Raw genomic sequence first — 103,455 nt, 5'->3', positions numbered from 1 at the left:
TCCTTGTGCCATAGGAAGCGTTTATAATTCGTGTGAGTGTTCTTCTCCCCCCCAAAAAACAACTGTGATCCAAGCCCCCCCAAAGCTCTGCTAGTCTTGGCAACCCCCTCCCCCCAAAAACTCTGGGCAATGCCCCCCCAGCTCTATGTGTTGTTTCTGCTCCGCGTTTATAATGCGTGTGAGTGTTTTTCTCCCCCCCCCAAAAAACAACTGTGTTCCAAGCCCCCCCCCAACAACTCAGGGCAGGCCCCCCCACTCATTTTATTACAGTATATTAATTATTATCCCATATTAAATTGCCATGTTGGGACTTTGCGATAAATTAGTAGATTTTGGGTTGCAGTTTGGGCACTCGGTCTCCAAAAGGTTCGCCACCACTGCAGTAGGGAGTAAATCACACACACACACACACACACACACACACACACACAAACACACAGTGTATATTTAAAAGCACGTAAAACAAATCCAGATATTTTAAGCAAATCCAGTGGCATTTAACCTCTCATTCCGTTCAGGTCTTCCTCTTTAGGAACCTCTCGCTCCTGCCCTTTCATAAACAAATCAAACAGGAAGGTAAGTCAGGCTCAGAGACCCCACCCTTCCCAAACACCCCATCCCCTGCTTTTGACTTCTGAGCCATCTTCTCGGGAGTCTTGCTCTCTCCTTCCATGGGGTTTCAGGGGAAGATCAGACCCTGTTTGGGCTTGTGTCCTGCATCCAAGCAGATTGGGCAATTTCCTTCCTGAGACCACGGCAAGACGACTAATGTCCCACTCTTCCCAGGGCTCAGTGCGGTGTAGTGGTTAAGAGCAGTGGACTCTCAATCTGGTGAACTGGGTTCGCTTCCCCGCTATTCCACATGCCGCTGCTGGGTGACCTTGGGCTAGTCACACTTCTCTGAAGTCTCTCAGCCCCACTCACCTCACGGAGTGTTTGTTGTGGGGGAGGAAGGGGGAGGAGAATGTCAGCCGCTTTGAGACTCGTTTGGGTAGTGAGAAAACGGGATATCAAATCCAAACTCCTCTTCTTCATAGGGAGGGACGTGATCACCATGACAGGGTCCCCAAGACCCAGAACTTACTGGAAATAAGAGGGAAAGGTTTGTGGTTGGGGGGTAGGGTGGGGAGAGGAACTAATACGATGGAAATATCTAAGATGAAAGAAGCATCAGTTGAATTGGGATATGTTCATAGAATCTTAAGAGTTGGAAGGGGCCCAATGGTCATCTAGTCCAGCCCCCTGCAAGGCAGGAATCTCAGCTAAACCATCCCTGACAGTTGGCCATCCAACCTCTGCTTAAAAACCTTCAAGGAAGGAGAATTCACAACCTCCCAAGAGAGTCCGTTCCACAGTCAAACAGCTCTTGCTGTCAGAAAGTTTCAATGGATGTTTAGTCAGGAATCTTACTTGTGACTTGAAGCCATTAGTTCGAGTCCAACCCTCCAGAGCAGGAGAAAACAAGCTTGCTCCATATTCCACGTGACAGCCCTTGAGGAATTTGAAGATGGCTATCCTGTCTCCTCTGAGTCTTCTCTTTTCCAGTCTGTGAACTTTTCTATGTTCTAACAGCAATGCCGCAGTTAATAAATGTAATTTAGGAGCAACCTCTGTGATTTAGCCAGCCTTGTTAATTACGGCATGAAGAACTTCCAGGAAGGCACATTATTTCCCAGGGAATTGGCCCTTAGACTTCAGGGTGTGATATGACATGATAGCCATCTTCAAAGATGGGATGTCCCGTGGAAGATCCTGTCGTTTTCTGCTGCTTCGGAGGGTAGGACCCAAACTAATGGATTCAAATAACAAAGAAAGGTATAAAAAGGTCATTTGTACCTCCAAAGTAAGCCATCGGCCCAAGTATTTCCAGAAGGGCAGTGGTGCAGCAAAAACAACAATTTCTTGAGGCACCTAATTTTAATCTTCTTCCTCCTCCTCCTCCTCTTCCTTTCTTCTGCTTCTTCTTCGTGTTCTTCGTCTTGTGCTTCGTCTTCTTCTTCTTCTTCTTCTTCTACTTATTCTTCTTCCTCCTCCTCTTCTTCCTCCTCCTCCTCCTCCTCCTCCTCTTCATCCTCCTCCTCTCCTTCCTCTTCTTCTTCTTCTTCCTCCTCCTTTCTTCTTCTTCTTCTTCTTCTTCTTCCTCCTCCTTTCTTCTTCTTCTTCTTCCTTCTCCTCCTCCTCCTCCTCCTCCTCCTCCTCTTCCTTTCTCCTCCTCCTCCTCCTCCTCCTCCTCCTCTTCTTCTTCTTCTTCTTCTTCTTCTTCTTCCTCCTCCCCCTCCTCCCCCTCCTCCCCCTCCTCCTCTTCTTCTTCTTCTTTGAGATCCAGTGTGGTGTAGTGGTTAAGAGCGGTGGACTCGTAATCTGGGGAACCGGGTTTGCGTCTCCGCTCCTCCACATGCAGCTGCTGGGTGACCTTGGGCTAGTCACACTTCTCTGAAGTCTCTCAGCCCCACTCACCTCACAGAGTGTTTGTTGTGGGGAGGAAGGGAAAGGAGAATGTTAGCCGCTTTGAGACTCCTTCGGGTAGTGAAAAGCGGGATATCAAATCCAAACTCTTCTTCTTCTTAAATTTCTATTCCACCCTTCTTTTCAAGAGACAAACAGATTTATTATGGCTTATGTTTTCAGGTACTCTGTGACATTAGCAGCTCCCAGGAAGCCATGGAGTTTTTAACCCAAGAGGAACAGGTAACACCCTCTTTTAACAGAGCCTCCGGTCAGGGAATACACCTCTCCTGAGCTAGCTTAACATCTGGGGTGACTTTTCCCCTGGCACTGCTTTTCCCCTTCAGGGGGAGCTCAGGATAGCAAGCAACGATCAAATAAATAAAACCAACACAAAACCATTGTTCAAAGCAAGATACGGGCAACTCGCGTCTTAGGCAGGCGTTAGGTTCCTGGGATGACGCATATATCCGAAAAACATGTATGCTCAAACTGCCCCCACCTGAGCAATCTTACCTTCCAGAGTTGAACAGGTCCCCACCCACATAAAAAACCCCACAAGGCAGACAGCCTTGCTGACCAGACATCTGAGTTCATGCGAGATCTTGTGAGAAGAAGAAGAGGAAGAGGAAGAGGAAGAGGAAGAGGAAGAGGAAGAGGAGGAGGAGGAGGAGGAGGAGGAAGAAGAAGAAGAAGAAGAAGAAGAAGAAGAAGAAGAAGAAGAAGAAGAAGAAGAAGAAGAAGAAGAAGAAGAGTTTGGATTTGATATCCAGCTTTATCACTACCTGAAGGAGTCTCAAAGTGGCTAACATTCTCCTTTCCCTTCCTCCCCCACAACAAACACTCCTAAAGCAGGTTACAGTATTAAAAACTTGCAAGTACTTGCAGCTTTCTCCAAAATCTGCGTAAGGACAGTGGTACAAAAATGTGTGTTATTGGGAGAGACACTCATGCTAAAATGCTGGTGAATTCTCACGGGGACTTTTTTTTTTAAAACCCAGTTTGCAAAGTAGTGCAGAATCTAAGATTGGGAACGGACGGACGAGGAAATGAGAGAAATCCAAACGGAGCCATTTATTCCCCCATGCCTTCAAGGCAGCCCCTCTACGTGTGTTCATGAGGAGGAAGAAAGAGAGAGAAAGAAAGAAAGAGGGAGGGGGCTATTTTTCTTGAAGAATAAACAAGCCGTGATTTCTCCTCCTCAGCCCTTTGCTTAAACATGAAGGCAGCGCCAGGGCTCATAACATCCGGCTCAAGGGGCCGGCTTCTGTTATCAGGCAGGAAACAGCTCTGGATACATCCTCTCCTTTGCCTCGGCAGCCCAAACCACCTCCAGTGGCAAGATCTGGCAGGAAAACACGAGTGTCGTGCCTTGATTCTTTCTCCTTTAGCACAGCAGGAGCCCTGCCTCTGCAGCTCATGGCGGGGCGGGGGGGAATATATCCCCTTCCCTAACAGATTAGAGCAGGAGAAAGTTTTCTGACTTGGGAGAGCAGGAGGATCTGTACGGCTAATGCCTCGCCTAGTAGCCTTGTCCCAGAGGTGGCCACAAACCCAGCTTTGAGAGGCCTACTATGATAAATATTGACCTCTTTCATGGAATTATAGCATTGCAGAGCTGGAAGGGACCCTGAGTCCAGGGCTACCAGCTCCATCTGGTACGCAGGCTGAGACCCTCCCTGCCCGCGGACTGTCTCGCCAGAGTGGTGCATGCTCTGGTTATGTCCCGCTTGGACTACTGCAATGCGCTCTACGTGGGGCTACCTTTGAAGGTGACCTGGAAACTGCAATTAATCCAGAATGTGGCAGCCAGACTGGTGACTGGGAGCAGCCGCTGAGACCATATATCCTAAAGCAGTGTTTTTCAACCACTGTTCCGCGGCACACTAGTGTGCCACGAGATGTTGCCTGGTGTGCCGTGGGAAAAATTGAAAAATTCAAGAGAATTACTTTATATATAGTCAATATAGGCACAGAGTTAAATTTTTTAACATTTTCTAATGGTGGTGTGCCTCGTGATTTTTTTCATGAAACAAGTGTGCCTTTGCCCAAAAAAGGTTGAAAAACACTGTCCTAAAGGATCTACACTGGCTCCCGGTACATTTCTGAGCACAATTCAAAGTGTCAGTGCTGACCTTTAAAGCCCTAAACGGCCTTGGTCCTGTACACCTGAAGGAGCGTCTCTCCGCCCCCCATTGTTCAGCCCAGACACTGAGATCCAGCTCCGAGGGCCTTCTGGCGGTTCCCTCCCTGTGAGAAGCGAAGTTACAGGGAACCAGGCAGGGGGCCTTCTTGGTAGTGGCGCCTGCCCTGTGGAACGCCTCCCGTCAGATGTCGAAGAGAAAAACAACTACCTGAGTTTTAGATGACATCTGAAGGCAGCCCTGTTTAGGGAAGCCTTTAATATTTGATTAATCATTGTAGAGTCAATGATTGTGTTTGCTGCGGGTTGCGTTCGTCACGGGATACGCACACACCGAACCCGGAAGTACCGGAACGGATTACTTCCGGGTTCAGTGCTTTGCGCATTTGCAGAAGCGCTAAATCACGCCACGCACATGCACAGATTCGGCACTTCAGGTTGCGCTTTTTTCATGTTGCGAACGGGCCTCCGGAACGGATCCTGTTTGCAGCCAGAGGTACCACTGTTTTTTCATATTCTGCTGGAAGCTGCCCAGAGTTGCTGGGGAAACCCAGCCAGATGGGTGGGCTATAAATAATGATGATAATATAAAGTTATTATTATATAATAATAGTGTGTGTGTGTGTGTGTGTGTGTGTGTGTGTGTGTGTAATTATTATTTCGTTCAACCCTGCAATGCAGGAATCTCAGCTAAAGCGCCCACAACCTCTGCTTAAAAACCTCCAAGGAAGGAGAGTCCATCACCTTCCGGGGGAGTCCGCTACACTGTCAAGCAGCTCTTACCAACAAAAAGTCCTTTCTGAGATTTAGGTGGACTCTCCTTTCTCGCAATTTGAAGCCATCGGTTCGGCTCCCACTCTCTGGAGCAGCAGAAAACACGATTTGCTGGAACACTGCACATTTTCAGACTACTCTGAAATCAGAACTAAGCTGCTCTTCTTATGAGCAGATATTTTTCAGAGTCCTGATCCGAAGGCTGCAGTATCCGCAACATTTCCTTTCTTGGCTGACAAAGGTTTTAACTCCCGAAATTCTGGGGCTGGCAATCAAGGGTATTGGGGAGGCGGGTGGAAATCACCACCCGATTCTCAAGATTCAAGGAAATGATCTTCCAGGGATGCAATCACACACATGGGCCACGTTCCAGTGGCTCTCCGGGAAGGGTGATGTAATGATGCCTCATGATTACTAACACAGGAGTCTGCACGGCAATCATATAGGCTGCAGATGGACCTGAATGATGGGTAATTTTTATTTTATTTTTAAGTAAAATAGAATTTCCACTCCTCTAGCTTCAGGGATCTTGGTGCAGCCCCTGACAATTTGAATGAGCTTCTGCAAGAGGGCGGTACTACTGAACTTGTGATTGTCTTTTTTAAAAAGTCATCGTTAAAATTCACCAGCATTTCAAATGCACGCATTGTTGCATGCCGTTCTTCTTTTGCATTTTTGCAAAGCAATTGTCCCTAATGCATACTGTTTGCACTGACATATGCACACTTCACCCAACTACCTGCATTTTTGTACACATTGCTTGGCTGGAGAAGTGCACTGCAAACTTGAGAGAAGTGGGGATTTCAGAAGATGGCTGTGTTTTGGTTTGTGGGTTGTCTTGGAAATTGCAAATTGGGTATGAATGACTTTCAGCGTGAACCAAATAGAATTTCTTCTCCAGCCCAACTGGTGGGTCATGCCATACACATCAGGTAATCCTGTCTGCCTCCCTCTTTGTGGCTCTCACTGTTGGGAGGCGCTGCCACTAATTGCTTCATAGCAGAGCCACTGCTGCAGAGATGTGATAGAGGGAGTAAGCTTCCTCCTTTCTGTCTCACTAGGATCATGAAGGCCTTGTGCAGACAGTAGCTTCCCATTCCTCCTCGGACCATCTGGGGCCACTTCCAAACAAGCTGGTCATTGAGCCCTGCCAATCCTCCACTGCTTCTGGAGAACCCAAAAACTGTTTCGCTATTTTGTTAACGGGGTTTTGGATTTTATTTTCTAAAACAAAAGCTGCAGTTTAACTCTCGGACCTGCATGCTAACATCACACACACACACACACACACACACCACTTCCCCTGCTGAATCTATTGAGTAGGTTCTTCTCTGAGAAAAACTATGTACAGGTGAAACTCAAAAAATTAGAATATCGTGGGACTACAACTCCCATCATCCAGCTAATAGGACCAGTGGTGAGGAATGATGGGAATTGTAGTCCCAAAACAGCTGGAAGGCCAAGTTTGGCAATGCCTGGTCTACAGGATGCTGCGCTAAGATGGGCCCTTGGCCTGATCCTGCAGGCTCTTCTGATGTTCCAATGTGCACATGGAATGTTTCAAGAAGCAACGTCCAAACATGTCATCATTATTTTTATGACGTGTAAAGCTATCAAACTTGATTGGGCTTAATTGGGCTGCTGTGGTTAGATTGCTCTTCGCAAAAGGTTGAGATGCAATCATCAGCCCGCCAGGTTGATCAACGGCTTATTGATTGATGGGTGCCCTTTAGCAGGGGGGCGGTGGGAGGGGGGCAGGCAGGGAGGATGAGCTATTTGGCAACCGCCGGTTTTCTCTACCCAGACCTAAGATGCAGAATAGGCTCCTTCAAAGTGCCTCGATTGCAGGTGAGGCAAAAGATGTTGATAGCTCCTTTATCACGAAGATAGCATCGTGCCGCCCAGCAGTTGCATAAACCCTCTTCAAAGCAACACACAAATGCAGATCAACAAACCGCCTCTGCGTTGCATTCTTGAGGTTTCCCATGTTCTCAGAATTGCTCGATATTTAATGGGATTCCTTCCGTAGCAGTTCCTAGGGCAGGAAGATGAAGAAGAAGAAGAAGAGTTTGGATTTGATATCCCGCTTTTCACTACCCAAAGGAGTCTCAAAGCGGCTAACATTCTCCTTTCCCTTCCTCCCTCACAACAAACACTCTGCGAGGTGAGTGGGGCTGAGAGACTTCAGAGAAGTGTGACTAGCCCAAGGTCACCCAGCAGCTGCATGTGGAGGAGTGAAGACACGAACCCGGTTCCCCAGATTACGAGTCTGCCGCTCCTAACCACTACACCAAACTGGCTCTCAGTCATCCCCAATTCATTTCAATGGGGCTATACCGTATTTTCCCGTCCATAAGATGCCCCCATGTATAATGGGGGACTCCAATTTAAGAAAATGGGGGGAGATACTATCCATGCATAAGACGAGCCCAGATTTTGAACATTACTTTAGAGTAAAAAAAACATAGTCTTATACATGGAAAAGTACGGTAATAACCTCTTGCCATCAACACAGAACCAGCACTATTACAAGTCCCACATAATACCTGTTCCACAATTGTAAGAAATCTTTTTTTTCCAGTCTGGCGGTGGCTACACTTTGGAACTCCCCGCCTATTGATATCAGGCTGTGTGCTCTTTGGTGCCTGCTAAAAACATTTTTATTTAGATAGGTTTACTCAGATGCATAGAACAGAGGTCTCCAAACTACGGCCTGGGGGCCGGATACGGTCCGAGGGACTCATTTATCCGTCCCCCGGCGACCCCCGCCGCCCACTGCCCGCCCTTACTGGCGCAGTGCGGCCCGGCTGCCCACTTCCGGGTCGGAGGAGGTCCATGCACATGCGCACAAGCTATTTCCGGTGCTCCTCCAACCTGGAAGTGTGGCGGATATAGTGTGTGTGCACTAGTATGGGCGTGTGCTCCCCTGCCCTCCAGCCCGCCGCACGATCGGCACTGGAGACACCGACCCGAGGCGCAGTAATTTTGCTGACCCCTGGCGTAGAATGTTGGAGTGTGGTTTAATCCATTTTTATTTCATTGCTGATCCCAGTACGTTTCCGAGCACAATTCAAAGTGTTGGTCCTGACCTTCAAAGCCCTAAACGGCCTCGGTCCTGTATACCTGAAGGAGCGTCTCCACCCCCATCGTTCTGCCCGGACACTGAGATCCAGCACCGAGGGCCTTCTTGCAGTTCCCTCGCTGCGAGAAGCCAAGTTACAGGGAACCAGGCAGAGGGCCTTCTCGGTAGTGGCGCCCGCCCTGTGGAACACCCTCCCACCAGGTGTCAAGGAGATAAACAGCTATCTGACATTTAGAAAATACCTGAAGGTAGTCACAGTTTTTAATCTGTGACATTTTAATGTATTTTAATATTTGTTGGAAGCCACTCAGAGTGACTGGGGAGACCCAGCCAGATGGGTGGGGTACAAATAATAAATATTATTATTATTATTATTATTATTATTATTATTATTATTATTATTTTGTTTCCCTGGAATGTTTTTAACTATTTAATTGCTGTATTCTCTCCGTAACCCACTTTGAGGTTTTTATGACAACCAAGCAGCGTATGACTTTTATGAAATAAACAAACAAGCAAACCATCACTTTTAACATGCACTTTGCTTTCGTTCCATCTGGGGAACCAAGGGCGTAAACAGCAGCGAAGGAAACTTTCCGGGAAGCTCTCCTCCACAACCCTGCTCCGTTGTGGCTCCGCAGCGTTCCCTGGCTGTGTGTATGTGAGGGAGGGGTTGCTGTGGAACTGAACAATTAAAATAAATTGTGTAAATACAAGAAGATAGAAGAAATGTTTTCCTATATTCGTGTGCAGCTGCTAGAATGTTATTAGCCCAATATTGGAAAGGGGAAGAGGTTCCAACGATACAGGAGTGGCACCTAAAATTAGTAGAGTTCATGAACTTGGCAAAAATGACAGCAGCAATTAGAAATATTTCGAAACAAAAAATTATAGGAGAATGGAAATATGTGGAGGACTATTTGAAGAAAGAAGGAGTAGAAACAAAATTGGTGGTCTGCTTGGAATGACTGACATACAGGGAAAGGTAATTATGGATAACGAGGGATAAGTATATAAAGATATTTTGTAACAAACTTGATTTATTAAATAAAGCATAGACAAGAACTTTAGTAGAAGACAAACTTTAGGAAGTCATTTTAACTTTTTCCCCCTTTTTTCCCTCTGTCTTTTTTTGAGTTCTATTTTTACTTGATTGTGTAATTGTATGTAATGATGTGGTTGTGTAATTGTCTTTCGTAATTGTGTAGACTGTGTTTGTATTATTATTTGTATTATCTTAAAGAAATTTCAATAAAAACTTGTTTAAAAAATAAAATAAAATAAATTGTGTGTAAACGCACCTAGAGTAATAATGCTCTCTGCTGTTTCCAAGGGAGCAGCTACAGAGCTTTGAGGAGGGAATGCCCGGAAGTACAGTTGCCATATTTCAGATAGTGAAAATCTAGACACAAAACTTGATGAGCTTTTTGGGCACAGTTGTTCAGCCTTGGGGGTTGAATATATATAAATGTTTCTTCGATCGTCCTTGAATCTTCCTGTCATACTTTCCATCCTCTCCTGCCGCACCCTTTGAGAACCTCTGCTTTAAACAGCCATGGCTTCCCCCACAGAATTATGGGAGCTGTAGTTTGTGAAAGGCGCTGAGAGTTGCTAGGAAAACCTTGTTCAGCCCCACCCACCCCCACCTGAGCTACAATTCCCTGAGTCATTTGTCAATCGATCCCTGTCCTCAGGGAACTCGGGGAGGAGGATCCTACCAAATCTCAGTATCTTTATTGCCAGGACTATTTGAGGGGCGCCACAAGTTTTTAAAGTGGCATTAAAGGTAAAGGGACTCCTGACCGTTAGGTCCAGTGGTGGACGACTCTGGGGTTGCGGCGCTCATCTCACTTTACTGGCCGAGGGAGCCGGCTTACAGCTTCCAGGTCATGTGGCCAGCATGACTAAGCCGCTTCTATCGAACCAAAGGTGCGCTCCTAAGTCGAAATCTTCATAAGTCGAAGGCGCCATCTTGGAACTGGAAGAAAAATTCAGAACTCGAAAAAAGCGCATTCAAATTAACGTAAGTCGAGATATCGTGCTGCCGCTTTCCCTTCGCAAGTTGAAAATTTCGGAAGCGCCGGCCATTTTTTTCGCTTCCGGAGGTCATTCGGAAGTCGAGTGGCTCGTAAGTCGAGGCACCACTGTATTTTTCTTCGTCTTCTTAATTTTGTTTTCTATTAATATTTTGTAGAAGAATTTCAATAACAGTGTTTTAAATGTAGCGTGTGGTCTTTTATCTCTGTAGCAACAGAAAAAAAGGCACGAGAATCCCTCTTCCCCAAGCCTTCTGCTCTCCGAAAAGATCGACAATTTTCATATAAAAATGCATTTATTTAATTTAAATACTTTATGCCAACGGAAAATGTCCACACTTCAGATCACAGAGGGAAGCAAAATTAAAAGGAACGTTTTAGCTTAAACATCGTGGTGTTTAATTCATTCATTTATTTATATATATATTTATATATATATAAGTATTATTTGCATATTAAATCACACACTTCAGGGACATTATTAGAAAACAAAAACAAGAATGATATAAACCTGCTAACTAATAATTACAATTAGAATAACTATTAAATAACTGATTAACAAAGGAAGGAGCAGGAACCAGTCAATTTCCATCGATACAAGAAAGTCCCAGGAAGAAAAAGTAGAGTTTGATATCCCGCTTTATCACTACCCGAAAGAGTCTCAAAGCGGCTAACATTCTCCTTTCCCTTCCTCCCCCACAACAAACACTCTGTGATGCAAGTGGGGCTGAGAGACTTCAGAGAAGTGGGACTAGCCCAAGGTCCCCCAGCAGCTGCATGTGGAGGAGTGGGGAAGCGAACCCAGTTCACCAGATTACAAGTCCACCGCTCTTAACCACTACACCACACTGGCACCACATGCTGGACAAGGGGGAGATTCTGTGAAGCAGATATGTACAATGTCATTTCAGGCAGAGGTATACTGATGCGGGAAAGGGGGAAAGTTAAAACATTAAAAGCATCTTCTTTCAGTGGTAGTTTGATAAAAACACCAGCGCATTGTGAGGTTGTGGAATCCTTTCCAACAAAGCTTTGCAGAGACTTTGTGCCAGCGACGAGGAAGATGTTTGGATGTGAAACGTCGAGGATTAATTGGGTGTGTGCGTGCGTGTGCGGAACAGGCTGTTAAATTAATTAATTTCACACAGTCAGGGGATCTCGTTAAAGCCAAGGCTCAGCGCTGGAGGACACGAATGAATCACGTCTCTGAGAATATGCTCTCCGAATAGCCAGCCTCCAAAGTGAATCACAAAGCACCTGAAACGGCTGAACTTTTCAACTGCCAGTGTCAGCCTGCAAAACTGACACACTATTTCTTCAAGGCCCCCTGAATTTTAGTCTGCTGGAGCAAGCCGCTTGTGTAGCCACACCCTCGACGCACATTTACTTGGGTGGCGAGTTTTAAAGACGGGGCCGTAAATCATTTACTCTATCGTATTTCCCACTCACGCCTGTGGGGTTGCAACGGTGTGGGAGCAGTCTCCGGATCGCGGGAAGAAACAAGGACAAAAACTTCTCGTCTTGCAAAATGGCAAAATCTTTGGAGAGGCTGGACCACAGAGGCTGCCAGCACATAGCTGCTTACATGGGAGGTGTCCCTGTTAGAGAGACAGGGTGAGAATTTGCCTGCCCTCCTTAAGTTCCAATTTAAAAGACAAGCATTTTCAGTGCACAACTCACGTGTGCACCACAAAATGAAACTGTGCAAAGCAGGACCGGAGGGATCTTTTCAGTTTCTCATTTTTTCCATTGGCAGCAATTTGAATTTTTGAAATAATTATTCCTCATGAAAATTCATCCGCACTTCGGTGCCAATTCCTCTGAATGGGCGCATTTTTGCATCCAGTTTTTGACTAACATACACATTTCTCGAAACAAAATAAAAAAAATTCTTTCCAGTAGCACCTTAGAGACCAACTGAGTTTGTTCTTGGTATGAGCTTTCGTGTGCATGCACACGTCTTCAGATACGAAGAAGTATGCATGCACACTTCTTCAGATACGAAGTGTGCATGCACACGAAAGCTCATACCAAGAACAAACTCAGTTGGTCTCTAAGGTGCTACTGGAAAGAATTTTTTTTTATTTTGTTTCGACTATGGCAGACCAACACGGCTACCCACCTGTAACTGGTACACATTTCTGCAAGCTGTTTCCCCCGATAAAATGTGTTTTTGTATGTTGTTTTCGCTAAGGTGCGCATTTTGTGTGCACTTTCCCTAAAATATGCAACAGCGCAGAGACTGTTTGGTTGAGGGGCGGCACTGCAAAATTCAAACTCTTGCACATTTCGAAGGACAAACACGTCTCAGTTTGCATATTGGTTCAAGAGGAGCAAATGGGGTAGTTTCTTGTTAAAATGAAAAAGTCAAATTTATCCCCCTTTCCCGGATGCACCAGTTTGTAGCCTTAAGAAACTAAGAGGAGCCCTGCTAGGTTTCCCAAACTTGGGCCTCCTGTTGTTTTTGGACTAAAGTCTCCATCATCCCTGACCACTGGTCCTGCTAGCTAGGGATGGCGGCAGTTGTAGCCCAACAACGGCTGGAGACCAAAGTTTGGGAAACCCTGGTTTAGATTCAGAGAAGAATGGGATGGTTCGATTTGCAACACAATGGCTGCTGCAGATGGCCGGGACATGGAGACCTCTCTCTTTCTTGCCACACCGAGAGCATGGCATCTTGGAATGTCGTGCAAAGCAATGTGAAGCTGGAGGAGTGCCTCCAAGCCACACCCTGACCTGATCTGCCAAGCTGGGCCTACAAAGAGCCGTTTCACCAGGTGTGCAAATGGCCCAGAGTGGCGGATCAGGGAGTGGTTTGCTTGTCACCCTACCATCTAATTTAATGAATGCTGACCAGGACAAAATAAAAATGATGCAGGAGGAGATGAGACAACAGCTCCTCTCCATACTGAAAAAGGATGTTCCAGAGGCACAGGAGCTGTGGTGGGTGGAAAAAGGTCCCCCCAAAAGTTACATTTGGATTAAAAGGTTTGGGCAAAAACGTCGCTGCCAAGAGAGGCATTAAGTCAGGCTTCCTCAACCTTGGCCCTCCAGATGTTTTTGGCCTACAACTCCCATGATCCCAAGCTAGCAGGACCAGCAGTCAGGGATGATGGGAATTGTAGTCTCAAAACATCTGGAGGGCCGAGGTTGAGGAAGCCTGCATTAAGTGATGGAATGAGCTGGCTTGGAAGACTGGGAGCTTCCAGGGAAGGCGAGTTTAAGAAGATCAGAAGAGCTGGCTGGGTCAGAACAGTGGCCTGTCTACTCCGCAGTGGCCAGTGAGATGCCTGTGGGAAATCTGCAAGCAGGACCTGAGCACATGAGGCCTCCCTCCTCCTGTGGGTTTCCAGCAACTGGGATTCAGAAGCATTGCTGCCTCCAGCTGCGGAGGCAGAGCACAGCCATCCTGGCTAGTAGCCATGGCTAGTAGCCCTCCCCTCCTCCATGAAATTGTCTAATCCTCTTTTAAAACCACCCAAGTTGGTGGCCACGGCTGCCTCTTGTGGCAGGGAGTTCCAAAGGTTAACAATGGCATTCCTTGAAGAAATGCTTCCTTTTATCCGGCCTGAACCTTCCAACGTTCAGCTGCATTGGATGTCCATGAGTTGTGGCGTTACGAGAGAGGGGATTTTCTCTCTGTTGCCATTGTTGGGCAGCTGTCTTGGGGGGGGGGGAAATCTTAGAGGAGACAGTTGGATGGTCGCCAGGTCACTTCTATCAGAGCTCTTGGAGAACATCCAAACTTCACCTTGCCTAGCAAACGGTCTGCTCTGAAGCACTAGTCCCCGTTGAAAATACCCTAATTCAGTACTTTCTGTTGATGAAATGTAAGCAGAGGTTTATAAAAAGTATGCATGGCGAGAAGAAATCTGGGGTAGAGGGAGAAATTTGCTTCCTCCTCCTCCCAGATGAGATCTGGGGGTCACCAAGCAAGGCTGACGAGCAGTCGACTCCTGGCGGACAAAATAAAATGCTTCTCTGCACGAGGCACAGAAAACACGGAGAATTCACTGCTTTTATTTGCCATCATTGCCAGCGACTTGAAGAACCTAAGAAGGGGCTTAGGGCAGATTCACAGAGGACAGACGTCTCAAAGGCCTGATTATCTAAACAGAACCTCCAAGTTCAGAGGCAGTGTATCCCTGAATGCCAGGCACTGGAGTCAAAGAATAACCACAGCTACTAGGTGAGGAGAGTGGTATTATGCTCAATATCTGCTTGTAGGCTTCATGTTGTCTACATTGGGAACAGGATGCTGGGCCAGACCAACAGGGCTCTCTCTCTCTCTCTGTCTCTTTGCTTTCTCGTTATGGAGAAGGCCTGTGTGGGACCCTTTCGCCAGGGAAGGATCCTGCGCGAAGCATTAGAAGTGAAATTCTCCCTGTGCAGCTTAGTCATTCTGCAGATGCGGGCGTAGAAGACCGAAATACCTGGAAGTCAATCAACTTCAGCCTTGCTCTGGAAAAAACAACAACCCCATGATGCAAAGGTTGCCTTTCACAAGACACACTTAAGGGATTTTTGTGTTTCCCAAGATGCAGGGCACATGTTGAAACTTGGTGGCACTATTGCATTTTTATTTTTTTATTTTTAGAAACGCTGCACCCATCATTGAGGAGTCCTGTCGTATCCCTTCTCTTCCTGCTGCTGTGAGGCCTCTCTGGGGATCAGCAATCCTGATGACTTATCACTCAAGCATGCACTTCCTCCCAGAGTCAAAACAAAATAAAATAAAAAATTCCTTCCAGTAGCACCTTAGAGACCAACTAAGTTTGTTCTTGGTATGAGCTTTCGTGTGCATGCACACTTATCTGAAGAAGTGTGCATGCACACGAAAGCTCACACCAAGAACAAACTTTAGTTGGTCTCTAAGGTGCTACTGGAAGGAAATTTTTTTATTTTATTTTGTTTTGACTATGGCAGACCAACACGGCTACATACCTGTAACTTTCTCCCAGGGGTGAAACAGCTACATTTTCAGGGATCTTTCCTGCCCCCCCTAAAAAACAACAAAACCCTGACCGCTTTCCACATGAACTACGCTCCTGAGTTTGAAAATATAGGTGCTAGACCAGCCTTTCAAATAAGTCCATATCTACAAAGGAGTTATTGCAAGACTGATGGACAGATTTTATGGAGTGGGGAGAGAGAGGTATTGGTGTGAATATTCGTCCTACTGTCGTCATTTTTAAAAGAAGTTTTGTAATTGGTGGCAGGTGGGGTGGGGGGAGAGAAATGTCCTGGTACACCCATCCCTTTCAACCCTTCTAAAGGGCTATTTCTGGCTTCAACCTGAGAAACTTTCCCACACCAGCCCCACAAAAAGGAATGAAAGGGCAGAAATCTGAGCATAGACCTCTTGCAAGACTCTCACTACAAAGACCTGGAGCAGATCTACACTCGTGATTTTTAATGTCAAGGGATCATTAAGGAATGGTTTCGATGACTCAGAGGGACACATGACGTTCTATGTTTTACGTCCATAACACATCATTGCCTTGTCTTTCTTCTTATCACTTAGTTTTTAAACGTTTTCTGCTGCTTTATCGGTGAAACGCTGCTCCTATGTCCCCATGTAGTGTTTTACCTATTTATTTATTTTACTGCATTCAAACTCCAACACACAACACACACACACACCCCGTTCCAATGGTATTCGAGGAGCAGTGTTCAGTTTCCCCTGAACTGAAGAAGGGAGGGAGGGAGGAAGAATTAAAATGCGATACCGGAGCAGAGGAGTGGAGCAACCGGCAACCAGTCGGGGATTACTTACATGTGACGGGGCAGGAAACAAGGTGGAAAACATTCTAATTGACAAGTATGCCCTGTGTCGTTTCAGAATGACATCTCTAATATCGTTCCAATAGGTGGAAATGACATTTAACATGTCGGTGTAGATCAGGGGTCAGCAACCTAAAGCCCATGGGCCAGAAGCGGCCCGCGGAGGCCGTTTGACCAGCCCCCGAGCTGCCTGCTTGCGTGCTGTGCTAAATCGGCACAGCACCGTGTGTGGACTCGCTTCCGTGGTGCCAAAAATCGCATCTCCGCAGACGCCGAAAATCACGGGCACGCACACACCAAAAATTGCAGGGCGCGCACTCACGATCTGGCCCACGGAGGGATCTCCGCGGGACCGATCTGGCCCAGGCAAGATAAACCTTGCTGATCCCTGGTGTAGATCCAGCCCTGCCTGATGGTACCAAGGCACAAACCACACTCCGTTTAACAGGGGCTGCCTAGGTCAGGGAGGGGGAAAGCTTTGGCCCTCCAGATGTTGCCGGAATACAATTCCCATCATCCCCGATCACCGGCCATGCTGATGGGGACAAGGGTGCATGTGTCCAGCAACAGCTGGAGGGACACAGGCCCCCCCAAAACACCATTGGCCTAGGAGTTACTTCCAAGGCGTTACACCCAAGAACATCTTTGGTTAAGGCGATTGCCACCCTAGAGAAGCAAGAGGAGCAAGCCAAGCAGATTCACTTTCCAGATTTATTTTTGTTCCCCTGCTGCCTGGGCGAGAGTTAAAGGGCGGGAAGGAAACTGCTCAGATCAACACAGAGGCCATTTTTGAGTTCTCCATCTTCGACTCCAGTTTGCAAATCCAACGTGGGCAGCCCCAAGCATTTCTGGCCCCTATTGTGGCAAAGAGTCCCGTGGAGCATCAGGTCCTGTCCCCCCCGCCCCTCCAATCACCCTAAAAAAATCTGAGCAGACACTTCGATCCAATGGGAGAGACAGGGATGCTTCCCTATTAAGATGCTCTGGCCGTCAATCAAAAGGTTCCCACGGCCCTTTGAAGTGGAACCAAAAAGGCCTTTCAAACTAAACTTTCATACTTTCAAAAGGCCTTTCTGAAGTTAAGATGTTAGGTGCACTCGACAAAGTCCTTAAGCCTACCAGGCAACGTCCAAGGTGATTTCAGATCAGACGGGGGGGGGGGAGAGAAACCCTGAGGAGAAAGGGCAGAGAGAGGCCAAAGGTGGCCCACAGGTTTTTTTATCGTCCGGCAAAACACCCCAAAGCCTGTCCTCGGTCAGCCTGCGGAGCCAATATCTCCCCGCAGGCCTAAGAAACGCTGTAGCTGTTGTAGTAAGTGGCCGTGGCATCGGCAAGGACGGAAATGAGGCTGGTCTCGGAGGAATGGGAGCCGCCCGGCACCTGAGACACCTGGACGTGCCCGTTGACGACCAGCCCGCCGGGCTCTGGGTGTCCGGGGGCGTTCAGGTACTGGTCAAACTCATTGCGGTCCATCTCCTCCAACAACTCGGCTTGGCTCAGCTGCTCGAGGCTGTCAAAGTTCTGGTGCTCAGGAGGAGGCGACAGCTGGCCCAGGTGGGGGTGGAGGCCGTGGGGCTGCATGGCCGGGTGGAAAGACGGAGGAGGGTAGTAGTTGCACGAGGGGGGAGCCGAGCAAACGGAAGAAGCAGGGTGGGCGGCTTGAGAGATGGGCATGTGGCCCAGAGGGCGGCCGCACTGCAGGGAGCCGCTGGCGTACTCCAGAGAGTAGGGGGCCCCGGGCAGGTTGGAGTGGCAAGGGTCTTCGGAGCAGGGGGAGGAGAAGAAGCTCTGCTCAGGGTCTATAGCATCCAAGGGGGACATCTCTGGAGGGGTGGGCAGGCCGTAGGGGTAGGTGTCCATGGGGGTACCAGCGCCGGTGCTCTGGACCTCCCGGTATCTCCCGAGACTGGGCAGCACCGGACCGGGAGAATAGTCACCCTGCCCGTCTTTTTCTCCTGCCGCCCTGCCGCACCTTCGTTTCTCCGGCACAGAGTCCTGGTCCCTGGAGAGGTGCCCCAGCAGGAAACCCGGATCCACTCGCTTGCAGATCCGCTTGATCTGCTTCTTCCTCCGCGGCCGGTACTTGTAGTTGGGGTAGTCTTGCATGTGCTGCACCCGAAGCCTCTCGGCCTCTTCCACGTACGGACGCTTCTGGGACAGGGTTAAAGCCTTCCAGGATTTGCCTGCGGGGAGAGAAAGGAGGAGGAGGGAAAAATCCCTTTAAGGACGGCACACAGAGGAAATTAAGCAAAGCATGCACTGCAATGAGCTGGACTCGGCACACCGGCTCACAGTCACCCCCTGTTAACGTCGACTCCCTTTCCAGTCCTCTTCTCTATGTGCCTGTTATAGTCAGACTGTTGGCGTAGAGATTGTAAGCTGGTCGGGACAGAGGACTGCGATCATTTTAAAGTTTCGGCTTATGTCACACCGCCAATGCTACGCATTTAACATTGTCTGTTCTGCACAAATTAATAAATAATAATAATGATTCAGCTCGTTTGGTGCACCTATTCATTTATTTCATATATTTTATACACCGCTTGACTGTTTTTCTTAAAAAAACAACAACCCTCAAAGCGGTTTACGAAAAGATGAAATAAAACCGAGAAAAATTCACAGCCATACTTAAAAACGTACAAAAATCAAAAGAGCTGGAAATCACCTCAACTTCCTAAGCACCCAGATAGGCTTGTCTAAATAAGAATGGTTTTTAGCAGGTGCCGAAAAGAGAAAAGCGAAGGCACCTGCTTGATCTCAAGTGGCAGGGAGTTCCAAAGTACAGGTGCTAAACAATCAAGTTCTTACAAATGTGGAAGGGGTTTGTGTGGCACCTGATCAAAGCCTTTGCCCGGGCTCATGTGTTGCTGCCCCCCCCCCCGGCCCTCTCATGGAGAGGGCACACAAAGAAGGCGCTCAGAGAATGATCACAGGGTCTGGGTCAGCTCCTATGGGGAGAGGCGATTCTTTGCACACCCCTGGCAAACTGGGAAATGCAACTTTGAGGCTTTACAGGGTGATGTCCAGCACTAGCTGCTCTCAGAGTAGACCTATTGAACTCAATGGACATCACCGAGGATACTCCACTTCCACTTGCCATGGTAGCAAAGTGTGCCAGCAGCCTCAGAGCAAACCGATGACCCCCTATGGGGCCCCTTAAAACCCACTTCACATCTAAATGTTCCTGAGTGAGCATGCTCTTGCCATCACCCAACATCTCATTCTCGACACCCAAGTGTATCCAGAATTTCAGAAGGGAGCAAAATTGATGAAGGTCGAGAGATAAATCTGAAATAATTCTGCAACAGACGGCCAGCGTATTTATAGCCGGATCAGGGCTAATTTAATTAGCGAGCGCAAATGTAATCAACAGGTTTGTGGGTTGAGAGCACTTTTGTTCCTGGAGTGTTGCTGCGTCAAGGAAGGGAAAAGGAAATGCCAAGAGGCGGCATCTCCTCCTCGCAAGGAGCAAAAGCTTTTGTTGGTGAATTCGCGCACCTTCGGCCACTCTAATCTGCAGCATCTCAGATGTATTCGAAAGAGAATTCGAAAGCAGCTCAGTGGCAGATCCCCGTTCATTCCCCTAGTATGTATGCTCAGGTAAGGCTGGGAGAGACTCCCCGTCCGAAACCCTGGAGAGCTGTTGCCAGTCAGTGTCAGCAATACTGAGCTAGATGGACCCAGTGGCCTGACTCTGCGTAAAGCAGCTGCCTGTGTTCCTACTATGCACAACAACTTGGTGAAGGACAGACGATCAACCCACTGAAACATGCAAATCCAATCTAAATCTGAGCCCGATGTTTTAAATGCCGAGCGATGCTCCCAGGGGTGGGGAGGAGGGAGGAATATCAAATTTTGCTTAGGATCATAGAATTGTAGAGTTGGAAGGGACTCTGAGGATCATCTAGTCTGACCCCCTGCAGTGCAGGAATACCCAGTTGTCCCATACGGGAATCGAACCTACAACCTTGGCATTATCAGCACCACACTTTGTTACTCCCCCCGCCCCAAGATCCTTCTTCTCCCCCGGACTCTGGACTGCAGAACCGGATCATAGCAGAGCAAGCTGCCGCCCAATGCAAATCATGGCAACGTGAGCTCCCTTTATTTCAATGGGTCTACTCTGAGCAGGACTAATGGTAGGCACAACCCAGAGTCTGTGAGCAGCTTTTACAGTTTCACAGGCACGATTTCAAGAGGTGCAGTTTTATTATTAGTATAACCACTTTTGCATTGCCATGTGGTTTTAATTTTTTTCTTTTCCATTAGCGTTGTGTGCCCCTGATGAGTCTGTTGTGTGAAGGCATCAATAAATAGTTCTATTAATGATAAACATACTAAGAATTTGCTGGGCATGGAGAAGCAGGAAGAGAGACGCACCTGTTGAACTTTTGCCTGCTCTGCATCAAGTTACAGGGGAGAGGAAAAAACCAGCGTGGGAGTCCTATTCCTCACACCCCACACCAGTTCCTGCCATCCTGTCACCCTCCACAGATCCCCCACCAGGTCAAGAAACATGTTCCAAAAGTCCCAACCCTCCACTCGCCTTTGAAGGATTCTGCAAATGAGGACAGTGGTTGCAAGGAACGGATAGTGTGCGAGGTCGAGAGGTCATGTGAATATTGCGTGTTATGTTGTTTGAATTTTGCATTACGTTGCATTGTAAGGCTCTCTGGTTTTTGTATCGATTTTGTGTTTGTATTAATTTTGTGTTTCTGCGCAAGGGTGTTTTTTATATATTTTGTTTGGCAGATCGTTTGATTTACACCTTAATAATAATAATATGGATTTCATGGCACTTACGTGTTTGTACTTATTTATCTATTGCAAACCACTCCGAGATCTCAGATAGCAAGCGGTCTACCAATGGGTAATGGAACAGAAATGAAAGCCTTGCTAACTGCTGAGGCCCATTTGCAATTTTTGCTCCAGCGCAGCTATTCCTCTAGAACCTGCAAATTAAGTAATGTAGAATGCAGATGAAATCCAGCATGCATCATTTATCACCAGCATAGAGTGCCTGGTCATAGACTCTGGGGGATCTGTTTAAAAAGCAACAACTGTCGAATTCCCAGTGTTCCAAGGTATGTCACATACTGATGGAATTTCCTTCGGAGCAGAGATGTTACTGGGGCTTGATCCTCCGTACACAGCGTTGATGGAGCGCAGAACGAGGGTTGAACGGTGAGGGAATCAGGTCTGCAGAAAACATCAGGTGACTCAGGAGCCGAAACCCTGAACAGACCACAAAGAGCCCCTCAGAGATCTCTCCAAACTGGGGGAACAGGCAGCAAAAATGGACTTCAGGAGATTGAGCACCCTGAGCATGCAAAGTGGTCCACAGTGGATAAAATAAAACCAAACCCGAAATGAAAACATACACTGACTGGCAGCGATTAAACAGGAAAGAGATCTTGGGGTCATGACGCCGGATGCTTGAGGGAAATGTCAAGGGCAGAGCGTAGCAGCTGTTATAAAGAAAAAGCCATGGCAGGAATTATTAGGAAGGGGTTCATGCGGAACCGCTAATATGGCAGAACTTTATATAAATCTCTGCTGTAATCATGCTTGGGAAAGCATAAAGCTCAGGAGAACAAGTGGTGTTATCGCTATGAATCAGGACCTTAAATGGCAATTTTTAGGCCATATTATTGTATTATTTTTGTATTATTGGATTTAGCAAGTTGGTCTGTGACCGTAAAAATAAATTCATTCATATCATGCTTGGAAAGCGGGTTGTATTGAAGTATGTTTTAGTGAAAGAATTCCCAATGAAATTCATGGACCCTTCAAGTAAGCCGCGTCTGCTAATTTCAATGCATCGCCTCTTAAATGAAACTAACCCAATGGGTAAAACAAAACACAAATAGTTTTATGCCAGTAGCACCTTAGAGACCAACTTAAGTTTGTTCTTGGCATGACTTTCGTGTGCATGCAGACTTCTTCAGATATGTGAGCATAGCATCTTTCAAGAGCAGGGGTGGGCAGCCTAAGGCCCATGGGCCGGATGCGGCCCAATTGCCTTCTCAATCCAGCCCACAGACGGTCCGGGAATCAGCGTGTATTTTACCATGATTGAGAATGAAGAAGAAGAAGAAGAAGAAGAAGAGTGGATTTGATATCCCGCTTTTCACTACCCGAAGGAGTCTCAAAGCGGCTAACAATCTCTTTTTCCCTTCCTCCCCCACAACAAACACTCTGTGAGGTGAGTGGGCTGAGAGACTTCAGAGAAGTGTGACTAGCCAAGGTCACCCAGCAGCTGCATGTGGAGGAGCGGAGACACGAACCCGGTTCCCCAGATTACGAGACTACTGCTCTTAACCACTACACCACACTGGCTCTCTTTTATTTAAAATGCATCTCATGGGTTATTTGTGGGGCATAGGAATTGTTCATAATATTTTTTTTTCAAATATAGTCCAGCCCCCACATGTGCTGAGGGATTGTGGACCGTCCCATGGCTGGAAAGGTTGACTGACCCCTGTTCAAGAGGGTACTGCAAATCTGGGAAGGTTGGGGAGAAAGGGGCAGCAGCCTAATTTACAGGTAAAGGTTCTTCACTTGTGGGCAGAGGTCTGTATAGTTATGAAGATCGCCAAGAAAATGTGCGTCCTCTGAATTTCCAGCATTTGAGAAATCAAATGAAAAGCATCACAGGCAGAAAAAGTTTCCAAGGACAGATATTCCTGCAGATTCCCCCTGCAGAATCCGGTAGCAAGTCTGGCTGTAACCTTACATAATATGTAACTTTGAAATAATACATATATGTAACATATGTAACATGTAACCTTACATAATATGTAACTTAGAAATAATACATAATTATGTAACATATGTAACATGTAACCTTACATAATATGTAACTTAGAATAATACATAATATGTAACATATGTAACATGTAACCTTACATAATATGTAACTTAGAAATAATACATAATATGTAACATATGTAACATGTAACCTACATAATATGTAACTTAGAAATCACTGCCTCTGATTTCAAATTGCATTACTTCCAAGTAAGCATTGCTTACTTGGAAGTAAATGCAATTGAAATCAGAGGCATTTATGTCCAAGTCAGCCCGGTCAGGGTGAGACAGCGCAAACCTGAAATACTGATGCAAATATTTAAAAGTTCCTTGTGCTACTATTTAAAACTGGTTCTGACTGAACCTTACATGCAGCCTTTCAGTGGAATAGTGCTTTCAACGGACACATAAACTTAGGACAACTGCTTAAATGGTTACATCCAGAGGTGCAGAAACTTAACAAGAGTATCCACTCTGGGAACTGCAAGCTAGCTACTCATTACCACTTTCCCCACACACAATAAGACTTTAAATTATCCCAATTTCTATTGTAAATAAATTATTGTTTTGAAAGGGAAAGTGTCCCAGACAGAGAACGGATTCAGATCAAGCGCTTGCGGGTGTAACAAACCTTGGTATTTGGTGCTTGATAAGGGATCATGTGCTGAATTGCTTTAGTGTCGAATTTGTTCGCGCTGCCTTATTTTATAAGTACTGTTTGGCCTTATTGCGGTTGAACTTTTATTTTTATTATTTTTTTAAAAAAATGTTTTAGCACAGTTTATTGCTTAGGCACTTTTTATGTAGAACATGACTAGGAGGATGATAAATAATTATTTATATACATGTAGTGCTCCCTCCATTGGCAAACAAAACAAAAAAACAAAAACCATGGAGATGCTACCTTTTCCTCCTTAGACTTTTGACTGACGTGACTGCTGTTCTTGTTCTTAATGCGTTTTTTTGTTTGTTCTTGCTGCTGTCATTGGGAGTTGATTTGTGTAGGCTATTTTTTAAAATATCACTGAATCCGTTTCTGTGTAAATGTGTCTACAGTATAATAATTTACTCTTTCTTATGTTCTTAAATATGTTGCCAGTGGCTTGGAGACCCCTTTTTGCTTAATTGAGGACTCATAGTTAAATAAATAAATAAATAATAATAATAATAATATAATTTATTATTTTTACCCTGCCCCTCTGGCTGGGTCTCCCCGGCCGCTCTGGGCGGCTTCCAACAAATATTAAAATACATTAGAATACCACGGATTAAAAACTTCCCCAGAACAATGACTATATACAGATATGAATAGGTACATCACAGCTGTTGTGTTGTTTTTGATTTAGTTATACCTGATTTAAATATCCTTCATTCCTTAAAAAATAAATAAAATCCAGCAGTATTCTTCTTGGTGTGCTGTAAACATTAAAACCAAATTTAATTGCCCTGTTTATTTATTTAAAAATAAATAAAGCTGTAATTTAATTTCCTAGATAAATATTAAAGTGGTGTTACATATGGCTATTCCTGCCCTTTAATACTACTTCGGGAAGAAAAGAGAAAGACGCCTATCATAGAGCTTTCAAAGTTTTCCAAGCACCTCCCCTAAAATATGTACGATATTAGGTCGTTGACACTTTTCAGAACAATACAGAACATAGCTAAAGAACATTTCCCCCCGGATTTATTGTGTGCATTTGCGACACGTCAAGTTTGCAATAAACTTTAGGACTTTCCCCCCACCTTTATTCCGGGAAAACTGATCTCATTCTTCCCAACGGGTTATTTGCAAAGGTGAGCTTTATCATAAAAAGGCACGGTCATTTATTTATTTAGCTTTAATTTTATTTTGGCGAGGGTGGGGGGGGGGTTAGGGAGGCATCTTTTAAACTTTCGCACGGTTTTAAAGCAGTTTTAAGCAAAAATAGTAATGGGGAGACGCGTGTGGGGGGGGGGGGAGAGCCATCCTCGCGCTCTCAGAAACCTTTTCCCCCACTTTTTTAAAAGAAAGATGACGAAATCGGTTAACTTTGTGAAAAAGAAAGTGACTCGACTCCTTTTCACCGGCTTTTCCCGATTCCGAGATTCTGAGGGCCCCGATTCGATAGATTGAGCAAACCGCAGTTGACGAATAATCCGGATAGATTTTCCCCACCTAAGAACTTCCACTGGAAAGGGACCCGCTTCGGAGCGAGCGACTCCTGAGCGCGCAGACCAAACCCCATCACTCCAAAGTCCGCAGTGACTCCAAAGCGACAGCCAAACCGAGGGCTCTTTTATCGATGTTTTTGATGGGAACTCGGGAACGGACCACCAAGTAAACCTCAACGGGCTTAGAGGAGCTGAACTGCGGCAGGATCAGGCCTTTCCTCCTTGTTAAAGGCCGCGATCTCAATGCCTTTGGGCAGTCACCCCGGCAACCTCAACCGATTTTTACGCACAGAGCGCCGGCCAAATCAGACGGCCCGCAAAGCAAACTGTGGGATCTAAAAACATAGAACCGAATGTTAAAACTTAAAAAGTAATCAAACCTAAAAAGTAAAAAAAAAAAAAAAAAAACCTCGAATAGCGAGATGCGCTCTTTCCCGCACTCCTTGCGCGCGCGCTCATTCCCGCGTCCGCCTTACCCAACATCTTGCTCAGCTCGGCGTTGTGCAGATCCGGGTTCTGGACAGCCAAGCGCTTCCTCTCGTCTTTGGCCCACACCATGAAGGCGTTCATGGGGCGTCGGATGCGGCTTTCGGGGGCCCCTTCTCGGGCCGGCTCCCTCCGACGGCGCCGGCGGACGCTGCGCCCCCGTCGGGCAGCTCCAGCGCGGAGCACTCCAGCCTTTCGGACCAGGCGTATGAACCCAGCAGCGAAGCCATACCAGGAGGGCAGCTGGCGGGTCTCGAACCGGCGAGTCCCGGGCAGGCGGGCGCGCAAGCGGGCGGCGTCCCCCTCTATCTATTACACTAGGCTCCGACAGGCGCCCTCCTCCGCCCGGCCGCGCTCTATTTATGAGCTTCCTCCCGGGCCGCCTGGGGAGGGACCGGCTCCGCCTCGGGCGCGCCCTGCCTGCCTCGCCGGAGGAAGAGAACGCGGGGAGGGGTAGGAGGGCCTGGCGCCGTCGGGAGGGAGGCGTGGAGATGGGACGCGGGGGGCCTCCAGGGCTCGGGCAGCTTCCTTTCCAACCATTAAGTGGGTGGGGGACGCGGGAGGGAGAGTGTCCCTGAGCAAGTGCAGAGCGCTCTTTTCACAGCCGGGCTGGGTTTTATTAGGGCAAATGTGAAGCCAGGAGGACAGTACCCCTGAGCAAGTGCAGAGTGCCATTGAGTAGGTGCAGAGCGTTTTCACTGACTGGGTTCAACTCTGGAACACATCCAGTTGTGAGGACAGGAGGACAGGGACAGTGCCCCTGAGCAGGTGCAGAGTCCCTTTTCACCACCTCTGAGCTGCCCCAGAGAATCCTCACACCTTCACATAAGAGGGTGGCAATTCTAATCGAACTCTCCCCATCTATTCCAGTGCCCATTAGAACCAACATAAAAAAGCAAAGGCAACCCACCTCAATTTCTGACCCCTCCTCCAAGATTATGGGCGGGTGGGGAGAAACCCGTTTCTGAGATTCTGGATCCTTCGAAATGGAGGAAACCACCTTGCGGAAGGATTCCTACAAGAAGAGCTTGGCAAGGGATGCTCTGCAAAACGCTAATCTCTTCCTCCTCCTCCATCTCCCGAGGCTTAGTATGACCCAGAGGTCACTGGATCCCTCAGCCCCAGAATGACTATGGGCATGTACAGAGTGTTGTGTACCTGTTTATTGAATGAAAACTATAGTCCTAAGAAGCAGAACTGTGCAAGATTTCAAATTACACAGCACTGTTGGTCTGGCGTAGATTCAGAACATGAAAGAAAGGTGTGCCCCCCCCCCCATGGAGCAAAATTGGATAGTTAGAGCTGGGAACATTTTCTAACCATTTTGACACTCTTCTTACAACATGCATAGAATCATAGAATTACGGAGTTGGCCAAGGGGCATCTAGTCTAGCCCTGTTCAATGCAGGAATCCCAAGACAGAGACAGAGCTTGGTCTTCACTTTGGGACATGGTCTTCAGCTGGAAATTGGTCTAAGGTTCAGTCTCCCTCACCTCCAGGGAGGGCCGGGAGAGAAATCTCACCTGAAATCATAGAATCTTACGAGTTGGAAGAGACCCCAAGGGCCATCCAGTCCAACCCCCTGCCAACCAGGAAACACCATCAAAGCATTCCTGACAGATGGCTGTCAAGCCTCCGCTTCAAGACCTCCAAAGAAGGAGACTCCACCACACTCCTTGGCAGCAAATTCCACTGTCCAACAGCTCACTGTCAGGAAGTTCTTCCTAATGTTTAGGTGGAATCTTCTTTCTTGTAGTTTGAATCCATTGCCCGTGTCCGCTTCTCTGGAGCAGCAGAAAACAACCTTTCTCCCTCCTCTATATGACATCCTTTTATATATTTGAACGTGGCTATCATACACCCCTTAACCTTCTCTTCTCCAGGCTAAACATACCCAGCTCCCTAAGCCGTTCCAAGCCGTGGAGGTTTTTAAGCAGAGGTTGGATGGCCATCTGTCATGAACGCTTTAGCTGAGATTCCTGCATTGCAAGACAATGGACTTGGCGACCCTTGGGGTCCCTTCCAACTCTTAAGATTCTATGATTCTAGGCTCAATGTTGTTAGATTCACCCCCCCCCTGAGCTATCATCAGCCACACCCTGTTCTGCATCAGTTGCTAGAACATGGGCAAGGTTTTCTGCTGATGAAAACTCTCCCAGGAGGCAGGCTGGTGCTGATGGGAGTTGTAGTCCAAATAAGCTGGATGGTTCCATTTTAGCAAAGGTTGTGTATATGTGTGTGGGGGGGGGGGTTCTGAAAGCAGGAAACAAAATGGGAGGAAGGGTGCAAAAGTCCTGATGCCAAGGGCCGTGGAGAGAGATTAGCAGCACCCGAAAGACCCCTGCTCCCTTGTATTCAAGCTAATTTAACTAAAGACTCAGTTCGGTGATTTATGTCCCGCTTGTGGGCTTTCTAAATACAAGGTGGCAGTTGGGGTTCAGGATGTTGTACTAGACAGATAGAATCATAGAATCATAGAGTTGGAAGAGACCCCAAGGGCCATCCAGTCCAACCCCCTGCCAAGCAGGAAACACCATCAAAGCATTCCTGACAGGTGGCTGTCAAGCCTCTGCTTAAAGACCTCCAAAGAAGGAGACTCCAAAGAAGGAGATCTATGAGCATCAGCCTGGTGCTTTTATGTAGATAGAACTTTGCAAATAAACCTTAGGAAAAGAGATCTCTGCCCCCATGGAGCTTACATATTTTGAGAAAAACAACAACAAAAACAAATGCGAGAGGCAGAATGGGAGCAAAAGGTAACAAGGGCTTCTATTTGGTTGGAGAAGACAACATCCAAGGATGTCTTGCCCTTAATGTTCAGCTCTGCTCATTCCAGCTTGCCCACGCCCACGATCACTCAATCAATCTTTTCTTGATCAGTTTGATTAAACCCAAATTCAATAGGATTCATGATTCAGGTCGCCATGACATGGAGCTGTAAGCCAAATCTTGCTGTTTGATTTCCAGACCTTGGAACCCAATGTTCACTGTTGTGGTTTTGTGCAAAAACGCTTTCCTTCCCATAAGACAGCAGCAGGGTGGAAGACTGTTGCGGGAAGTCAAGGTCTTTGCCTGCAGAGAATCAGAGCCCTCATTCATCACTGATGAGTGATTAAACCAAAGTGGGCACCACCTGTGGATCCCTCAGTCAGGAGGGAACTTTCAACTATGGGAGTGCCGGATCACCTCATTTGTCTCCTGAGAAATCTCTATGTGGGACAAGAAGCTACAGTTAGAACTGGATATGGAACAACTGATTGGTTCAAAATTGGGAAAGGAGTACGACAAGGCTGTATATTGTCTCCCTGCTTATTTAACTTATATGCAGAATTCATCATGCGAAAGGCTGGGCTGGATGAATCCCAAACCGGAATTAAGATTGCCGGAAAAAATATCAACAACCTCAGATATGCTGATGATACTACCTTGATGGCAGAAAGTGAGGAGGAATTAAAGAACCTTTTAATGAGGGTGAAAGAGGAGAGCGCAAAATATGGTCTGAAGCTCAACATCAAAAAAAACTAAGATCATGGCCACTGATCCCATCACCTCCTGGCAAATAGAAGGGGAAGAAATGGAGGAAGTGAGAGATTTTACTTTCTTGGGTTCCATGATCACTGCAGATGGTGACAGCAGTCACGAAATTAGAAGACGCCTGCTTCTTGGGGAAAAGCAATGACAAACCTAGACAGCATCTTAAAAAGCAAAGACATCACCTTGCCGACAAAGGTCCGTATTGTTAAAGCTATGGTTTTCCCAGTAGTAATGTACGGAAGTGAGAGCTGGACTATAAAGAAGGCTGATCGCCGAAGAATTGATGCTTTTGAATTATGGTGCTGGAGGAGACTCTTGAGAGTCCCATGGACTGCAAGAAGATCAAACCTATCCATTCTCAAAGAAATCAGCCCTGAGTGCTCACTAGAAGGACAGATCCTGAAGTTGAGGCTCCAGTACTTTGGCCACCTCATGAGAAGAGAAGACTCCCTAGAAAAGACCCTGATGTTGGGAAAGATGGAGGGCACAAGGAGAAGGGGACGACAGAGGATGAGATGGTTGTACAGTGTTCTCGAAGCTACTAAGATGAGTTTGGCCAAACTGTGAGAGGCAGTGAAGGATAGGCGTGCCTGGCGTGCTCTGGTCCATGGGGTCACGAAGAGTCGGACACGACTGAACGACTGAACAACAACAATCATCAGGTGAGGCCAGTCTCCTAACTGCAGGTGTAATTGCTTGAAAATCTTCCCTGCTACCCTTCCCAGGTGGGAGCGAGAAGAAACTCTCTGTACACAGATTGAAGATTAAGATTACCGGTAAACGATGGTACAGAGCTATATATATAAAAATATATAACTGTGTTTTATTAGGATCATTGCTATTGTGGTTGTTACTATTTTATTTCTTCTCTCTTTCCTGCTTTCTTTCCATATAGTCCTGTATTATTTCTTTCCAGATTAGTTTGTTTCTTATTGTAGAATATGTTGGAAAGCCTTTAATAAAAATGATTATTGCAAAAATCTTCCCCTGCTTAATCAATGGCAAGAATTACGACCATTCACGAGTTGCAATGTCCCCAGTTTATCCTTACACACCTCTGCAGCTAGATTGTGTTGATAACAACTGGAGACCTGTCTTGCACAGGAAGGTTGAAATACTTTTTTTTTTTAGTGTGCATGTTGTTTTTTGGGGGGAGGGGGGTAGGGGGAAGTGATTTCCACACGTTTACAATACAGCACTGGAAAAAATTGGTGGGTGGATTAAAATGTGCTTCAGAAAATGCACTTCTGCTCGCAGGTAACACAATATGTTGCGAGGTGAAAGAAATTGCCAGAAATCGCCTTTTATTGGTGCAACATTCACAGCATACACTGCAAGCACTGGGATGCCACTTAAAACAGTCAAGGCACACACCTGCCAAGAATCCTGGGAGCTGTAGTTTGTTAAGGGTGCTGGAAGTGTTTATGAGACACCCCCCCCACTATTCCCCTCCCAGAACTACAACTCCCAGAGTTCCGTGTGAAAAGGGACTGATGGTTAAACCACTCTGAGGACAGGAAGCTCTGGGAAGGGAATAGGGGCCTTAAAAACTGCACTTCCCAAGATTCTTCGGGGAAAGCCATGATGGTTTTAAGTGGTATCACACCTTAAATACATGGTGTGAATGTGGCCGGGTCAGGCAATTGCATTTAGCGGTGTGTGCTGTCTGGGAGCAAACTTTACCCTGGAGAGGGATTGAACCTGGGACTGTTTGTTTTTGCATGGAAAGTATGAGCTCCGACACCGAGTCTCCCCATATCCCCTGTCAATGCATGTGGAAACAAGTTTTGCAGAGAGATTCATAGCATCGTAGAACTGTAGAGTTCGAAGGGACTCCAGGTTTGATCTAGTCCAAGGGTAGGAAACCTAAGGCCTGGGGCCGAATGCGGCCCAATCGCCTTCTAAATCCGGCCCGCGGACGGTCCCGGAATCAGCATGTGTTTACATGAACAGAATGTGTCCTTTTATTTAAAATTTTGTGGGGCATAGGAATTCGTTCTTTTTTTCTTCAAAATATAGTCCGGCCCACCACATGGTCTGAGGGATGGTGGACTGGCCCCCTGCTGAAAAAGGTTGCTGACCCCTGATCCTAGTCCAATCCCCTACAATGCAGAAACTCAGCTAAAGCATCCTGACAGATTGGCCATAAAATATCTAGTTAAAAACCTGCAAGGAAGGAGAGTCCACCACCTCCCAAGGGAGACTGTCAAACGCCATTACTGTTAAAAGTTCTCATTCTGCATTGTTGTTGTTGTTGTTGTTCAGTCGTATCCGACTCCTCGTGACCCCATGGACCAGAGCACGCCAGGCACGCCTATCCTTCACTGCCTCCCGCAGTTTGGCCAAACTCATGTTAGTAGCTTTGAGAACACTGTCCAGCCATCTCGTCCTCTGTCGTCCCCTTCTCCTTGTGCCCTCCATCTTCCCAACATCAGGGTCTTTTCCAGGGAGTCTTCTCTTCTCATGAGGTGGCCAAAGTACTGGAGCCTCAACTTCAGGATCTGTCCTTCCAGTGAGCACTCAGGGCTGATTTCCTTCAGAATGGATAGGTTTGATGTTCTTGCAGTCCATGGGACTCTCAAGAGTCTCCTCCAGCACCATAATTCAAAAGCATCAATTCTTCAGCGATCAGTCTTCTTGATGGTCCAGCTCTCACTTCCGTACATTACTACTGGGAAACCACAGCTTTAACTATACGGACCTTTGTCGGCAAGGTGATGTCTTTGCTTTTAAGATGCTGTCTAGGTTTGTCATTGCTTTTCCTCTGCATTACGGATTCTGCATTATGGATGGGTATTTAAATACCATATGATATTCATTGAAGCATGATTGTAATTTTGTATAATGGTTTACTGTTTTTAGTTCATTCCACAACTCTGTCATACTGTTTTTAAATTTTTTTAAAAAACGAGTTTCTACCTTGAGCCCTAGGAAGGGGTAAGTGATACAGGCAGATTACATAACAAGGCAGACAAATTTGTTAACTAATTGGCCAGGCTTGTTTGGCTACCAAGCCCATTATGTCACCAGGGGGGCTTACCCTTTATCGGGAGTGACTGTTCAACTCCTGGGGCTCCTATTTATCAAAGGTGCAACATCTAATCCATTTAGCTAGTGAATTACCGTATTTTCGCTCCATAGGACGCTCCGGACCATAGGGCGCACCTCATTTTTAGAGGAGGAAACAAGAAAAAAAATATTTTTCTGGTTTTCCTCCTCTAAAAGCCCTGTTTTGTTTTGTTTTTTTTGTTTGGTTTTTGAGGATCAGCTAAAGTTTTGCAGCTTTTTTTGCAAAGGGAAAAGCCCTGGGGTTTTGGGGTGTTTTTTTTTGAGGATCAGCTAAAGGTTTTGCTGCTGATTTTTGCAGAAGGCAAAAGGCCTTTTTTGAGAATCAGCTAAAAGTTTTGCAGCTTTTTTTGCAAAGGGAAAAGCCCTAGGGGTTTTTTTTGTTTTTGTTTTTGTTTTGAGGATCAGCTAAAGGTTTTGGCAGCTTTTTTTGCAAAGGGGGAAAAGCAAAGAGAAAAGCCCCATTTTTATGGGGTTTAACTCACATTTCTGAAAATCTTAAGGAAAGGGAGCCATTTCTACTGTTTTCCAGACAGATATCTAATCAGCCAGTCACATGTCCTGGGGAAACAAACAACCTCCCTCTGCAGCACATTCACAAAAGAGGGCGGGGCTGAAAGGGAGCCGGGACTCGTATCTCTCTCCCCGATCTCCTGCTGATCAGCTGCTGAGAGGGGTCCTTTCAACACTCCCTTTTCTCTTTGTAAAATAAAAAGCACAATCTGCTTTGGCCCCTGGGCAATTCAGCTCCAGGGACCACCATTCGCTCCATAAGACGCACAGGTATTTCCCCTTACTTTTTAGGAGGAAAAAAGTGCGTCTTATGGAGGCAAAAAATACGGTAATCAACTAGAAAACTTTTGTTGATTGAATGATCTTAACCGCGAAGCTGAAAGCTTGGATTCTAGTGTGTCTGAAGGCAGTGCGGAATGAAGGTGACACTTCCCTTTGGAAATTCAGGGGTGGATCTGAATATGGCCTCACCTTCTCTCTCTCATTTCTTTGCACAATCACAGAAGGATATTTTAGCAGTCCCTAAATTGATGGCCATTTCAATGTCAGTTGAAATCTGTTGACCTGCTGATGGCTCCCGTTTTGCTCTGAAGCAGGGATGGTCAAACTTTAACGGCTGGAGGGCCACAGTGCCTCATGGGGGCCACATTGAGCGTTCGATGGGGCCAGAGGCAGAAAGTAGGCAGAGCAACGGAAGCAACTCTCTTCTGTCTTGTACTATAGGTTGCATGGAAAAATACACGTCTAACAAACACACAACCAACTTGCCTCTATATTTCACCCAGGCAGGCGAGAGGTATTATCTCAGTTCAAGGACACATCATAGAATTGGAAGGGACCCTGAGGGTCATCTAGTCCAACCCCCTGCAATGCAGGAATATTTCTGCCCAACATGGACCCTCGAACCTATGACCCTGAGATTAAGAGTCTCTTGCTGTACCGACTGAGCTGCTGTCAGGCCAAAGCACAAGGGGAAGCAGCAGAACAGGAGCAGAGAGGGGCATTGCATTGAGAGAGGCTGTGTGGCCTCTCCTTTCCCTACATATGGGCTCAAGGCCTCAAGCTCCCCTTTTCTGCTTTAAAGGGCTAATTTCACATGCTTCTTCCAAACGCCTTGGGCTTCACCCACATCTTGCCAAACTGATGCCCTTCAGTTATTTGGACTACCATTCCCATCGCGGCTGGGCTGGCGGGAGTTGTAGTGGCAGGCACCAGGTTGGCAAAGACTTGGCTTAATGGTGAATCCTTAACCCTCGAGTACCAGAGCTTCAACATCCAATGCTTGCTTAAAAGTGAGCTGTGCTGCCGAAGAATTCATGCTTTTGAATTATGGTGCTGGAGGAGACTCTTGCAAGATCAAACCTATCCATTCTTAAAGAAATCAGCCCTGAGTGCTCACTAGAAGGACTGATCCTGAAGTTGAGGCTCCAGTACTTTGGCCACCTCATGAGAAGAGAAGACTCCCTAGAAAAGACCCTGATGTTGGGAAAGATGGAGGGCACAAGGAGAAGGGGACGACAGAAGATGAGATGGTTGGACAGTGTTCTCGAAGCAACTGGCATGAGTTTGGCCAAACTGCGAGAGGCAGTGAAGGATAGGCTTGCCTGGCGTGCTCTGGTCCATGGGGTCACGAAGAGTCGGACACGACTGAACAACTGAACAACAACAGAGCTGGAAGGACTCTAAGGGGATCTGTCAGTCCAACCAGCTGCAATGCAGGAATATGCAGCTTTCCCATATGGGGATCGAACCTGCAACCTTGGCCTTATCAGCACCATAGTCTAACCAATGGAGCTATCTAGGCAATGCACCTTTCTGACGTGCTGAAAAGGTATGCAGATTAAAAACAAATAAAATTACTTTTGGTACAAGCTTTTAAAAATTGATGGTGTCAAGCACTGGCCTAGAAAGGTGTGAGAGAGAGCGTGGTGGCAAAAGCTGATGGGAGTTCCAAACATCTGGAGCGCACCAGCTGTAGAAGCCACAGCAGGGATTATTTTGATTCCTAGGAACCTTGGGGATCCCTGGGTATGCAGGACCGGCCGCTTGAGAGGGAAGCAGCAGATAGGAAACGGGGATGAGCATGGGATGTAAGGGAGGAAAGCATTTTAACAGCTGGAATTGGTTGGTTAGAGCACAAGACACTGATCTCGGGGTCAGGAGTTGCACGTTGGGCAAAAGATTCCTACATCGCAGGGAGTTGGGACTTCATGATCCTCGTAGTCCCTTCCAACTCCGCAATGCTATGATCTCATGAGCCAAAGCGAAAGAGCAGACTGTACTCATGCGTGTGCAGGAATTACGGGTAATATGGTGATCTTCCGATCTTTTCCAGACCAGCCACAGGCTTCTTAACACACCCTATTCGCTCGATCTGTTGGTCTCACACCTGATTTTCCACCGAGATTGGCGCTCCCCTTTGTTAAAATAATTGCATTTTGCGTGTGAAGCTTCGCAGACACCAAAACAGAGATCAAAGTGTAGACGGGGGGAAAGATTTTATTTTATTTAATTTTTTCAAAAAAAAAAAACCACACACACCAAATTCCATTAGAGAAGGCCCAAAGCTTCATTCATTCTTCGGAAGGCTTGCAAGGAGCCTGAAACCCACAACTACCCAAACTGCCATCTGGAGTTAGCAACCAAGGCTGAAGGGAGGCTTTGGATTCACGCATTAATAGGCAGCGATGCAGTTTCACTAGCAGTGATTCATTGCCTGCACCCAAAGCCTGGTGCTCTTTTGAAGTGTGCCAACAAACCTAAGGAATGCAGGGTTTTGTTTGTTTTTGTTTTTTTGCAAACCACAAATTAACAGATACCCCACCCCGTCCAATCTCTGCAGGGCCATTTCTTTGGGGCTCTGTTACAGAGGCCGCCTGGGTCAGCCATCACATCATTTCCCCGAAGCCTGGCAGGGCGATTGGTTTCTGCCAACGTGGCAGCAAATGAGTCTATGGGGTCCTATATCATGGCGAGTCCTTACGCAAGCTGGAAAAGCCAACCCAAGCATCATAAATCAAGGCATTTCATAATTAAGAGAAAAGGCTGGGAGGAGGGTTGAAGCGCAAGAAAACACACAATCTGACTATGCTCTGTAGTGATGGCGGGTGTTGAGAATCACCTTTCTCTAACCCGGTGTCCTCCTGAACTACAAATCCCATCCGACCCTGCTGGCACTGCCATGTCACATGCTGTGCTGATGGACATTATAGTCCCAAACATTTGAAGGGCACAAAGTTGGGGCACCAATGCCCTGGCAGAGCCCATTGGCGATGGCTGCCTTGGGGCTCCCTTTAAAAAAAGATTGTTCACTGAGAAGGCAGGCGACCCCCTGCAGCACCTGTTTCAATCCCATCACTTATCTGACAACATGTGGAAATGAAGGTACCACAGATGCTCTTTCCCAAGAGTTTTTTGTTAATTCATTCAATTCACCGAAATTCCCCCTCCATTAAAAAAAAAAAAAAAGTGGATTCTGGACCAACTGGGTTGAAGGCTTGATGATTCGGTTCTTAAGTTATCAAGCGAGCCAGGAATAAAATCAGGACTGAGAAGAAACAGTCCTCCTCTGACTTTAACCATCTTGTTTGGAGGGTGAATCGAAGGTCCTCTTCCTTTTGGTGATTTTGTGTGTGTGTTGGGGGTTGGAAGGAACTATGAATACAAGCCCAGGATTGCTTCAGAAAATAAAGGGGGGTCCAGATGTCCCTCCTTTGTGCCGAACGAACCTGAGAGGGTGAGGGGTTAACACACCCCCACCTGCCGAAAGTTCAAGGTGGCTGTGCGAGGCAGCAGAAGGGGGTGGGCAGTATGTGGCTTCATGAGATCTCTGACGTGTTCCTTCAATGCATGGTGTGTGTTTGTGCATGTGTGAGAAAGAGGGAGAGATAATCTCCCTACTTCTATGTATGAATGTGGGCACATTTGGACACCTGGCTAATGCATTAGGGCAACCAAAAACCAACAATTCAACCAGGTCAGCAGTCTGCAGAGTGTATTAACTGTTAACTGGATAGTTTCTCCTTCCTCCTCCTCCTCTTCTTCTTCTTCAATTTTTTGACATCTGCCACTGCATCCCTGTCTAGCTTTTTGCCCTTGTTCTTTCTCTTTCCTCTTGGCTCTTCTGAGCCATCGCTTTCTGCATCGGAAGTTCCTGAGCCACAACTTCCTTTCTCTTGGGCGCCATTTTGAGATTCCTTGCAACTAAGGCTGCCACCGTCAGGACTGGAGTGCTTAGATTTCTTCTTCTTCTTCCTCTTCTTCTGCTTCTTCTGGGTGTTGAGCTTCTCCACTTCTTCACTTGAGCCAAGATCCCTGGGGCATTTTGCCTCTGGTCCTTCAAGGCCACCCTCATTTTCAGTCCAACCGTGCTTGGGGTACTTCCTCTTCATGGGCTGGGCTACCAAACGCTCCGACTCCTCAGCCATCGCTGGAGGAGACTCAGCTGTCCTGAAGTCAACCTCACGCTGGGCTTTCTTCAGCGTGGCCATGCGCTTGGCAAAATACTCCTGCACGGTAAGGGCACTGGTTACGGTGTTGCCAGAGTCCACTTCGCCCAATGGGTCCTCCTCCTCTTTCTGGTCCTCCTTTGGAGATTCTGTGCCAGCAGCAGCAGCAGCAGCAGCAGCAGCCTGCAAAGTGAAAGGGGAGAGAGAGCAAGTCAGTGAGCCAAACTGCCTTCCAACGGTTGAGGGAGTTGGGTATTGTTCAGCCTGGAGAAGAGAAGGCCGAGATATGATATGACAGCCATCTTCACCTTTTAATGAGGGTGAAAGAGGAAAGTGCAAAATATGGTCTGAAGCTCAACATCAAAAAAACTAAGATCATGGCCACTGGTCCCATCACCTCCTGGCAAATAGAAGGGGAGGAAATGGAGACAGTGAGAGATTTCACTTTCTTGGGTTCCATGATCACTGCAGATGGTGACAGCAGTCACGAAATTAGAAGACGCCTGCTTCTTGGGAGAAAAGCAATGACAAACCTAGACAGCATCTTAAAATGCAAAGACATCACCTTGCCGACAAAGGTCCGTATAGTTAAAGCTATGGTTTTCCCAGTAGTAATGTATGGAAGTGAGAGCTGGACCATAAAGAAGGCTGATCGCCGAAGAATTGATGCTTTTGAATTCTGGTGCTGGAGGAGACTCTTGAGAGTCCCATGGACTGCAAGAAGATCAAACCTATCCATTCTCAAGGAAATCGGCCCTGAGTGCTCACTAGAAGGACAGATCCTGAAGTTGAGGCTCCAGTACTTTGGCCACCTCATGAGAAGAGAAGACTCCCTAGAAAAGACCCTGATGTTGGGAAAGATGGAGGGCACAAGGAGAAGGAGGACGACAGAGGATGAGATGGTTGGACAGTGTTCTCGAAGCTACTAACATGGGTTTGGCCAAACTGCGGGAGGCAGTGAAGGATAGGCGTGCCTGGCGTGCTCTGGTCCATGGGGTCACGAAGAGTCGGACACGACTGAACGACTGAACAACAACAAAGCCATCTTCATGGATCTTAAGGGCTGTCGCATGGAAGACGCTTGTTTTCTGCTGCTCAAGATGGTAGGACCTGAACCAATGGATTCGATTTACAAGAAAGGAGATTCCGACCCAACACCAGGAAGAACTTTCTGACAGAGCTGTTCTACGGTGGAACAGACACCCACAGGAGGTGGTGGACTCTCTTTCCTTGGAGGTTTCAAAGCAGAGGTTGGGGGGGGGGCATCTGTCACGGATGCTTTAGACGAGATTCCTGCATTGCAGGGGGTTGGACTGGATGACCCTTGGTGTACCTTTTAACTCTACAATTCTTTAAGTCTAGTAAGCATCATATAAACCTTCCTTAATGATTATCCTCTGCATAAAACCTTCCCAGAGGTTTACATAATAAAAGTACTTTCTCAGTTCAGCAGGTTGCTTAGCCTAAATCCAAGATGGCAGACTTACTGCTCCAGTAAAATACCAACGTAAAAAGACTGGGGCAGTGTTTTTTCAACCACTGTTCCGCGGCACACTAGTGTGCCGCGAGATGTTGCCTGGTGTGCCGTGGGAAAAATTGAAAAATTACTTTATATATAGTCAATATAGGCACAGAGTTAAAATTTTTAACATTTTCTAATGGTGGTGTGCCTCGTGATTTTTTTCATGAAACAAGTGTGCCTTTGCCCAAAAAAGGTTGAAAAACACTGGACTGGGGAGAGCAGAGGGAGGTCATGGTGAACAATGATTTGGAACTGAGATAAGAAATCAGTTTAATACTACATCCACATGATATCATTGACTTATGAGGAATGGCTGAGGGATTTGGGGATGTTAACCTGGGTAAGAAGAGACTGAGAGGCGATATGATAGATATGTGCAAATATCTGAAGGGCTGTCACATGGAAAAGGGAACAAGCTTCTTTTCTCCTGCTCTGGAGGGACTCTCTTTCATTGGAAAAAGGATTCGCTGACAGATGGTCCACCCAACCTCTCTTTAAAAACATCCAGTGAAGGACACCTATGATAGCCATGTTCAAATATATAAAAGGATGTCATATAGAGAAGGGAGAAAGGTTGTTTTCTGCTGCTCCAGAGAAGCGGACACGGGGCAATGGATTCAAACTACAAGAAAGAAGATTCCACCTAAACATTAGGAAGAACTTCCTGACAGTGAGAGCTGTTCAGCAGTGGAATTTGCTACCAAGGAGTGTGGTGGAGTCTCCTTCTTTGGAGGTCTTTAAGCAGAGGCTTGACAGCCATCTGTCAGGAATGCTTTGATGGTGTTTCCTGCTTGGCAGGGGGTTGGACTGGATGGCCCTTGGGGTCTCTTCCAACTCTAGGATTCTATGATTCTATGACACCTTCCGAGGGAATCCGTTCCACTGCTGAGCAGCTCTGACTGCCAGAAAGTTTTTCAAAATAAAAAAATTCCTACCAGTAGCACCTTAGAGACCAACTAAGTTTGTTATTGGTATGAGCTTTCGTGTACATGCACACTTCTTCAGATACACATGTACAAGTGTGCATCTACACGAAAGCTCATACCAATAACAAACTTAGTTGGTCTCTTAAGGTGCTACTGGAAGGAATTTTTTTATTTTTATTTTGTTTCGACTACGGCAGACCAACACGGCTACCTACCTATAACTAGAAAGTTTTTCCTAATGATTAGTCAGAATCTCCTTTCTTGCCATCTGAGTCCATCGGTTCGGGGTGTACTCATGGGAGCAGCAGAAAACAAGATTGCTCCTCCGTGTTCCATCTCGTAAAAGAATTGCTCTGCCTTCGCCAACCTGATGCCCTTCAGATCTTTTGGACTACAACTCCCATCAGGCTCAGCCCAAAACATCTGGAAGGCACCAAGTTAGTGAAGGCTTGCAAGAGGCTTTTGTTTCACGGAGGAAAGTCCTGTGAACACAAATACGCCTAAGAGTTGGACACAGGCCAGCCCAGGGACCAAGGGAATCTTTTCTTTTCTTTTTTCTAAAGGAGAATATGAGCCAGAGTTTTTTTTTTTTTTAAGTGCCCCAAGAAACACTCCTGGAATCTCAAGTGCAATGTTATTTTTGTCGCACTGGGCTGAAGCCTTTGGAGCGGAGATCTAGAAGAAAACTGTTTCCCTGCTTTGCTCCTAACTAAGCAAATCTGCATATTCTCCCTCATTAGAACACTAATTCCCAAGTCCGGTGCCAGGAGGGCAGACGACTGCATACCCCGCCAGACGTGAATGTGGAAAACAATATATATGAAAATTGCATTTGACAGAGCAGGGGGTTGGCTTAATTTCAAAGGAAACTAATAAATTTATACAGTGAGGAGATAATACATGTATTTACTGGGCAGATGTGCCATTGAGAGTACATGTGGGGAGGGAGAAGAGGCATGGATGGTCACCAGCTTGGATGGATTTAAAAGAGGCTTAGACAAATTCATGGGGGATACTAGCTACAACATCTGTGCGCTACCTCAGTTGTCGGAGCATTGCGGGGGGTTGGGCTAGATGACCCACTGGGTCCCTTCCTGCTCGACCACTCCATGATTCAATTATCTATGAATACCAGTTGCTGGGAATCACAAGCAGGGAGAGCAATGAAGCACCCGGGTCCTGCTCATGGCCTTCTGGTTGGCCGTTGTGAGAACAGCATGCTGGGCGAGATGTGGTCCCCTTTGGCCTGATCCTGGTACAGGAACGTTCTGAGGTTCTGAAAGTTGATGCCTTAAAGTCACCACAATTTAGGAAGGGTGTTGACAAGCTGGAACAGGTGCAAAGGAGGGCAACCAAGATGATCAAGGGTCTGGAAACCAAGCCTTATGAGGAATGGTTGAGGGAGCTGGGTATGCTTAGGAGGAGACTGAGAGGAGATATAAAATAAAAAAAATCATTCCACTAGCACCTTAAAGGTAAAGGTAAAGGGACCTCGGACCGTTAGGTCCAGTCGCAGACAACTCTGGGGTTGCGCCGCTCATCCCACTTTACTGGCTGAGGGAGTCGGCGTACAGCTTATAGAATCATAGAATCATAGAGTTGGAAGAGACCACAAGGGCCATCCAGTCCAACCCCCTGCCAAGCAGGAAACACCATCAAAGCATTCCTGACAAGTGGCTGTCAAGCCTCCGCTTAAAGACCTCCAAAGAAGGAGCTTCTGGGTCATGTGGCCAGCATGACTAAGCCTCATCTGGCAAAGCCAGAGCAGCGCACAGAAACGCTGTTTACCTTCCCGCTGGAGCGGTACCTATTTATCTACTTGCACTTTGACGTGCTTTCGAACTGCTAGGTTGGCAGGAGCAGGAACTGAGCAATGGGAGCTCACCTCGTCACGGGGATTCGAACCACCAACCTTCTGATCGGCAAGCCCTAGGCTCTGTGGTTTAGAGCACAGCGCCACCTGTTGACGACTGTTACCACACCGTTACAGGTAGGTAGCCGTGTTGGTCTGCCATAGTCAATTTTTTTAAAAAACCACCCCTATCAGCCAATCACCCATTCCCACCACCCTTCTGAGTAATACCCCTCCCCACCCTCTCACTATATATAAGGGTCTGGTGACTTCTGTTTCAGTGTATCTGAAGAAGTGTGCATGCACACAAAAGTTCAGACCGATGACAAACTTAGTTGGTCTCTAAGGTGCTACTGGAAGGAATTTTTTAAATTTTGTTTCAACTATGGCAGACCAACACGGCTACCTACCTGTGACAGGAGATATGATAGCCATCTTCAAATCGTCACACGGAACATGGAGCAAGCTTGTTTTCTCCTGCTCTCGAACCAATGGCTTCGGGTTACAAGAAAGGAGATCCTGACTAAACATTAGGGAGAACTTTCTGACAGTAAGAGCTGTTCAGCAGTGGAATGGGCTGCCACAGATGGAGGTTTTTCAGCAGAGGTTGGGGGTGGCCATTGGTCAGGGATTCTTTAGCTGCGATTCCTGCACTGCAGGGGTTGGACTAGATTACTCTTGGAGGTCCCTTCGAACTCTACAACCCTATGATTTTATGAAAGGCTCCCTCCCCCAGTCTTACCCCTCCCTTCCTTCTCCTTCTGACCGCATACCAGTTCCGACGCCACACTTTACACGGTGACAAATGTCTCCGCCAACCGTTTGCCAACTTCAGAAGATCGCTCCCTCCACAGACCGCTCTGACACACGCAAGCAAGCTGTACAAGCCGAGATGCATTTTCAAAGCCGCCTTTGCAAATCCGGCCAGAGACACATTAATTACCATTAAGGAGGTGCGCGGAGCAAAGTTTTTGACAGGAACACAGGGCTTTTAACTCCCTACGAGTCAATGCCAGACCTGGGCTGGCCTGGCCACCGACTGGAGCTCAGATAAACCCGCGAGGGCTGGAAGAGAGGGAAGCCTGCCAGAGGCCCCTGTATCGAACAGGAATTTTAATAACCACGGGCCGCTGAGCATGAAGGCAGCGGGGCATGGAGACAGGTAAAGGCAGTGTCAGGCCCAAAACAAACTCGCACATTTGGTTTCGGGGACACTGGTGGAAGACCATTAATCACCTGGAAAAAGATGGGGAGGTGCCAGGAATGCCTCGCATGAAGGGTTCCCTGCAAGGGAGCCGTGGAAACCAGGCAGGTACAGCAAATGGCTATTTCCAAGCAAGCTGGCCAGGTGAGAATTGGCTGGTACCTGCTGGCGACGTTCACAGAACTGAAGAGCTGGAAGGGGTCCCAAGGGCCGTCTAGTCCAACCCCCTGCGATGCAGGAACCATGGCGAAAGAATCCCTGACAGATGGCCATCCAACATTTGCTTTGAAACCTCCAGAGGAGGAGAATCCACCGCCTTCCGAGGGAGTCCGTTCAACTGCCCAACGGCTCTTGCCGTCAGAGAGTTGCTGCGATGACAAAATGGCTGAGAACCTTGAGCTTCTTCTAGGAGGAAACTTCACCCGGGCAGCCTCAGGGTATTAGGTCTGGTTATGTGCTAATCCTTTGCTGTACTGCCTGTTGACTTATGATCTGATGATCATAGTAATTTCAAATCACTAGCAGTTTGCTGTGTAAAAAGTCCCTAAGTGACTATGCTTTCCTGCTTGGCAGGGGGTTGGACTGGATGGCCCTTGTGGTCTCTTCCAACTCTATGATTCTATGACTTACAAAGGGGTGCAGCAATAAAACTGCTTAGCACATTTGCAAAGCCAAGCAGGGATTGCTATGTTTTCAGGCTGCGTGCTGAGAATCCTGTATTGCCGGGGGAGGGGGGGGGCTGGACTAGATGACCCCCCAGGGTCCCTTTCAACTCTGCAATTCTGTAAGATTCCATGAAAAACATAAAGCGCGCGTGCGCGCGCACACACACATGTATGTATGTATGTATGTATGTATGTAAAACCCCAATAACATACACTATACCCAATGCTACAAAACCCACAGAATATGGTGGTTCTATATTGCTTTTGAATTCTGGTGCTGGAGGAGACTCTTGAGAGTCCCATGGACTGCAAGAAGATCAAACCTATCCATTCTCAAGGAAATCGGCCCTGAGTGCTCACTAGAAGGACAGATCCTGAAGTTGAGGCTCCAGTACTTTGGCCACCTCATGAGAAGAGAAGACTCCCTAGAAAAGACCCTGATGTTGGGAAAGATGGAGGGCACAAGGAGAAGGGGACGACAGAGGATGAGATGGTTGGACAGTGTTATCGAAGCGACTGGCATGAGTCTGACCAAACTGCGGGAGGCAGTGAAAGATAGGCGTGCCTGGTGTGCTCTGGTCCATGGGGTCACGAAGAGTCGGACACGACTGAACGACTGAACAACAACAACAACAACAACAACAATATTGCTTTATTGCACTTTGTCCTGAGATTGCGCATCAATGAAAGGTGGGCTAAAGAGACTGGATTACTACAATGCGCTCTACGTGGGGCTGCCCTTGAGGTTGATCCAGAAGCTGCAGATGGAGCAAAGCACGGCGGCATAACTGCTCACGGGGCCAGGATACGGCCAACACTCTACCCGCAGTTGAAAAAACTGCACTGGTTTCCCATCAGCTGCCAAAGCTAAGTCCAAGGCGTTAGTTTTGGTGTGCAAAGCCCTATACTGCTTGGGACCAGGATACCTGAAAGTTTCTCGCACCCTTTAGGTTCCCTTACGTACTCAGTCGTCCACTGTACTCTGCAGATACAATCTGATCAGGAGGTCCAGTCCACACAAGGTCAGAACCAGACTTTTAGGGTTGTGGCATCTGTCCTTTGTAATCCCCTCTCCTTAAGTCAGGGGTCAGCAAACTTTCTCAGCAGTGGGCCGGTCCACTGTCCCTCAAACCTTGGGGGGGCGGGCGGACTATATTCTGGGGGGGAGGGGGAAAATGAACGAATTCCTATGCCCCACAAATAACCCAGAGATGCATTTTAAATAAAATGACACATTCTACTCATGTAAAAACACACTGATTTCTGGAACGTCCATGGGCCGGATTTAGAAGGCGATTGGGCCGGATCCGGCCCCCGGGTCGTTTGCCTACCCATGCCTTAAGACTTAGACAGGTGCCATCTCTGTTATCTGAAGCCCTTTCTCTTCTCCAAAGCCTTCATTTTACACCTTTAGATGCCAGGCAAAAATGCTCCTCTTTAACCAGGCCTTTGGCTGATTTACATGCAATGCACTTTTAAAATCTGTTGGGAGATGGAAGATGAGGATAAATTTAAGTTGAAACCTTATGAACAACTCAAAGATAAGATAAATGACTGGTTACAGTATCATCAGATCAATGAAATGTTTAAGGCTGATAATAAAGTTGCTGGTTTTCAAGTAGAAAAATCTCAATTGGAAATAGAATTGTTGGGATACAAAGGTAAAAAAATTATCTAAGATGTATAATTTGTTGTTGGAGAGCCAGTGTGGTGTAGTGGTTAAGAGTGGTAGACTCGTTATCTGGGGAACCGGGTTCGTGTCTCCACTCCTCCACATGCAGCTGCTGGGTGACCTTGGGCTAGTCACACTTCTCTGAAGTCTCTCAGCCCCACTCACCTCACAGAGTGTTTGTTGTGGGGGAGGAAGGGAAAGGAGAATGTTAGCCGCTTTGAGACTCCTTCGGGTAGTGAAAAGCGGGATATCAAATCCAAAACTCTTCTTCTACGAAAGACGAGCAAGTGAAATCGGTAATGATTGATTGTGGGACACAATATTATGTTACAGGACTGGGAGAGGTTATGGAAAGTAGGATTTAAGTTTTCCACATGTACAGCGTTGAAAGAGAATATGATGAAAATGATGTACAGATGGTATTTGACCCCTGTTAAACTTGCAAAAATGCATCGGTTATCGGATGATAAGTGTTGCAAATGTAAGGAGAAAGAAGGAACTTTTTATCATATGTGGTGGACGTGCCCGAAAGTAAAAGAGTTCTGGGAAAAGATTTATAATGAGATGAAAAAAGTGTTGAAAGACACCTTTAAAAAAAAACAAACAAACAAAAAAAAAACCAGAAGCCTTTCTACTTGGGATAGTAGGGGGAGAAATTCCCAAGAAGGACATTACTTTCTTTCTGAATGCCACAACCGCAGTGAGGATTTTATTAGCTAAGAACTGGAAATCCCAAGATATACCTACTATACATCATTGGCAGATTAAGATGATGGACTTGATGGAACTTGCCAAAATGACTGGGAGGATCCGCAAACAGTCGGAAGAGATGGTGGAAGAACACTGGAAGAAATTTAAATCGTATTTGAAGAAATACTGCAATATTTAATGTACCTTAGGGAAGTTGTTTTAAGCTTTCGGTGTAGATTTTGAATTTAGTTTAAGATGTATGGTAATTGGATATATGATTATTTATATTCTCCCCCCCCCCTTTTATAGAACTGTCTTATAGAATGATAAGTAATGAAATTCAGAGGCGGGGGGGGGGGACCAGGGGAAGTCACCCAACAATGTTAACGAAGACTGTGATTGTATAAGAATCTTTGTGTGTTTTGTTCATTTATTATTTCTTTAACAATTGAATAAAAAAGTACTTAAAATCTGTTGGGAGGGGGTTTATTGGGTTGCTTTCATTTTGATTCTGATTGTGTATTTTGTGTTTTTTTATATTGTGATTTTATCTTGTGAACCACCTGAGACCTGCGGGTTTGGGTTTATATAAATAAATAAATAAATAAATAAATATGTTGAGATCTTTCGCTGACCGCATCTGTATCGGAATTGTTTTTAAGGAGTTTTAAATATGTCTTTATTATCATTCGTTATTTGCTGCCCTGGGCTCCTTTGCGAGGAAAGGCAGGGAATAAATTCAATCAGGAAAAAAATATATTTCAAATCATTAATTACTTACTACAGCTCCCCAAATGGAAAAAAAAATCAATTAATTAATTGCACTGCCTCCCCTGGGCAGCCTGCTCAAAGGAGTCTACACCGTGTGTCTCTGCACGAGTCACTGTTCTGGGCATGCCTCCTCTGAGGACACGTGAGCCCGATGTGCGTCTTGGCATTTGACAGCGAGCGAAGGTGACCCAATTACACCTAATGGCAGCGACGTGACAGAAAGTAGGAAGCCTCCTTTGCGAACGGGAGATTTGGCCAACATGAGACGCACGTTTTAAGAAATATTTCCTGACACGGAAGCTGTTTGGGATCCTAAAGACAGAGAAATATGCTGAGGCGTAAGCAACAGAGATGATGGCCAAAGACGCTTACGCACACCTGGAGCCAAGGATGGGAGGGCGTGTTTTATGACGAGGCAGAAGGATGAGGAGGCCTATCCCTTCCCTCCAAATATCACTTTTGTCTCGATCCACAGCCAAACGGATCAAGTCAAAGCATGACTGAGCACTCGGAAGGCTGAGGAATCTTCATCTTCCCCAAGGAGGATGAGTAATCTGTGAGCAACAGTGCAGAGTGAAAAAACAAACAAACAAAACCTAACAATTTTGAAATTTTAAGATTCGGAATGTCAAGGTAAAGTTTCGGATAACACACCCCTCAAAAAAGAAAAAGAAAACGGAACAGGAGGTCGTTCTGGTGAGGGATTAACAAAAAAGCCAAAGGAAACCCGTCCTTGTGAAATTTTAATCCCTGCAACAGGGCTGTTAAAATGAGGATTAAAATGAGGAATGGGAGAAAACCACCTTGAGCTCCTTGGTGGAAAAAAGGTAGTGTATAATTGCAATCAATCAATCAATCAATCAATCGTCTGTCCTCAAGAATGATTTGCCAAGTCTCAATTGAACTAGGGCCAACAATGGAGACTCAGTGGCGAGAGCCCTCTGCACATGCCTAAAGGCTACCATCCCATTGGCTGGTCTGCTAGCAAGACAAGCAAGGTGTTTCATGAATGGAGAGGGAGCAATGGCCTTTCTCAGTTTTCTCCAGCAGCAAATGGCAGCCTCCGATGAAGCCGTTGGGCAGCTGAGTGTTTCGATTTGCAAACTGCTCTGTCCAGAAGGTTTGGCCAAGTAGCCAGTGGGGATTTGGAAGGAAGAACGAAGGCTTGAGGAAATGGGGTGAATTAAAGGGAAAAAAGAAAGAAAAAAGAAATTTGCACTAACAGGCCCCCCAGCCGGGTGGATTAAGAATGGGGTGAAAGACGACGAGATCCAAACAAAAGAAGAACGGCAAGTTAAACTTATGGAATATGCAGAAATGGCGAAACTCACGGGAAGACTCCGAGACAATGACAACAGAGACTTTAAAAAAGATTGGGAACCGTTTATGCTGCATCTACAGAAACACTGTAAAGAAATGGAGTCATTTGCAGGATTTGAGTAAACACTTACGATTAAAAAAACAAATGTAAAGATTAAGAAACAACAACTTGGAAATTAATTAAGTGTAAGACATAATTGGAAAGAAAATATGGTATAAAATGATAAGAATATTAGAGCATTTAATTAAAAGATTAACAAAATAGGGGGAAACAAGTTCAGCAGAAGTAGTAAACATTTAATGAACCGGAAGGGGAAGTAGAGGGAAGTCATGGGGGGGGGATATTTGGATTCTTTTAGTATTTCTCTTTTATATGATAAATGTGTGGAATATTAAACTGTAAAACTAATTTTATTTATTTATTTTTTAAATAAAAAGAATGGGGTGTCAAAGGAGATGGCCAAGATAAGACTTTTGGAAAAAATGATGCCATCAGGAGCCTGGAAAAACCCTGAAGACGGAAAAGGATTCCAGCGGAGATTATAGGAGGAAGCTGTGTCAACAAGCGAAGGGCTTGGCTTCTGAGAGATGAGGAAACCATGTACTAGGCTTTTGAAATTGGGAATAACTGGCAACTCTGGGAACTTTGGTTTGTTACCCTCTGGGAAGGGCGGGGAAGGGAGACTGGAGAAAGGGAATTCGTTTGGTTATTTATTTAGGCAAAGGGGGAGGGGGAGATCAATGGGAATTGACGCAACATCTCTTAACTGCTGCCAGCGTTATTATTTGAGGAACGAGATCACCATCCTCGAGAGAATGGATAACTAAAATCAGGGACGTTGTATGTGTGGTTAAGCATAGGAAAGGCCACAAGATAATGCATTGATTAAGAAACGGAGCATTTTTTTTAAATGCACTGGAGTAGTAAGGTACAGGATAACGTAAACCCGTTTGTGTCATTTGGAAGCTTGCAGTATTAATTAATTTATTATGTTCAATCTTTGCATGCAAATTTGTTCCTATATGTTCAGCTCTAGGTATCCCTTTCCACTATTGTTTTTATAAATATGTGCAAAAAATATCCACAATCTTTTAGCAGCCTTGTTCTGCATGTGCCAAAAGACTGAACAGTTTTATTTTGTTTTGAAAAAGAAGCTTCAAGGAACGACAAATAATCTGCTTCGTAATGAAATAAAACAAGCAGATTTGTTAATTGGGAGCAGGGTGGGTGGGTGGGGGTGGGGTAGCCGGTAGAATTAATTAACTCTGCACAATCCGATTAATCCTGTCGGAGGGTGGAAGCAACAGGCATTTCCTGTTTTGCTGGAATCCTGAACCAGGAGAGAAGCAGCGCTTATGGGAAAAGCCCCGAGGCTTCCCGCAGCCCGTTGCTCACCCAGGAATACGTTGGCAGAGCCCTTGTTTTTTGCAACCCGGTGTCAAAGGAAGTTCAGATGCCAAGCCTGGGGAGCTGAGAACTTGCCCCAGGATTGCTTTTTAATTTTTTCTTTTTTTGGGGGGGGGGGTAAGCTTTCAGTTTGTCCCTGTGGCAGAACAGTTCTTCGGCAGCAACTAGCATTACAAACAGTAGCTCTGAATTCCTTATAGCTCCGGGATCCATGTCGGGACCTCCTGATCGGGGTCACCAACATGGCACCCACGGGCACCTCCTGTGCCCGTACAGTAACATTGCATCTCACATGCATTTAGCCTGCGTGATTTCAACCATACGCGCTTGGGGGGCTGGTGTCAAGGCTTCAGCGAATTACGATCCCTCCCCCCCCCCGGTGGCAGGCAAACAGATAACCGGAAAGAGTTCTTACCGCGTAATTTATTCAGTATTCACAGAGAGAGAGAGAGAGAGAGAGAGAGAGAGAGAGAGACAAAGGAACACTGACTCTATTAAATAATGGAGCTGCTCCAAGTAAAGCCCAACCCCCCCTCCGTCTCCCTTATTCTTAGTTGGGGGTCAGCAACCTTTTTGATCATGTGGTGGGCTGGACTATATTTTGAATAAATAAATAAATGAACGAATTCCTATGACCCACAAATAATCTAGAGATGCATGTCAAATAAAAGGACACATTCTACTAATGTAAAAACACCCTGATTCCTGGACCGTCCGTGGGCCGGACTGAGAAGGCGATTGGGCCGCATCCGACCCCCGGGCCTTAGGTTGCCTACCCCTGTTCTACGCCATTCCTGCGCAGGCTGAACTGAGCTTTCTGCCTCTGAATTTTCTGCTCTATCACCCTCAGTGCCCGCCTGGTTCTGGGAGAGGGGGGCTCAGGAATGCTCTTCAAAGACACTGAGTCTGCCAGCTCACTCTCCCCCGGCGCTTCTTCTTCCGGCTGCTCCCCAGGCCCCCCCCCCAATATTTCCCAGCTTGTACCCTCTGCAGCCTCTGAATTCTGCAAGCCGGAGGTGCAGAGGGGGGGGTGGGTGGGTGGCGGCAGCTCCCACCATCCCTCTTCAGTCCAGCCCCTGACATCTGGCTGGTTGAAATCGCACAAGTTAAATCCCAAGCGAGGCGGGGGGGGGGCGTTGGGTCTGCTTGGGGCTACCTGGCATGTAAAGAGCTTTTAAGTTCCTTGCTTTGCTTGGGGTGGGGGTGGGGGACAAAGCCCTTTCAGCGCATCAGCCCTCGGACACTAGAGATGCTTGCATGGCCGGGGGTGGGTGGGTTGTGTATATATCCCGGAACATATGTAAGATGCAGTTGTAATGTACCTCCACCAGCATCTCACCTGCTGGCTGGCTGCGACCAATGGATGCTGAAGTCCCAAACGTTTTGGAGGGCACCAAGTTGGGAAAGGCTGCCCTAAACTCTGGGTGAGGTGGTCTTCTAGAGGCCCACCTCTCTTCAGAGCAGTGGCTGTCAAAGGGCGTGGCAGGAGAGGGTGACACGACTGGCGGGAAGATTCAAGGGCAATCAACGGAGTAGTATAGTATCAAAATACTTTGGGGGGGGGGCTATACAACCAGATGCAGTACTCAAGCCTCTCTTCAAGGTAAAGGTAAAGGGACCCCTGACTATTAGGTCCAGTTGCGGACGACTCTGCGTCCAGCTTCTGGGTCATGTGGCCAGCATGACTAAGCCGCTTCTGGCGAAACCAGAGCAGCGCACGGAAACGCCGTTTACCTTCCCACCGGAGTGGTACCTATTTATCTACTTGCACTTTGCTGTGTTTTCGAAATGCTAGGTTGGCAGGAGCAGGGACCGAGCAACGGGAGCTCACTCCGTCACGGGGATTTGAACTGCCGACCTTCTGATCGGCAAGCCCTAGGCTCTGTGGTTTAACCCACAGCGCCACCCCCGTCCCTCTCTTCAAGAGCACTGCCTATTCTTCCATACTTTTCCATGACCTGTTGTTGTGCGCAGGGATTTTCAACTCTGACAAGCATGAAAGATCAGAAGAGAAAGCCTTCTTTGTGTTGATAAGGAAACGAGAGTTTGTTTGTCTCAAATTAGACCTCGCATAAATGAGATTACACGGTGAAAGCGAGCTCACACCTCTCGCTGAGTTCGTATACATACTTAAGGTACGTAAGTAAGAGGCTCATTTATATTTTAGGCCGGATCCAGGTTCCAAGGTAGCTGCATTGTTTTATACTTTCTGGATGCCCCACAATCATATTTATAAAGTAGTTGCATTCTGTGTATAAAATAAAACATTGCCAGGGGCTGTTCTTTTTCGCTTTCCAAAAAATTTGGTCTGCAGCGATCCAATTTTTATTCTGAAAGTTTGGCCCAGAGAAAAAATGTTTGAGAACAACTGCTTTAGATGGTAACACACATTACTGCACCTGCTTCAAAATGTTGTAAGCCAGATCTGCTGGGTGTGCGGTTTTCCTTCTTTTGCAGGGCTCTTGACACTTTCAGAGGGTAAAATTAAAATACTTTGCTCTTCCGAAAGGACTTTTATGTGCTTCTTCACCAAACGTAGGCTTACCAAGCTTAATGTTGTCCCATTACAAAAACCATAGCAAGTCTGAATTCGTCACACCCCAAAAACGTATTTTCAAGACCCCTCACTGAAGAAAAGTGCACCCCCTAAAATGGCACGTCTGAATGCTGGACCACAATTCCAGTTCCTGCTGATCATCAGCCATGCAGGCTACAGCCGGTGGCAGCTATACAGGTGAAACTCGAAAAATTAGAATATCGTGGAAAGGTTCATTTCTCTCAGCAATTCAACTTAAAAGGTGAAACTAATATACGAGATAGACTCATGACATGCAAAGCGAGATATGTCAAGCCTTTATTTGTTATAATTGTGATGATTATGGCGTACAGCTGGTGAGAACCCCAAATTAACAATTTCACCTTTGGGGTTTTCATCAGCTGTGCGCCATAATCATCACAATTATAACAAGCAAAGGCTTGACATATCCCGCTTTGCATGTCATGAATCTATCTCATATATTAAACTCCAGTAGCTAATGAAAACAATTGCTTACATAAATGGACTTTTCCACGATATTCTGATTTTTCGAGTTTCACCTGTAGTTCCACAACACCTGGAGGGCGACAAATGCCCCCCCCTCCTTGGCTTGACCCTTGGCTCAGAGAAACCCAGGACTGGTAAGCCTAGTACACACTTTGTCTCAACATTGCTACTGGCTTGAAGAGAAACAAACCACAACCCCCGGTAACTGCAAGGCCTGTGGCTCGTTGCTCCTGATGGCTAGGAAAAAAGGGCCCCTTGTGCATTCGTCACAAGCCATTTATTAGAGTTTACTGTGATGTGAAAAATCTGTCATATTGCTGGTGTCCTTGGTAAACAACCGGGCATTGGACATCCTTGCAGATCTGACCTTCACACCTCCCAGAGACCTGTCTCGAGGTCCACACCTGTCTTTTGCCCTCCCCATGCTCAGCCACATTTTGCGGCAGTGAATCGCGTCCAGCTGCCCGTGCGTGCTGCTCGGAAGTCCCCTGGGACGGGGCCGTAGATCAGCGTTACGGGACAGACTTAAGCGACTACAAGAACGACAAGCACCTCGAGCTGTTATAACATTCTGTTCTCAATTTGTATTTTCTGTCCAAAAGGGGAGGGAGGCACACCCTCAGGCTTGCTTCCCCCCACCCCGGGCAAAAAGGCCACCGCAGGCGTCCCTTGCCAAAAGGAAGTTGCAGATCCTGGCCCCGTGTTTGCATGGAGGTGCGGCTGGGCCGGGAAGCCGGCAGGTCCCGACGAAATGCGCCGTAAATCTGAGCCAAGCCGACGGCCGGTGATCAAGATAGAAGGGCATGCTGGGACATGGAGTTCTCACGGGGCGCTCGCCTCTGCGAGGGTGATGCCATCCCTGGGCCATCTTTTGAACTTTTGTCCTGCGTCGGTCTTGGTGAGTAAGGGTAAAATCAGCCCTGCTGGTTTTGCACTCTGGGTCTGCTCTTTCCCCCTGCTTACTGGGTCCTAGTTCGACCCCCTAGAGCCTCAAGTTTAAAAAGGATCTGGTGGCAGGCGACAGCAAAGGTGACCATGGCGTCTATGGGGTTGTGGCGCTCATCTCGCTTTCAGGCCGAGGGAGCTGGCGTTTGTCCACAGACAGCTTTCCGGGTCATGTGGCCGGCATGACTAGGCTGCTTCTGGCACAACGGAACACTGAAACCAGAGCAGCGCACGGAAATGCCATTTACCTTGCCGCCGCAGCGGTACCTATTTATCTACTTGCACTGGCATGCTTTCGAAGTGCTAGGTAGACAGGAGCTGGGACAGAGCAACGGGAGCTCACCCCGTTGTGCGGATTCAAACCGCCAACTTTCTGATTGGCAGGCCCAAGAGGCTCAGTGGTTTCCACCACAGCGCCACCCGCATCCCTGATTGCAAAGGCATAGGAATGTAACAAGAGCCTGCTGGATCAGGCCCACGGCTCATGTGGTGGATTGGGCCCATGGCCCCCCTCCTTGAGGTTTCCAACAACAGGCATTCAGGAGCATTGCTGCCTCCAGCTGTGGTGACCAAGCCTAGACATAGTGGCTAGGAGCCACTGATATCCCAATCCCCCATGAAGACTCTAATCCTCTTCTAAAGTTGTCCAAGTTGGTGGCCACCACTGCCTCCTGTGGAAGGGAGTTCCACAGTTTAACTATGCGCGTCATGAAGAAGGACTTTCTTATCTGTCCTCAGTCTCAGTTTCATTCCATGTCCGCAACTCCTAGTGTCATGAGAAAACTTTTCTCTATACCTTTTCTCTAGCACATGCATTGTTTTGCAAACTTCTATCACAGACATCTCCACACTAAGGCCCGCGGGTCCCTAAGCCGTTCCTCATAAAGCATCGTTTCCAGGCCTTGGACCATTTTGGTTGCCCTCCTCTGGACACGTTCCAGCTTGTCAGTATCCTTCTTGAACTGTGGTGCCCAGAACTGGACACAGTATTCCAGGTGAGGTCTGACCAGAGCAGAATATAGTGGTACTATTACTTCCCTTGATCTAGATGCTATACTCCTATTGATGCAGCCCAGAGTTTCAACCCATGCTGGTGCCAGATGGCAGGTGGGAAGCCCCAGAGAGAAGAATCCCATCTAGCTGTGTGATCCGTTTCCATGCTGCCTCAAAAAGCCACTGCCATTCAGACAACGCTGAGCTAGGCAGGGTAATGGCCTGACTTGATGCAAGGCGGTTTCTTTTGAATCGCAGCTAAGGGAGGAGAGCCCAAGGGTCAAGAGGGAGACGGAAATACTGCAAAGCCAGGAAAGGTGTCATTGCGGAGGCGAAATCCTGACCCGGGAGAGGAAGTTACAGGTAGGTAGCCGTGTTGGTCTGCCATAGTCAAAACAAAATAAAATAAAAAATTCCTTCCAGTAGCACCTTAGAGACCAACTAAGTTTGTTCTTGGTGTGAGCTTTCGTGAAGAAGTGTGCATGCACACCAAAGCTCATACCAAGAACAAACTTAGTTGGTCTCTAAGGTGCTACTGGAAGGAATTTATTTTATTTTATTTTGTTTTGACTGGGAGAGGAAGTCTCTTACAACCCTTCCTGTCCACCAGAACCCGATTGGTTGGCCTGGGTGGGCCCTGGGATGAAATTCTAAATCAGGAAGAAGGTAGGTCCCTGCAGATAATACAAGGCTGGCAACACAATGCACCCAACAGAACAGAGCTTCAACCCTGGGCATCTCAGCTAGCAGGACTGGCAGGTCTCTCCTTTGCCAACCTGGCACCTTCCTACAAGGCATATGGGCGAAGGCTGGAGGATACATTGGCACACCAAAGGGGCCTGTGTGTCAATGCCACACCAGGCAGCTTTCAGATGCTCGGCACCCGGGACGCCCTGCCCTGGCGAGAGGCTCCCGTTGACCTCTCCTTGGCACGTTCCTGGCGGCCGTTTGAAACACCACTGCCTCCGAATGACCTCGATGGTCAAGTGTCCCTAAGCGCTGGGTCACTCCTGCAAGTCCCCTCCCAAGAAATCACACTCCTCTCTCCGGGTCTAACTTAAGTACAATCTGAGCTGAAGAACGAAGGGGAATATAATATAAATCTCTCCTTGCCAGCCTTCTTAACTTTTAACATCTTAAAACAAACTGCAGCAAGGCGTTTTGGATTTGCGCCGGTCAAAACTAAAATATACACGCAGAAAGTTTTGGACGGGACACGGCTGTTATTATTTTAATGTTCCATGGGATCAAAAAGGCGAAAACAAAAGCATCACCCTGTCCCACTGCTCCCTGGCCAGCTCTCTGCACTGCTTCCCAAAACAAGGAGCGACCCACTTTCGCCTCTTTGGCCTCTGAAGTCGTGGGGTGGGTGGGGGGAGAAGAAGAATGAAAAAAAAACCTCCCGCCTTGCAGACGTTCTGGGCCCCCCGTTTGAAGTCCCGGCTGTCGGGAGAGATGGTCAGTTTACGTCTCCCGATCCGAGGACAGGAAAAGGATGCACTCTCAGCGAGCACATGTGCTCTGCCGAGATAAGGACAAAGACTTCTGTCCTGGGAGCCTTATCGGCTTTTCCGGCTACTCTCCCGGCACAGACGCACCACACCAAGGCTGGCAAGGCGAGCTTTTCGCTTGCTCCAACGAGATTGCTGGCAGGGTGGGGGTGGGGGGTTGGGGTGGGCGGAAGAGGCCAAGCCGGTCGAAAGTGAACGATTTCCCCACGCACCCCTAAAACCAGAAAGAGTGGACTTCGTGGTTTCTCAGCACCGCTTGATCTGGAGGGGACGACTTTCCCCCAAAACCACAACAACACACTCTACTCCCTAGGCCTGAACTTCCTCTCGATATCCGGCAGTTTCCCTCTCTTGTTAAAAATTAATTTTCTATTTCCCATTCCAAACTGCAATGCAACGGTCGTATTGTTTGGGTATAAATATAAACATAAGCTACCCCCTCCTCCCCCACAATGAACAGAATTTCAAGATTCAGATTTCATTTCCTTAAAAGACAATATATTCTACAAGCAGGATCAAGAATTGTCCATTTAACATAATATTCGATCTACTCTGATACAAATTTTTCCTTTACAGCATTGTTTTCTATAGCCTGGAATCAAAACAAATGACTACATTAATCAGCCACATCTTGTTTTTCTTAATTCACCTAACCCTTCTTCAAATGACCCTATTTCCTTCTTCTTCTTCTTCTTATCATCATCATCATCATCATCATCATCATCATCATACCCCACCCATCTGTTGGAACTGATCTATCATTTGTTTACGGGTTTTATAAATATCCAGCCTTCTTTCTCAAAAAGTTGACTGGATGGTGAAAAAATAACAAAATTATTAGGGAAAAGGTTAATTGGATAAATTATGGGGTGTGAACGACAATTGGACCCACAACTAGGATTTTATGACAGATCAGAGGGTTTTGATTTCACATAGGTTCACGGAATCAGAGAACCGTAGAGCTGGGCCCTCCAAAAGTCATCTAGATCAACCCCCTGCAATGCAGGTCCTTGGCATTCTCCACTGGGAAGATATAGGGCTGCATCCAAGGATGAGCTTGCAGAGGATGTTCTGGCAGGGGCACTGCGCTGTGTGACCGGCACTGCACAGGAGCTGGCAGAAGACGGAGTGCGTTGTTGCTTAAGGCCCTGCACAAGAGGCTGCATGATGCCTTAGAATAACAGAATTGCAGAGTTGGAAGGCCCCCCAAGGGTCATCTAGTCCAACCCCCTGCAATGCAGGAATCTCAAGTGAAGCATCCATGACAGATGGCCACCCAACCTCTGCTTAAAAACCTCCAAGGAAGGAGAGCCCGCCACCTCCCAAGGGAGACTGTTCCGCCGTCGAACGGCTCTTACTGTCTGAAAGTTCTTCCTGATGTTAAATTGGAATCTCCATTCTTGCAGAGTATTATTATTATTATTATTATTTGTTGTTGTTCAGTCGTTCAGTCGTGTCCGACTCTTCGTGACCCCATGGACCAGAGCACGCCAGGCACGCCTATCCTTCACTGCCTCTCGCAGTTTGGCCAAACTCATGTTAGTAGCTTCGAGAACACTGTCCAACCATCTCATCCTCTGTCATCCCCTTCTCCTTGTGCCCTCCATCTTTCCCAACATCAGTGTCTTTTCTAGGGAGTCTTCTCTTCTCATGAGGTGGCCAAAGTACTGGAGCCTCAACTTCAGGATCTGTCCTTCTAGTGAGCACTCAGGGCTGATTTCTTTGAGAATGGATCGGTTTGATCTTCTTGCAGTCCATGGGACTCTCAAGAGTCTCTTCCAGCACCATAATTCAAAAGCATCAATTCTTCGGCGATCAGACTGGCCTTACATTGGCCTTGAGCTGTTCCAAGCATACCTTTGGATTTCAGTACCCTTTCCGCATGCTTAGATGTCTCAAACAGGGGTGGACCTTGGTAATATGGCGCTCTCTGCGAGGCCAAACTCTGATGCCCACCTCTCAGTGCCTTTCCAAAGCTGGGAAAGCAAGGTGCCCGGGCTTGGGAAAGCTGTGAGGGCTTTGGCAGGGTCCTGGAGCCTTTCAATCTCCTTCCCAGAGCTGGGCAAGCACTAAGTAGGCTTTGGAAAGGAGGTGGGAGGACTCTAGGACCCTGCCAGAGCCCCCCCCCCACCTCCTTCCTGAAGCAAGCGCTTACCACTCTTTGGGAAGGAGACCCCGCCAGCTCGGCACCCTGTGCAGGGAAACTGGTCACACTGCCCCAAATCCACCTGTGGACCATTGTACCCGGACAAAGAGGGTGGCTCTGTAATAGGTGTGCTTGTTGCCATGGAACAGCGGAGACTTTTTTGCTGTGGCCTCCGGCTGAAACCACAGAAAAAACTCCCAACGTATCTCTAGAAACATTCTGCGCTTCCGGCTTCCTGAAGGCTGTTTGAGACTTAAGGCAGGCCTTCAAACTTGATGTCAGCTTGACCTGCCAACATTTGGATTTGGTTCTGTTGTGGCTTTGCTGCGTATTGGGTTTGTTAGCTTTTTAATTGGATTTCGCTGTTGCGTTTCTATCGATCTGCAAGCTGCCTCGGGCGAAGGAGAGGCAGGATGGAAGGAAACTATACAGATAAGCGTGATTAGGAATATGTGTGTGGGCAAGATGGAAGAGAATCAGCGGAAAGTTTTTTTAAAAAAAAATTAGCAAGGCTTTTGGTTGGGGAGCAAGCAAAATATCGAGGATGCGCACTGACAATTTTCAAATGATGAAGAGAGATTTAGAAAGCAGAGGGGAGGCATTTTGCGAAACATCAAAATTCTAGTCCTAGTGACTGGCAGGGTGAAAAATCTGCATCTTCCTCTCCAGAATCTCTTTTGTCCCATACCACTTGATTTCCCCCCCCCCCCCCGTGCCAGGCAAGGTATGGGAATGGGAATGGGTGCCAATTTAATTGACACGACTTGCCAACTGGAGGACACAATTTTTATTTTTACTGTACAGACTTGTACACAGAGTGATGCTCAAGAGCTGCGATCAGGGCTGCTTGAACTCAGTGCCAAAAGGAGTCCTCATTAAGCAAGTCAGCAAAATTGCTTCGTTTGCATAAGCCTGCCTGCTTTATAAACCTTTTTAATTACAGGTAGGCAGCTGTGTTGGTCTGCCATAGTCGAAACAATTCCCCCCCCCCTTTCCTGTAGCACCTTAGAGACCAACTAAGTTTGTTATTGGTATGAGCTTTCGTGTGCATCTGAAGAAGTCCACAAGCAACATAAAACAGGCTGGGGAACGGTGTGGCCCTCCAGATGTTACGGGGCTGCAAGTCCCACCATACCTTGCCTTTTGGCTACATTGAGTGGGGCTGACGGAGTCCAACGATGAGCTGAAACTGCTGCAAGGGCTGCAATGTGGAAGACAAGGCAAGCTCGTTTTCTGCTGCTCCAGAGGGCAGGACCCAAACCAATGGATTCTGACTTAACATTAGGAAGAGCTTACCGATGGTAAGAGCTATTCAACAGTGGAATGGACTCCCTCGGAAGGAGGTTTTTAAAGAGAGGTTGGGGTGGCTATCTGTCAGGGATTTTTTTAGCTGTGATTCCTGCATTGCAGAGGGTTGAACTAGATTATCCTCAGGGATCCCTTCCAACACTACAAGTCTATGATTCTATGAAGGATTCCCTTTCCCTGGGCTTGCCCCTTCCTTCTCCTCCTTCTGACGGCACAGCAGTTCCATTGCCACACTTTACACGATGACAAATGTCTCCATTGCTCCTTCAAATGACAAGGAGATTCGGACTAAACATTAACAAGAACTTTCTGATGGTGAGATCTGTTTGACAGTGGAACGGACTCCCTCGGAAGGTGGTGGACTCTCCTTTCTTGGAGGTTTTTAAGCAGAGGCTGGATGGCCACCTGACAGGGATTTTTTTAGTTGTGGTTCTTGCACTGCAGGGGGTTGGACTAGATGACCCTCAGGGCCCCCTTCAACTTTACAGTTCTGGTATTTTCTTCTTCTTTCTATGCAGTTCACACAGGCATTAAGGCAACCGGTTGTTTCTTGGAAACACAGAGCCTCTGAACACAGCATTAAGAGAGAGAGAGACAAGAGAGAAATATTCCTCCCTTTCCAGCGATTAAAGAGAAAGTATGCTGGGTCTGTGCAGACAGCTCCCCAAATGGAATCCGGTTTGTGTGTGTTTACATCGAGATATTGGGAGACCAGGACAGGAAAAGTTCGGAAAGCCAGCCAAGAAAAGAGAAGAGAAGTCGGCCAATTTGAGACATTCTCCAGACTCGGGAGCAAGCAGTAGCATTTGTCTTTGGAGAGCAGTAAAATAAACACAGGGGGGCAAAAAAAAACCCTGCGCATTCATGGCTGTGCGCATGTGCGCATGTTATTGCTGCCCCTTTGGGTGAACGAGCATGACGTTACTGGCATCAGCAATGCCAAGGGACAGCAGCTACCATAACCCTCCACATTCGGTGGGGTTCTCTCTTAGCAGTTTAACAGCTGTGGGGGAGTCCCAGGCTGGGGGAAAGAAAGGATATAAAGAAACATGACAGTGATAATAGCAGCTGGACTTTGGAACTCACTCCCACTGGAGGCAGCGAGGGCCACCAACTTGGATGGCTTTAAAAGAAGATGGAGTCATTCATAGAGAAGGCCATCCTTGGCTCCTAGCCACAATGCCTATGCTCTGCCTCCGTAGCTGGAGAGGAGGGGAGAGCGGATCATGTGCTCAAATCCTGTTTTGCGGGTTTCCCACAGCCGTCCGATCGGCCACTGTGAGAAAAGGACCCGGCCCCCGAGATCATCCTCTGAGGCCCTTCTTCCGTGTGCCTCCTCCAAAATATGTCTGGAGGGTAGCAACACGAGAACAGGGTCTTTTCTGCTGTGGCTCCCATTTGTGGAATGCTCTCCCCTGGGTGGTTTGTCGTTATACATCTCTAGGCGCCAGGCTAAAACGTTCCCCTTCAACCAAGCACTTGCCTGATTCACAGCCTTTTAAATGTATTTGTGGCATGGGGGGCGATGTTACTGCCTCCCCCTATTTATTTGTGCTTTTAGCCTGTATTCTTATCTTCAGAGATCTTCAGAGGAAGGGCAGTATATACTTTTAATTAATAAATAAAACTAGCCTGATCCAGCATTTGCTCGCTAAAACGATCACTGTGCCAGGCAAGGCAGTGGCTTCAAACATCAAAGCCGCCCCTATTATCTCTTCCTAGTGAACTATGACAATATAAATCCAGGCTGACAAGCTAAGTAGGCTTAAAAAAAAGAAGAAATGCTTAATTTCTCCTGATGGAACAGAAAAGCCCTTTTTTTTTTTAAAGGCATCCTTCTTGGTGCCAAGGCGGAGTGGGAAGTGGGGGTGGAGAGATGGAGAGGGCAAGTCTCTGATGGCTGTCTGAGGCAGGGTGGGGAGGAGAAGAGATGGAGGTCCGTCCCCCCGGGGGAAAATTATTAAGGCAAGTCCCATGTTCCCAAATACTTAAAGGCAAGGGACAGAGGAATGGGCCCTCACTTGAAAGAAATACCGGGCAGCAATTCAGGGAGGGGTGTGTGTGTGTGCCCAAAATGTAGGCTTGGCTAAGCCCATAAATCACGGGGCACTAGCGCCGAGCTGCCACCCAGATCTCCTGGCGCACAAATGGCGACGATCTGCCCGGCGTTCCCTGTGTTTGTACAAGCCCCTTGCTGGCACCCATGGCTTCCTCGCTCGAGAACAACAGGCTGTGGGAGAAGGGAGCTGGGAGCTCTGGGGTGGCACGGTGGTTTAAGAGGGAGAGCTACTGAGGGTACAGGGGCTCTGCTGGGAGAGGAGGCCCCTCCACCCAGCCGCTCCGTTCCTCACTCCCGCCGTTCCATCCGGCTGCAGAGGGCGGAAGGGAAGCAGGACAACTCCGTTGGCTAGGAACTGAGAGCTCTGGGGCGCTGCAGTGGTTTAAGAGGGCGAGCTCCTTTTAGGTTTAGCATTGGCCTTGCTATGGACTTCGGTTGGTCGCCTTGGTTGGCCGGGGGGGGCTGGTAGGAGTTTTCCCAATTGGACTAGCCAAGATGGGTTTTTCCACCTACCTCGTGGCAATCGTCACAACTCTTGGTTTGGTGGTTAGGCATTGGAAATTTCCATATGAAAGGGGGAAGGGAGGTAGCGTCATCAACTGCCGCCCAATTGAAGGGTATTCCGGTAAAGGTTTCCGGGGGTGTGGCCCTGTCCGAAGCCCGGGGAGCTGAGGGCCTAAGGCACGCCCCTTACGGTGTATTTTAATATTTGACGGAAGCCGGCCAGAGTGGCTGGGGAGACCCAGCCAGATGGGCGAGGCACAAATAAAAAATTATTATTATTATTATTATTACGGTGATCACAGGGGGAATTCTGGGAGATGTTCATCACTGGGGTTCCTTACTGGTGGTTAACCCTTCACTGACTCCCAACACACGGGTTGGGGTCGGATATAGCTGATAGGGTCCAATGCCTAAGCCAATACCGCTCAACATCCGTAACCAATAAAGTTGTGGCCTTTACGCCCATTACAATTGGCATAACGTGTCTGTGTCATTACTTCTATGGGGAGGGAAGGGACATAGCCATGCAAACCGATAGACAGGCAGGTTTGGAATCACATGCAATGAGAGAGGCTGGCCTGCTTAACTAAGAACAGGTGCCCGAGTTTACCTTTTTCCTCCTCCCTCCCAATACCCCTTTCCTTTTGTGCCTTGTGCTTTAGACTGTTAAGCCTAAGGTGGGGAACTCTCCATTATTCATCTTTGTAAGCGCTGTGGGAACCTTTCTCCAGATGAAGACAAAAGGCTTAGAATAAAAACAAACAGTGACGTATAACCACCAACTCAAGAACTCGCAGTACTGGCATGAGCCTGCTGAAGCGCCTAGATCCTGACTCCAACTGCAGAGCTGGAAAGTGTCCCCAAGGGTCATCTGGCCCAACCCCCTGCAATGAAGGAATCACATCTAAAGCAGTGTTTTTCAACCACTGTTCCGCGGCACACTAGTGTGCCGTGAGATGTTGCCTGGTGTGCCGTGGGAAAAATTGAAAAATTACTTTATATATAGTCAATATAGGCACAGAGTTAAATTTTTTAACATTTTTTAACATTTTCTAATGGTGGTGTGCCTCGTGATTTTTTTCATGAAACAAGTGTGCCTTTGCCCAAAAAAGGTTGAAAAACACTGATCTAAAGAACCCATGACAGATGGCCACCCAATGTCCACTTCAAAACCTCCAACAAAGGACCTTTTCCGCAAGCCACTCTTTGCATGCTCCTGCCTTCAGAGATTAGGTGGGCTGCATTTTTCTCCAAGGAGCCCATGTAGGTGTACACGTGGTTATAGGGACGCAGGTGGTGCTGTGGTCTAAACCACTGAGCCTCTTGGGCTTGCCGATCAGAAGGTCGGCGGTTTGAATCCCAGTGACGGGGTGAGCTCCCGTTGCTCTGTCCCAGCTCCTGCCAAACTAGCAGTTCAAAAGCACATCAGTGCAAGTAGATAAATAGGTACCGCTGTGGCGGGAAGGTAAACGGCGTTTCCGTGCGCTCTGGTTTCCGTCACGGTGTTCCATTGTACCAGATTTAGTCATGCTGGCCACATGACCTGGAAAGCTGTCTGTGGACAAACGCCGGCTCCCTCAGCCTGAAAGCGAGATGAGCGCCGCAACCCCATAGTCACCTTTGACTGGACTTAACTGTCCCGGGGTCCTTAACCTTTAACCTGACACGGGGTTATTCCACAACCCTGTGAGGTAGAAACTCTTGAGAATAAACAACAATCACCCTGCCACCTTCCCAGTTCAGCAAGAATTCTAATCTGAGACCTCCCTGGACCAAACACTTTTATCTCCTATGCTGGGGATATACATTATACTGGACCTTTACCTACTCATGAAGATTAATTCATATTTATTAAGGCTTGTTGTTGTTGTAACGACCATTTATCGGAGACTGCCATATGGTCAAAGTGCCAAGGCTTCTGGCAGACAGCGGGATATTTGAAAACACTGCCACTTTGAACAGGCTGCTGAATTTAATCAGGGGGACGGGACGTCAATTTCATTAAAACAATAGATAAGGACACAGGGCGGACATGGCACCTTGGGAGAAAAACCCATGGCAATTAAATACAGTGAAGCATTCCTTTGGCTATTTGAAAAATGAAATCCCAGGTTCTCTCCCCTCCAAGCCACCCCCGTTCCTTAAAAAAATAAAAAAATAAAAACAAGGAAGGAGGGAGAGAAAATTGCGTTGCCGCCTGCAAGGGTTCGACCAGGGGGAGCCTGAGCTGTAATGAATACATGTCAGGGAGTCAACAGCTCAAATGATGCATTAAGTACAAACTGTCAAAACTGGAAGGAGGTATTTCACTTTCCAAGGGGGAACTGGCACTGCTCCTTCGCTCCCTCCTTGGCCTCAGCTTCCAGAGACAGAAAGGTCCGACTCAAAATTCCTTTACCTAAGGCGGCAGGAAGAGCCTCTGGCTGGATCAGGCCAATGGCCCATCTGGTCACAGAATCAGAGTTGTAGTGTTGGAAGGGACCGCCCGAGGGTCATCTAGTCCAACCCCCTGCCGTGCAGTGGCCAACCAGATGCCTGTGGGAAACCTGGAGGTGGAACATGAGCACAAGAGCCCTCTCCCCTCCTGTGGTTCCTAGCAACTGGTATTCAGAAGCAGAACAGCCATCCTGGCTAGTAGCCCTCTCCTCCACGAATCTGTCTCATCCTCTTTTAAAGCCACCTAGAAAGCGGCCACCATTGTGTCCTGTGGCAGTGAGTTCCACGGTTTAGCTATGTGCAAAGAAGCCATTTCTTTTATCTGTCCTGAATCTTCCAACATTCAGGTCCACTGGATGTCAACAAGTTCTGGTGCTATGACACTGGCTCCTTCCTTGATGTCTTTCTGCTGGCAGGTGAATACTGTTTAATTCTAACAGGCCTTTGGGGACCGACTTTTTATTTTATTTTAAGGAAAGGGCTTTTGATAATGCAGCGCTGCTTTTACTATCTGTATGTTAACAGATTTGTTTCCTTGTACTGCTTATATTGTGTTAAGAGTTTAATCATTTTTTTAATAAAAAATTTCACCTTCTTGTTATTATTTATTAAATTTGTACACTGCCCTTCATCCGTAGATCTCATGGCGGTTCACAATGCAGAAATACAATATAAAACAACACAGAAAACATAATAATAAAAATAAGAATGAAAGGAAACTAATAATCCCTTTTTGTACTTTTATCTGAGTTGTTCAAATCTATGTTAAGACGCCTTCAGTCCTGGTGCAGGAAAAAACAGGCGGGATATAAATTAATATAGTAGAATCGTAGAGCTGGAAGGGACCTTGAGGATCATCTACAGGTGAAACTCGAAAAAATTAGAATATCGTGGAAAGGTTCATTTCTTTCAGTAATTCAACTTAAAAGGTGAAACTAATATATGAGATGCAAAGTGAGATATTTCAAGCCTTTATTTGTTATAATTGCGATGATTATGGCATACAGCTGATGAGAACCCCACATTAACAATTTCAACTCTGGGGTTTTCATCAGCTAAACGCCCAAATCATCACAATTATAACAAACAAAGGCTTGACATATCTCCCTTTGCATGTCATGAGTCTATCTCATATATTGAACTCCAGTAGCTAATGAAAACAGTTGCTTACACAAATGAACTTTTCCACGATATTCAAATTTTTCGAGTTTCACCTGTAGTCCAACCCCTTGGAATGCAAGAATATGCAGTTGCCCCATACAAGGATTGAACCTGCAACTTTGGTGTTGTCCGCACCATGCTCTAACCAACTGAGGTGTAGGGGCTTGGTGGTAGTAGTAATAATAATGTTGTTGTTAAATTGACCATTAGTTGCCCCGTCCACTTTTGTCTCTGGCCCCGCCCACCACTGACACCCCCCCCTTTCTGCCAAAGGAAATATGGCTGGGCTGGGAAGAGTTCCCCACTCCTGTCTTGGTAAAACATCTCCTGTGGCTGCCCCCCCCCCCAAGGCTTCTGCCCCACTTCCCCCATTTCTCATGTGCCAACGAAGCCCTAAAAAGCTAAGGCAGCAAAAAACAGGGATGGGAAGGGAAGGAGGGTGTGCAAAAGCTAGAAGAGGAGGAAGAGGAGGAGGAGGAGGAGGAGGAGGAGAAACAGTGCTGGGGGGGGAGGAAGCCAGCTTTCCCCCAAAGCACAGTTAAAAATGACTAAGTTTTCTTGATATATGAATTTACCGGGAAACCATTCATCAACGCGGCTGCTTACCTCCGCGGAGGAGTCCCTCAACCCGAAGAGTCGTGTCATTCCCCTTTTGACTGATTAATTAGCCAATCAGGGGACATTTTTCACTGTGAGGCATGATGGGTTATCCCAGCTAATGTTTGGTCTCTAATGGCGACACATTACAGCCAACGCGGCTCTTTTAGCCTGGAGAAGTGACCGAACGGGAAGGCAGGATGATAAATCAAAAAGAGCAAACTCTCTCTCTCTCATCCCCGCCCCCCCCGCCTTGGTTTCGCGTTGGGCCCTAACAAACCCCCCAAGGAATGAATGGCTTGAGGCGTGATTTTCCACCAAGGAAAAGGGTGGAGGAGAGAGAGAGAGAGAGAAGACAGAGAACGTAAACTGCACACTCTTAAGATGGCCATTTTCTGCACAGCAATGCATTTTACTCTATCTCGATTAACCAAAAGGTTTTCAACGAATGGATCTGGTCAGGATTTGTCCCACGTAAGAAGAGCCCTGCTGGATGGGGCCAGTAGCCCACCTAGTCCAGCATCCTGTTCTCACAGTGGCCGACCAGTTGCCCATCATGGGAAACCAGCAAGCAGGATTCGAACACAGGAGCGGTCTCCCCACCCGCGGTTTCCAGCAGCTGGTATTCAGAAGCACTGCTGCCTCTTCTTGACTGTGGAGGCAGAGCACGGCAGCTGTCGAAATCCTCCATGCATTTGCCCTATTTCTTTTCAAGACACTCAGGGACATTAACCCCAAGCGTGCATCTGGGGACCAATTTCTGAACCCTTCGCCATATATATAGGTGTGGGGGAGGGGGTAGTGCTGCTGTCATGACCCATCTTGGAGCAAGAGTGGGTCCCGAACCATCAGCCGAGGACCGATGCTCTGCACCCCGTGGTGGATCTTGCGGTCTTTTGTTTCTATCCAGCTCCACGGAGCCCATGGAAAAGCAAAAACAAAACGAAGGCAGCTTTCTAGTCTTCGTGGAATACAGCTGATTGCTCCAAACCCATAATGAAGAAGAAGAAGAGTTTGGATTTGACATCCCGCTTTTCACTACCCGAAGGAGTCTCAAAGCGGCTAACATTCTCCTTTCCCTTCCTCCCCCATAACAAACACTCTGTGAGGTGAGTGGGGCTGAGAGACTTCAGAGAAGGTCACCCAGCAGCTGCATGTGGAGGAGCGGAGACGCGAACCCGGTTCACCAGATTACAAGTATACCGCTCTTAACCACTACACAATGGCTGATACACTGCTAAATAGGATGCCCCCCCCCCGCCACCGTCAGCTGGGCAGCTCAGTCGGCAGAGTATGGGACTCTTAATCTCAGGGTTGTGGGTTCGAGCCCCGTGTTTGGGTGTTTGGGCAAAAAGATTCCCGCATGGCAGGGGGTCCCTTCCACCTCTTACGAATCTACGAGTCCCTGCTTTTACGCCTACGACAACCACCAGGAAATGTGAGTCAGGAGAGGAAACCTGAGTGAGAAAATGTGCTTGTAATCAGGAAATTGCCTTAAGATGAGAGAGTGTCATCCAGAAAAAATGTCCACTCAACATGACTAAACAAGGCAAGGGATCCAACGGGTCACTTTTCCACGCAGGCTTCCGACCACGTGCTTGAAAGGAAAGCAGGTCCCAATCGAGGATCATATGGCAAGGAGGGACTCAAGAAAGAAAGAAAGATAGAAAGAAAGATAGAAAGAAAGAAAGAAGGAAGGAAAGAGGCAGGCACGTTTGTTGGCGGACCAAAGTCACGACTCCTTATTTTAACATGTCCCTGGGAGCAGGCACTTCATCCTGCAAGACGATGCCAGGATTACGTTTAGTCAGTTCTGACCCACAGCTTGTCCCCCAAATCCTACATCTCTTCCAGGAACACTTTTCGCAAGTGATAAGGCCTTTTGTCAGGAAATACAGCTGGACGGAGGCAGGAGGAACTGAGAAGTAATTAATATATTACGTATGCATGTTCATGTCTGTGCATATACACACACACACACACGGGAGGGGGGGGGAAGCGTGCAACGGGTGGGGTCAAGGAAGTCCAACCAGAGAGAAACTAACACCATATGTTTTTCTCCCTTACAAGCAGGGAGATCTAAACAGAGGGCGAGCCACATAAGGAAATTCCCGATCCCAAGTCCAAGGAGAGCTCTAGACATTTTAAGGCAGAGGTCTCCGGAGAGACACGTCTAATGGCCAATCAATACTTTCAATTGCTTCATTGTCTCCCGTAGAAGCGGGGGGAATAGGTGTCGACGTTTCCTATTTAGGTCTGCTCAGATAGACAGCTATTGTTTTGAGATACATAATATAAAAAGGGAAAAAGAGGGGGGGGATACAGCTCCCCCCCCCATCACTTACTAATGACAGCTTCATTCAGCCTCACGATTTGTCTCGAAGGAAGCAAGCTACTCAGAACGGAACGAGGCTTGAGGTTCGCTAGCGGTGGTGGCGAGAAAAGAGGGGTGGCAGCGTTGTGTGTGTGTGTGTGTTACATGGCACTGGGAAAGGGACGGAAGTCCACAGTGGGATGATACTTGGCTGGCCTGAAGTCTCCTCTTGAGATGGGTGGGAGGGAGAAACAACAGGAAGATTTGCATTTGTACGGAAAGACTTGGGAGTCGGATACAAGAGTTAATCCTAATAAATACAGTTATTTATCCCAGCAGTTAAGAGCTGGGATCGCAAGAACTCCAGAGAATCAGCATCAAAGACCGCCTCTCCCCATATGAACCTACCCGGACCCTGGAATCATCTTCCGAGGCCCTCCTTCTTGTGCTGTCTCCTCGAGAGGTCCGGAGGGTGGCAACACGAGAGTAGGGCCTTCTCTGCAGTGGCTCCCCGTCTGTGGAATGCTCTCCCCAGGGAAGTTCGCCTGGCGACTTCATTACACACTTTTAGGCGCCAGGCAAAAACGTTCCTTTTTAACCAGGCCTTTAGTTGATCTTATTGAATGTGGTTCTTTTTTTTGGGGGGGGGGGCTTTTTATTGGGTTATCGTTTTTGGTTTGATTTTATATGTTGTGGTCTTGTTTGTGAACCGCCCTGAGACCTCTGAGTATAGGGGGGTGTATAAATTGAATAAATAATTTTTTGTTTTTTTTAAAAAATGTGGTGACCATCTGTTCCTTGTCCCCAAACCACATTTCTATTCCTCTCCGAAGTATGTATCTTGCCCACGTGCAATTAGCCTTGTAATGATTTGATTAACTATCAAAGCTGTTAACCCCCGGCCCCTATTTTATCATCAGTACAACCATGTGGGGTACGCCCGGGCTAAAAGGTAGCAAGAGGTCCAACATCGCCCACTGAGCTTCATGGAAGACTGAAAGTTTGAGTCCTGGACCCCCAGATGCTCTGCAACCCCTATGCCACCTTGGCTCTCACGAGTTTTATTGCAAGCAGTCAGGAGGAGTTCCTGGTGAGCTGAGAAGTTGGGATTCCAGCATTGCAGGGGGCTGGACTACACTGGCCCTTGGGATACCTTCCAACTCTATGATTCTATGATATCCTGTAGGGCTGTAGGGCTCCTATGCTGGAAGGTTCAGCACAGAGAAAAGGACTTATTCGCGCAGTTAAACGAGGGAACCACCCTCCGCGAGCTGTTCCCCTACAAAAAAATTCACCGCAAACCCCTGGAAGCCGGGAATACTCAACAAACCCATCTCTGTGAAGGGACTGGAGAGCTAGCACCCCCTGCTGGAAGGGAGAAGGCTCTCGGTGTTATACACCAGCTTTTGCCAACCCGGTGCTCCCCAGGTCACACAGCTGAACTAGGGAACTCACTGCCACTGGAGGCAGTGGTGGCCACCAACTTGGGTGGCTTTAAAAGAAAATCTGAGAAATCCACAGAGGGCTATCGAGGGCTACTAGCCACCATGGCCATGTTCTGCCTCCACAGCTGAGAGGCAAGGAAGCTTCTGAATCCCTGTTGTAGGAAACCGCAGGAGGCGAGTGTTGCTCTTGTGCTGGAATCTTGCTTGTGGGTTTCCTGCAAGAATCTGGTTGGCCCCTTGTGAGGACAGGATGCTGGGCTTGATGGGCCACTGGACTGATCCTGCAGACTCTCCTATGCTCGTTCTCTCTTTCTCTCTCTCTGGTTTGGGACTATGACGCCAATCAGCACAGCCACGAAGGGCACCCAGTTGGCAAAGGCTGGGGGAATAGTCTGTTCTTGCTACAGATGGTCCTTTAGGGAAGAAAACCCGATTCTCTGCAGCTGACTTTTCTCCTGAACTCTCCCCAAAAGCAAAAGCATCACTGGTTAGGGTCAGTTTTGACATGCCTGCTTCCCAATGGGCTGGGAGTGAGATAGTGGGAGATGTCAGTATTGTGTCACCGGCCAAGCAGCTGCTGGATAAGCAACGGAGAAAAAAGGAAAGAGAGAGAGAGAAAAAATATGAATCCCTAGGCATGGCAGAGTCTTTCAAGGATACAGGAGCTGAGACCGCAGGGAAGCTCTGAGGCAGAAGATGCCCTAGCCAGAGATTTGGGTTGCAGTTGCTATCAGTAGCGGTGAGCTGCTCGCCCAAGGCGACCGAAGAGCAAACACAGAGATGGCTGAAGCCCTGGTGTGCCCCCTCCTGACAGAAGAACCCCAGTTCCTGATGTACACCAGGACTCTTCCTATCTCGGCCGGAAGAGATACGGGGACACTCACGGCCAGCGATCCCTTGCTCTTTCAGGTCCGAAACTGATGTGCTCCAGGGCTTCATAACCAGGCTCTCTGTTTGGTGCCAAGTTTCCAAGGAACGGAAACAGAGACCCACATGTGGCCACATCTGGGGGAGGAAGGGGTAGCGAGTGCTCCTCCCGAAACACCTCCTGCACTGTCCACACAGGAAGAATCAAAGAATTTTAGAGTTGGAAGGGACCCCAAGGATCATTTAGTCCAACCCCCTGCAACGCAGGAATATGCAGCAGGGATCGAACCTGCAAACTTGGCGTTATCAGTTCTAACTAACTGAGTTATCTAGACTAGGAAGTTATTATCAGGCTTGGGAGCCATCAAACGTGCTCATGGGTGGAGGGGGGGGTTTAAAGCTTTCTCAGAAATACAAAACAAGGCGGGGAGAAACTCCAGATTAGCCCAGTGAGTTCAGAGAAAATTTAGTGGGCATGGACTGGTGATTCTTGAGAGGTGGGGCAGGAAAACTGGGGAGTGCGTGGGTAGGCAGGCAAGAGTCGTAACAGAATGGAGCTTCCTGGAGCAGGGCATGGCTGGCTGGAACCCAAAACTGGGAAACTCCACACGGCCATGTTTTGCTGCAGATCTGCTTGTCGTGACACCTCCTCTGCGAATCTGTCTAATCCCCTTTTCCAAAGCCATCCAAGCCAGCAGCCGATTCCAGGAAGCTGAATATTTTATTTATGGGTCAGGTTAGATATGCTGGTTCAACTCCCAAACGTAAGCTACACACACAAACACACACTTTTCCAGCATTGAAAAAGGAAAATTAATCTGGCCTAGATCTCAAACTAGACCTATCAACAGGTGACAGTTTCCACAGGTGACTCATCATAATCTCGCTGCGAATGTTGCAATCGTTAACTTGATTTACACCAGCACGACTGCTCCAAATTCCATCGCGATGGAAATGCTACCTGCATCAGAAAGAGCTGCTCCGCACAGAACTGTGGATAGCTCAACGCAGGGGTAGGCAACGCGGTGCTCTGCGGAGGGGCTAGGACACCTCCCCAGGGTGCTGGGGCTGTTCAGAGTTGAGAGACGGCCGCAGCATCTGAAGGGCAATGCGTTGTCTCTCTCTGACTCACCGTAACAGAAAATGGTCCTGGGCCAAGTTCAAGGGCGTTACTATCAGTGCATAAAGCCCGTAATGATTTGGGACCAGCTTACCTGCAAGATTGCCTTACCCCATACGCCCAATCGACTACTTCAGTCAGAAGAACTGGCGCTGTCCCGAGTGCCACATAACACCCATTTCTAAGAACTTTTAGTGTGGCACCACCTACACTTTTTTCCCAGTAGTAATGCATGGAAGTGAGAGCTGGACCATCAAGAAGGCTGGTCGCCGAAGAATTGATGCTTTTGAATTATGGTGCTGGAGGAGACTCTTGAGAGTCCCATGGACTGCAAGAAGATCAAACCTATCCATTCTCAAAGAAATCAGCCCTGAGTGCTCACTGGAAGGACAGATCCTGAAGTTGAGACTCCAGTACTTTGGCCACCTCATGAGAAGAGAAGACTCCCTGGAAAAGACCCTGATGTTGGGAAAGATAGAGGGCACAAGGAGAAGGGGACGACAGAGGATGAGATGGTTGGACAGTGTTCTCGAAGCGACTAACATGAGTTTGGCGAAACTGCGGGAGGCAGTGAAGGATAGGCGTGCCTGGCGTGCTCTGATCCATGGGGTCACGAAGAGTCGGACACGACTGAACGACTGAACAACAACAACAACCTACACTTTTGAACTCCCCGCCAATTGGTATCAGGGAGGCGGGTTCACTGTGCTCTTTTCGGTGCCTGTTGGAAACACGTTTGCCTAGACAAGCCTACCCAGGTGTTTATTAGAAAGCTGGTGCACGCTTTAATCTGGTTTCAGTGTATTTACATTCTAAATTTTGGAAGGTGTATTTAAAAAAATAAAATAAAATTTGATTTTCCAAATTGCAGTTTTACAAACACGTATCCAACATACAACATAAAGGCAAGATTCCACAGAATCTCCTGGACTTCCTTCCTCCCCTTTGTGAGTCCTATCGTTAACCATTTCCTTCTGCATCTTTTATGATGATCCAAATCTATTACCTCTCCATTATATCCAAAATTCACCATTAAACTACAAGTGTTATTCCACTCCTACCAACAATTTTAACTGTTTCCAATGGTTTTTAAGATAAATCACAATCCCCCCCCCCATTCATTATTAAAATTTTGGCTTTCCTGATTTCTGATTCTTCCAGTCATTTTTGCCATTTCGGCATAACAATCCATCGACTTAATCTGCCATTCTTCTCTGGTTGGGACTTAATCTTCTTTCCCTTCTTGGAAGGTTTATTATTATTATTATTATTATTATTATTATTATTATTATTATATTAGTATTATTATTCCTGTTAATTTTTCTTATTGGTCATTTCACTGCTTAATCCTTTTTTACACAAACCCCTCTGAATCAAGCGGTGTTATGAATTTTAGAAAAATAATAATAAATAAAATGCATTTTCAATAAAGAAGAAGAAGAGTTTGGATTTGATATCCCGCTTTTCACTACCCGAAGGAGTCTCAAAGCGGCCCACATTCTCCTTTCCCTTCCCCACAACAAACACTCTGTGAGGTGAGTGGGGCTGAGAGACTTCAGAGAAGTGTGACTAGCCCAAGGTCACCCAGCAGCTGCATGTGGAGGAGCGGAGACGCGAACCCGGTTCACCAGATTACAAGTCTACCGCTCTTAACCACTACACCACACTGGCTCCAATGGCAAGAAGTTTCCCAGCTGGGTTTTTTTTTTACCATAATTTTTGCATTCCGATTTACCAGCATTGGGACTGATTTCCACCTGCCAGCCTTGGGCTGGCAACCTTCCCTCATGCCACAGAACAGGACCCCCCACGCCCTGCAGGCCACGTCTGACAGCTCTGCAGGGCTACTATCCTGTCAATCTCCTGACATCTGAATGATACTCCCTGACCCGGCTTCGCCTGCACAGTCAATGGCAGGCATAGGCAAACTCGGGCCTCCAGATGTTTTGGGACTACAACTCCCATCATCCCTAGCTAACAGGACCAGTGGTCAGGGATGATGGGAACTGTAGTCCCAAAACAGCTGGAGGGCCGAGTTTGCCTATGCCTGGTCAATGCACAGCAGAGGGGGGGGGGTGTTTCTGTGTGCAACTGATTTAACATGCCAATGCCTCTTAACAGCAAAATGATATGCACACTTACTCTAGGTCCTATCATGTGCAATGAAATGTATGTCCCAAGGTGTGTTTTATTATTGTTGTTATTTTATTGATCGATCGATTGGATTTACACCCCGTCACTTTCCTCCAAGGAGCTCAGGGCCGAAATAGGATTGCAAGCCAAGTTTGTCCAGATGACCTGGTCACCCTAACGTGGATTTTGTACGCAGGGAAAGCAACTTGCAACTACACCGAGTGCAGGCAAAAGGAGGGGGAAATCAAAACGTGTCCCATACCTGTGTTTTCTTGGCTTGCCGTTTCCCAAAAATGCAAGACAGGTCATCTTCGCTTCGGGAGGAGAGATCTTTTCCTGGGGTGAAACAAAAGAGGCACTATCATGACACTAGAACTCATGGGCATCTGACACAGCTGAGTGCGGGAGGATTCAGAACAAGGAAAGGACGGTGGAACTCTCTCCCACAGTGATGGCTGCCAACTTGGATGGCTTTAAAAGATGACTGCACAAATTCATGGAGGAGAGGACCAGTGAAGGCTACTAGCTGAAGGAGCAGCTGTTCCAGCACTTGCTTTCCTCTTCCCTCCTCGTTGTCTTTTCCTCTCGTGTTGTGTCTTATTTGACTGAGAGCCAGCAGATGGGAACTGCCTTATCTTTAACACATGCACGGCGCTTAGAGAATTTTAGGCAAATTGCCAGTGTTATATAACAGCAATGAATTTTAAGTGTGGCCACCACTGTTGATCTAAGCCATGGGTAGGCAAACTAAGGCCCGGGGGCCGGATCTGGCCCAGTCGCCTTCTAAATCCGGCCTGCGGATGGTCCGGGACATAGTGTGTTTATACATGAGTAGAATGTGTGCTTTTATTTAAAATGCATCTCTTGGTTATTTGTGGGGCATAGGAATTCGTTCTTTTTTTTTTCTTTCCAAAATATAGCCCAGCCCCACAGAAGGTCTGAGGGACAGTGGACTGGCCCCCTGCTGAAAAAGTCTGCTGATCCCGATCTAAACACTGGCAGCAACAATGTTCCATTTGAACACCTTTAAATCACGAGTCGGCAACATGGTTACCACCAGAGGAGATGAGACAACAACTCCCATTGTTCCTGACCATCAGCCGTACTGGCAAGGGTTGATGGGAGTTGTAGTCCAGTAACATCTGGAAGGCATCACATTGGCTGCCTCTACTTTATATAGTAACATAATGAATGATACCAATTCAGCTGGGTAGTTTCAATTACCCCTTTATCCACCGATAACTTGATTTCCCTATGGGAACTCTTGATTTATCTAATGCACAACTTATCAGAGCTAAATTAGAATGTTAACTGCCTTCAAATCTTTTATCTTCACATTTAAGCAATTTAAAGGAAATATGTGCTGCTGGGTTCTCTTATAAACACCGAGTTTACTGATAAAAATAATATCCAAGTTAAGTTCTGAGTAAGGTTTAAAACCCATTTAAGTCGCAAAAGCAAAAACCTTTGCAGCCTACAGGACATATCATGAACAGGGCAGACTTATGCTTACTAAGCAGAGGTTAAAACATGCTCTAATGAATCCCAACTGATTTTTAAAGCCTGGGAAAATTTCCCAGAAAACAAACAAGCCCCGATTCGACATTTCCCAGGAAACCCGCATCCCTGATCGCAAGCAGTTGCTGTATCCAGGAGACGACTCTGGTGATCTGGTTTTGTTGTCCGTTTGCTTTCTCCCTTACCTTTGGCAAATTTCACATAATGAACTCGTTTCCGGGCACTCTTAGATTTCTCCTCCAGGCTAAAGGTTCTTTTCTCATCCTTGGACGCAGCCTCTGGAAACACAAGCAGAAGTTGCTGTATGAGGCAAAGACTCAGAAATCTCACTCTGTTTCTGATCTGACAGACCCTCCTCACACTTCCTGCTTTCACAGGGCATTCGCACCAGCTGCTTCAAACACTCTCCCTCACTGGAGAGGACCCTCGTACTTACGGGACCGCCTCTCCTGGTATGTCCCGCAGAGGACCCTAAGGTCCATGAATAATAATAGCTTAAAGGTCCTGGCGTGCCCTGGTCCATGGGGTCATGAAGAGTCAGACACGACTGAACGACTAAACAACAACAAAGGTCCTGGGCCCAACAAAGGTCCTGGGCCAGGGCCTTTTCAGTGATGGCTCCGACCTGGTGGAATGCTGTGTCCCACGAGACTAGGGCCCTGCAGGACTTGATCTCCTTCCGCAGGGCCTGTAAGACAGAGCTATTCCACCTGGCCTTCAGTTTAGCCTGGTCCTCCATTCCTTTCTCCCTTCCTTTTTTCTATGAATAAACCCTTCTGGGACCCCACATTTAAATTCTTCCCTGGTCCTAGCAGAACTAACTTGGCCAGTTAGCCCTGGCGATGCTACATTTATGTTGTACTTCATGCTGTTTTTAAGCTGTTTTTTAATCAATGTTTTATATTTGTTATTAGCCGCCATGAGCCCGGTTTTTAAATCGGGAAGGGTGGGGTATAAATAAAAAAATTATTATTATTATTATTAAACAGAAGCTGAACGGCTTTCAGTCAGGGATTCCTCAGCAGCGATCCCTGCACTGCATCGGGTTCGACTAGATGAGCCTTGAGAACCCTCCACAATTTTATAATTCCCACATTAACTTCAGCAAAGGGCTTAACTTCTGCATTGTGCCCCTGGTAAATTCTAGCAGAGATGAAACGGCTGTTCTTCCTTTGATTCACACCAATTCGTGATGAAGGCCACCCTTCTGTATATAGCCTGTGGAATTCTATAATTAATACACCGAGTTGTGCAATAATTTCCCCCCCTTTTGCTCATCCCAACCCTGCTGCCTGTCAGTCAATGTCTCAGCTATGTGTTGTGTGGTTCAAGGGCTGGTCTAAACTAGTCTATGGGGAAGGGCCATAGCTCCGTGTCAGAGCACCTGCCTTGCATCCAGGTCCCGAGTTCAATTCCCGCCATCTCTGGGTAGGGCTGGGGGAGACTCGTTGCCTGAAACCCTGGACAGCAGCTGACTGTCAGTGTGTAGATAAAACTGAGCAAGATGGACCAATGGCCTGATTCAGTATAAGGCGGCTTCCTATGTTCCTAAAACTCAAGCCTGGGAAGTGAGGCACAACTCAAGTCACTGCCGGGACAACAAAAAATGGATTATACGTGCGCTAATGGTGGCCACTGAAGCTCAACATCAAAAAAACTAAGCTCATGGCCACTGGTCCCATCACCTCCTGGCAAATAGAAGGGGAGGAAATGGAGACAGTGAGAGATTTCACTTTCTTGGGTTCCATGATCACTGTAGATGGTGACAGCAGTCACGAAATTAGAAGACGCCTGCTTCTTGGGAGAAAAGCAATGACAAACCTAGACAGCATCTTAAAAAGCAAAGACATCACCTTGCCGACAAAGGTCCATATAGTTAAAGCTATGGTTTTCCCAGTAGTGATGTATGGAAGTGAGAGCTGAAGCATAAAGAAGGCTGATCGCCGAAGAATTGATGCTTTTGAATTATGGTGCTGGAGGAGACTCTTGAGAGTCCCATGGACTGCAAGAAGATCAAACCTATCCATTCTCAAAGAAATCAGCCCTGAGTGCTCACTAGAAGGACAGATCCTGAAGTTGAGGCTCCAGTACTTTGGCCACCTCATGAGAAGAAAAGAGTCCCTGGAAAAGACCCTGATGTTGGGAAAGATGGAGGGCACAAGGAGAAGGGGACGACAGAGGATGAGATGGTTGGACAGTATTCTCGAAGCGACTGGCATGAGTTTGGCCAAACTGCGAGAGGCAGTGAAGGATAGGCGTGCCTGGCGTGCTCTGGTCCATGGGGTCACGAAGAGTCGGACACGACTGAACGACTGAACAACAACAACAAATGGTGGCCAGGAGACTGATACTGATGAACTGGAAGAATATACATGTATGACACCATTTAATCAATGGATTGATAATAGGACAACGCTTGCAACTTATGAATGGACTGCTTAGAGAAATAGACTTTGTTTGGATAAATATGACAACATTTGGAATGAGTTTGTATAGAATGTAGTAGGATATTAACATCTACATATATATTTGGATAATAACCTATCAATTTATATAAGAATGTATGGGAGTACATTCACTGAATTTTTGTAATTGTTTTTATTTTATTACACAGTTCTTTGTTCTCCCCACCACCACCACTTCCCATCTTCTTTCTCTGTATTACTTTATTTCTTCAGAATTGATTTTTAAAAAATGAAATGTTAATATTTTTAAAAAGTTGCTCCCACACACCTTCAGCAATACAAACCTCTCATTCTGTTTGGCCAGATTGTGTGTACAGCAGTGGCCAAAATTGTGGAAACCTTTTGGGGAAAGTGTATTTCTGATACTTTTTTGGAGAGTAATACCATAAAATTATATATCAATGGAAAGAGAATTTAATGAAGAATGTGATGCAACGAAGTTTGTTCAATTATCTACATTTTATCAAAAGTTATAGCCAAATAACCAGAAAAAGGAAACACAACTTGCTTAGGCTGATATGCAGTAGCGTTCCTTCATTTGAATGCAGCCAATGAGCATGAGTGTTTAGAGAGCCAATCAGGTGTTGTTGTTGTTGTTCAGTCGTTCAGTCGTGTCCGACTCTTCGTGACCCCATGGACCAGAGCACGCCAGGCACGCCTATCCTCCACTGCCTCCCGCAGCTTGGCCAAACTCATGTTAGTAGCTTCGAGAATACTGTCCAACCATCTCATCCTCTGTCGTCCCCTTCTCCTTGTGCCCTCAATCTTTCCCAACATCAGGGTCTTTTCCAGGGAGTCTTCTCTTCTCATGAGGTGGCCAAAGTACTGGAGCCTCAACTTCAGGATCTGTCCTTCTAGTGAGCACTCAGGGCCGATTTCCTTGAGAATGGATAGGTTTGATCTTCTTGCAGTCCATGGGACTCTCAAGAGTCTCCTCCAGCACCATAATTCAAAAGCATCAATTCTTCGGCGATCAGCCTTCTTGATGGTCCAGCTCTCACTTCCGTACATTACTACTGGAAAAACCATAGCTTTAAGTATACGGACCTTTGTCGGCAAGGTGATGTCTTTGCTTTTTAAGATGCTGTCTAGGTTTGTCATTGCTTTTCTCCCAAGAAGCAGGCGTCTTCTAATTTCGTGACTGCTGTCACCATCTGCAGTGATCATGGAACCCAAGAAAGTGAAATCTCTCACTGCCTCCATTTCTTCCCCTTCTATTTGCCAGGAGGTGATGGGACCAGTGGCCATGATCTTAGTTTTTTTGATGTTGAGCTTCAGACCATATTTAGCGCTCTCCTCTTTCACCCTCATTAAAAGGTTCTTCAATTCCTCCTCACTTTCTGCCATCAAGGTTGTATCATCAGCATATCTGATGTTATAAGTCATCAAACCTCGAAAATACACTTTTCCCAAGAGGTTTCCACAATTTTGGCGACTAGTGTAGTTTGTGGTTTCAATTTTAATCACACAAGTGGCAGCAGTGCCCTCGTGTGGCCAAGGATTGCTTAGCACAAGTTTATTTGGTAGCTGATTCAATGGGAACAAGTCACAGAGCCCTTTCATAGCTCACTCCTGTACCTGGGGTGTCTTGTCCGTGGCAGTTGTTCAGCTCTGCCAGAAGCTGGTTGAAGTCATCCTGATGGGCGATCCAGTTGTCCTGCAAAATATCACACAAGTGGGTCACCAGTCTTTGGAGGTTCGGTTTTCCTTGCAAACAAGGAAAACTGTTGTGGGCACCACACGGACTCACAACCAAACACGTATCACAACCTAATCCACTTGCTACAATACGTCTCTCTTAAGCCTTTTGGGGGGGGGGGGCCTACAAGCACCAGAGAAGGCCTCTGGTACCAGACTGCTTGCAGGTACCAGACTGGCAGACATGACTAACAAAGTAATTAGAGCCCTGTTTGATCAGGCTAACGGTGATCTAGTCTAGCATCCCATTCTCACAATGGCGAAGCAGGTGTCCCACAAGCACGACCCAAACACAAGAGCAATTCTCCCCCCCCCCCCCCCATAGTTTCCAGCAACTGGTATTCAGGAGTGTCGCTGCCTCTATTGTGGAGGCAGAGCATAGCCACCATCATTTCAAAACCAAATTGGCAGAAGACTGCAAACCCTGGTTGGTCAACTGAGATATCACACCAAGCGGTAGTTCCTTAATCGTAACCTTGGGCTTGGTATGATGCTGGAAAAGAGTTGTTGTCTAGTTGCTAAAATGACAAGTGATCTAATTCAATTCCAAATGACAGACTACAAGAAAGAAGATTCCACCTAAACATTAGGAAGAACTTCCTGACAGTGAGAGAGCTGTTCGACAGTGGAATTTGCTGCCAAGGAGTGTGGTGGAGTCTCCTTCTTTGGAGGTCTTTAAGCGGAGGCTTGACAGCCATCTGTCAGGAATGCTTTGATGGTGTTTCCTGCTTGGCAGGGGGTTGGACTGGATGGCCCTTGTGGTCTCTTCCAACTCTAGGATTCTATGACTGCACTCACACAAAAATCCAAACTATTCTGTGCAAACCCAAAACAAGAACTGGTCAAAGTCACTTTCTGTGAACTTTAAATACAAATCAAGCCCATCTGCATATCTGCTCGTTTTACAGGGTTGATTCCCCTTCTGCAAACCCTGAGGATCTGGAACTCTGCAGAGAACAGAAAACTGACAGTATGAATTCCAAGATAGGCAGATGAATGTGAATTTGAATGCTCATGCCTGATTTGAGCAGATGTAGACCTCATTTTCATTCACTCCACCCACCTCTTGGTTGGCGGCTGCTCCTAAGCCCAGAGTGTTGTTCTTCAGTTGGACCTTGACATGTTCGGTGTTGCCTTGCTCCTGAGCTCCAAGACCCTGGCAAAAAGAGAAGCAGAGTAATGAAATCAGTCGAGGGAGGCTGAAGCACCTTGCAAATTATTTTATTTGTCTCAAAAGGTTTCCAACTTGCATTTCAATGGTATACCTTCCAAGCTGGCATACAACAGGTTGCAATAGTGATAACAACACCACACCCCAGTCTCATATATATATATATATATACATATATATATACACATATATACACACACACACACACACACATACATACAGAGAGAGAGACATCAACCAGCAGCCCTCCTTCCTCCAATGGGAGCTGAGTAGTGAACAGTTTAAAAATGCAATATAAAAAATGCATTTCCAAAGTCATAAACACAAAGCAATGATAGCTGCTGAAATTTCATTAAACCTGTGTGTGTGTATGTGCCAGAGCAAGGAAAGAACAGTTCACCAGTTTGTGTTACCTGTTTAGCAGGTGAATGCCACAAACACAATTTCTATCTGAGGAGTTGGAAGGCTAGGGAAGGGAAGGCTGCAAGTGGCTTGGCTGGGGACTTATCAGGTGATTAGTCACATCTACAATCCCAGGGTAGGCCTAACCCCTTCTCCTTACAACAGAAGTGTTGTCCTTTTCAGCACACATCTCCTGGCTTGCACAAGGCAGATACACACTTCTGAACCATTCCATATTTAAAAAATAATTATTATTTTTTGCTACGCAGACTTACTTTGCCTTTTGACCACCCCATTTTTTCCAACATCTTTTGGCCAAATTTAGATTCATCTTTACTCCAAGCGCTGTTCCGCGGATCCACAGACCACTTCTGCTTCCTGCGTGCTGAGAAGAGAGAAAGCTAATTTAAGCCTCCAAGGTTGGAAAAGAAATTTTCCTTCTGGCTTGCTCTTCCCTCTCCTCTCCTGGCCAGGACTGGCTTCTTTAAGGACACCAACAGAACATTCTCCTTCCATGAAGCCCTTCCACTAGCTGCCTCTAGGCTTTTAAATTCACACAGGGGCCTGGGCACTGCAGAGCAAATGAATACACAGAGTAAGAATTGGCAGCAGCACCTCTTACATGAGATGGCAATGACCGCCAGTTGACATGTCCAGAAGAACAGAACCCTCAACAAGCATGGGCTGCTCCTATTCAGCTTGCCAGCAAGTCGGGAAAATTTGTTAAATTATAGGGATCTTCTTAAACCAGACTCGTAAACCTCAGAGCAGTGTACACAAAAAAGCACATCAAAAAACACAGGCCTCAATGATCCACTTTCCCCTTGTTTATAATAATAATAATAATTTATTATTTATACCCCGCCCATCTGGCTGGGCCTCCCCAGCCACTCTGGGCGGCTTCCAACACAATATTAAAATACAATAATTCATCAGATATTAAAAGCTTCCCTAAACAGGGCTGCCTTAAGATGTCTTCTAAAAGTCTGGTAGTTGTTGTTCTCTTTGACATCTGGTGGGAGGGCGTTCCACAGGGCAGGTGCTACTACTGTTTCCCAGTTTCCTTCTAACATATGCCTTGGAAGTTGGGTTGCCATCTTTGTTCTGGCAAAATACAGGATGGGGGCGGGGGGAAAAGGAGTTGGTGAACTATTTTTATTTTTTATTTTTTCCCAATCTGGTGCTGAAGTGACTCCAAAGCAATCCATTGCAATCTCACAGGTTGGCCCATTTGGAACTGGTCACATGCGCACGAATGTGTAAATCTTGCCTCTGCTTGGCTACCAAGAGCTTAAATACATGACCTTTCACGCATGACCAGGGTGGACAAAAATAATAATAATCAATGATTGTTTAAATTGTTATTAAGGAAATGATTATTTTTCTCCTTCCAATAAAGTACAGCGGAAAGGTAATCCAAATATAAACAGTTAACTTATTCAACCTCACAATAATTTCATACTTATCTGTCAATGTATTTTTAATAGTATAACCAAATCAGTAATTTTTGTAAATATTAATATTATACCAGCAAGAATGAGCCTTTCTGTAAGAAAAAATCCTTTAAATCAAGTCTTACTGACTAGTGATTTAAATCAAGTATTACTGACTACTGATTAAAAAAATAAAAATTAAATTAAATTTAAAAAATCCTTCCAGTACCACCTGAGACCAACTAAGTTTGTTCTTGGTATGAGCTTTCGTGTGCATGCACACTTCTTCAGGGATCCTCTCCCAATGCCTGTGTTTGAAAGGGCCACATGCAGGGTGGATTTGATTTAAATCAAATCGATTTAAATCACTAGTCATCTGAAGAAGTGTGCATGCACACGAAAGCTCATACCAAGAACAAACTCAGTTGGTCTCTAAGGTGCTACTGGAAAGAATTTCCTATTTTGTTCTTGGTATGAGCTTTCGTGTGCACGCACACCTCTTCAGATGACTAGTGATTTAAATCGATTTGATTTAAATCAAATCCACCCTGCACGTGGCCCTTTCAAACACAGGCATTGGGAGAGGATCCCTAACCCTGGCAGAGAGAGAAAGAGAGAGAGAGACCTGAAATAGAGGACAAAAAAATTGTCTCAGTACAGGACGCGCAGCATTCTACACTGAAATACGGGTCAGTCCTGAATCATGCGGGTTCCCCGGAGGCATCTGGCTGTCCTCGGTCGGGAGCAGGAGACTGGGGCTGAGCGGGACCTTTTGGGTGGGCGGGGTGGGGTGGGCGGAAGCCGGGCCCAGCGGGGTTCTCCTGGCGTGACGGGGCGTCGTCAGCGGCCGTGAGAGGAAGAGCGGGCCCCTCCGCGCCTTCATTCCTTTCCCTTCCGTCCTTTCAGCCGGTTTCATACTCACGTTCTGCCAGCATCGCCATCTTGGGGGAAGGGGGCCTCCCAGGGAGGCTGGCGCGCGGTGATGACGACCACGCCGCCGCCGCCGCCGCCGCCGCCCTCTTGGTTTGGGGCCTAGCTCCTGCCAGGCGCGCCTCGCGGCCGGCTAAAATGAGCGCCTGATTGGAAGAAAGCGGAGGATGGAAGAACTAGGGAGCCGCTAAGCTTCATGAGAGGAGCCCGGCGGGGGTGGGTGGGTGGCGGGAAGGAGGGATGGGAGAGGGCGGCAGCTTTTACTCCCTCGCTGTTGCGCGGAGCAGGCAGTACCGTAGACGGCCGCAGAGTTAGGCGAGGGCTGCGGTGTTTCAAAGCGGCTGCTGCTCAACAGGCTGGAGTTCAACCGGGCTGATCTTTACCTGTTGGAGTTCTCTTCTTCCTCCAGCTGCGCTGCTAACATTCAGCGGGCGGTGCTTCGCTTCCATCGCTGCACCTCCATGCAAAGAGCTTATCTCTTGGCTCGCTCTCAGCTGTGCAGCTGAAAATCCAACTGGTGAAGCTCGCACTTTCACCAAAGCCTCGCCTCCCCGGTAGCTCCCAGGCCAATCTCGTTGGCCACTGTTGCAGTCAGGATGAAGGGCACTAGATGGGATATTATTATTATTATTATTATTATTGATTTCTTAAGTCGTTTTTATCTTGCCCAAGGCAACCCAGGATATATTATATAAGCATATATACCTGAAGGAGCGTCTCCACCCCCATCATTCAGCCTGGACACTGAGGTCCAGTGCCGAGGGTCTTCTGGCGGTTCCCTCACTACGCGAAGCCAAGTTACAGGGAACCAGGCAGAGGGCCTTCTGTGTAGTGGCACCCACCCTCCCACCAGATGTCAAAGAGAAAAACAACTACCAGACCTTTAGAAGACATCTGAAGGCAGCCCTGTTCAGGGAAGCTTTTAATGTTTAATACATAATTGCATTTTAATGTTCTGTTGGAAGCCGCCCAGAGTGGCTGCAGAAACCCAGCCAGATGGGCGGGGTATAAATAATAAATTATTATTATTATTATTATTATTATTATTATTGGCAGCGTTCTACTGATCCAGGAGGGTTAATCTGCTGCTCCTAATCCATCAATCGCTTCCTTGAAAAGCAGCACACAAATCTATTGGCCAAGGAAATAAAGGCAGCTTGGTGGAGAAGAAAACGTAGAATTTGAAACAGGGGTAGGCAATCGGTGGCCCAACTTGGTCCAATCTTGAGCCCTCACCAGCCCTGCTTTGGCACCAGAGTGTTTTTGCCTATCTGGAATGTGTCACTGAACTCTGAATATCCCTTTTGCTTGCCTGGTTGGAGGTCAGAGGTGTGAGGTACCTGTAGCATAGCCTAATGTATGATTGACATTCATTGCTGTAGCCTACTCACTTTTGCTTTCCGCTTTGCCATCCACCCACACGTGACCCCGGAACGTTGCCCAGGAGGCTGGAAAGGGTTTGAAAGTGACCACAGCATATTAGCAGGTCATTTTAGCATTTAGCCCAGGGTGTCAGCAAACTTTTCCTGCAGGGGGCTGGTCCACTGTCCCTCAGACCTTGTGGGGGAGGGGGGCTGGACTATATTTTGGAATAAAAAATGAAGAAATTCCTATGACCCACAAATAACCCAGAGATGCCTTTCTACTCATGTAAAAACACACTGATTCCCGGATCTTCTGTGAACTGGATTTAGAAGGCGATTGGGCCGGATCCGGCCCCCGGGCCTTAGTTTGCCTACCCATGATTTAGCCACACCTCAGGTGGAATGGACAGGGACATGGGTGGCGCGGTGGGTTAAACCACTGAGCCTAAGGCTTGCTGATCAGAAGGTCGCCGGTTCGAATCCCCGCAACGGGGTGAGCTCCCATTGCTCGGTCCCAGCTTCTGCCCACCTAGCAGTTCGAAAGCACGTCAAAGTGCAAGTAGATAAATAGGTACCGCTCCGGTGGGAAGGTAAACGGCATTTCCGTGCGCTGCTCTGGTTTGCCAGAAGCGGCTTAGTCATGCTGGCCACATGACCCAGAAGCTGTACGCCGGCTCCCTCAGCCAGTAACGTGAGATGAGCGCCGCAACCCCAGAGTCGGACACAACTGGACCTAATGGTCAGGGGTCCCTTTACCTTTTACAGGTGGAATGGAGGCAGAGGGGATTTTCTTCTTCACACACCTTGGATGGGCAGAGAGGCAGGAACACAAATGATTGTAATGGCAGCCACATCCCTAGCCAGGCTGGCAAAATGCGAGCAGTACGGTATTTGCCAGTACACTCTCGGTTGTTCATCTCCTACATCGTGCAATCTCTCCTCTCTAGATGCTGCAAACCTTCCAATTTCCCCTGTGGCCTTTTCTGCATGACATCTCTTCTTTCAGGTCAGTGCTGAGCAGCTCTTGGATCACCGATTGGATGGATTAGAAAATTCCTGTGCGTTCCCCCCTCCTGCTACTGGTTTGCTTCTAACCATTCCAGCTGCATCCGCTTCAGAGACCTTTGGACAAGTGGCATTTCCTAGCACGAATTATTTGTGTGGGTGCGTGTTCCCTGACATCTTATGATTTAGAGAGCTCCCTATGAGTGTATAAGCAATGAGCCCACATCCTTGCATTGTGCGATGAGTAAATGCTCACCAGTTCTGTGGAACTATTAAGAAGAACTGGAGAACTAAAGGTAAATTGGTGCTAGAATCCTAACACCACAGACCCTTAAGTTTCCTTGATCTGGAATGTCCCGCTTTTCCATAGAAAAAAACGTTGGAGGGTATGGAGTTATGCGACCCCCCCAAGCCAGGGAAATAAGTAACTACACAACTTTTAGAGGAAATCTGAAGGCAGCCCTGTATTAGGGCTGGGCGATAGCTGGTTTTCAATATCACGATATGTCGATAACATCTCGATATATCGATTTGTCATGATATCAAATAGAGAAGGAGCTACGCAGAGGTGAACAGGACAATGTCTTGGCAACTGCTACTCTTTAAGGGTCTAAAACGGATAAATGGCGATATTATCAGTCATCTCATGGTCACTTTTAGCAGCAGGCAAGACAAAATGAATCCAAATGAGACTTTTTAATATATAAAATGTTTACTAAATTTTCTGTTTTGCAATTTAAAATACTCGTTTAAGCATCCTTAAAATATCAATGACTTCCTTTCTTCTCTTTCCATGGTTCATTTTGCATATCTTAAATCCCTGCATATTTTACATAAACTAAACCATTCAGTATTCCATTACGTATTACATCTCAAAACTTATTTATAATGTTGAAACAAAATCGAAAATTCTTTCTAGTAGCACCTTAGAGACCAACTGAGTTTGTTCCTGGTATGAGCTTTCGTGTGCATGCACACTTCTTCAGTTGGTATCTGAAGAAGTGTGCATGCACACGAAAGCTCATACCAGGAACAAACTCAGTTGGTCTCTAAGGTGCTACTAGAAAGAATTTTCGATTTTGTTTTGACTATGGCAGACCAACACGGCTACCCACCTGTAACTGGAATTATAATGTTGAATTTATCTTACTGCTGCCAGCGTTTTCAAGTTTACACAATTTCCCCCATATATTCAATTAACATTTTCCTTTAAAAAAACAAGTTTTTATTGAATTTTACAATTTAATATTCAACCATATAACACAATATAACATAACCTGCATGCCCTTGTGGTGGCAGCACAATCAGCGGTGGCCTGCAAGTCCTGGTGGCGGCGAGGGAGTGGCGACAGTGGCAGCAGGCTGAGAAACCTCACGGTGGCAACTCAAAGTGACAACAGTAATGGCATTGGCCTGTGAGGCCTTGCAGTGGCAACAGGATTTGGCAGCAGAAGCAGCAGTGGCCTGAGAGTCCTCGCCGTCCCGGCAAGCTGTTTCTGCCACTGCTGCTTCTGTCACCTAGCAGGCCTGCTGGCAGTTTGGCAGTCCCTGATTATTTGTATTCACTACGACCTATCACCATGTTGGGAAAGATGGAGGGCACAAGGAGAAGGGGACGACAGAGGATGAGATGGTTGGACAGTGTTCTTGAAGCTACTAACATGAGTTTGGCCAAACTGCGGGAGGCAGTGAAGGATAGGCGTGCCTGGCGTGCTCTGGTCCATGGGGTCACGAAGAGTCGGACACGACTGAACGACTGAACAACAACATCACCATACTTTGGATTGTCCCGAATACCACCATTTGATAGCCCAGCCCCAAACCCAAAGTCCTGTTGGGATGCGTTTTGGCTTGCCTGCTGATGAAACTGAGTGTGTGATGATTGATAATATTGTCATTTATCTATTTTAGACCCCATGTACTGTAGTAGCAGTTGCCAGGACATTGTCCAGTTCCCCTCTGTATAGTTCCATCCTTCTTTCAGACATTGTGGCGGATTGCAATGTTTAGCTGGTGATCATATTGCAAATCCACACCATGATCAACTCCCGCCCGGAAACCTATGTCCCCACTGTGGAAGGACGTGTGGATCCAGAATTGGCCTCCACAGTCACTTACAGACTCATTGTTAAAACCGTGATTATGGAAGACAATCATACTCGGCTACTAGTGATCGCCAAAGAAAAAGAAGATATTGCAGTGAGTAGCTGGTGTTATTGTGAGGTTTTAGCTGCTGATAACATTGCAACGTTTAGCTGGTGAGTTATCGTGATGTTCAGCTGGTGAGTTTTCATGATGTTTAGCTGGTGAATTATCGTGATGTTGAAAACCAGGTATCACCTAGCTCAGGGGTCAGCAACCTTTTTCAGCCGTGGGCCGGTCCACCGTCTCTCAGACCATGTGGGGGGCCGGACTATATATATTTTGGGGGGGAGGGAATGAACGAATTCCTATGCCCCACAAATAACCCAGAGATGCATTTTAAATAAAAGCACACATTCTGCTCATGTAAAAACACCAGGCAGGCCCCACAAATAACCCAGAGATGCATTTTAAATAAAAGGACACATTCTACTCATGTAAAAACACGCTGATTCCTGGACCATCCACGGGCTGCATTTAGAAGGCAATAGGCCTCATCCAGCCCCTGAGCCTTAGTTTGGGGACCCCTGGCCTAGCCCTTACACACATTGTGATTCACAATATATTGCCAGCTCAAATATTATGTAACAATTATCACGATGTGAACTTCAAACCAGTTTTGGACAATACACTGATATATTGCCCAGTGCTACCCTGTATAGGAAAGCTTTTTTTTAAAAAAAAGTTTAATGTTTTATTATGCTTTTATACATGTTGGAAGCCACCCAGAGTGGCTGGGGCAAACCAGTCAGATGGGCTGGGTAGAAATAAAAAACATTAGTATGGAATAGTATGACCTTATTTTCACTGGAGAAATGTTGGAGGGTATGATATCAGAATGAGGAAAAGAAGACCTTCATAGCTGATAGCTCAATAAAAACATGAGTCCATTGTGCACCCAACTGCGGGAAAAAGGCAAATCCTGCAGTAAGGATTTCAGCTGGGGAAGGAACTGAAAATAAAACTACAGTACTGTTATCACAATGCCCTTATGCAACACCATTGTGTGACTGCACTTGGGCTGCCAGCTACACTTCTGGTCACCCCATCTCAAAACAGAAATCGTGAAGCTGGAAAAGGTACGGGAAAGGTCAGCCGGAATTACCAGGGTGATTTATTTATTTTCAGTTTAGAAAAGTAAATCAGAGGAGGACCTGATAGAGGTGCATAAAATTATGCCTTATGTAAAGCACTGCATAATTGCTTTACACAATGTATAATTTGCAGTGAGAGCTGGACCATAAAGAAGGCTGATCGCCGAAGAATTGATGCTTTTGAATTATGGTGCTGGAGGAGACTTGAGAGTCCCATGGACTGCAAGAAGATCAAATCTATCCATTCTTAAAGAAATCAGCCCTGAGTGCTCACTGGAAGGGCAGATCCTGAAGTTGAGGCTCCAGTACTTTGGCCACCTCATGAGAAGGGAAGACTCACAACTGAACGACTGAACAACAACAAAAGCAATTGGATAGTGGGAAACTTTTCTCCCTCATTTGTGATACCAGAACTCAGGACTATTCAATAAAGCTGAGTGTTGCATGATTCAGAATCAACAAAAAGAAAGTACTTTTTCCCACAGTATTTTAATTAAACCCTCTGCTCCAACAAGAAGTAGTGATGGCCACCAATTTAGCTTAAAAGGGGTGTTAGTTCCTGGAAGATAAGGCTCTCAGTGGCTGCTAAACACCACTACTACAAAGGTTATTATCTGTATTCTGCCCATCTGACTGGGTTGCCCCTAGCTACTCTGGGCGGTTTCCAACAAAATACACTACACAGTAAAACATTGAACATAAAAAACTTCCCTATACAGGGCTGCCTTCAGATGTCTTCTAAAAATTGTATTGTTGTTTATCTCCCTGACATCTGATGGAAGGGCGTTCTACATTACTATCAATACAAACGCTAAGTGTGTTTATTAGGAGACATTTGCATTGAAATGCTTATGAATTTTCATGAGATGGTTAAGTCTTTAAGGCAAAATGCTACAGGAATGTAGAGAACTGAATTTGAGACTGGGGAAATGAGAAGCAGAGAGAAATAAAAATTTACAGATCCATCCCTTCCTCTTGGTTAATATCCTTTTCCCCCCCTTACCTGCGAGAACTTGCTCCCATCTGAGGCTTGTGAAGCTTATCAGCATCCACAGGAAGAACCAGGCGGAGAGAAATAATCAGCCACACACAATGATATTATTAAAATGAACTGTTTATATTATCTCAGTTGAGTCAATACAGTATAATGTATTAAAATGGAAAGGTACAAAATTGAAATAAATACTTTCTGAGTCATGTATAAATCTTTTGTCAAGATGACATTTTGTTTTTTTGTGTTTTTTGTGTTTGTTTCTTTTTTTCATCAGTACATGTTTCAATAAAACATTTAAAATGACATTTAAAGTATCGTCTAAAATATGGTTTGTGGAAGAAGAGACGCTCAACTCAGACAGATTTTGGCTTGTTTTGGTATGAGATCTTGACATAATCTTGGTTCCCCAAAACCACGTAAATGGTGGTAAAATATTAAATGCTTTAACTCATTTTAAAAAAATAAACAGGCTTTACCAAATCCCCTCTGATCCTTAACTCAACCACTCTCCTGTGTATTCTGCCACTTAACGATATATACATTCATTAGTGTCCAAGGGAAGACAGCCACTGACTTTCATTGAAAATAACTTGGTGGAGAGCAGAAAAAAAGATAAAACCTAATGAACATTATGAAGCTGATGACAACAATTCACACTTTGCATTTTTAAAAAAGGACTAGTCTCGGCGGTGCAGAAAAAGAAATTAAATTTTTTTAAAAACACCTTACACATGGAACAGGGAAAGAGGCAGTTATGGAAGTCAAGGTCTGAAGCAAGAAGCTAGTTAGCTAAACAGAGGGGATTGTTTGTTTGTTTGTTTAAATCCAATGAAAGAAGACTCTACCCAGTCAAAAGCCTTTTCCCAGCCTAATTGTCGTGTTGTTGTGATTTTTTTGGGGGGGCAAGGGGGCTACAGCTAGGAGAGAAGAGTTGCAACATATGTGTGATGTCCACAATAAATCATCCAGTTTGGGGCTCCCTGGACCCAAAATGGTTGGCAATCCCTGACCAGTTCCATGGAAAACAATTGTGGAATGCAGGATTAGTTAGTGGCTCTTAGTTCCCAGTGAAATCTGCGGGACTTAGGTAAAGTCAGAGCTAACGTCTGTTGATTTTAGGGGGAGGCTATGTTAAATGAATTAGTCTGAGTAATTTGAGAATTGAATCAATTCTGACAAGCGGTGGCGGGCTCTAACTCACTGGAGGCCTTCAAGCACAGAGACTGGTCAGTCCCCTACTGGGGATGGTTGACCTCTGGATTTCCTGCATTGATGTTGAACTAGATGACCTTGAAAACCCTTCCAATTTTATGATTCTCACCTGGATCTAAGCCAATGGTTCTTACCTCCAAGCAATGAGTGAGAGTTCAAGTAAGGTCATCCTGTAGGCATCACATACCCCAGAGGTCCATTTAGCAAGTCCCTAGAGTATTAGCATTGTAATAATAATAATAATAATAATAATAATAATAATAATAATAATAATAATAATAAATTATTTGTACCCCGCCCATCTGGCTGGGTCCCCCTAGCCACTCTGGGCGGCCTCCAACAGATATTAAACCTACACTTTGGGATACACTTTCCCCTAGATATTAGTATGGCACTAACAATTTGTTCTCTTAGGTGCCTCATTAAGACTTTTTTTTTTTTAAGCAATATTTCCCCCCACCAGCTTTTTTTCAAGGTAGTGTTATTGGATAAATATTGTTCAGGCTGGTTTTACAAAGCATTCTTATAGCTTAGACTTCACATTTTGTATTTATTCATTTTGTGCACCACCACAAATATTTTCAAGTTATGGGCCTTTTAAAAAAATCTTAAAAGAAAATAAAGCATTTTGGATTGAGATTACAGATGTGGAGGACAACTCTCACACCAACCTCTATCAGGGCTTTTTTTCTGTTTCCTTAAATAAGACCACAATCCTATTTGTATCAGAGAAGGCATTCATATGACCATGCACCTATCTATGGGCATTTCTCATGGGATGTAGCAGGAAAACTGGGTTTCCCCCCTGAGAGTGAACTTGACTATACCTGTTTGATATGAATTTCCAAACCTGCATTTGTTTCACTCACCTGGCATTTTAGATGTGCATTTATCTGCCTGCATGTTCCAATAATAGACAGCTCAGATACTGTTGTGTCTGCTGTTTTCCAGCATGTTGTAGGGTATGTGAATACAGGAGTGTGGCTCACAGGATTTCTGATGCTTCACTTCCTTTTCTTAAAAAATAGGTTTTGGAAATCAAGCTATTTGACTCATGCATGAATTCCTGCATGAAATTGGGGTGTGTGGGTGGGGTTATGTGCAATAAACTGTAATAAAACAAGCTTATCAACATCTGGACCAGCCTATAAACAGTGATGGCTTTTACTAAAATGAAGTCTTGGGAGTACAGAATGCTGAACTAGATGAGAAGACTCTTCCAAATGTTATTCTCTTTCAGAACTTATTTTGCAGACTTATTTATATTTCAGCCTCAGTCTGAAGTGTTGTGGGCAGGCAGGCAACACCCTTTTGAAGGACAGTGGCCAATTTTGAAGGATAGTGGCCGATTTGGGATGTTTGGATGCTCTGCATGTGTGCTGAGGTGAAAATGCATTCTGAAAACATCTCAACAACACATCACATTGCTGCAATAACTTGTTTTACACACTATTTAATAATAGAAAATTAGTAAAAAAAACCAAAACAAAAAACAAAACCAAACAAACCGAATCTTACTCCATGCTGGGTGACAGCCAGAGACTGCAGCGTTTATTTTTTAAAAAGCTTGTACACCATGATGTGACTTATTTTGTGAGCCGCAAGGCTTTTTTCAGGCAGAACTCACTGGAACTCACCATTGCCATTATAAGACAACAAGGGAGGCACTGGTGGTGAGTTCTGGTACCTCTTTTTGCAGAAAAACAGCACTGAGTGGGGAAATCCATCTAAGCGGCCTGAGGGAAAACTCAAATCTGAAATGAGTGGAAAATAATATTGGCCTGTCGTAAAGGGCTTTTGTATGAACTACTAGTTGTGCATTCGGAACAGTTATTATTATTATTATTATTATTATTATTATTATTATTATTATTATTATTAATCTTGCAGGATTGAAGCTCAGAAATCACTTAACCGCACCACACATTTGCAGGATATGAGAACTTTTGGTAGATGCAGCACGGAACTGCTCCAGTTACTTGAATTTCACCGGGGGCCGGCATGAAATAAACTTTTTTCCAGCTCTTGTTAGTGGTTGTAGAACTGTTTATGATGTGCAGAGCTGGCTACCGTGTAGATCCGGGAAAGACAAGAGGTGCCCTTGCGGAGGAAACAGCGGACTCAACAGTTTAAACAGATAGGCTGCAATCTGCTGTCCGTGGTCCTGAAACTAGTAAGCTAACTCTTCCCCAGCTGTGGCAAAAGCACATTTTTTCATAAACTAACTGGAAAAGAGGCACACCAGTTACAGGACTTCAGAGAGACCCGCCTGTTGCCCTTGCTACAGTCCTTTGGCACCAGATGAAGAGCCTTTTTATTATCTTACAGAACTTTTAGTGCTAGTTAATGCTGTTTTATATGGTTTACCTGTTTGGTGTGGGGGATTATGTGTTCCTTGTTTGTTTTAATTCCCGTTATGGCTTATAAATTGGCATTAGAATGTTAGCTATTGGGCAGTATACGATGTTGTCAAAATAAATGAATTCGCCTTTCTTCCTCCCTATCACAAAGAGATGTCTCTGAAAAGACAGAACGTTCCTTATAGAGCATCTCTCATAGATGAGCTTGTAAAGTGTATTATCGTGTAGCCTTCTAAGTTGATTCCAGCAGAGGGAACGTCTTCTGTAAATTCCACAACAGAGCTGTGTTATCAAATCGATCTATTGATCATCTATCTATCTATCTATCTATCTATCTATCTATCTATCTATCATTTCCAACCTTCCCAATCTTCTCATGCTTGTTGGGATACAACAGGGTAATAGGGGAAGGTCACATAATCTGCATGCTGGAGGATCAGGGATCAATAGCTGTACGATGCGATAATCTTTATTGTCATTGTCCCATACAGAACAACAAAATTGAAAATTGTAGGAGGAGAATGCAGAGTAGTAGTAGTAGCAGCAGCAGCAGCCACCCAATGTCTCTTCCAGCCCCAAACTGGTTTTTGAACCTTCATTGACATAAAAAGCTGAGGACGTCCAGAAAGTACCAGTAATTGTTGTGAGTATCCAACTACTTTCTAGAAATCATGATGGAAGAAAAATGACCAGGGAGCTGGGAAGGAACCAGAGATAGACTTCCTTCATTACAGGGAACCAGGCAGAGGATATTCTCGGCGGTGGCGCCTGTCCTGTGGAACGCCCACCCATCAGATGTCAAGGAAATAAACAACTATCTGACTTTTAGAAGACATCTGAAGGCAGCCCTGTTTAGGGAAGTTTTTAATGTTGGATTGTATTTTTAATATATTGTTGGAAGCCGCCCAGAGTGGCTGGGGAAACCCAGCCAGATGGGTGGGGTATAAATAAATAAATAAATAAATAAATATTGTTGTTGTTGTTGTTGTTGTTGTTGTTGTTGTTGTTGTTGTTGTTGTTGTTGTTGTTTCCTTCCCTGAAATCCCTGCAAGCATTCCATTTTAGGCCCTGGGGATTCTTTCTGCTCCCTGCACCACTTGTGCTTCCTCCTGGGGGAAAGTTGTAACTCAGTGGTAGAGTAGGTCTTCAGGTAAGAGAAACTCCTTTTCTGAAACCATGGAGAGTCTCTGCCAGTAACTGTAGACCACAATGAATAATAATAATAATAATAATAATAATAATAATAATAATAATTTTTTATTTATACCCCGCCCTTCCCAGCAAAAAACCGGGCTCAGGGCGGCTAACACCAATTAAAATCACAGCAAAACATAAAACAGTCAATTTAAAAATACAGATTAAAATACAAATGAGCAAGATGGGCCAATGGTCTGATTTGGTAGAAGGCAGAATCCTATGTCCCTAGCCTCAGCGTCATTCAACTTTGGATAGTGCATACTTGTTAGAGAGTTTATAAACTATTCTGATCTCAGGAGACCATGTTATGATGAACACACTTCATTCTCTACTGTATTACTGTGAATCGAGAGAGTTACATTAGTGCCATGATCTTTTATCTCTGGTTATATAGGAAACTGCCTTAGCCTGACTCAGACTGAGCTTTTACATTCTCTGTTTTATCTGTGATATTTTATGCTGCTTTTAAGCACCTCTGCTCTACCCTCAATCAATTGTTTTGCTATTCATTTTACTCACGAAGTCATTGTTATATTAACTGTCCACCTTTTGGGGTCCCCTGCAGCTTTTATAAATATTTTGTTGATTCAGGAAAGCAACCTTTGAAGGAACAATCTCAGGGTAGGTACTCTGATCATGTAAACCAGCCCTTGGAGAAAACCCCAGGAATTCACCCCGGGGCCAGATCATTACCCTTATATCTTGGATCAGTGTTAAAATGTGGCAATCCCTGCACTGCCATTAAAAAAAAACTTTTGGAAAACAATTTACCCATCAAAGACGCTTCTTAGGAACCCCTGGAATTACAGCTTCCCTTGGATTACAGATAACTTTTAGCTGAACTCCTAAGATAATTTTTTTGTTTTTTTGTTTGTTTTATGGATGTAGTTTTATGGCTAACTTTATGCTGTTCCCTGCAATGACATTTGTTTCTTAATATTGACATTCTAGAATTATCTGCGATGGAAACCAATCAGCCAAAACCAGGGATTATTTGGGATTGAAGACGATTCTGTGGTGTTTCAACAAATTTAAAGCTGCCTTCCATTTGTGGCTTAGACACAGACTCTTTTCAATTGGTGCAGTCACAAAGGTTCCTGGTAGAGTGGTGTGATAATTCTGAAAAAAACAAACCCAAGGTTTTAAAGTGGATTTGGGGAGTCTACACCTCCAGCACTTGGCACAAAGTATGTGTGTCTGTTTGCACCAGCAAAGGCCCCATTTTTGGCATATTAAATACTGAAGCAAGTTCTGAGACCTTCTGGCCCCGGAATAAAACAACAGTCTCATAGGCCCTGCACCAGAGTTTTGGTTCTGGCCAGGAGAGCTACTGGGGTGTCAGAATTAGTTTTCAGGTGCTCCATTTACATTTGGGTTAATTAATCCATCTGCTCTGTATTATTTCTGGGGTGAATAGGTAGGAGTCTGCCTGCCCATGCCTAGACGGAGATTCATTCCCCGTGTCTTCAGTCATGGGATTGTTATCCATCACATGACGGTGTATGTTTTCATTCCACAGAGTGGGAAGTGACGGAGACAGGATGTTTGTATTACTGTGTTCCGTGAAGTGGGACAATTGTCCTTTGTTCTTTCTCTTTGCTGTCTGATGATGGAGAGGGGGGGCAGGTTGCAGTGCTCTGTGTGTATTTATATGTAAATAAAGTAGATTAGACAAAATGCTGAGTTGCTGAGATCTGTTTACGCATGCTGCGAAGACTCTGTGGATCCCTAAGTGTGCTGATGCTTCTTGGTATCAGTTGCTGTGATGTTCGGGCAGAAGAAAGCTTTTGAAGCTCCCGAATGACCGACCAGGAGGGAGAGAACATGCCAGCTTGGCATGTGTCTCTGTCAGGGTCCTACATGAGAGTAGGATGCTCCTGCTAACAGTAATCATCACAATCTAAGGGAAATTGCAAGGATGAGTAGATAGAATTAACCCCAGTGTGGAAATCCTGTTCATTGCCTCTAAAAATGGCATCTGCTTAGTTGTGGTCCGCTATTGGATCACAGATACATGGTGTCTATGAAAGTGAGGATATGCAGTGAGGAGATCTTCCTCCAAGGGCTGACACCTTCAGAGATTAGCTGGGTGATGTTATGCCCTGGTTATGGAAAACTGTCTTCAGCCATGTTAGACAGGCACCAATCCTTATTGTTTTGATGACGTTAAGAGGTTGTAGTCTCTGGGCGTGTTAGTGACAGGTAGGTGCAGCTTCTATTGGTCAATTTTCCTGATCTGTTTATGAGATGTTTATAAGCTGTTTCCCATTGTTGCTACTGCCTAAATGGGATTGTTGTGCTTTCTAATGCTGTACGAAGAATATTTACAGCTGTAACCTGCTTTGGATATTCTGGCAGGCCAGTGGCATATAAATATTTTTGAATTAATAAATACATAAATGTAATAATGTGCATTCCTTCAGAAGCTAAAGGAGCTTATCGAAGTAGCTAGGTGCTTCAGACCTGAATCTTTGTTACAGAAAAAAAACCAACCCCAATGCAACTTAATTCAAAGCATGATGCGAAATCCTTTTTTTTCCCCAGACGAAATGTTTCCACACCTGGTTTTAAGGAACAGTATTACATATATTGATAGATAAATGCTATGCAAGGTCTTGAGGGACACAAAATGAAAGAAAGGGGGGGGTAGATGTGAAATAAAGCAAGACATACAGTATAGAGGATACTCTGATCAACAAACCAACCACCATTAGAATCAAAAAGCAAACCATCCTTCACCGAGGAACTCAACAACATTTCTCAATGCACTAAGTACATTTTAAACCATGCAATTTTACACAAACATCTTAACTAGGTTTTTTTTTTAACTTTTTAAAACACCAACATTATGCATTTCTTTGTTAATTATATTGGTTAAAGTTGCAGCCAGAAGCTGCCAAATATCAGATACATCATCATATACATATTTTTTTTTTTTATACAGAATCCGGACAACACAACATTACACATCCTAGAGAGAGAGAAAGAGAGAAAAGAAAAAGAGTATTTGTTCCTTTGTTTGTATATATATATATATATTTCTTTTGTAAAAAAGATGGAATGACATGAGGAAGGAGGGAAGCAGGCCGAGGGAGGGGAAAACGGTATTTTCTACGAAATGCGAAAGATCATATGGAAATAATACCTAATCCACAGTAGGGCGAAAGAAAAGAAGAAAAAGAAAAGAATGAAGAAAATCGTCTCAAAATTGTCTCCACGTCAAAAATTCTCTTCACTACGAAACAAGACGCTTGGACGCAGAGTGTATTGGTATTGAAAAGCAGGAAGAACCACGACATCATGTTGATTCCAAGTCCTTTTATTCAAAATCAAAAATTGGCTTGGGAAGACAAAGGAAATCAATTTGTGGTTGTATGTGATTTCAAAGATCTCATATCGGCTTGGATTTTTTTTTTTTAGCTACCCATGATGCACTGTTGGGAAATATAGCTAGACAATAACCACACTGATAAGGAACTGCAAGGATAACATGATGTGTCTACTGTTGTTGTTGGTTCATCTTTTTCAGCTGTAGCGTCAGTTGAACCAGCGTGTGGCTTGGAATTTTAGCTTCTCTTTTTTCTTTTTTCTTTTTAAGCTGATGAATTGGGTCACCTTTTTAATTTATCGTCTCCACCCATCTCCCTCCCACCCACATCTTAAAGCAATGCATGCATTAGATCAGACAAAGGAAATTCGACTGTGTCAAATGCTTTCCCCCTGGTTTATCATGGCAAGTATACAAATATGTTAAAATTTTAGATATATAATAATCAAAGATACAAAATCATTTCTGACAAGGTTTTTTTTTTTAAACAATAACCATTACAGTGCAAGGTTTTCAATTACAGTAAAAGTTGTGAATCTAGGTTTACAGTAGCTGTAGATTGTAGCTGTTTGTTTTGTATGTACAGTAGGTCCCTGATGTTTAGAGTGTATGCACCAGTTCAGAGTTAAAAACCCAGCACAGAATGGCTATCCAACTTTAAATACATTTTTTCTTAAACATTTACAAAATAACAGCAATATCACAAATTCACAAGCACATTGTTTTGCCTTAATAAAAAGCATGTAATCTGTTTTTTGTGGTTTTTTGTGGTTTTTTTGTTTTTCTGTTTTTAAACTTTCAACACTGAAAGAAATGTAAAAGTTGGATATACATGAGGACATGGTCACATGTGTTATTTGCTTCTAGGGCTTTGTCATTCCACCAGACTTCTTGGAAAATGTTAAGCACCACTTTGGGTAAGCAATGTTTGTTTGTGTGTGTATATATATATTTGTGTGTGTGTGGGGGGGTATATATTAAGGAGGCAGGGCACCAATTTGCCATGAACCACAATCCAATAGTCAGCTCCACACCCACCTCTTCCCACATTTCTCTCGATCTGAGCACAATTGCTGCCAACGATGCCAAATTTAAACTTTACTCCAACCCCACCTGATGGCTCCATTGCCCAATCAACACACCAAAGGGAGTGTGTGCTGCCTTTCCATTGCAGCCACCCTGTAACATTTTAAAAGCACCAATTGTATGCACACTGAAATAGCAGGGTCCCTTCTCAAAGAGAATTAATTCGGGCAGATGGATCAAAGGTGTGGGAAGGTGTTGGTTGACAATTGACTGTCAACGAGGGCGATGCAGAGATATTGATGTAAGGGTACTCACAGAGGCTTTGGGAGAGCATTGGATGAGAAAGAGAGAAGGTAGTGAGTTGATGTAGTAATGTACGGAAGTGAGAGCTGGACCATCAAGAAGGCTGATCGCCGAAGAATTGATGCTTTTGAATTATGGTGCTGGAGGAGACTATTGAGAGTCCCATGGACTGCAAGAAGATCAAACCTATCCATTCTCAAGGAAATCGGCCCTGAGTGCTCACTAGAAGGACAGATCCTGAGGTTGAGGCTCCAGTACTTTGGCCACCTCATGAGAAGAGAAGACTCCCTGGAAAAGACCCTGATGTTGGGAAAGATGGAGGGCACAAGGAGAAGGGGACGACAGAGGATGAGATGGTTGGACAGTGTTCTCGAAGCTACTAACATGAGTTTGGCCAAACTGTGGGAGGCAGTGAAGGATAGGCGTGCCTGGCGTGCTCTGGTCCATGGGGTCACGAAGAGTCGGACACGACTGAACGACTGAACAACAACAACAACAGTGAGTTGATGCACAAAGGCAGGAAAATGATTCGAGACCTATGCCGAAGCAAGCGACAAAGGGAAGTAAGAGGGAAGAAGGTGATGGTGTAAACTTAGTCTACTCACCCGAAAGACTTTCAAACAGAAGACGGCAAATACTTGTCTTCTAATGGCCGACAAGACAGGGATGAGCTCTAACAAGTTTAAGTTACAGGTGGGTAGATTTTGATTGAGTGTGAAGAGAAAGTTCTTGATGGTAAAAGCCATTTAAGGTACTTTCAAACATGGTTTGGACTAGATGGCCAAACAAGACTTCCTCCAGCTTTACGATTTCAAGAACTCATTACATGGTAAGTAGCCTCTATAGGTTAAATACATATATTTATATGAAGATTGATAGATTGCCTTGCAACTCAAAAAAGCAGCAAATAACGTTTTAAAAACAACATTTTTTTATTTTTTTTTTAAAAAAACAACCTACAGAGCATTTATATAGCTTCTGGGAGGGTATCCCAGGAACTATGTATTCAATGACAGTCCTATCCAGAGAAGGCCCACTGAAAGTAATGAACGTGGCCTAGGTGCATTAATTTCAAGGGGTCAGCTGTGAGTAAAAGTCAGTTGAATACAACCAATAGGCTATGCGGTCTCTCCCTCTTTTGACACCAGAGGCAGAGCTCTGATGTCAGAGATCTTAAGCCAGGTCCCCATTCCCAACGGCTCTGATGTCAGTAGATCCAAAAAAAGATCTACTGGGGGCATGCTGGAGGAGGACCAAGAAATGGTGTGGACCCTAAGGATCTAAAGCCGTCCTGGTCCCCTGACGTGTCTCAAGACTGGGGGGAGATTGAAACCAGCTCAGCAGAACTGAACTGGTGACCTGCAAAGGGTGCTTGAAGTTAGGCTGAGAGTAGCATTAATTTTGGCAGCCCAGAAACAAATGGATGACTTCATCCTGAAAGTGAAAGGGTTGTGTGAAGTGAACAACAAGATGCTTGCCTACAAGAGGCCACCCTCAAGTGTATGAAGATCAAGAACTTGAAAAGGTACACTGTCAACAAGAAGGGCAGGATGTGAAGTCATGCCACGCGCTGTGGCTTGTTCATGCATGCAAGCATTTTGTGAATGACAGCCACACACAGCAAGGGTTGGCATGTGTGAATGAGCCGCTGTAGGTCAACCACACCAAGCAGAACTTTCGTATCGCTGCAAACCTAAGACTTTTCAGCGGAGCATGTTCAGTACATGTCTAGGAGCTGGGAATGCTCTAGTGATGGGCACCACTGTCAGCTGCCCAGTTTTGCTATCACTGAATGATGATGTCGACATCAGCCTTCAACTCCCTCAAAAAACTTGGCCTCACATTCAGGAATGCCAAGCCTTCTACAAGCCAAGCCTTATGGGGAAAGGTTGAAGGAGCTGGGTATGTTTAGCCTGGAAAAGAGGAGACTGAGAGGAGATACAGTAGCCATCTTCAAATATCTCAAGGGCTCTCACATGAAAGATGGAGCAAGCTTGTTTTCTCCTGCTCTGGAGGGCAGGACTCAAACCAATGGCTTCAGGTTACAAGAAAGGAGAATCCGACTAAAAACCAGGAAGAACTTTCTGAGAGTGAGAGCTGTTCAACAGTGGATCGGACTCCTTTGGAAGGTGTTGGACTCTACTTCCATGGAGGCTGGGTGGCCATCAGTCATGGATGCTTTAGTTGAGAGTTCTGCATTGCAGGCATTGGACTAGATGACCCTTGGGGGTCCCTTCCAACTCTACAATTCCGTGATTCTACAAATGCCACTGTTTTCACTGAGAAATAGGAACAAGTTCATGCCTTGCTATGTCATGAGCAGAGCATTTATGGCCAGCCAATGTGGTGAGCCCTCATGAGAAGGGAAGACTCCCTAGAAAAGACCCTGATGTTGGGAAAGATGGAGGACACAAGGAGAAGGGGACAACAGAGGATGAGGTGGTTGGACAGTGTTCTCGAAGCTACTAACATGAGTTTGGCCAAACTGCGAGAGGCAGTGAAGGATAGGCATGCCTGGCGTGCTCTAGTCCATGGGGTCACGAAGAGTCGGACACGACTGAACGACTGAACAACAACAACAAATGTGGTGAGCTATCAGAAATACAGCTTGGAGCATCTTCCAGGTAACTGGCCTGTCCACAGGTGGAATTCAGTGTGTTTGGAGGGTATTTTAAAAGAGTGAACCCAGCCCATAAAATCATTATACTGGTGTCTCAGTATTTATCTTTTACTTCTTTTAGGTTCTTAGCATTTGGCCTTTTCCTTGTGTTAGCAGAAAACAACTGAAATCTTTAGGCATTTATTAACTTTCAGTTAATTTTTAAATAAATCAGATTATTGTGTGTGTGTGTGTGTGTGTGTGTGTATACTTCACACACACACAATCTAGCCATGATGCCTATGCTCTGCCTCTGTGGTCAGAGGCAGCGATATTCCTGAATACCAGGATGCCGCAGGTGGGGAAGGTGCTGTTGTGCTCTAATCCTGCTCACAGGCGTCTGGCTTGCCACTGTGAGAACAGGACGCTGGACTAGATGGGCCACTGGTTTGATCCAGCGGGGCTCATCTTGTGTTCTTGCTTGTCCAGCTTGCCAGGCAGGAGGCGGACAGGCTACAAGCCACCCTTGTTTTCAACAGACAGTATGATTTTTATATAGGAAAGCATTTAGATATTTGTGCACCCAGTACAGTCTGAAATGCTACAGCCCAGCTAGAGCTTAATAATTATCTCCTGGTCCCTTTTGCTCTGTGACCTGTTTTTTTTTCTTCCCAGCGGAGCTGGAAGCGCCGTCAATTTGTAACGTGAATATGTCTTTAAAGAAGAACGCAGGGCCAAAACTAGTCAGGAAAAAAGGAAAATGAAGTAATGGGCATATGAATGCTCAGATCAGGAGGAAGGGAGGGAGGCTGGGCAGGTGATGAAGTCATTTGGCTTCTTCTTCTCCTTTTGGCTACCTGCAGAAACCCCAGAAACACACGAAAATACCCTCAAAAAGCTCGATGGAGCGACAAAGCCCTTGGATTCAAACGTACATCATTGGGAAAAAATAACACATCTTTGTCATCAATACAACAAGATTCTTGCCCCCCACTTCAAAACCATTTCAAATCCACACTCAACCTGCAAAAGGTGATGCCTTATTTAGACATAATTGGTTTCCACATTTCAATACCACCCTGAAGGGGGAAAAAATTAGACATAGCTAAGGATAGACCATAATAATGAATCAAGCCAGAGTTGCAGAGACACCAGGTCAGATCCCGAAGGAAAGGACCTATCTTTGTTGAACCATTGCATAAGTCGCAAAAGAATTGTTCTTGGGTTTGTAAAGACACTTTGGGGACCAAACCAGCTTTTATTTCTTAACTCCCCCACCCACCCCACCCAAGCTTGTGAAATACTTCAGACACCACGGCTGCGACCCTGT

General features: G+C 46.1%; 2 protein-coding genes across 7 annotated transcripts; both read right to left on the bottom strand.

Annotated features, from left to right (window-relative positions):
* Positions 1-17,426: 17,426 nt before the first annotated feature.
* On the bottom strand, positions 17,427-26,141 carry SOX7 (SRY-box transcription factor 7). The gene is given in 3 exon segments (XM_033145158.1): positions 17,427-18,447; positions 25,702-25,845; positions 25,848-26,141. Coding segments are annotated over 3 exon segments (1,134 nt in total). The 5' UTR covers positions 25,942-26,141; the 3' UTR covers positions 17,427-17,551.
* PINX1 (PIN2 (TERF1) interacting telomerase inhibitor 1) lies at positions 18,360-83,570 on the bottom strand. Of its 6 annotated transcripts, none has more exons than XM_033145162.1 (7): positions 83,495-83,570; positions 81,415-81,524; positions 80,630-80,722; positions 79,447-79,525; positions 75,589-75,681; positions 74,148-74,221; positions 18,360-18,447 (listed from the first exon to the last, which is right to left on the bottom strand). In XM_033145162.1, exons 1-7 carry the CDS (start codon positions 83,511-83,513, stop codon positions 18,427-18,429), a joined length of 489 nt encoding a protein of 162 aa, XP_033001053.1. In that variant the 5' UTR covers positions 83,514-83,570; the 3' UTR covers positions 18,360-18,426. The 6 variants fall into 6 exon arrangements, with proteins under 6 accessions (XP_033001053.1, XP_033001052.1, XP_033001054.1 ...); XM_033145161.1 differs by lacking the exon at positions 18,360-18,447 and adding an exon at positions 47,083-47,129; XM_033145163.1 differs by lacking the exon at positions 18,360-18,447 and adding an exon at positions 64,552-64,575.
* Positions 83,571-103,455: the final 19,885 nt, after the last annotated feature.

The sequence above is a fragment of the Lacerta agilis genome, chromosome 3 (assembly GCF_009819535.1).
Source record: "Lacerta agilis isolate rLacAgi1 chromosome 3, rLacAgi1.pri, whole genome shotgun sequence".
In the NCBI taxonomy this organism is placed as follows: domain Eukaryota; kingdom Metazoa; phylum Chordata; class Lepidosauria; order Squamata; family Lacertidae; genus Lacerta; species Lacerta agilis.
Note: the sequence above shows the minus strand (reverse complement) of the source record. Positions and strands in the feature narration are given on the sequence as shown.

Coding starts and splice junctions, on each gene's coding strand:
- PINX1 (XM_033145160.1), bottom strand. Junction 79,526..80,629: donor GAGCAGCCGCCAACCAAGAG/GTGGGTGGAGTG, acceptor GATATTTTGCAG/GACAACTGGATCGCCCATCA. Junction 75,682..79,446: donor CCACGGACAAGACACCCCAG/GTACAGGAGTGA, acceptor TTGTGTTTCCAG/AGGCTGCGTCCAAGGATGAG.